At 31.8% G+C, this 144179-nt stretch overlaps 7 protein-coding genes across 10 annotated transcripts; 2 read left to right on the plus strand and 5 right to left on the minus strand.

The window, feature by feature from the left end:
* Positions 1 to 9370: 9370 nt before the first annotated feature.
* LOC127736379 (uncharacterized) lies at positions 9371 to 29897 on the minus strand. The gene is made up of 5 exons (XM_052246890.1): positions 29825 to 29897; positions 21217 to 21469; positions 20283 to 20503; positions 17542 to 17713; positions 9371 to 15095 (listed from the first exon to the last, which is right to left on the minus strand). The coding sequence occupies exons 2-5, from the start codon at positions 21437 to 21439 to the stop codon at positions 9664 to 9666; spliced, it is 6048 nt and encodes a 2015-aa protein (XP_052102850.1). The 5' UTR covers positions 21440 to 21469; positions 29825 to 29897; the 3' UTR covers positions 9371 to 9663.
* Positions 29898 to 42031: 12134 nt separating this feature from the next.
* LOC127736426 (ankyrin-1-like) lies at positions 42032 to 52270 on the minus strand. Its single transcript, XM_052246971.1, has 2 exons — positions 50312 to 52270; positions 42032 to 42151 (listed from the first exon to the last, which is right to left on the minus strand). The coding sequence occupies exons 1-2, from the start codon at positions 52268 to 52270 to the stop codon at positions 42032 to 42034; spliced, it is 2079 nt and encodes a 692-aa protein (XP_052102931.1).
* Positions 52271 to 52293: 23 nt separating this feature from the next.
* Positions 52294 to 54696, minus strand: LOC127736382 (ankyrin-1-like). The gene has a single exon (XM_052246893.1). The coding sequence runs from the start codon at positions 54211 to 54213 to the stop codon at positions 52312 to 52314; it is 1902 nt and encodes a 633-aa protein (XP_052102853.1). The 5' UTR covers positions 54214 to 54696; the 3' UTR covers positions 52294 to 52311.
* A 30622-nt stretch (positions 54697 to 85318) lies between these two features.
* LOC127736357 (ankyrin repeat domain-containing protein 50-like) lies at positions 85319 to 86763 on the plus strand. The gene has a single exon (XM_052246857.1). It carries the CDS (start codon positions 85367 to 85369, stop codon positions 86669 to 86671), a length of 1305 nt encoding a protein of 434 aa, XP_052102817.1. The 5' UTR covers positions 85319 to 85366; the 3' UTR covers positions 86672 to 86763.
* A 298-nt stretch (positions 86764 to 87061) lies between these two features.
* On the plus strand, positions 87062 to 88197 carry LOC127736358 (26S proteasome non-ATPase regulatory subunit 10-like). Its single transcript, XM_052246858.1, has one exon. The coding sequence runs from the start codon at positions 87155 to 87157 to the stop codon at positions 87953 to 87955; it is 801 nt and encodes a 266-aa protein (XP_052102818.1). The 5' UTR covers positions 87062 to 87154; the 3' UTR covers positions 87956 to 88197.
* A 3202-nt stretch (positions 88198 to 91399) lies between these two features.
* On the minus strand, positions 91400 to 118624 carry LOC127736385 (leucine-rich repeat-containing protein 34-like). Of its 4 annotated transcripts, none has more exons than XM_052246898.1 (12): positions 118530 to 118624; positions 116666 to 116794; positions 114459 to 114473; positions 110858 to 110902; positions 109503 to 109692; positions 107755 to 107838; positions 105433 to 105561; positions 103822 to 103953; positions 101816 to 101934; positions 99037 to 99192; positions 98530 to 98656; positions 91400 to 92028 (listed from the first exon to the last, which is right to left on the minus strand). In XM_052246898.1, the coding sequence occupies exons 2-12, from the start codon at positions 116779 to 116781 to the stop codon at positions 91804 to 91806; spliced, it is 1338 nt and encodes a 445-aa protein (XP_052102858.1). In that variant the 5' UTR covers positions 116782 to 116794; positions 118530 to 118624; the 3' UTR covers positions 91400 to 91803. The 4 variants fall into 4 exon arrangements, with proteins under 4 accessions (XP_052102858.1, XP_052102857.1, XP_052102859.1 ...); XM_052246897.1 differs by having other exon boundaries at positions 118525 to 118624; XM_052246899.1 differs by lacking the exon at positions 110858 to 110902 and having other exon boundaries at positions 118525 to 118624.
* Positions 118625 to 120630: 2006 nt separating this feature from the next.
* LOC127736389 (C-type lectin domain family 10 member A-like) lies at positions 120631 to 126568 on the minus strand. Its single transcript, XM_052246906.1, has 4 exons — positions 125909 to 126568; positions 124834 to 124940; positions 123834 to 123924; positions 120631 to 121701 (listed from the first exon to the last, which is right to left on the minus strand). The coding sequence occupies exons 1-4, from the start codon at positions 126315 to 126317 to the stop codon at positions 121481 to 121483; spliced, it is 828 nt and encodes a 275-aa protein (XP_052102866.1). The 5' UTR covers positions 126318 to 126568; the 3' UTR covers positions 120631 to 121480.
* Positions 126569 to 144179: the final 17611 nt, after the last annotated feature.

Genomic DNA, 144179 nt, shown 5'->3' on the forward strand with positions numbered 1-144179 from the left:
CTCCGTTTATTAGTCTGAAATACCAAAAATCGTCTTAACGCACATTTTAACTTCGAAACAAATAATGTGAAGTTTTATTAATTTATAGCTTCAATAAAGGGACATTATGTGAGATGAATTAAATAATGCAAAAATGTTTATAACACTTTTAAAATAAGCAAGATTTAACACATTAGTGTGTACGATTTGAAAATCTTATTGATTCACACTGTATTGGAAATCATTCTTTGACCTACATTTATAGACATTCGTTTTTTTTGTGTTAAATGTACATGTATCACGATTTCGTGCTCTCTTCGTGCCAGTTTTTAACTTTTTACATCGATATACACCTTTTACTCTATCAAATTAAACCATTGTCGTGACGTCAGCCTATTCATTTACCGTGGATTCTTTTTCCTTTATTCTAACATTTCTGCATGCTGTCTTTTGTCCTGTAACATTTTGGCGGAAATGTCGAACACACAATAAAACTTAGAAATATTTATGCGGAATAAAGACTAACTTTCAAAACTTATGTAGAAAATAGTCACTACATTTCCAGTGTTTATGCGGGGAATCAAACTCAAGACCTTAAGCATATTAAGCCACGATTCATACCCCTACACCAGGACGACTGAATACACTCACTGTTAATTTAACATATTTAAACATTGTATTCTGGGTTATTAAAGGGTATATACTATATAGTTATATAAAGTATATCATAAATATTGTATGGCATTGTGAACTAGATGTTATGAAGCGTAAATGTTTTTCATATACTCTAGAAGAGCTGGAATGTAAAATAGTTATCCCACTCGGACTTTGTGCGTCAGTGTAAGATCACCCTCTGTCCTCCGGCCATCGGGGAGATCTTACACTGACACATCGCGTCCTCATGGGATAACTTTTACAGAAACAACGCTTCCTAAATCTGTCGCTTAAATGGACGCGACAAATTATACTCAATTGTTTCCTTTGTGTGTCTAATTTCATTAAGTTTGAATTGGTCACTTTACTGATATCTGTTCACTAATGAAATTAATTTAAAAACTTACCTTTAAATTTTGTAATTTGTATATGCCTTCACTGGGAAAATACTGGGAACCCTACCTTCAAATCAATCTGTTATGTGTGACTGACATCGACACATCGACGAAACCTCTCGGCTACCAATGGGTTGTAATTTAAATGTCTAGTTTATATATATATATAAATGAACATATGAGTGAAAAAGTATATTTTAACAAAACGCATTTGACTAGCAGGTCGAACAACTGATGTTCTTAAACCCTGCTGACTGTCATAGGCGATTGCCAAATAAACGGATCACAAGATGTAACAAAATAGATCTTATTATTAATTTATTATCAAACAGAAAACAATAAACTTGCGGAAAAGATGGTATACCGCAAACATGAGGTGCAAACATTTGTACACCATATCCGGATTTCGACAATTAATGTCTCTTCAGTGATGTTAGGACTCGAAACGGTATTTGGAAGACCATATAATTTACCTCAATTTAGGATAGACTCTTGAATTTTGAAAGAGTCAAAATAGGATGAACGGATCATATAAACCCGAAGGCAAATATAATACAAGCCCAAACGAAAAATTATAAACAAGTCTAAATTGAAAACAACGTTCAAACCTATGATTACGTTGGATAAAAACCGCAATTTTTATACGTGTGCATGCAAAACAAATTTCTTGGTAGAGGGGTCTAAATACAGCACAAACAACATTTTCTAAAAGACCAAATGAGTGAAAAAGTATATTTTAACAAAACGCATTTGACTAGCAGGTCGAACAACTGATGTTCTTAAACCCTGCTGACTGTCATAGGCGATTGCCAAATAAACGGATTACAAGATGTAACAAAATAGATCTTATTATTAATTTATTACCAAACAGAAAACAATAAACTTGCGGAAAAGATGGTATACCGCAAACATGAGGTGCAAAAATTTGTACACCATATCCGGATTTCGACAATTAATGTCTCTTCAGTGATGTTAGGAATCGAAACGGTATTTGGAAGGCCATATAGTTTACCTCAATTTAGGATAGACTCTTGAATTTTGAAAGAGTCAAAATAGGATAAACGGATCATATAAACCCGAAGGCAAATATAATACAAGCCCAAACGAAAAAATATAAACAAGTCTTAATTGAAAACAACGTTCAAACCTATGATTGCGTTGGATAAAAACCGCAATCTTTATACGTGTGCATGCAAAACAAATTTCTTGGTAGAGGGGTATAAATACAGCACAAACAACATTTTCTTAAAGACCAAATGAGTGAAAAAGTATATTTTAACAAAACGCATTTGACTAGCAGGTCGAACAACTGATGTTCTTAAACCCTGCTGAATGTCATAGGCGATTGCCAAATAAACGGATCACAAGATGTAACAAAATAGATCTTATTATTAATTTATTACCAAACAGAAAACAATAAACTTGCGGAAAAGATGGTATACCGCAAACATGAGGTGCAAAAATTTGTACACCATATCCGGATTTCGACAATTAATGTCTCTTCAGTGATGTTAGGAATCGAAACGGTATTTGGAAGGCCATATAATTTACCTCAATTTAGGATAGACTCTTGAATTTTGAAAGAGTCAAAATAGGATGAACGGATCATATAAACCCGAAGGCAAATATAATACAAGCCCAAACGAAAAAATATAAACAAGTCTAAATTGAAAACAACGTTCAAACCTATGATTGCGTTGGATAAAAACCGCAATTTTTATACGTGTGCATGCAAAACAAATTTCTTGGTAGAGGGGTCTAAATACAGCACAAACAACATTTTCTAAAAGACCAAATGAGTGAAAAAGTATATTTTAACAAAACGCATTTGACTAGCAGGTCGAACAACTGATGTTCTTAAACCCTGCTGACTGTCATAGGCGATTGCCAAATAAACGGATTACAAGATGTAACAAAATAGATCTTATTATTAATTTATTACCAAACAGAAAACAATAAACTTGCGGAAAAGATGGTATACCGCAAACATGAGGTGCAAAAATTTGTACACCATATCCGGATTTCGACAATTAATGTCTCTTCAGTGATGTTAGGAATCGAAACGGTATTTGGAAGGCCATATAATTTACCTCAATTTAGGATAGACTCTTGAATTTTGAAAGAGTCAAAATAGGATGAACGGATCATATAAACCCGAAGGCAAATATAATACAAGCCCAAACGAAAAAATATAAACAAGTCTAAATTGAAAACAACGTTCAAACCTATGATTGCGTTGGATAAAAACCGCAATTTTTATACGTGTGCATGCAAAACAAATTTCGTGGTAGAGGGGTACAGCACAAACAACATTTTCTAAAAGACCAAAGGCGGGTTTATATGATCCGTTCATCCTATTTTGACTCTTTCAAAATTCAAGAGTCTATCCTAAATTGAGGTAAATTATATGGCCTTCCAAATACCGTTTCGATTCCTAACATCACTGAAGAGACATTAATTGTCGAAATCCGGATATGGTGTACAAATTTTTGCACCTCATGTTTGCGGTATACCATCTTTTTCGCAAGTTTATTGTTTTCTGTTTGGTTATAAATTAATAATAAGATCTATTTTGTTACATCTTGTGATCCGTTTATTTGGCAATCGCCTTGACAGTCAGCAGGGTTTAAGAACATCAGTTGTTCGACCTGCTAGTCAAATGCGTTTTGTTAAAATATACTTTTTCACTCATTTGGTCTTTTAGAAAATGTTGTTTGTGCTGTATTTAGACCCCTCTACCAAGAAATTTGTTTTGCATGCACACGTATAAAAATTGCGGTTTTTATCCAACGCAATCATAGGTTTGAACGTTGTTTTCAATTAAGACTTGTTTATATTTTTTTCGTTTGGGCTTGTATTATATTTGCCTTCGGGTTTATATGATCCGTTCATCCTATTTTGACTCTTTCAAAATTCAAGAGTCTATCCTAAATTGAGGTAAATTATATGGCCTTCCAAATACCGTTTCGATTCCTAACATCACTGAAGAGACATTAATTGTCGAAATCCGGATATGGTGTACAAATTTTTGCACCTCATGTTTGCGGTATACCATCTTTTCCGCAAGTTTATTGTTTTCTGTTTGGTAATAAATTAATAATAAGATCTATTTTGTTACATCTTGTGATCCGTTTATTTGGCAATCGCCTATGACAGTCAGCAGGGTTTAAGAACATCAGTTGTTCGACCTGCTAGTCAAATGCGTTTTGTTAAAATATACTTTTTCACTCATTTGGTCTTTTAGAAAATGTTGTTTGTGCTGTATTTAGACCCCTCTACCAAGAAATTTGTTTTGCATGCACACGTATAAAAATTGCGGTTTTTATCCAACGCAATCATAGGTTTGAACGTTGTTTTCAATTTAGACTTGTTTATATTTTTTCGTTTGGGCTTGTATTATATTTGCCTTCGGGTTTATATGATCCGTTTATCCTATTTTGACTCTTTCAAAATTCAAGAGTCTATCCTAAATTGAGGTAAACTATATGGCCTTCCAAATACCGTTTCGATTCCTAACATCACTGAAGAGACATTAATTGTCGAAATCCGGATATGGTGTACAAATTTTTGCACCTCATGTTTGCGGTATACCATCTTTTCCGCAAGTTTATTGTTTTCTGTTTGGTAGTAAATTAATAATAAGATCTATTTTGTTACATCTTGTGATCCGTTTATTTGGCAATCGCCTATGACAGTCAGCAGGGTTTAAGAACATCAGTTGTTCGACCTGCTAGTCAAATGCGTTTTGTTAAAATATACTTTTTCACTCATTTGGTCTTTTAGAAAATGTTGTTTGTGCTGTATTTATACCCCTCTACCAAGAAATTTGTTTTGCATGCACACGTATAAAAATTGCGGTTTTTATCCAACGCAATCATAGGTTTGAACGTTGTTTTCAATTTAGACTTGTTTATAAATGAACATATGATGCACATCGGTACAACGTACACACAGGGCGTGTACCTTTATGTATACATAATAGACAATTGTATAGTATAAGTTGGTAGCCGCGAGGTTAACATGGTTAATATAAATGAGTTAAAGAGTCAGGTTAAAGGTATAGACTTGTCGGTTTAGGTTCGAATCCCTGTATTCTCTTTGTTGTCCCTATTCTTTAGTTTTTCTGTTTTCTTATTTTGTATGTTACTGTGGATATTTTTGTAATTATAGCGGGGTTTCCCGTTTTTATTTTTGATTATTATTTGCTATTCACATAATTGAAAAGAAAATGATTACATTCAATTCGTCAATGTTTTTTATAAATCTGGTATGCGTTCATGTGTTTTACTACATATCTTTACAAATGTTTATTCGCAAATCCCTATGCGTAAATCGTAATGTGTCTAGAATTAGCCTTCTTGATATAATTATCGGTAGCATATGTATTATATGTACTAAGAAATAAGTTCGAATATGTCTTATTTTGTAAATTACGGATGATATATATTCAGATGCCTGCTAATCTAAAGACAGACGTTTTATGTTATATTTGTATTTCTCTAACCAATTAATTGTGAACTTAGATTTATTAATGCATCGTTGAACATGATAACATGGTTATTTAAACTCACTTACAATACCTTCTAATCAAGAAAAGGCTCTTATTTCGAAAAGATATCAACACAATAGTATAAGTTAGAGATACAACGAATAAGCGTTGATTCAGGAAAAACAAACCATTCGCCCAGTTTTGAAAAAAAATGTATTGCCATTCAAAAGAAAATTATTCTAAATAGTTCAATTCGTTAAAAATTGTTGAAAAATAATCTGCTTTTCCGCGATAAAAATGTCATATAACACCTCGGGGTGTCATGATTGCCCAAAGAAAGACATCCCCCCTTTACGGTCGGTCTTTCATTTGTTCAATCCTGACACCCCTCGGTGTGTTATACGACAATGAAAACCTTAAAATATGCATTATCTATAACGTAACCTTGATACTTAAAACTCTTGCAGTCATTGATTTATGAAATAATCGTAGTTTATGGGTTAGTGTAGTTTTGCTGGATTATCCATTACTACAGTAGGTATGCGTTATATAACTCATGAGTTTAATTATAGATAGTAACGATGTTCGATTCTTTGACAGGCGTCCAAAATTATAAGTAATAACTACTTTTGCTTTTCAAAACATTTAAAACACAATTTATGATATTGTAAGATATGGTTAATCGATTGATCGATTAACCGTTGGAAAGACCTAGTACAGAGTACAAAGATGTTAACCGGTTAATTGGTTTTTTTCTCTCTAGTTTTTATTGATTTAATATCAATGTGTTTCGAAATCATGAATCTCAACAAGAAATTTTAAAATGATCACCGCAGTGCATACTCGCACGTTGGCTGCCACATGTGGAGCAGGATCTGCTTACCTTTTCGGAGCACATGAGATCACCCCCAGTTTTTGGTTGGGTTCGTGTTGCTCAGTCTGTAGTTTTCTATGTTGTGTTTTGTGTACTTTTGTGTACTTTTGTTTGTCTTTTTCTTTTTTAGCCATGGCGTTGTCAGTTTGTTTGTTTGAGTTTGAATATCCCTCTCGTATCTTTCGCTTCTTTTTTTTATGATAAATTTTTACAAATCAATTGTTCCGTATATTTATTACTTGATTAACAATACTAACATTCACCATATTACAAATACAGTTACCATAGATAAAGGTAGTATATGAACGTGGGGCAAAATCTATTGTTAACGTGACTGGCACGGTGTAAGTATATAGAATATATACATACTAAATGTTACCAATTTAACTTGAACATTATATTTACAGAAAAACATGTAAAAATGCGACCCGAATTAGCCACATTTTTGTCCCTTTTTTAAAGTAAAATGCCGAATACAAAATTGTTGACTGCAAATAATGTGCAATTTAACAAGAAGTTACACCCGTAATCGTGCTAAGCATACCACAGCTCAAAATACATAGTATCTGAAAACAGAAGTTTGTGTCTGACAGATCCGAATATTTCAACGCATCATTGTCGAGATGATGTCCATCTATAAACATGATAAAGACATTTGTTAAGTAGTTCATGAGCAAAGTGTGATAAACATCTTTGTTTCCTTTCAACACATTTCAAAAGATCGGTTGACGCAATCAGTGTCTGACAGATTCAATATGCAGAAAATAGCGCATGATTCACCCCTTTTGTGCACATTGAACTTGTTGCAAGAATAAAATAGGATATTCAGAAGGCATTTAAAGTCATATGAAACGAGTTTCTTGAAATTTTAATGTTATCGAAATTATAGAACCAATGCATGCATATATACTAAACTACGTCTTGCATGCACGTTTTTTTTAATATTTATTCCAAATATATAACGTATTATCGACGAATAATATTTCATTCAGTGGCTGTTGATCGCAAGCTAATTAACTTTCGTTTTTGTTGCCGAAGTTTACCGGATCGTGACATTGGTAAACAATAAACACAAAGCACGTGGAAAACATGACAGATAAGTGAATTGAAAGAGCCAAGTCATTTTTATTTATAGTTTCCATGCGTTCCCATTTGTTAATTTAACTATTCCTTAACAGTTGTTAAATGATGTGTTGTATTAAATTTGTTCTTTAAGAATCTGTTATTACTATTAACCTTCAAGAGCACGTTTGTGTACATTCTTGTATCACGGTTTTCTCGTTGCACTTGCGCGGTGTGGTGGCCGAAGTTATAACGATAGGTCTCGTAGTTAAGGTCACTGCATACGGAAAAATATCGGCGAAATAGTGTCTGGGAAGTCAATAATTCAATATCGGTACATTTATAAAGATTTTGATAACGTAACGGGATTTTCATTTTACAAAAAGTTCACGTACCCTTTTTTAGAGTAAAACTTAGCCATTCAAGTATATAAAACATATTTATCTTTTCTTTAGTTTGAAGTTACAGACTTTAATAAGAAACAAATAAACTTGTTCAATCTGTACATAAACATGCATGATTATACCCTTAGGTGCATACATATTGCATCAAATACGAATGTACTAATATGAGCAATATAACAGGTACATCATATAGAGCAGGATCTGTCCCCCTTTCCGGAACACATTGGATAACATCAGGTGTTTGGTTGGTTTGTGTTCTCTTTTTTTAATATATAATGTGTATGGTGTTTTGTATACTGTCTGTCTTTTAGTCGTTACTGGTTTTTACCATGGCGTTGTCAGTATGTCACCGGCACGAGTTTGAGTAACCTTTTTTGGTATCTTTTGCCTCTTTTTTAAATGTAAATTAATTCTGGAAAGACAAACTAGAATATTTTCCAAATCCAATGCTAATCTATATTTACCAATTCTATTAACAGTATTAATTTTGTCTTAATTTGATCCAAGCAAACAAGAGCCAGTTCATGACAATTAAAATAAAGGCATTTCATTTATATGACTGTCCAAGTTTTATAACTCTGGAAAGACATCTTGAATTTTCTTTTAATCAAACAGTGTGTTATTTCAGCATTTCCACACAATTATGTGAAGTTTCCAATAAATGAATTCAAAATTAACTCAAGTTATTTACTATGGTACAACATGTAAAACATATATTTTAATCTGTCAATTAAAGTCTCGTAATTAAAAATGTATCTAACGACAATCCAAAGAAAAAAAATCAAAAGACAAGCTTCTTTATTTCTATCAATCTCGCAATCCATCAAGGCATAATGGAATTAAGTGCGATATGTGAAAAATTGTCTAGAGTCTAATGGCTGGCTGACTCTTTTTTAAACTTCACGGTCAAAGATTTTCAAACCCGAAAAGTAGCTTTCTTCTATTAATTCTTGTTATTTACTTGATAATCATTATGTAGTATAAAAGTAACATTTTATACTTTTGCTGTGTCCGACCATTCAAATAAAATCAATTTGTTCCAAGATCCATTGTCCGACGAACACGTTACTATTCTAAACTTCGTCATGATACTCAAAGGCAAAACTTAGAAAGCGGAAGGATGTCACGTTCCACGTCATGACATCGAATCATACAACCACGCATTAACAAAGTACTGTATGCAATGTCTTTGTCGTCAACTTTACTACCCGCTTACCAGTTTAACGGTTGATAAACAATCAAAGTATTGCTTATGAAAAACTGTTGAATTGGACAACACTACTTTATGAAAAACAATACGTTTTAATTATCAAAGATTTTGAAGATCAGAAATAATAAATTTTGATTGAACATTTTTGCATTTTCTTTTATGTATAATACTTGTACCTTTTTTACAAATCGATTGTTGAATATCATCGTGTAATAGGAATTAAAGTATTGAAACATAATTATAATAATTATGATTCTTTGAGTATATAAGTTCAAAGTACAAGATCAAAAAACATCGAATCAGTTGTAGTCATGAAATGTATTGTGCTCATAAATAAATAATGATAGTCACAAAAATTATTGTACAGTCTAAAATTGTTGATAAGTTAGAACTTCAGCTCACTCTGTAAGTTCCACTTCCTTATTTGGGACATGTGAAAAAAACTTAGTAATAAAATAGTAATAAATTAACATATTTTAAACAAATCAAGGTAAAAATATACATACATTCCTTGCAGTCTCTAGTATGCCCTAGTGCTCATTGAATTACACAACGTTTCCGTATTTTTGTTTTGTGTTTTGAACATCACTGTTGCTTTAAATGGCTCCATGGCTAACAAGAAGCTTTATAATACCACCGAAAATGTTTTCAGTAGCGTAGTAAAAAGGAGTATGTCCGTTTCGATCTACTACATTTACAGTTGCATTATTTTGCAATAACAATTCTGTAATACCCGTATGTCCGGATGACGCTGAAACATGCAGAGGTGTCCAGCATTCTTCGGATTCAAACTTATTAACATTTGCTCCATGTTTCAGTAATAATTCTACTACATTTGTACATCTGTTTTTACAGGCTATATATAATGGCGTTCTACCAGTTCTATCAGGGAGATTAACTGCTGCATCCTTTTTGATTAACAGTTCTACTATATTGCTATTACCTTCGGAACACGCTTCGTGGAACGAAGTGAAGCCCGCTTTGTCACAATGATTAATGGAAGCACCATGATTTAATAATAACTTTACAATATCTCCATTGCCATTTCCACAGCCAATATGTAATGGCGTTTCACCCTCCTTATTAGAGATGTTCACCACAGCAGCACTGTGATCACATAGATATACAATTATTTCGTAATATTTGTAATGACAGGCTACATGTAATGGACTCCATCCAATTTTATCACATTTGTTGATGTCAGCTTTATTACTTAACAACATTTTAACTGCTTCTAAATGGTTTTCTCTACAAGCTATATACATAGGTGTAATTCCATTATTCGTTTGAAAGTTTACATCTGCATCATGGTCAATTAAAATTATGATGAGATCTGTATTTCCGTCTTGGGCGGCACTGAATAGTGAAGTTTGACCATGTTCATCAGGATTAATTACGTCTGCACCATTTTCGAGTAATAACTTAGCTATTTCATTATGCCTATGGTAACAAGCTAATTGTAATGGCGATTTTACCGTCTCGTTTATCCTATTAACTGCTGCGCCCTCTTTGATGAATATTTCTGCTATATTTTTATTACCATAGGAACAAGCTAAATGAAACGGGGTATATCCATTTTCATTGCAATGATCAATAGAAACACCATGTTTTAAAAGTAGTTTAACTATATCCTCATTCATATTTTTACAAGCAACATGTAATGGCGATTCGGCTATTTTATTGGAAAGGTTTACCTCTGCATTACCGTGATCACATAGATATGCCACTACTTCCTTATGGTTAGAATTAGAAGCTGCATGTAATGGACTCCATCCAATTTTATCACATTTGTTTATATCAGCTTTATAACTTAACAACATTTTTACAGCTTCTAAATGGTTTCCCGTACAAGCTATATATATCGGTGTCATCCCATTATTCGTTTGGAAGTTAACGTCTGCATCATGTTCCATCAAAATTTTAATGAGATCTGTATTCCCGTTTTTAGCGGCACCGTAAAGTGAAGTTCGACCTTGTTTATTTGAACTGTTTACTTCTGCGCCATTTTCGAGTAATAACTCAGCTATTTCATTATGTCTATAGTTACAAGCTAAAAGTAAAGACGAGTTTCCAGTCTCGTTAACTTTATTAACTGCTGCACCCGCTTTAATTAACATTGCAGCAATATTTTTCATACCATAGGAACACGCTAGGTGAATTGGGGTTAATCCATGAGCATTGTAATGATCAAGAGAAACACCATGTTTTAATAATAATGTTACTATGTCTTTATGACCTACACTACACGCAATATGTAATGGCGATTCGCCTTCTTTATTCGAAAGGTTTACTACTGCAGCACTGTGATCACATAGATATTCAACCACTTCCTTAAGGTTGTAATAAGAAGCAACATGTAATGGACTCCATCCGAATTTCTCGCATTTGTTTATGTCAGCTTTATAAAGTAACAACATTTTAACTGTTTCTAAATGATTATTCTCACACGCTATATAAATCGGTGTCATTCCATTATTCATTTGACAGTTCACGTCCGCATCATATTCCATCAAAATTTTAATGAGATCTATATTTCCGTTTTTAGTGGCACTGTGTAGTGAAGTTCGACCATGTTCATTTGGACTGTTTACTTCTGCACCATTTTCGAGTAATAACTTAGCTATTTCATTATGCATATCGTTGCATGTTAAAAGTAATGGTGAGGTTCCAGTCTTGCTAACTTTATTTTCTGCTGCACACGCTTTAATTAATTTTTCTGCAATATTTTTATTACCACCAGGACAAGCTAAATGATACGAAGTAGATCCATTTTCATTGCAATGATCAATAGAAACACCATGTTTTAATAATAATGATACTATGTCTTTATTACCTTTTTGACAAGCAAGACCTTCTTTTTTTGAAAGGTTTACTCCTGCAGCACTGTGATCACATATATATGCCACCATTTCCTTATGGTTGGCATAAGAAGCAAAATGTAATGGACTCCATCCAGTTTTCTCACATTTGTTTATGTCAGCTTTATAACTTATTAACATCTTAACTGCTTCTAAATGATCATACGCACAAGCTATATAAATAGGCGTCATTCCATTATTCATTTGAAAGTTTACATCTCCGTCATGTTCCATCAAAATTTCAATGAGATCTGTATTTCCATCTTCAGCGGCATAGTGTAGTGACGTTCTCCCATTTTCACCATGGCTGTTGACTGCTGCACCATTTTCAAGTAATACTTTGGCAATGTCATTATATTGATTGTAACAAGGCGTACGTATTGGTGTTATATTAGTCTGACCTACTTCATTAACTGCTGTCCTCTTTTTGATCAACAGTCCAAAACAAGCTGAAAGTAAAGGAGTATAACCTCTTTCATCGCAATGATTAATGGAAGCATCATGTGTGATTAATTGTTTTACTATGTCGGCATTACCTTTTTCACAGGCAAAATGTAACGGGGATTTACCTTTTTTATTTGACAGGTTGACTTCTGCGGTACCGGAATCACATAGATATGCCACAACTTCCTTCTGATTACAAAGAGAAGCTATATGTAATGGACAGAACCCATATCGATCACATTTGTTTACGCTAGCTTTATAACGTATCAGCATTTTCACTGCTTCTAAATGGTCTAGTTGACAAGCAGCATTGATCGGAGTTATGTCTTCACGCGCATACAAATTTACATCTGCTCCATGTTCTATTAAAATCTTTATCAGAGCTGTATCACCAAGAATTGCAGCAATCTGTAATGGAGTGTCTCCATCTTTATCACATACATTCACTGCATCACCGCCTTTTACTGTAATCTCGGCTACGTTTTTCTGTTCATTTGAACAGATAGGATGTAGTTGAGTGCAGTCATGTCCATCTGAATTATTATATGAAGCATCGTTTTTTAATAGTAATTCGACTATGTCCTTATTACCGTTTTGACAAGCAACATGCAATGGCGTTTGTCCTTTGTTATTTGAAATATTTGCCAATACAGCACTGTTATCACATATCAATTTAACTATTTTCGTATGGTTGTTACATGAAGCTACATGTAATGGACTTAATCCATCGTCGTCACACTTGTTTGGGTCAGCTTTGTGATGTAGCATCAATTTCACCATGTCTTCATTACTTTTTTCACAAGCAATATGTAATGGTGTTTTATCATTCCTATAGCATGTATTAATTGCAGCACCGTGCTCAAGTAATAGTTTGACTATATTCGTATGATTTCCTATACAAGTCAAATACAGTGGTGTTTCTCCAGCATTATTTCCTTTATTTACGTCTGCACCATAAAGAATCAATACTTTAGCTATGTCGTTAAACCCTTGCAGGCAAGCTACATGTAACGGAGACCATCCTTTATTTTCACATTTTGTAACATCGGCTTTGCTGTCGATTAATAATTTTACTGCGTTAAAATGGCCAAAATTACAAGCTATATACAGAACTGTCATACCGTTATTCATTTGCTTATTCAATTCTGCCTTATGACTAGCTAGAAGTTTGATAAGGACAGTATTTCCATCGGCCGCTGCCATGTGCAGTGGAAACCAACCATCTTTGCCACATATGTTTACACTTGAATTATTTTTTATCAGTTCTTCTGTGACTATCGAATATCCATAAACGCAACTTTGAAGCAGAGGGGTGTACCCTTCAGCGTCTGTCTGATCAATTCTGGCACCTTTTCTAAGAAGAAGCTGTAAAATGTCATGATGTCCGTTCATTGCGGCTTGGTGTAAAGGAGATCTATTGTAATCATCGAGGAAACTTACATGTTCTCTGTTTTTTTCAAGTAAAAACTTTGAAATATCATAATAACCTTTGGCCGCAGTGAAATGTAATGGAGTTGTGAAATCATTTATTGACGAAGAAAATTTTGGACTCATCTTCACTAAGTATTGCATAAACAAATTTCTATAGTTTTCAAATTTCATTTGAAGGCTAGCAAAAACTTCCCATGTGTAACCATTTTCAATGTCATTTAATATACGTTTGAAAAACATGGTTTCTAATTCATTTGTAATCAAAATGGTACAGTCACCATGTTGTTCGTTGAGGGAGTTTAATTGACACCTACTGCTAATGAAAGCCGATTCTCCGTGTTTTAAAATACATCGAATTATAAAGTTTGCTATAGTATGAGAAATAATGTCAAAAATTTTATCATGTTTTGTACAGAATGTAGATTCTGTTTCTGTAAGATACATGTTTTTCAGATTTTGAAGATTTGACAAAATTGAAGTTTTTGATAGGGATTTCCTGGTATCCATTTCATCAAATAAATCTTTCAACATACTATCGTATTTATCTTTTTCAATCTGAAGACCATCTTTCTTGATCGAGTTATTACATAAAACCAAGAGTGCTAGAGCTATGAACGATACGTCCTTTTTACTTTTAAAGTTTTCAATTTCGTTCTCTATAAACTGCTTTGGGTTTCGAAAGAAATCAACATCATCCATCTTATTTTCCTTAAACATTACACATAGTAAAGGGAAAAAATTGTACATCATAACTGTTTCATCAGTCAGATGACATATAACATCATTAGTAAGATACAGCTTGGCGATTTTTTTTTTTTCCACTAAAGATAAATTTATTTCATTTGATTGCAAGTTAAAATGCGCAAATGATAGAGAAGATACGCAATCGCTTACCAAATCATATAAATAGGATCTACATGTCACCATTACTTTATGGACTTTATTACTCAATAACTTCTTAATACGCCTCGTCTCTTTTTCCCAGCAGTTAAGATTGAATTCATCCAATGAATATTTACCAAAAACATCATCAAAAATAAAAAGTTGTTTGGCATTAGAATTTGACATTTTTAGTAATTCTGATGGTAACCAAATAGGTAATACTGCGTAGTTTTCTGTTTCTTGCATGTGCAAGGCCACATAATAAGCCAACGAAGATTTGCCAGATCCGGCTATACCTGTTATAATAATGCATTGATTGTTTTTAACCACTTCAATTAATCTGGTAGCAGCTTCAGTCACATAAAACTTCTCTAATTTGAATTTCCATTCTGAGATTTCTTCGATTTGAATAGCTGCAATAAAGAATTACAAAAAATATAACAATAAATAGCGTTTCGCCATTATTGTTTCATTTTGAAATGCAAAATAGTAGTTGAACCCATGAAAAAAAAAACAATTGTGAAAATATGTTTTATACAGCACGAACACTTTATTTCAAAGAAACCTCGGTTATATTATCCAATGATTTGCTGAACAATCTTTGTAATTTTGCAATGGCATAAGCAGAAAAATGATTCCTAAAATCTAAGTCTGACGTGGTATTTCAAATATTTTTATACCCAGTTTAGTAAAGATTATATCTTATTCAAGTTATTATATCGACCAATGTAACAACAATTTAGATATCATTCATTGCTCGTTCCGTAAATCAACTGGAACATTTCTTTCATGTCTTATTCTATACTTTATGCTCATTTTAGCATAACTCATAACTCTATTTATTAATTAACTTATACACAGCGTTAGCGAAGTATAACATATTTACAAACAACGGTATGCCCTTTCTGTTATAATAACATGACATGAACGTATAATTGCGAATCAAATAGTAACATTCAGAACTTTTCTTAATCAAAACGGACACATCGAACACAATTAAAGAGTGACACATGTAGGTCAGGAACTTATATCCTTTCAGATCACATGAGACAAGACTTGAATTTGGTGGGATTAAGTTGCTCAGTTTTTAGTTTTCTACGTACTATTTTGTTATTGTTGTCTGTCTTTTTCGTCGTTTTTTTGGCCATTGTGATGTAAGTTTTCATTGATTTTCGATTTCTGCTTGAATACTTGATGAACTATATGACCAAAAGGATCTACATATAATAGCCTTAAAAAGTCAATCCACCTCAGGTGGCTTCAACCTGAGTTTCTAGATAATTTCTGTTTTAATTCAATAAAAAAAGGGTGTATTAAATGTATTTACCGATGTTCAAAGGAAAACCAGAAAACCATTTTGCATTTAGAAAAAAAAAAGATGTGAAATGGATGTACATGACTTACTAGTCAAAAGCAGTAGCATAAACTTTACTTGTTATGAAATTAATTGTGTTTTATAGACATATTGACAATAAATAGGAAATTATTGAACTATCTTACAAATACTCAATAAGGCGGTAGACTTGGTAAAATCGGCTCAACTCTTTTGTTCTTTGAAAAGTAAGGGTTGCTAAATGTTGAATTTCCAATGGGCAAACAAGTGATGAGTCGATAGCATTCAGAATATTAGGAAAGACTGTCTCTTTCAGAATACATGATTAGAAACAATCGGATATTAAATACACATCCACGTTCATTTTCTATATAGAGATTGCTTTATCTATACATAATATTATACTAGTACTTATTTATTATAAGGTTAAATCAAAACTATCCTACTGCCTGTCAATACTTTTATGTTGGCATTGCACAAGTCATGTCTTCTTTGACTGTCCATGGTGTTAAAACGCTAAATCCCTGGGATATGTTTTAGTTGATTTTAGTCTCTGATGCATGATTGTTTTTATTATTAATTGTTTTTGGCTTTAAACTAGCCTACAGTAACTGCGAGTACTCTCAAATCGTACGTTCGTGTTAATTTGACCTGTTAAACAATTTGTTATGCATTTTTGTTATTCAATGTTTACTTATTTTGTGTTATATCTCGCCTCACTATTTCTAATAAGTATTTAGTATGACGATAAATTTTCACTGCTGTTCTCGTATTATGAACAACAAATTTATTTATTTTGTAAAAAATATCTCCGTACTCCTAACAACAAAATTATTATATTTGAATTTACCTATGTACGTTATTTTATTTAACGCCATTTTGTCCAAGGTTATAGTTGTCTTTTTGACATTGTGTCATAGATCAAATTTATTCGTTCAGTGTATGTTTACTTGTTTTTGTCAATATGTCTTTTTGATTGAGTTAAGCCATTTCAATTGATATTTTATAGTGTGTATTTCTATGTTGTAATGCTACACTACTATTTCAGGTTAACGTGAAGGTATGCGCCTGTTAAAACGTTTAAACCCGCTGCATTTGTCTGCACCTGTCCTTAGTCAGGAACCTGTTTCAGTGGTTGTCCTTAGTTAATGTGGTTCTTAAGTGTTTCTCGTTTCTCGTTTTTTATATAGATTAGACTGTTGGTTTTCCTGTTTGAATTGTTATACACTAGTCATTTTTGGCCCTTTATAGCTTGCTGTTCGGTGTGAGCCAAGGCTCCGTGTTGAAGGCCGTACTTTGACCTATAATTATGGTTTACTTTTTACACATTGTGACTTGGATGGAGAGTTGTCTCATTGGCACTCATACCACATCATCCTGTTTCTATATATGGCATATACATGTATGCATATATCATGATACATGTAGATTTTTATAGAGTTTTATACATTTCGAACAAACAAGTAGTTTAATTTATTACACGTTATTTGTTTAATACATGTAAAAGGTCTTCTTTTAAAGCTTACATTGTGTATTATATCTATCCAAGTTCAGGGTTTCAACTTTAGCAATGAGTTCCTCCATTTGTTTTTCTTTTTTTACAAATTCTACATAGATTTCATGAAATGAATAATCTAGGTCAGCATTTTGTAATATGATGCAATCTGCCTTCATCGTTGGACAGATAATTTCTATAGCCTGAAAACAAATATTTGACTTTGATTTACTAAGAACTGCTTATCTATTAAGGATCCATATTATACAAGTTATGGTACATATAAAGTTCTGAATGTCTTTCCAGAACCTACTTTCATAAGGATAATTCATAAGTTTTCACACAAGTAGAATATCCGAAATAAACATCCAATATGACACATACGATATTAAATAAACAAAATCAATAACATAAAGAAGATACAGAATGAACGAAATGTACTGACGCTTAAAAAATTAACGTGTTTATGTCATCGTTGTAGAAAACAATTAATTTCATCCTGAAACTGATAGTGTCCTTTAGCATATTGAAATCTAGCAAATGACCCCATTTTGTCATATTTAGAATGAAAATGCACTTACAAAAGACATCTTTATAAACCTTGGAAGAAACATTCTTTGTTTATTTTCTTTTTTTTTTGTATTTGGGAAATTATAAAAAAAAAACCTCTATCGCACAAATAATGGCACAAGTTGGAACACTTTTTTTACGTGGCATTTATACATGAAGACAAATTAGTGGAAGATACCAAAGGAATATTCAAACTCATAAGTCATTAGCAAAAAAAAAAACGCTATGGCATAATACCCGACCAAAACCGGGGATGATCTCAAATGACCCGGAAGGGTAAACAGATCCTGCTTCAATTGTGACACCCGTCGTGGTGCTCGTGTAAGTTCATATTCGGTGATATGTATCATTTGGTAATGTAACATTTGAGAATAAAAGGACGCGATGTTGGTTACGAAAAATTCGAACATATGTTTCGACGTCTCTAATCCGTAAGGGTCATCAAAATTGTGATGGCCTTCATTACATTTTCAGACAAATGACTTAAACTTTACCGTTTGGGACCCTTTGGGATTAGCTTCATTGTAAGCACTAACCATCTATCCAGAAAATAATGATAGGAAACGTTAGCTTTAGACTATCGTTTTAACTTGGATATATATATACTCTTCGAAGGCACGACTGGAATGTAGCTACATAGAAATAGACGTTCATAATTGGGAAGTTGAAACAAAGCCTTTATTTTAACAAGTAAGAATACAATGGACATTGGTAATATAGATTTTGTTTTCTATTTTTTACTGGGTACGTTAACGTAACTCTGCTGGTGGATTTGTCACTTACCGAGGGTAACATCGACACTTGTTTCTTTTTTTAACGGTAACTGTTTCGACGCTGCATTTTTATTGTTTATTTATGTATTATTAATTAAAAATTCTATTAGAATTTTAGTCAGCGTGACCAGAGAATATAAGTGGTTATGTTTTGCTCTTTCCGGTTTAATTGATGACTTTAGCGTTTTATGGATGTTGTTTCCACATCCATCAGTCTGTTTACCAATTATGTAGAATTTGTACTTAATCTAGTATGCTTTGTTATATGTATTATGAACTTTGACAAGCTATTCCACGTTTATGACATACAGTATAAAATATATACATGTACTATATCGTACATGTCGAAAGTATAACCATAAAGATACCTCTAGACAACTCGTGTGTCTGACGTACACAATTTTGTTCAAGTATGAAATGTGTTTAAACCCCTTGTTTATACAACCATTGTTTTTCTCGAAATTTAAAACAAAATGTACAGAATTTAACTTTGTTTCAACTAAAGAAACACTTGACAGGGGTCACCGGAATTTAACCATCGAATTTTCAACCCTTATGTCCTGTTTACAAGCTTTTGTAACCATGTCACCTCAGGTTTCCAAAATATTTTATAGAAACATTAAATAAAAAAAGAATCGTGCTTTGAAACACCAAAGATAGGTGTTTGAGACTTACAATTTTTGTTTTCTGCAATGAAATGCAGAATTAATTTCATATAACTGTCAAACTCAAGAGAAAAATAAAATGTTTCTTCGACCCTATTTCTTATGAAACCAGATGGGGCAATATGCGTAATCGATTCTACATAGGCGGTAATGGAAACATTTTCCTCTGTAGCACAGTCCATATCGTAAATTTGGATATGCATGATGGCTCATTTCGAAGCTGAGACATTTTCACATATGTGGTTAAATTTTCGGGGTACGAAGTGTGATTCATTTTTCGTAAATTAGCACACCCTGAAAATCCTTTCGTGATGCGACTCCTGGTGGTAAAAAATCCCTTTTTTCACACAATAAGTTCTTTGAAAATTTAATTCTTTGCCTACATTTAATAACTGCATAGTTTTTACACATTTATTCTATGGTCCTCTACTTTTCAAATCAACACAAATGGTTAAGCTCAGTCACTTGTTAAAAATAGAAACATGTCCAATATCACTACACAGAGATTTTTTGTTTACGCACAACTTTTGTGTTCCTCAATTTGAGGCGCATTAGGGATAATGACCCAGATGTGACGTATCATGATTTAGTGGTGTCATGACACATTAGTGTAGACATTGATAATCATATGCTCGAGTTTGGAGGATCCTTCTACTGGTCAAATCAAGTCATTATGATATATAATATCAAGTTTTGTCATAAGCCTTGATAGAGACTCTTGTGTTTTTTCATTTGTTTTCTTATTAGGGATTGTAGTATCTTACCTTAGAAACTATAGCAAATGTTGTACTGAAGTCTGCTTCAGACATAGCGCCCGAGTCAGAATGAGCAATTTGATTTCTGTAAAATTTGATTCTCGATACAGCCGCTCCTTCACTCAAGTCACATGGTAGTGGTAGTTGGTCCTGTATAGTTATCGTAGTTAGGTTTCGAAGTAAACACACCATCAATGTTAGGTCGAAGTCATTCGATTTCGGATCGGAACCTGAAAATGAACTTTATTTGGTATTGACTTTTGCTCACATATGTAGTGAGCTACATTCACACAAACGCTTTCCTCTTATACATGTATTTTATTATATTTCTCACACATTTTTCGAGCGTCACATTAGTCTTGTGTAAATGAAACGCGGGCCATATGTTCAAAACTATTATTATGCCTAACATCTTTGCTCATTTCTTTATATATATATATATACTTAGTGATACATTATTCTGGAAGATATTGGATGATAAAGGTAATGACGTATCGTATATTTTCCTACTTATGACCTGTTTAAGAGACGTCTGAATTTGACTATCTTTTTGCTTATTGTTTTGGTGGCTGCTGTAATGAGGTTGTAGTTTGTTTCATCGGATGTTCGTTGCCCGTTTTTTTTCCCTTCCCTTATCTATTTGTATTTACCACCATATAAACATTATTCAATTGAAACTTATGTCGTCATTTGTAGAAAAGATAAGCGATAAATTATATCATTGGATATAGTTCGATTTCAAATACCAGAACCGATCGAATCGCTTTTTGCAGCTTTATGTTCCGTTTCCTGTCAATAAAAAAGATTGTTATCGCTTCTGTTTAGAAACAGTTTCAGATATCAAGAAAAACAATTTACATATTATTTGATGAGATCTGATAAGCAGGAAAATATTGTGTTATCTAAATATAAGCAAGTTGATCATCAAAGTAAATATATTCACCTGGTGGAAACAATAAACTCCATTGCGCAAGTGTTATGACATGTTTCTTTTTCAGCCCATCCAGTTTCGTCCAGTTCTGTGAGAAAACTGATTTCAATCCACCTGGATTAAACTCTCTATTGAAAAGAGTTCTAACAGCATTAGGTGAAAGTCTTATTAATAAGTGGGCAACTCTAAGAAAATTGGTTTCCTCCCTTGATAATACTGGTACTGCTGATGCCATTCTACCAAACACAATTTCCTTATTGAAACACTTAAATATAAGATTCCATAAAATTATCAAAATTATACACATATTAATTTTTTTATTAGTTTGCCTTCATCGTAGGCTGCTTGAATACTTTAATCTGATTTAAATAATTAATATCAACTGTTATTTTCACAGATAGAAAAACCTTTTTCATTTACAGGAGAACAGTACAGGCTTATATTTTAAATCTTCAATTCTTTACACGTGGGTGTCTACCATCTCAAGAACAAAGATGTATCTTGTATTACTAGTATTGCGCATCAAATAACAAAATGTTTACTGCATTCCTGGATAACCAATTTCAATGTGAAACGGTTATTTTGATCTTAACAGCTGTTGAAAGAAAAAAACGAAAAATAAATGATGGAGTTTTTTTTCAGCCTATCAGTCAATTTTCAGACTTATTCACTCTACTGTTCAGAGAATTGTCTGAGCAGAACTTAATTCAATGCAGTAGATAAGTATGAAAATCGACTCAAATATCGAACAAGCCTAAATGATTATTTGTCCAGACTTTTAAGCTGATGTTATGATCAAAATATACTGCAAGAATACAAGACTAAAATTCATTTACTAATCAGACTGATCATTCCGTCGTTTCTATGACAGTTCGCATTATCGAAAAAATATACCACAGGATTAACAATCCTCATCTTGCAACGCCTCTCTGTAGACAAAAAGAGGACCACTGGATTCGACACTGGGAACTGCGACACCATGTGGTTGCAATGACAACATCGATGGTATAGGTATTCTATCTTGTCCTTCCTGTAGCTCGGTGAATGTGATGAATATTTTCAACTCTACTCATCGACGTAGACGCAGTCATGGTCATCGTCATCAAACATCACATACTATGCATGATCTCTCTATTAATGACTTGGTGCCATGTAAACAAAAGCCGTTAGGTATTCATCACATTCGCACGAAACTTTATTCATTACCCCTATCAAAATTCATTTTCTGTTCAATTTATGTTTGGAAACCACTGTTACAAACCCTCATTCAAACCAATACAAACTTACAGCTATCATTTCGGATATTGCAAGTCACAGACTTTTCAAACCAGTTCGCATTGGAAAAGATGAAAAATAGAAAAGATCTTTTCTTAAACTTTCCATTGCCAACAAAGGTCTCGATGGCGTCAACTTAGGCAATATCCTTCCTCATAAATTAGTTCAATCGAAAATACCTCCTTATTTTAAAGATCAGTCTGTACCAATCGTTTCTTATACCTATACCAAACGAATTGCAACTAAAACTTTCAATTACAAACACGTTTTGTAGGATCTTAATATTGACGACTTCAAGTCTAAACCTTCTGATTGCATCTGTGCTAGTTCCCAAATCACATATAATCCGTCTGGCCACGTTATTACCGGTGACCTCAACATTGTCAATAACACTTCCCTGCGAAATGTGTTATGCAAAGGTCCGAAATATCGTTAGCCTGAATCAATCAATTGGAAATACAACTTCAAAATACTGATGGATTCGGTCGAGGATTATGCCAGGCAATGGGCTAAACGCGAGAAAGAAGTCGTAGATACTCTTTCCGAATGGATTAAGGCTGTGAGGTCGTTGATACAAATCAGAATTAAAGTATGAATTGGTCTATCAATACCCATGCTACGTCAATCTTAAGACCCAAGTGTTGAAAAATACTTATCTTACCTCTATGACACATATGTTGTTGTTCCCGCAGATAAAGCCCCAAACAACATCGTTTTTGTGTGTATATCGCATTACATAAACTGCTTGATAAATGAATTAGCTATTGACAACTCACTTGGAAACTCAGCATATACCCTCACGACACTTACTAAAGAGGAAATCTGGATAATCATAGGTCTGTTCTATGTTCTTTCGGAATTTCAACCAAAGATGAAGAACTGGATCTTGCATCACTGTATTTGATACCTAAATTACACAAGTGTCCTTACAAACACGGGATATTGCTGGGTCTTCCAAGTGCTCCATAAAACCTCTTTCTAAATTATTAACATCTATTTTATCAGCAATCAAAGCCGGGTTTCAAAGATTTTGTGAAACTGCCTATTTTAGAGGTGGCGCGAATCAGATGTGGATACTAAACAATTCCTAAGGTCTTTTAAAGTACATACAATAAAGGCTCTTTAATCTTGCAATAGTATTAAAACAATTGAATTTTCTACACTTTAAACAAGTATTCCCCATTCCAAACTAAAAGACAAATTGAAAGAGTTGGTATTGCTTTGTTTCATAAAAAAGAATGACCAACGGAGATACAAGTATCTTGTGTTAGGAAGGGATAAATCCTACTTTGTAAAGAATCACTCTGATTAAAAAAAAAATTCTCTGAAACTGACATTATCAAGATGCTTTATTTCGTGATTGACAACATATATGTTACTTATGTCGTAACTACAATCCCGTTCCCTTTTCACGAATGTGACCTACCGAATTAAGAGTATTTACCGGGTTCGTAATAACATGAGCAACACGACGGGTGCCGCATGCGGAGCAATCTGCTTACCCTTCCGGAGTACCTGAGATCACTCCCAGTTTTTGGTGGGGTTCGTGTTGCTTAGTCTTTAGTTTTCTATGTTGTGTCTTGTGTACTATTATTTGTCTGTTTGTCTTTTTCTTTTTTAGCAATGGCGTTGTCAGTTTATTTTCGATCTATGAGTTTGACTCTCCCTCTGGTATCTTTCGACCCTCTTTTACTAGCTGAACGTTTTAAAAATATCTCTCTGACAGGAAAAGACCTATATTAACATGAGTGCATAAGCTGAAATATATTGCCTGCTTTACTTATCATGATTGAACTAAAATTGTCTCTGTAATACGAATTTTATACTTAAAGTATCACATAAATTTAATATTTTCAATGATTAATGCAAATGAGGTCAAGGTCTCGTGAACCCTACCAGACAATCAAAATCATATAATATTGTATCATATCCATACACTACAAACTGATCAGAGTCTGAAAAAAAAACAGTTTTTGTGCTCGACCAGTAAAGTCGAGCACAGATTTTACTCGACTTGTCTCGACAGTACTTAACTGTACTCGACTTTGGTCTCGACTTTACTTAATAAGTCTGATTCAGTAATTGATGATCTTGGTGTAGTCTGAAATGGTCTCGACCAAGGCTCGACCTGTCTCGACCAGTCTCGACCAGTTTTGACCAGTCTTGACCTGTCTCGACCAGTCTCGACTCAGTCTCGACCAGTCTCGACCTGTCTCGACTAGTCTTGACCTTCAAATTTAGTCTCAACTAGATCAGCCAATCTAACTAATTTAAATATTGATCTTACAAAATTCCAGGTTATTTGGTAGTTGGTTCATTGCTGGGAAATTAAAGAAGTAAATTAATAGGTAAAAAAAAGCAAGAATTTTTAGTTTTGACTAAATTCAGATAGTCTTGGATTTTCATAAAACTATACAGCTATCTCAATTATACATTGATCTTACTGAATCCAAGGTCGTTATGTAGTTTGGTGTATTGCTGTCAAATTAAGAATTTAATTAATAGGTAGATTTTTCAGTGGGACTGAATTCAGCTAGTCAACTTTAAATTTGTTTATTATTTATTCAAATTGAATTGGATTTTCATAGAACTATACAGCTATCTCAGTTGTATATTGATCTTACTGAATCCCAGGTTAAAATGTAGTTTTGGTGTATTTCTGTCAAATTTAAGGATTAAATTAATAGGTAACGAAAAAGAGATTTTCATTTTTTAGATCTATTTCAATTATACATTGATCTTACTGAATTGTTATGTTGTTTGGTATATTGCTGTCATATTTAAGGATTTAATTAATCAAGGTAAAAAAAGCTAGAATTTTCAGTTTGGACTAAATTCAGATAGTTATCTTCAAATATTTATTATTAGTATTTTAAAAGGAACTTGGATTTTCATCAAAATCTACAGCTATCTACATTATATATTTATCGTACAAAATACCAGGTTATTTGTTAATTTGGTTTATTGCTGTCAAATCAAAATATTTCAGCCTTTTTTACCTATTACCTAAGTCCTTAAATTTGACAGCAATACACCAACATACAAAACAACCTGGCATTTTGTTAGATAAATATATAATAAAGATAGCTGAAAAGTTTGATAAAAATCCATACTGATTTGAAAAAGTTATAAAATTTTAAAAATGCCACCTTTGTTTCGTTAAAACAAGAATTTGAAATAATCATGATAATAGAACTTTCATAGGAATCCTTGATAACCTTTTAAAATAATTTTTGTCATAATTAAAGACATGGCATACAAGAAGCACTTTGATAAGGTTTAATTACATCAGTATATGTGTGTTTTACAGTTAAAAAGAAGCCCTATTTTTCTTAAACTCATGTATTACTTATCTGGTGAATTCAAAAGGCCTTGCGATTTAAGTTAAACAGGATGTTGCAATTTTGAATGAATGTTATTTAGAATTTAATACTCTCTGACCAGGTTGTGATCTTTTTAATGAGTTTTCCCCAAGAAGGAGGTATTAATTTATACTTCACCACTAATCAGAAGAACAATTTTATTAATTTCTTTAATTTTTTAATCCGCTTTTGATATATATTATATATACTATATCCCAAATTATAATAATAGATATATTTCTAATATAAGGTTACGGGTGCGGGATTTTCTTGCTGCGTTGAAGACCCATTGATGGCCTTCATGTGTTGTCTGCTCTTTGGTCAGGTTGCTGTTTCTTTGACATATTCCCCATTTCCATTCTCAATCTTATTAAACAATTTCAGTGATTTTGTTGGCTGTTGTTACCTCATTAATAAGATGATTATATAACTAAAGTATAATCATGAAACCTAGTTTATTTTTTAAGAATTTAGGAAAATTATGTTAAGAAAAAAATAACACATGCCAAACCATATAAGATATATTGATTTAACTATCTCTATTTGATAAATCTGAGAATCATGTAAGGATTTAAAAATCTGTTTTTATATATATCTTTATATTATTGTGGCTGTTGCCATGTCAGTTAAAGAGAAATTTATTTTAACCGTTAATTTAGTTCGCATTGAATTCTTATAGTCACCTATAAATTTTTTTATAACTTTTTCAAATCAGTATGGATTTTCATCAAACTTTTCAGCTATCTTTATTATATATTTATCTTACAGAATGACAGGTTGTTTTGTATTTTAGTGTATTGCTGTCAAATTAAAGGACTAAGGTAATATGTTAAAAAGGCTGAAATTTTCAGTTTTGACTAAATTCAGACAGATATTTATAATTTAAATATTCAAATTTGACAGTTATAAACCAAATTAAGAAATAAACTGGTATTTTTTAAAATAATTATATAATGGAGATAGCTGTAGATTTTCATGAAAACCCAAGTTGCTTTAAAAACGTTATAAAAATTTTTAAAGATAACTATCTGAATTTAGTCCAATCTGAAAATTCTAGCTTTTTTTTACCTTGATTAATTAAATCCTTAAATTTGACAGCAATATGTCAAACAACATTACAACCTGGGAGTTAGTTAGATCCATATACAACTGAGATAGCTGTATAGTTTTATGAAAATCCAAGTTAATTTGAAAAAGGAATAAACAAATTTAAAGTTAACTATCTGAATGCAGTCCGACTGAAAATTCTAGCTTTTTTTTACCTACATGTATTAGTTAAATCCTTAAATTTGACAGAAATACACCAAACTACATAACGACCTGGGATTCAGTAAGATCAATGTATAATTGAGATAGATGTAGAGTTTGATGAAAATCCAAGTTGATTTGAAAAAGTTATAGAAATAATTAAAGTTGACTATCTGAATTTAACCAAAATGAAAAATCTCTTTTTTTTTTACCTATTAATTTAATCCTTAGATTTGACAACAATACATCAAATTACCTAATAACCTAAGATTCAGTAAGATCAATATACAACTGAGATATCTGTATAGTTCTATGAAAATCCAAGTTAATTTGAAAAAATAATAAACAAATTTAATGTTGACTAGCTGAATTCAGTCCTACTGAAAATTCTAGCTTTTTTTTTACCTATTAATTAAATCCTTAAATTTGACAGCAAAACACCAAACTACATAACGACCTGAGATTCAGTAAGATCAATGTATAATTGAGATAGATGTAGAGTTTGATGAAAATCCAAGTTGATTTGAAAAAGTTATAGAAATAATTAAAGTTGACTATCTGAATTTAACCAAAATGAAAAATCTCTTTTTTTTACCTATTAATTTAATCCTTAAATTTGACAACAATACATAAAACTACCTAATAACCTAAGATTCAGTAAGATCAATATACAACTGAGATATCTGTATAGTTCTATGAAAATCCAAGTTAATTTGAAAAAATAATAAACAAATTTAATGTTGACTAGCTGAATTCAGTCCTACTGAAAATTCTAGCTTTTTTTTACCTATTAATTAAATTCTTAAATTTGACAGCAATACACAAAACTACATAACGACCTGAGATTCAGTAAGATCAATGTATAATTGAGATAGCTGTATAGTTTTATGAAAATCCAAGTTGATTTGAAAAAGTTATAGAATAATTAAAGACGACTATCTGAATTTAGTCAAAACTGAAAATTCTTGCTTCTTTTTAACTATTAATTTACTTCTTCAATTTCCCAGCAATGAACCCTGAATGAATTACCAAATAACCTAGAATTTTGTAAGATCAATATTTAATTTAGATAGATGGGCTGATTCAGATCAGTTGAGACTAAACTTGAAGGTCAAGACTAGTCGAGACAGGTCGAGACTGGTCGAGACTGAGTCGAGACTGGCCGAGACAGGTCAAGACTGGTCAAGACTGGTCGAGACATGTAGAGCCTTGGTCGAGACCATTTCAGACTACACCAAGATCATCAATTACTGAATCAGACTTATTAAGTAAAGTCGAGACCAAAGTCGAGTACAGTTAAGTACTGTCGAGACAAGTCGAGTAAAATCTGTGCTCGACTTTACTGGTCGAGCACAAAAACTGGTCTATTCAGACTCTGAGCGGTTTGTATTGATAGTGTCACTACTTGAGTGAGGACTATAGAGTACCCCCTTAAAGAGGTAAAGCTAAGTCAATTTTCAATATTAATTCGGTAAATTGGTACATATCAAGTAGGGGACACGTGATACTGTAAAGATCACCAAAAGTCGTGTTAATTAGTAAGCCATACAAAGCATGTCAAGTTAAGCTTACGTCTGTCGGACATGCATGATCGGCCACCACATTTCATAGACCTTCGTCTCAATCTTAGTAAAACACTTAATCAAACAAAAAATTCGGATCAAACAGCCATTTCCCGTTCGAATAGTTTTACACTAGTCATTTTTGGGACCCTTTATAGCTTGCTGTTCTGTGTGAACCAAGGCTCCGTGCTGAAGACCGTACTTTGACCTATAATGGTTTACTTTTATAAATTATGACTTGGATGGAGAGTTGTCTCATTGGCACTCATACCACATCTTCTTATATCTATATATGAGAATACTGTTAAGGTATGTTATTATAAACGTAGGAAATGATCGTCTTACCAAAAAGTAAAATAACAAAAATATTGAATTTCAAGGAAAATTCAAATGGAAAGTTCCTAATCAAATGGCAAAATCAAAAGCTCAAACATATTAAACGAATGGATAACAAATGTTATACTCCTAACTTGGTACAGGCATTTCATCAGTAGAAAATGATACCTCTCACTTGTATGACAGTTGGATAGAATTCCATTACATTGGCAACTATGTGTTAGCAAAACAAACAGACACAAAAGGTAAAAATATCAACAAATGTGGTACAGCAGTCAACATTGTATTAACTGATATATCAATTTCATCTGTAAGAAGATCTAATGAACCTTGCTTTTGATATTTTGCTTGAACAAAAACCCCTGCTGAACAAATAATGAAGGGTATCATTTCCTTTTTTTTTTCGTTTGTTAATATTTTATCCAATACATATTTTTTTCTTTATTATGTCAATAAACTCATCATAGATACCAGGATTAAAATTTTGTATTTGCGCCATTTCGTCTACAAAAGACTCATAAAAAAAGTTAAAAGGGCCAAATAAAGTACAAAGTTGAAGAGCATTGAGGACCAAAAATTCCTAAAAGTGTATATTACTTTATTTCAACGGGCCATATGAAATATTATTCATTTTCAAATTATCTCAATTATAGAAACGCAAGACGGTATCAAGGAGTGTACGGCTATAATAATATTGTAGTATTGCCCTACAAAATGTAGATGTGATTTTTATGTCGTTATATTTTAGTTTAATGAATAGGTCTTTTTTCTTTTAGATCATATTGTTTTTTGATGTAAGTATTTCTATGCCAAAATAATTTTGAATACTAGCAGTACCTTATAAAATGTTCAAATACTATTCCAATTCAAAACAAAACCAGTTGTTCAACCCTTCTCAAAATGGCTACCAGGAAACTATTAACTTGGAATTTTTAAATAACTTTCGATGACGTTTACATACTATTCAATTTATCATGTTTATGAATAGATTCTATATTTCAAGTGTAACGGAAAGAGGTAAGGTAGATATATGAATTTCCGTCAATGTACACTGAGTTTAAATGTTTAAATAACACTTTTTATATTGTTAAATAGGCTTATCAAACTCCTCAAAATGTCAAGTGGGCCTTTCATATTGATCATGTATCCCTTACAAAATTAAAGAGATCATAAAGTCTCACTAAATATCTAACTTTTAAAACTACTCTTTAAAATTTAAAAAAGAAAACAGAATTAGGACTTGTGCATTAGCTGCGTTGCTAACTTTATTGCTTTGTTGTTTTCCATTCGTTGAATGAGTCTGATCTTTTGCTTTTGCTATTTGATAAGGAACTTTCCGTTTTGAGTTTTCCTAAGATAATTTTGTTATTTTACTTTTTATAAAAGAAAGCAGATTTATCCTACTGCCTGTCAATACCTTTATTGTTGGCATTGTACAAGTCATGTCTTCCTTGACTGTCCATGACGTTAAAATACTAAATCCCTGGGATGTGTTTTATTTGATGTTAGTCTATGACAATGTCTGATGAATGATTTTTTATTATTAATAGTTTTTGGCTTTTAACAATTTTTCAGTTACTGCGAGTACTCTCAAATCGTACTTTCGTGTTAATTTGAACTTTTGATACTATTGCTTTTTTGTTATTTAATGTTTACTTATTTAGTGTTATATCTCGTCTCTAATTATTAATATATACCAGCTTTGATAAGTGTGTGGTATGAATATAAATTTTCATTTCTGTTCTCGAACTATGAACGAATATTTCCGTATTACATTACTGTATACCTTACAATAAAATTATTTTCATTTACCTATGCACATTATTTTATTTGGCGGCATTTTGCCCAAGGTTATGGTTGTCTTTCTGATATTGATTAACATCTTACCCTTTATTCTATTGATTTATGTATTTACATTGTGTCATAGATTAAATTTATTCGTTCAGTGTATGTTCATTTGTTTGTCTTAATATGTCTTTTGATTGAGTTAAGCCATTTCAATTGATGTTTATAGTGCGTCTTCCTTTGTTGTGATGTTTCACTATTGTTTCAGGTAAGTGTGAAAATTGGTACATTTTGAAACGTTTAAACCCGCTGCAATTGTTTGCATCTTTTCTAAGTCAGGAACCTGATGTTCAGTAGTTGTCGTTTGTTGTTGTGGTTCATAAATGTTTCTCTTTTCTCTTTTTTTATATATATATTAGACCGTTGGTTTTCCCGTTTGAATGGTTTTATACCTGTAATTTTTCAGCCCTTTATAGCTTGCTGTTCGGTGTGAGCCAAGGCACCGTGTTGAAGACCTATACTGGTTTACTTTTAAAAATTGTGACTTGGATGGAGAGTTGTCTCATTGGCACTAATACCACATCTTTTTATATCTATTTATGACCGGTTACTTTTTTTTTTGGTGATGAATCAATATATAAAGTCATCTTCCATTTGTTATATGATATAATTCCAATGAAGGTCCAAAAGTTATATTTTATTTTTATTATATTTGCTGATGCAACCAAGTGTAACCAAGTAACATGAAGTTGTATCGATATCATATTCAAGTTCAATATTATCTAATATTTCCAAGGAGCAATTTTAATGTCCTGACTTATCTATACATTTGATCCTTTTAACTTTCACCAGATAGTCAACATTTTGTATTTGTGTTTTAATTGTCAACATGTTGTACCCATGCAGCAATGAACAGAAATAAGTTGTCGAAAAGTGCATCTAATAAAATAAAGTTCGTTTGGTTAGGGTTAAACATATGGCTTAACAATATTAGTCAGTAACCATGCATTTTCCAAAGATGTCCATACAGTCACCCCCAGTTTTTGGTGGGGTTCGTGTTGCTTAGTCTTTAATTTTCTATGTTGTGTCATCTGTACTATTATTTGTCTGTTTGTCCTTTTATTTTTGGCCATGGCGTTGTCAGTTTGTTTTCGATCTATGAGTTTGACTGTCCCTCTGGTATCTTTCGTCCCTCTTTTTTCAGCACATAATAAATTGTCCATCAAAGATTGGTTTAAATCTACTTTACGATTTACGATAAATCATGGATAACCTTTTTTCAGAATTTGATCGTATTTTATTCTTTTAATTATATCTTATAAACTCTACAGAAATCCCATAAATCACATGTTGAAAATATATTTTTAAACAGAAATAGAATATTTTATACACTATATAAGATCTCCTAATTCGTTAAAAAGATATATTATAAAGATATACAAAGATGTCTTATTAATTATAGACTATATTTACTTCAAATTTTAAAAAAACATCTCATACATAATACAGAATAACATTTTTAGATATCTTTAAATTGCATAATTAACGAAAAATGGCTATCCATTCGAATATGTGTAAAATTGGCGAAGAGGCAAATGCTATGTTTCTGTCACTCTTCTCTTTTTCAATAATAAACCGATCAAAAGTGTTTCAAGAAATTAATAATTTTGTCCCACATAAAGGAGACGGGAACTTGATGTTGTAACTTTTCAATAGAATGGGGTGCTCCTTTTTGTTTAGATACATATCATTTTTTTATGATTGAAATACATTCTTCCTCTTAAAAAAATTAGAATTTTCTGCCAAATAAGTTTAATTCCGTACCTTATAAAATGTTTAAATACTACCTCAATTCGAATTAAAACCAGTTTTCTAAACCTTTTCAAAATAGAGACTATGAAATATTAACCTTGTTGTTTTTTAATAGCTTTCGATCAGGTGAAAAAGGAAATACCTTAGGCACTTGCCGTCAACGTGCACACTGTTTAAAGAACATTTTCTTTTGTTTAAAAATGGTGTTATCAAAGTCATCATCGCATACAAACAATCAAAACAAAGGATTAGCGAGGCAATATAGAAATTTACTAGCTAGCAGGGGATAAAATTGAGAATGGAAATGGGGAATGTGTCAAAGAGACAACAACCCGACCATAGAGCAGACAACAGCCGAAGGCCATCAATGGGTCTTCAATGCAGAGAGAAACTCCCGCACCCGGAGACGTCCTTATGTCTGTCATAACATTATGAATGAATTTGGCGAAAATCAAGTAAATATAGTATGAGCCTAGGCTCCGTGTTGCAGACCGTACTTTGACCTGTAATGGTTTACTTTTACAAATTGTGACTTTTGATGGAGAGTTGTCTCATTGGCACTCATACCACATCTTCTTATATCTATAGTGTAAAAAATGGACATGTTCATACATTGATCGCTACATCAAATGTATTAATTAGAAAACCGACGACCAATCAGCATTCTTCTAGTTCTTAATTGAACAATTATTTGTACTACTGTGATGTTAAACCTTAAAGACTTGAATCATTTATTTACAAAAATTATCGCTTCATTGAAATATTGCAAATGTTTGATTGATTATAACTAAACTATAACAAAGCTTATGATAAATACTCTGAAATCAGTATGTTGACCTTAAACCATCAATTGAAGAATTATTGTCGTGATTTAACACATAAGACACCGATATAGATGAATTGATAGAATAATACTTGACCACAGATCTTTTTTATACCCAAGATAACCACAAATATCGTAAAAAAATGAAAGCAACACGTTATAAATTGCATGCGTCCGAAGCGCTTTTCTGAATTTACCTTCATCAGGAACGCCGACAGCAGAAAATTTGATAGCCAAAGATAAATAAGGACCGAAAACGTTGAAGAGCTATAACATGCTCAAGTAAACAACCATTCACTTTCTGTCTGTTTAACATGTTTAATCAGAAGTAAACAGGTGTTAATAACAGATTTAACACATAATTCTGATTTAATTATTAATGTAAATAAAGATACCCCTATTATAAGTATTCTATAAGCAGGAAGTTGATGAACAATGAACTTGAAAATGCATCACACTTTGCAGCTTCCGCATTTAAAACTTGATACTATATCTTAGGAAGCTCTGATTTGTAGTTCGTAACAAACATTTCTTCAATGGTCATAATGTGTAAAAATATATAAGTATTTTGAAAAATGGAAGTTGATGAGATATGAATATGAAAATCGCATGGTAGAACATGCTCAGATAAAGCCTCATACTTAATATTATCTAGAGATAGGCCAGAACAAAATTACATTTTTTCTATAAAATATTATGAAATCAAACAAATTAGGTTTTTTTTAAAGGTATGAAAAAGGATATTTTAATTAATCAAATATCTAAGTGAATCTAGTTTTCCTTAGCAATTGTTGAAGGGATGGGGGTCTAAATCAAATGCATGGGGGCATCACCATGTATAAACCCTTTAAGATTATAATAAACAATTAATTTCCCCATAGGCGACAATGATAGCCTTTTTCGAGATACAGACTTTAGAAAGCTGATTTTTTTAACGAAACCTTGCTAGAATTAAAGAAAAGTTATTAGGACAGTATTTTTTGGTCCAAAAAATATAGGTTCGCGTTGCTTTTCTTAGCGTAATTTGTACTTATCTCCCATGCCTATCAATTTTGCACTTAAAAATACGTGTCTCATCCTAGCGTTTAAAAGACATCTCAGTTCCGTTAGGGCTAAGGAAAATAATTTATTTGGCCTTTGGTATAATGCAGAATGCACGAAGTCTCTAATTACAAAAAATAACGGGCGCACATATCAACCAATCAGGATTAGCTATACTCTTAATTCTGAATACCATGTTATGCTCATAAAATGGCTGCGCCCATAAAATCTAATGGTGTATTGTAACCTATACGCTATTTAATACTTTCTAGAATCATGCAATTCATAGTTCGTTAGATGCATAAATATATATGCCACACAAAAATCATCTTCAAAACGTTCTGGCATTACTCTCTGAATTTTCACAATTTTTTATCAGAGGTAACCCCAGTCAAAAAATGTGAAAAAAAAATTTCTGATTTTTTTAGTAAATGCGGTACTGCTAAAAAGGGCCTGAAGATAATGTCCACTTTCTCCAATGATTCTTTATATGTCATCAAGTACTGATTATATTGATACCAAAACCGATCCAATATGTAACTACTACGGTGAATTTTGAACAACAGTTTTAAATGAAACCATTTTCGTATAAAAGTACATTTTTGAAACAGACTATAGCATTACAAAATATGAAAAATGTGTAAATATTTGTGTTGAAACATCGAAAACTATTCGTTAACAACGAAATGTCATGCCTATTCTAATTTTTATAGTCTGCCATTCGAGTGAACATTTCAATGTTCGAAGGGGATCGTTTCTGTACATTTTCACTGAATTTGGTAATTTCGATAACAGCACTTGGATCGAGATTGTCATGTTTAAAAATCGATTTGTATATCCAAACTCTAGACGTGTATGTGCTTTTTACAAACAAATCAGCAGAAGTTCAGAAAATGACATATTCTCTCCACAGTAAGTCAAAAGTCGAACACACCCTTGTTTCTAAGGTAAAACGCTATACAAATATGAAACAGACTATAGCTTAAAAACTAGTTAATCAATAATTCATTTGTCACCAAAAAATACGGTTTCACATCAAATATCAAGTAAAATTACTGTTTTTGACACTTTTTGAGCACTATGATAAAGAAATGTCGACGCTGTATAGATTATAATAAACAATTAATTTCCCCATAGGCGACAATGATAGCCTTTTTCGAGATACAGACTTTAGAAAGCTGATTTTTTTAACGAAACCTTGCTAGAATTAAAGAAAAGTTATTAGGACAGTATTTTTTGGTCCAAAAAATATAGGTTCGCGTTGCTTTTCTTAGCGTAATTTGTACTTATCTCCCATGCCTATCAATTTTGCACTTAAAAATACGTGTCTCATCCTAGCGTTTAAAAGACATCTCAGTTCCGTTAGGGCTAAGGAAAATAATTTATTTGGCCTTTGGTATAATGCAGAATGCACGAAGTCTCTAATTACAAAAAATAACGGGCGCACATATCAACCAATCAGGATTAGCTATACTCTTAATTCTGAATACCATGTTATGCTCATAAAATGGCTGCGCCCATAAAATCTAATGGTGTATTGTAACCTTAAAGAAAACACTGTCAGAGTGAAACAGATCTTTATCTTGTACAAAAAATGTACCTTTATAATACAAAATGACCTATGAAAATGAAATCATTCTAAATGTGAGGTTTCTTCATTTTACTTTATTTTTGTTACACATGTTACAGGAGTCTGGAAAGCAAAGCAAAACCAAAGGATATATTCTATATAATGGACTTCTGTAGGTATGTGTATATGTATATAATATTTTAAAAAGTCTTCATACACATATATATGCGAGATTCGGAGTGAGGAAAAAAACAACACTTGTTATTTCGAACATGGTGCTATAGTTTAACCTGATGTCTTCAATTACCAGGTTATTTTTGTAAAGTTCAGTTGTTTCATACCTTACATATAAATAAGTTAAATGAAAACTAACTTCTTATGATCACAGCACTTACGAAACTGCTTGATTTTGTAAGTAAAAAGATCAGCTGTGTTTACATTTTGTATTAGAATATTTTTTTTTTATTACAAATATTGATTAATACTAACTATAATAAGATGATATGGTATAATTGCTAATGAGACAACTCTCCACCAGAGATCAAATGAAGTTAACAACTAACAAAATAGGTCCCTATCAGGCCTTCAACAATGAGCAAAACCTATACTGCATAGTTAGCATTGAAAAGCCTCTAAAATGACAAATGTAAAACAATTCAAACGAGATAACCAACTACCTGATGTATGTACAAAACAATAAACTAAAAACAAATATGATATACAGCAACAAACGACACCACTAAATTACTGGCTCCTGATTTCGGACAAGCACATACAAAATGTGGCGGGGATAAACATGTTTGCTAGCACCAGCCCTTCCCCTAACCTAGGACAGTGGTGCAACAGTACGAAATAAGAACACACTTTAAAAATCAGTTAAATAGGGCTTATTTCATCAGATCGATACAAAGCACATAAAAACCCTAACAAAAACACAAAAGACACAAAGTACAGATCTGAGAGTACTCGCAGTTACTGAAAGGTAGTACAAAGCCAATAACAACTAATAACAAATCATGTGTCTAAGACTAAAATATCAATCAGTACACATATAATATCCAATGGATTCAGTGTAAAGACTTCATCAGTCAGATGTGTATAACAAAAATATTTAGTTTGGTTTTCAGTTTTAATAAAAGATGTTATATCACAAGGGAGACAGACTAAGCATGTATAAAGTCACTGAGGTTATTTCATAATGTTCTAAAAAAAAAAACAAACAAAAAAGAACTTCCAGTATATGGAAATAAATCAAACTAAGTTTAAATGTATGATTATGAATGTAATTCTTTTCTTTTCAGATTAAGATACCTTCAAGAAGAGGGACATTTAAAACATAGAACATTCAATTGTTATTAATTTTATGTGACAACAATCTATAAAGTTTATTGTAAGGTCTTGAGAATGATTTAAATATAAATATATTGAATTCAATTTTTTGGAAGTTTTTATTTAGTTAGATTCTGCTGCAGACATGTTTCTTGAGGAAAAAAAAATATTAATTGAATTATTATGAAAATATATATCATTTTCTAGTCTTAATCAGATTTTTTTTAATTTCATTTAAAAAGATAATATGAGGATGACTCAAGAGATTTCCTATTATTAAACCTGCAAGGTACACAACTCTTGCAGAGTCAAAATTGTAAATGAATTAAAATTAAATGAAACATTTAATACACTTTGCTGGTTCTCCTTTTCATATTACATGCATATGTTAATAAATGTATTTGTGGAAGTTCAACAATGAGTAAAATTTTACAAAGGATTGCCGAATACAACACATCGACAAACTTCATTTAAGACAATTTTGACCTTTTCCGTCTTTATAAAGTAGTTGTGGTATTACTGCCAACGAAACTACAGAGACCAAATATTGTGTGTGTTGGTTTTTATTCCATCAAATATTTTATATCATTGTCTTTCTAAACATCTTAGTGTCAAAGGTTCCAGAAACATGAAAATCATATCACAGATTTTTTTTTATATAATAGGATAATAACACTATCATTTAAAGACAGATGAAAAGTTTGGCGGTAATTTGATACTGACATTGCCTGTCAAAAGGAGATTTGTGGTCAATATAACATAAAGAGATATGGTATGAATGCTTATTAGACAACTATCCAACAGAGTCCAAATGAAGCAGATTACAAACATGTTTTACGCATATTTTTGAAACGTATGCGTTTTACATGCGGGGTAAGAAATATGCATTTCCCATGAGTTTTCAAACGCACGTTTTACGTACGTAAAATATATGTTAAACATGCGTGGCACTTTTTCCTGTGTAGCTCACAATGAAAAAAACATCATGAATCAAGTGCTTTCTGGGAAATGAAAATTATGTGGTATCAAGTTACAATAGAAAATACTTAGATTAAGCAACAACTATCTGAACATACTGAAGTATAAAAGACATTAAGAACAACATTCAGAGATAAGATGCTTTCCTGGTAGCACAAAATATGTGACTCTGAGTTCTAAGGAGCATTGAAAGATTGTTCTTCATAAAAACTGCTATTTGGGATGAAATTTCTAGCTAAGCAGTTATATAAAATAAAAAACAGTGTAAAGTTGAATAGGGAGCTACACGTACATATAATATTAAAATTGTCTTTAGGATCATATATCATGATTCAAGGCAAAACCCATATAAAAAGAACTTTCACAAAATTTGCATTTTACATGACTCTATGACTTCTTTTTCCAGCTGCTGAATTGCACTATTAAGTAAAATTTCAAACTTTAGGTTAAAATGCACAACCTCCTTCTTTAGCAATTATTTTCAAATTTTTACTTCATCATATTTTTATATTGTTCTTTGCTTTCCAATACATAACATTTTCAAAATGGCTCTAGAAAATACTTAAACTTAAAAATAAAAAAAAAATCTTCTTGACTTTGTAATACAATTTTTTTAAATTCAAATGTCTAGGTATGCTAAATAAAAATGGAAATTGGCAGACAAACATGTCAGTTTTATTTACACCCAGTAAAAAAAAAATCATTAGACATTTTCAAAGTTGAATTGAATTAAAAAGAATATAAAGGAATCACCAAACAAAAAAGGGACGGAAAAAAGTATGTTTCTACTTAATCATTAACAGCTATATAAAGTATCATTATCATTCTCATTGTTTATTCATATATGGAATAATTATTGAACTTAGCTTTGATTTTTGCAGCACGATTAAACCTGTGCTTATTGGTGTAAGCACTCTCAAGATTAGATTTATAGGAATCTTATTAAAATTGAATTAATTTCAGGTGCAAAATTTTGAATTTTAGTTCAACGATCATTGATACTTTGTTAATGAACGTGGCTGTGTAAACTGAAACGTGCAAAAGAAAAAAACCCATTGATATCCAATTTCAAGATGAAATTTATAAAGTACACAACATTGCTAGTAAACTTTAGGAAAAATCTTTCGCTTAGAAATTATATCTTAGGCGTATATTATAATGTCATTAAAAGTAACTAACAGTGGTTTGAAGTCATTATATAAAACTATTACTAAAATAAAAACATTATAAACATTATGTGAACTTCGACGTCAATGTAAGTCAGTCGAATAAAGAAAGTCAGATGTAAGATTTTATAGATCTGTTACCAATGCAATGATTATCTACTTAAAAAAAATGTTTAAAAATGTTACTCAGACAGCCATGTAATTGTGTCAAGGTTCGTTGACCGCTGTCAGATCATGTACATCAAACAGGAATCTGCCACCAAATATATTGGGCTTAATTTCCAAAGTAAGTAAAAAAACAGACATAATAACTCAAATTTAATCAAGATGATTTGATTCTTTTTACACATGTTATACACATAGTTACCTCATGGTAGCACACTAAGTACTGAGATTTAATGCTGTTTTATTTATTTTAGTTTTTTCTTATTTTCTGTAATACAGAAATTATAATGCTAACTGCTTATAGGCGTTAAAAATTAGTATCCTATCAACTTATGAATACGCTCATTTCCACTGAAGGAGATATGAATAACAATACTTATGATGTTATATCAAATCCTGTAAATTTTCACTTTATTTTACAACATGTTGGTGAAGTGTGTTATTTTCCTAGTTTTTTTGTTTTTTTTGTTTAAGAATTAGTGATTGAACGATTGTATTTTTTCTTTAGTCGATATTGATTTATTTCGAAGGTCAACTTGAATATTTATTTTAAAAATGTTCAAACCGGTGTCAAAAAGGACAAGAGTATGTTTCTGTCACTCCTCTTCCCTTTTAAATCGTGAATCTTAAGAAAGTTTTATCGAAACTGACTTCTCATTTTCCCTTCAAAATGTACAAGCTTTATTATCTTGTTATTTGTCATGGTGGTGCTCCTAATGAAAGGAGGCTTATACATAGCATACATACATACAATATAATAGCCTTTTGTTTATGCTAAACAACATTTGATAAATACCTTAAAAACGTTTAAATACTATTCCAATAAGACATACAACATGTTCACCAAAACTTCCACAAAATGGCGATCAAGAAATTGTTAAATTTAAAAGTGTTTAAACAACTCTTGGTGATGTGTAAGTACTTTTCTATTGATATTTCGAAACACATATATATAGATATCATATGTAAATAAAATATCTGACTACATCGATATAAATTGCCGTAAAAGTGTACTCAGTACAAAACTCTGGTTTTTTTTTTATTTCTTTAAAAGATGAGCTTAATAAGACCAATCTATAATAATAACAGTACTAGGGAAGAAAAAATAAAGTTATACAGAAATATACTTTCAATTACAACAAGGTTTTCGTTAGCTTACGCCTTTCTACTTTTTGAATTATCTCTATATTTACATTAAGAATTATTGATGGTGAAAATATTTAAAAGTTTATTAGTTTGAAAAAAGATGGGGAATTCTTACAATGACAGATTGATTGATAGGAAGACTTATTACCAAAGCGTTCTTCCAATTCTTAATTGAACTATTCCTTGAACTACGTAGTGTCAAACCTTAATAACTAGTGTTCAGTATTAACCAAAATGATTGCTTCATTAAAATATTATGTCTGCCTGATTGAATATGACTAAATAATAAGTATCATTCATTACTGTTTTCGTTGTGTGCAGCCTTTTAGACAAAGGTCTTACAAGATGTAATTTACATATTTGTTAACAAATCTCCAAAAACGTTAAGTGGAACAAATAAGTTGGACAGGTAAATACAAAATAAATTGCGTCTAACATTGCAACATAATTCCTAAAAAATAACCTATTCAATTGGAATTAAAAATATATTACAGAAGCACCATTGGCGCTATAGCCTCTTTCTACAATGAAGAATTCAGACAGAAAACAGTTTTGTGTCACTGTAGCTGTTATATTGTTATAGAAAGTTTGAACCCAGGATATAACTGAATCACCAAAATTAAGATATCGTAATGTATTATAACGAAAGGAACAAGATATGGAATTAAACGCCCTCTCAAAGTCAATCACCAACAGAATTCCTGGAATATTATTTTCGTCAGTAAAATGAAGAATATCATATATTAATCGACACTTTCCCCTATATATCTACTTGGAATATAACCAGTTTGGTCAGAACTTATTAATTTACCAATATAAGTTGAAAATAAAATAAAAAAAATCTGCAGTTTAACCATCAGATAGACATAGGAAGATGTGGTATGAGTGCCAATGAGACAACTCTCCATCCAAGTTGGATTCTTGTTAATTTTCATCCTCTTAAATGCTGCAGTTGATTCGGAGCAACCATTATTCCCCTCCAATAACTGCTTTTCATCCTCGCTTAACTTAGATATATTAGCATAAGAAATATCTCCTGCTAAATCAACACTTTTTCAAACAATCTTGTTTTTTTTTATGAAATTTCTCATAAAACATCTTTGTCTGATTTGAGATTTTTTTTTGTTCTTCTACTATAAACCCATTTTCTGATGTAAGTTTCTGTACAATCTCATTAAAAATCATTTCTATTCTATTGATTTAATAAAAACGTTGTTCTCCGTCTTCAATCAACTGACTTCTTGACCTGATATATTTTCCCCGTACCTTCTTAGTCTATACGTTTTTAGTTCTGCCTTTTTCTGGTCTTCCAGATTTTCTTCTGTATGTGCATTTTCTTGTAATTGATTTTGGTAAATTCAGTTTAAGAGTTATCAATTTGATAAGTTTCGTTTCTTTATATCTTGATGGCATATTGTTTTTTTACTGTTCTTAAATATAGTCAGTATCATGAAAAAGGGAGTTATTAAACTTCCAAAGGCTTCTGCCTTTTGTAAATTCATTAATCTGGAATGATATAATCACTGGAGAATTATCAGACCTGCAACTATTATCAATTTTAACATTACTAACAAAGTGAAAGATATTATCAGGAATTCAGAAAAGTCAAAACGAGATTGTTTAATTCCTCCAGGTAAACCTTTTCATATGGGGTAAAGTTCCCTAAATGGATCAACTAGATTATACTCTTCCATTATCTGTAGTAATTTTTCTCTAGGTTGTTGATATTAACAGAAATATGAGTGTCAAGATTGAAACTTTGAATTAGGTTAAAATCACAACAAAGAATAAAAGACTGGTAATTACGTTGCTCAATAATGTCTGCCACCATTTGATAAAAACAAGGAGTGTATACATTTGGCCCATAAATAATAACTAAGTTAATTCTTTTTTCTTCGATTCTAATATCCAATTCAAGAAGGTTTCCACCCTCATATTTTTTAACTTTGTGAATTTGAAGACCAAAGTTTCATTAAAAATGTTAAAAAAAAGATGGCCACACCTCTCTGATTGGATGTTAATAAATTGAAAAGGAATTCTTCATTCCACTGGTTTTTATATACCCATTTACGGGACGTAGTATGGTAAACCGTTTTCTGTCTGTCCGTCCGTCCGTCGTCAACACTTCGGACAATAACACAAAAACACTCTTTAACCAATCTCATGAAACTTTGGTGAATTGTTTATATCTATTGACGAAAGCTTCATTTTGATTTTTATAAATCTTACAATTTACTTTTCCTAGTTATGGAATTTTATTCATAAAAAATGGGAGATTTTCCAGTTTTCTGACTATAACTTAAAGATGCTTTTAGTAATTTTCATGAAACTTCGGTGAATTGTTTATATAAATTGACAAAAGTACCCTTTAGATTTAAAAAAAAATCTGATTTTACATTTTGGAGTTTTAAGACTTTATTCATAAAAAAACGAAGAATTCCCAGTTTTCGGACAATAACTCAAAAACACTTTGAGATTTTTACATGAAACTCTAGTGACTTTTTTTATATCTAAAATAAACGTTTGTTTTTATGTAAATTTCTGATATGAAATTTCCGAGATGTGAAACTTTATTCTATGAAAAAATCGTCGAAAACTGTGCTTTTGTCTCACATTGGACGGTTATGGAATTTATTCGTTTAAAATTGAGGCAACAAACTAAGTTAAACTTGATGTAGCCTTACTAGTGCCAAATTTTTCATGTTTTGTGTCGATGGGTACCACTATTTGTTCATATGTATCAATATTCCTTACACTTATGATGCTTGAACATACATGGATACACTTTGTTAGTCTTGTATGTTTTTTAATTTTAGTTCATTTAAATGTTTTGGAGTTTAGTATGACGTCCATTTTCACTGAACTAGTAAACATTTTTGTTTAGGGGCAAGTTGAAGCCCGCCTCCGGGTGCGGGATTTTCTCGCTGTGTTGAAGACCCATTGGTGGCCTTCGGCTGTTTTTCTATCCTTCGGTCGGGTTGTTGTCTCTTTGACACATTCCCCATTTCCATTCTCAATTTTATACATGGATACAGCATGGTACTTGTGAAATCAAGGACTTTTAGAATTCTCTTCTTTTAAAACTGTATAATTTTTGAAGATTTGTGATACCTTAAGACACATTTGTATTGTACAATAAACAAATATATATGAAAACAAATTTCAAGAACAAGACAGAACTTTAAAAGCTGTACTCTGAGACATTCACTGTTATCGTGAAAGAAAACAACGATCTGGTCTAGAGGAGATAACTCAGAAGATAATGAAAAACATTTGGTTCAGATAGAAATTCACCATAAGCAACTCCAACAGTATTACGAGAAATTAGAACAAAAGTTATTGTGTTGAAATTTCTTAATTTTTAGGATCAAATTTCCAATAAACTTAATATTATCATTGATCCATAAACACAAGGTCAAGAAAACAAAATCACCAAGGAAAAACAGACAACCATATGCAACTTATAACCTTTCCATAGACTAAAAGAAGTTGACCTTTTCACTCTTTCTGATACTGAGGAATAACACATCCCTTTAAAACGTATCTTTTATCAATGACACATGCAAATGAATTCAAGGTTAGAGGAACCCTATCAGACGGACATGAAAACCTATAATTATTCTATATATTGCAAAATTTTGACCTTTCAACTTCAGTATCTGTTACACTACCTCAAAAGTGACACCATTTTTTATTTGAAATTTCATCTTTCCACTTTCTCACCAAAATTGTATGATTAACAAATCATCAAAACTAGAAGGAAGCTTTACTCATCCAGTCATACAATCATTCTATAGACAAAATATGCTTGTCTTATACATGTTATAGTCCCTAGAAAATAGACATAAGTAAAAATAAAAAAAGAAAAAAAAAACCGCTGCTCACTGAACTATCAAATGCATTCAAGAACAGACACACCCTATTGAAAGATTGACATTTAAAACTAACAGTTTTTTTATACCATGGTATATTACATATGGTATCTTGTAAAAGGAATTGATAAAGTGAATTTAATGTCGACCAATGAACCAAAGTGTAAATGAGATCATGGTCATTTGAATCCGGTGACAGTGACATTTACAACTATTTCATACACATGTAAGTGTCATTGTGTACACATAATATGATCAACCCAATTGGTGTGAAGAAGATCTCCTCTGCAGGGGTTGCAGACTGTCAAGATTTATTCAGCACATACGAAGAGACAGATACGCGAATGATTATTAATGCAGCGTTTGCTTAAAATGAGCATGGAGCCAAAACGAAAACTTCAAGGGTCGTATTGTAATGAAGTCTCCGGATACATATTCTGTGTGTGCATATTTTCCCCGTAAATGACAAACACATAAGAATTGTAGATGGTCGTAAGTTCCTCTCTGTATACGAAATATGCAGTATGTTAAACCCTGTCATGTCCAATTTTTTACCTGCTGTTCATGCTTTATCAGGATGTGACTCCATATCGCGAATGCTTCTTTGTGCTTGAAAGGTTGTGAAATGTGTCTTGCACTGCACTTTGTCCTTGTCAAGGAAATGAAGCGTTTTAAAGTGCTAATACGTGTAGGAGATGCGCAAAATAGTACAAAAAGATTTATGTCTAGCTAAGATTTATTTTATATTATAAACCAGTGTAACTTTTCAAAGCGTATTAACTGTCTACCTCTATTTAATAACGAACAGGGCTAATGTATGTAGCTCTTTAAAGACAAGTAATATGATGGTTTTTACCGATTGTCCAATTTCAACATTAGACAATCAACATTCAAATCAATCACTTCATTAAGAATTATTTAGACCACACATTATTATCAGAATAATCCTATCAAGAGAATGCTTAGGGCATAACACTGATATTAGTTTGCACTGTACCAAAAGGTAAAACTCTCCTTCGTCTTGGTTTACTTATTTGGGTTATGGAACGGTTTGTCGACTTTGCAAGTATACGATGTTTTTTCATTTATAAAAGCTTATTAATATTTCAAAAGACACATCCTTTTCGATACAAAATGAAAAGACACGGTTTTAGCGCCAAAATTTTGTTTTTTGCCGAGGTAAAAAAATTAATGAAACATATTGAGAAACTGGTATACTACAGATTAGATAATTATTTTGTTTTAAGCTGTGCTGAAAAATGATAAGCAATGTAAAAGTTACTCGACGTGAAGAGGTCAAGGTCACATTTACATTTTCTATGTAAAAATATAAAAAAAACTAACATAGACACCATTTTGAAATTGTGTCTCTTCATACAAATAATAAAACATTTAGTTTTGACATCCTTTGCAATATATGCTGGTAAAAATTTTATTTTGTAGCATTTGTTGTAGATATATCTCAGAAAGTTCCATTTATTTGCATCACGTTTGAATTTAAAATATATTTGCGTTTGACCTTTTACATTAACTTCATGAGATTTAAAAAACATCAACTCTGGTTGCAAAACTGATTTAGTAAGAAACAAAAAAGGATAGCAAAAAGTGAAAATTTCCAAAAAAAGTTTGTACTACGACAATAAATAAAACACAAATATGGCAGACAACAACCAATCTCCAAACAACAAACACTTGATAACAAGTTTCTGGCTTGGTAAAAGCACATAAATGTGTTGATACTTATTATGTTTGTGAGCGCTTATCCGCCCCCTCTCAGAAAAATTAAGTCTCTTGTGTAACAACACAAAAAAAGCAACAATCTGTAAATACCAGTTGGAAAAAGATCGACTCATCAGATCGGTTCTAGGAAACCATGTATCTCTAATAAAGAATCGTTGAATTATTTTGGTCAAATATAATAAATAATCGCCAGGTATCAATAAAAAGTAAAATAACAAAAATACCGAACTGCAAGGGAAATTCAAAACGGAAAGCCCCTTATAAAATGGCATAATAAAAAGTTCAAACACATCTAACGAATGGAAAACAACTGTCATATTCCTGACTTGGTACAGGCATTTCCTTATGTAGACAATGGTGGATAAAACCTGGTTTTATAGCTAGCTTAACCACTCATTCACTCAACACGTAATTAAGATGATAAACAACGTCAGTACATAGAAACTATACTTCAAGACCATCATGTATTATTTGTGAAGTTGATACGGAATATTTATCAACAAGGTCTTGGTATCCTCCAATGAACTTTTTTATAGAAAAAGGACAAGACGTTCTTTGACATAACCTTGGCTCATCAATTTTCTGCTCAGACACTGGTGAAGTTTTATAAAGTCCTAGTAGCAGCTGCAAACTCTTGAATATCGAATGAGTCGGGAAATGTATATCCCATAATTAGGTGAAGTTGGTATATTGCTGCTAAGGTGGGAAAAATTTATAATTTCAAAATTAAAATCTTCTCGCTTGTCATAGATTCTGGTATTGAGATGACCGCTTATGTCAAATTCGAGGTATATGTCTAAAAATGAGTCGGAGGAAGCCGTGTCAGTTATTTCTTTAATTTCTAGTTCTGGAGGATATATTAATGGAACCCAATCAGAAAAGTTTGAATTGTTAATGGAAAGAACATCATCAATATATCTGAATGTGAAATTAAATGACCGGGCTTCTTTGATTTTCTTGTTTTTGACAAGTGTCTGAAGGAACTCCGACTCATATGAAAATAAGAAGAGGTCGGCAAGGAGAGGCGCACATTTCGTTCCCAAAGGAATGCCGACAACTTTTTGAAAAAATCTACATTCAAATTCAACAAATGTGTTGTCAATGAGAAACTCCAGCATACTGATCACTTACTTGTTCCTCTGTGTAGCATGTTTTACCTTTTTGTTCACTATTAACAAAATATGCCGTATGGTATCCAAAAGCAATAAATTTATAGCGTATGCTGCCATTTTTATATTGAAAAGCATTGTGGATTATTTCTTTTAGACGATTTTTCAATTTCACATGGGGAATGGTGGTATACAGGATAGAAAAATTAAAAGTTTTGATGGATTTGATTTCAGAGAAAGATCGAGATTTAAAATTATCAAGACGGTCTTTAGAGTTTTTTAGAATCCACATATGGTTAATACCACTACGCGAGTAAACAGTTTCACAGTATTCCTAAAGACCCACTTTCACTGCGGACAGAATTGTTGTCAATCTCATGGACAATTCCTTTGTACAACATGTAGATGAGCCGGCAATGTACCTTTGTTTGTACGGAATATTGTGAAGCTAAGTTATCCAATACAAACAAGGTAAGTCCTCAGATTTGCTTGTCAAATGATATGTTTTTGTATGTTGGATTACCTGAGTGCTAATTTATTCCTAATTCATTTACAAGACACTCATAGTAGTACGATTTACATACAGAAACAATATTATTTGAAGCTTTGTCCGCAGGAACAACAACATATTTATCGTGAAGAGATGATAATACATTTCAAAGCTTCTTTGTCTCTGAAAACGGACTTTGGTCGATCATTCACACATTTTTTCAACTTAATAATTACACGTTTTATCAGAGACCTGATTGTTTTGACCCATTCTGACAATTATCACCTTTATGTTTTATCCTACCTGTTTAGGTCTTTGTGTTTAACTCCTAACACAGTATTTCGCTATCGCGAAGATAACGCCGTAAGGAAGGGTGGTTAGGTCTGCCAGATCGATTCCGAAAAGTTGATGTTTGCCCTATATACCAAAGATCAACTTTCGAATTGATAAGGTTTGTTAATACTTCTTATTGTCTCTTCGAATGGAATAACAAAAACAACAAAATTTACATCGCTTTTGACATCACATATTATCAATTATACAAATATCTAAAGAAACAACTTCCGAAAGTGTAAACACCGGTTATCCGGTTAACCGATAAAGCATTGAAAAGACTAAATATTGAATTCAAAAATGCTAGCCGGTTAATCTGACCTATTTTCAAATCTAATAGATATGATATAAATGAGTAACAATATCCCGAATAACAATGTTCAATTAAAATTGATCACCGTATTTCTTATTATCAAATTGACAAATCAATTGTCAGATCCACGTTCATACATTAAAACTCATCACTGTCAAGATGCTGTACAACTATAAAGTCACTCTGTTAATTCTGTTAAAAATCGAGAATTCAATTGAGGAGTTAAATTTGATTTTGAGAGAATCCCAAATTACTAAGTCAGCAATGGTATTACTCATTTTTGTTTAGGGGCCAGCTGAAGCCCGCCTCCGGGTGCGGAATTTTCCCGCTGTGTTGAAGACCCATTGGTTGCCTTCGGCTGTTTTCTGCTCTTTGGTCGGGTTGTTGTCTCTTTGACACATTCCCCATTTCCATTCTCAATCTTATTTATAACTATCGTATGCATTCGTAATGTACTGTAGAGAATGTCTTTGGACATCAACTTTACAACCGGTTAACCAGTCAATTGGTCGAAAGATTATCAAAGTAACCTATAAGTAAAAAATGTTCAATTTGAAAACGCTACTATATAAAAAAATAATATTCTATAAAACCGTATAAAAGAAGACTCGTTGTAATTTATAAGTAACTATGATTTTTAAGGAATGAATTCGTTAAAGTGGTTGTATTGGTTCTTTTTTTAAAGTAAAATGACTGTATCTATATAATTTCAAAACTATTATCAAATAATTCACGCGTCGCTTAAGAGACCTTTATAATCGAAATGCGCGTCTTGTCCAGGGGTATTGATACAGAAAAAAGAATTAAACTATCTATACGCAATAAAAATAATAATAATAATAATAATAATAATAATAATAATATTAATAATAATAAAAATAATGATAATAACATTTCTCTTATGGTCAGAACTCTTTGTGTTAAATTAAAAATTCCGCAATTTCTTGATATAATCACACATACCAGCATGACGTCATATGTCTTTTTTCAGCATCAAACTTTAACATCAGACATTTTTGAACTTTTTGTACGCTTAAGAATGTAATAAAAATTTGTCAAGAAGAAGATTTCTTGGTAAAAAGTGTGAGTGTCTTCTATATTATTGCAAAAAACACATATATCCGTTGCCATGGACGAAATGTACATCGTCTTAACCTTTAAAGTTATCAATGACCTAACGAATAGCCAATGGAAATGTCTTAATATCGTCGCATGATGCTGGATAGGCCAATCAAATTTATACAGTTTTTTTATCACTTTTTCGTATAATACTCCGTGCAGTGTGATACGAGAAATGTCTCTTTATGCAAGAAATAGGTAACATGCCATAACCATAAGAGAATAATAATAATTATGATAATATTTCTTCAGTCAAGTTTATAGGTTCACATTACAAAACATATTAAAAATGAATAGAGTAAGCTTCAGTTATAAAAAATAATCTGACATGATTATAAAAAATCACAAAATTTATTGTAACAATCAAAAAAATGTTGTTTATGATAAATTACAATCTATTGCATAGTATCCGTTTTCTTATTTAGAACATTTGAATAAGATTTAGAGATACAATATTAACATGTTTTAAACAAGCAAAAGGTATAACTACACCAAGATTCCTTTCATTTTGTGTTATGCCAAGATGCTCATTGAATTACACAACGTTTCTTTCTTTTTAATCTTGTGACCAAAGGCGAACTTTTATCATCACTGTTGATTAAAATAGCTCCATGACTAATAAGAATCTCTACTATTTCACTGTATTTATATCTCGTAGCGTAGTATACAGGAGTATGTTCATTGTTATCTTCTTTGTTGACGGCTGCGTTATTCAGAAGCAGTAAATTAGTAATACAAGTATTGCCGGAAGCCGATGAAACATGCAAAGGTGCCCAGCCTTCTTTAGTTTCCTCTTGAGCTGCCTTATTTACTTCTGCTCCATGGTTGAGTAATAATTCGACCAAATCTGTATTACCGCTAAGACAAGCTGTATATAGTGGCGTTCTTCCAGTCCTATCAGAGTGGCTTATTTCTATACCCTTTTTGATTAAAAGTTCTGCTATAGTTTTATTACCATAAGAACAAGCTGAAAGTAACGGAGTTAAGCCATTTTTATCGCAATGATTAATGGAAGTACCATGTGTAAATAATAGTTTTACTATATCGTCGTTCCCTTTTTTACAAGCCAGATGTAACGGCGATTTTCCTTTCTTATTATAAAGATTTACATCTGCGGAACCTGCTTCACACAGATATGAAACTATTTCCTTCTGGTTACAATGAGAAGCTATATGTAATGGACTATATCCATTTACATCACATTTGTTTACGTCTGCATTATAACTTATCAACATCTTTACTGATTCTAAATTGTCTAACTGACAAGCTGCATTAATTGGAGTTATTCCAATATTCGTATTCAAGTTTATGTCTGCATTATGTTCGATTAAAGTTTTAATCAGATATGTATTATCATCTTCAGCAGCCATATATAAAGGTGTTCGACCATTTTCACCACGGCTATTTACTTCTGCACCATTATCGAGTAATAATTTAGCTATTTTATTATGCCTATCGTAACAAGCTAAAAGTAATGGCGAGTTTCCAGTTTCGTTAACTTTATTAACTACTGCACCAGCTTTAATTAATATTTCTACAATATTTTTACTACCATCGGAATAAACTAAATGAAACGGGGTATAGCCATTTTCATTGCAATGATCAATAGAAACACCATGTTTTAATAATAGTTTTACTATGTCTTCATTACCTTCATGACAAGCAAGATGTAATGGCGATTCGCCTTCTTTATTTGAAAGGTTTACTACAGCAGCACTGTGATCACATAGATATGCCACTACTTCTTTATGGTTGTAATAAGAAGCTGCATGCAAAGGACTCCATCCAATTTCATCACATCTATTTATGTCAGCTTTATAACTTAACAAAATTGTTATTTCTTCTAAATGGTTTTCCCTACAAGCTATATAAATTGGTGTCATACCATTATTCGCTTGGACGTTTACGTCTGCATTATGTTCTATCAAAATTTTAATTAGATCTGTATTTCCGTTTTCAGCGGCACTGTAAAGTACGGTTCGACCATGCTCATTTGGACGGTTAACTTCTGCACCATTTTCGATTAATAACTTAGCTATTTCAGTATGCCTATGGTAACAGGCTAAAAGTAATGGTATGTTTCCTGTTTCGTTAACTCCATTAACTACTGCGCCCGCTTTAATTAATATTTCTGCAATGTTTTTATTACCATAGTAACAAGCTAAATGAAACGGGATAAATCCATTTTCATTGCAATGATCAATAGAAACACCATGTTTCAATAATAGTGTTACTATGTCTTTATGACCTACACTACACGCAATGTGTAATGGCGATTCACCTTTTTTATTCGAAAGGTTTACTACTGCAGCACTGTGATCACATATATATGCTACTACTTCCTTATGGTTGAAATGAGAAGCAACATGTAATGGACTCCATCCAGTTTTCTCACATTTGTTTACGTCAGCATTATAAAATAACAGCATTCGTACTGCTTCTAAATGGTTATACTCACAAGCTATATAGAAAGGTGTCATTCCATTATTCATTTGAAAGTTTACGTCTGCATCATGTCCCACCAACATTTTAATTAGATCTGTATTTCGTTTTCAGCGGCACTGTATAGTGCGGTTCGACCATGTTCATTTGGACGGTTAACTTCTGCACCATTTTCGATTAATAACTTAGCTATTTTATTATCCCTATCGTTACAAGCTAAAAGTAATTGCGAGTTTCCAGTCTCGTTAACCTTAGTAACTACTGCACCCGCTTTAATTAATAGTTCTGCAATATTTGTATTACCATCTGAACAAGCTAAATGAAACGGGGTAGTTCCATTTGCATTGCTATGATCAATAGAAACACCATGTTTTAATAATAATGTTATTATGTCTTCATGACCTTCTTCACAAGCAAGATGTAATGGCGATTCACCTTCTTTATTTGAAAGGTTTACTACTGCAGCACTGTTTTCACATAGATATGCCACTACTTCCTTATGGTTATTATAAGAAGCTGCATGTAATGGACTCCATCCGGTTTTCGCACATTTGTTTATGTCAGCTTTATTACTTAACAGCATTTTAACTGCTTTTAAATGATTATTCCCACAAGCTATATAAATCGGTGTCATTCCATTATTCATTTGAAAATTTAAATCTGCACCATGTTCCATCAAAATTTGAATGAGATCTATATTACCGTGTTTAGCAGCATTGTATAGTGAAGTTCGACCATCTTCATCAGCACTGTTTACTTCTGCACCATTTTCGAGTAATAACTTAGCTATTTCATTATGGTTGACATAAGAAGCAACATGTAATGGACTCCATCCAGTTTCTTCGGGTTTGTTTATGTCAGCTTTATTACTTAACAGCATTTTTACTGCTTCTAAATGATCATGCTGAGAAGCTATATAAATAGGAGTCATTCCATTATTTAGTTGAAAGTTTACATCTGCCTCATGTTCCATCAAAAGTAAAATAAGCTCTGTGTTTCCATCAGACGCTGCTAAGTGTAGTGGAGACCAACCATATTTATCATATGTATTTACATTTGCTTGCCTTTTTAACAATATTTCAACTACTTTTACATATCCGTTATTACAACTTTCGAGCAGAGGAGTACATTTTTCATTGTCACTCTGATTAATTTTAGCACCATTACTGAGAAGTAGGTGGGCAATTTCATGATGACCATTCAAGGAGGCATTGTGTAAAGGAGACCTATTTTTATCATCCAATGAACTTATATGTTTTCTTTTTTTTTCGAGTAAATATTTTGAAATGTCATAATAACCTTTGGCTGCAGTGACATGTAATGGAGTTGTGTAATCAGTATTTGACGAGGGCAATTTCTTACGGGACTTCTCTAAGTATTGAATTAACAAATTTCTATATTTTTCAAATTTCATTTGAATGCTAGCAAAAACATCCCAGTTATGTCCGTTTTCAGTATCTTCCAATATACGTTTGAAATACATGGTTTCGAATTCATCTGTAATCATTATGGTACAGACATCATGTTGTTCATTGAGAGAGGTTAATTGACACCTACTTCTAATGAACGACGATTCTCCATGCCTTAAAATACAGCCAATTATAAAGTTTCCTACAGTGTGAGAAATAATATCAAAAATTTTATCGTGTTTTGTACAAAATGTAGACTCTGTTTCTGTTAGATACATGTTTTTGAGATTTCGAAGATTCGACAATATTGAAGTTTTAGATGGAGAGTTCCTGTTATCAATTTCATCAAATAAATCTTTTAACATGATATCGTATTTATCTTTTCCAATCTGAAGACATTCGTTTTCGATCGAGTTGTTAGATAAAACCAAGAGTGCAAGAGCCATGAACGTTGCGTCCTTTTTCCTTTTAAAGTTTCCAATTTCGATCTTTAAAAACTGATTAAGGTTTTGAAAGAAATCAATATCCCCCATCTTCTTTCCTTTAAACATAACACACAATAAAGGGAAAAAGTTGTACATCATGATAGTTTCATCATTCAGATGACTCACAATATCATCAGTAAGATACAACTTGCTGATTTCTTTCCTTTCGACTAAAGATAACTTTATTTATTTCGTCTGATAGCAAGTTAAAATGCGCAAATGATAAAGAAGATAAGCTTTCGCTAACATTGTCATATAAATAGGATCTGCATGTCACCATTACTTTCATGACTTTATTTTTCAATAACATCTTAATTCGTCTTGTTTCAGATTCCCAGCAGTTAAGGTTGAATTCATCCAAAGAATATTTACCGAATACATCATCAAAAACAAAAAGTTGTTTAGCATTAGTTTCGTCAATTTTATCAATTCTGATGGTAACCAAATGGGTAGAACTGTGTAGCCTTCCGTTTCTTGCATGTGTATCGCTACATGATAAGCAAGTGCTGATTTGCCAGATCCAGGTATACCTGTAATAATAGTGCATTGATTGTCTTTGACCACTTTAATTAATCTGGTAGCAGCTTCAGTCACATGAAACTTCTCAAATTTCTGTTTCCATTCAGAAATTTCTTCGGTTTGAAATGCTGCAATATTCATGTCAGAATTACATAATAGTATTAGATATTTAATTTAACAATTAATGGTTGATCTCAATAATTAATTCACTTTTAAAATTCAAAATAATAGTTGAAAAAATGAAAACTATAATTGTTGACGTGTTTTTCTATGATTCCCAATTTCGCTGGGATTTATGAATCACCAAATCCTCATTTGTTTTAATCTACAAAGAAAATTTATTGTCATCAATGTATATTGAACAATGGTTAGATTACAAGCATTGAAAATGTTCAACAACGCATCCACGTAAAATATACGACAGGTTAAACATTAGTCAAACATACTATTACTATAATTTTACTACTGAGGTCCAAATCAGAATAGAAAATTAACGAACAAAATGAAAGAGTACAATATAAATTAAGGACATGTAAAATGAAAATAACTTTTTATTTATTTGGTCAAAAGTTTTTTTTAGGAATCTGCTTTCATCAGGAACGGTCAAATTATAAAAGAAATGAAAGCCAAGGATGTATAAATGCTTGAATACTTGGTGAACTTAATGGTCAAAAGGGATCTAAAAAGAATAACCAAATCCATCTACGGTCGTTTCGTAATAATTTCTTAATATATGAGTAGCGATATATTAAAAAAATAACGAAAACAACTATTAGTTTAAAATAAAAAGATATGTGCTATTTCAAAAACTATAATAGATTTCAAATGTATATCGCCTTTTCCACGTCTTTGCAATTATTCGACAGACTTTAACAATGTGATTTAATCTTACAAACAATCAGGAGTGTCCACTAAACGCTTTTTACTGATGTTTGTAGAATTCAGACGACTAAAAGGTTAATCAATAGATGCTATAAAGACAATCCTCGGCAAAATATACTATCATGCAGATAAGAAACATTTAGACATTTAACTTTGTTATGGTATATAATTATGTATATATCACGATAGATCTAAATAAAATGAGTTCTATCCTTCTTGAACAGAACCGTAGTCACATACATTGATTGTTGTTTTTTTCAATTATTTTTAGCTGTTGCTTGAAAACTTACACTGTATATTCTGTCGTTCCAAATTCATGGTTTCAACTTGAGCTGTAAGTTCTTCCATTTGCTTTTCTTTTTTGACAAACTCTACATAGATTTCATGGGATGAATAATCTAGGTCAGCATTTTGCAAAGTGGTGCAATCTGATTTCATAGTTGGACAGAGAATTTCTATAGCCTGAAAAAAAATATTTGACTTTTATTTACTAATTACTTATCTAATTAGTATCCATATATGACCTAAAGCGTATATTATACAAGTTATGTTTTTCGGTATAGATTACTTATAAAGATTTAGATGTTAACCAAGTCTTTTCAGTCCCGAAATTCAATAGGATAAGTCATTAGATCTCACACAAGTGTTTTATGCAAGTAGCATGAGAGATAGAGAAGCGGAAGATACCAAAGGGATATTCAAACTCATAAGTCAATAACCATTTGAAAAGGCCATGGCAAAAAAACGGAAACGACGAAATAAAAACGGTCTACAAAAATCGACACAGAAAAAAAACTAGGGACTGAGCATCAAAACATCACCAAAACCGGGGGTGATCTCAAGTTCCCCGGAAGGGTGAATAGATCCTGCTCAAATTGCGGCATCCGTCGTGTTGCTCGTGCAAATACACATTAGGTGATAAGTATCATTAGGTAATTTAACATTCGAGGAAAAAGGACGGTATGTTGGTTACGAAAATTCGAACACATGAGCCGTCATCTGCGAAACAGGTAATCCATATAACGGCCATCAAAATTGTGATGGCCTTCATGAAATTTTCAGAGAGATGACTTCAACTTTACCGCTTGGTACTCTTGGTTTAATAAATACATTGTAAGCAGCAACCATCTATCCGAGAACTCACGATAGGAAACGTAAGCTCTAGGATATTGTATTAACTTGGAGATATATACTCTATATGCAGGCGCAGCAGGAATGTAGTCACATAGAAATAGAACTTCACAATTGGAAAGTTGAAATTAAGTCTTTCGTCGTTAAGTTTTTTTATTCAACCTTAAATATGTCTGTTGCATACTTTACTGAGGATTCATTTTCTTTTTGTTGGGACCAGTTTTCGTGGATTGAAAAACAATTGTTACCCGTAGATACTTTATTTCCTGTTTTTTTCAAAGTTTTGTACAAGCCTATTCGAAATTTATGCTTCTTTGAACATTTAAATACGTGTTTCATATACCCATGAAATTGGTACCCAACGAATAATAATAAATCCACAGTACTTTAAGCTCGATGAGATAACTGGGATCAATATAGTCACTTAACATTGAATTATTTGGAGTGAGAAAGTCATTTAAAAACGAATTGCGAAGTTAAAGGATAATGCTAGTTTCTTTTCGTTTTCCTCGTGTGCTCCTGTTCGAAGTCGGCTTCATATGAATAAGCTTTTTTTATAACAAGTAAGAATACAATTGACATTGGTAATATAGCTTTTGTTTTATATTTTCTGCTGGGTACGTTAACGTCCTCTGTTGATGGATTTTTCACTTACCGAGAGTAACATCGACACTTGTGTTTTTCCGAACGGTAACTGTTTCGATGGTGCATTTTTATTGTTAATATATTCTTAATAAATTACGTAACTCTAACAAAATGTTGGTCAGCGTGACCCAAGACAAACAGTAGTTCTAGTTTTTTTTCTTTCGGTTTTGATGACTTCAGCGTCTTATGTATGTGGTTTTCGTATTACTAGTCTGCGTTCCAAAACATGTAGTATGCTTTGTTGCGAGTATTCTGAACATTGACAAGCCCTTCCACGTATATGACATACAGTATACAATGTGTGCATGTAATATTCGTACTTGTCGGAAGTATAACCATTAAGTTACCTCTAAACGAATTGCGCGCCTGGCGTACACAAAATGTAAAATAACAAATATACCGAACTCCAAGGAAAATTTAAAACGGAAAGTCCCTTATCAAATTGCAAAATCAAAAGCTCAAACACATTAAACGAGTGGAAAACAACTGTCATATTCCTGACTTGGTACAGGCATTTCTTTATGTAGAAAATAGTGGATTAAACCTGGTTTTATAGCTAGCCTCTCACTTGTATGACAGTCACATAGAACTCTTTTATATTGACAGCAATGTGTGAGCAAAACAAACAGACATAATAGGTAAACATGTCAAAAATTGGGGAAGAAGTCAACATTGTGTTATAATCTTAATCACTATAAAAACAAATAACTGTTTCAACAAAGAAAAACAAAATGACATATAGACACTCTATAGACAAAGTATATAAGCAAAAATGAAAGACATAATTTTTTTTTACTATGAAATGTTTTTAAAATACTTTGAAAATTGACATTTAAATGGTATCCCGATAATATAATTAGACATCGAGGATCAAGTGACCGGTTTTGGAAGATCTATCTACTAGTCAAGTTATTATGATATATAATATCAAGTTTTGTAATAAACCTTAATAAAGATTCCTGTGTTTTTATGTATTTGTTTTTTAATTAGGGGTGTGATATCGTACCTTAGAAACTGCAGCAAATGTGGTATTGAAGTCCGCGTCAGACATAACACCCGAGTCAGAATGCGCAATTTGATTCCTGTGAAACTTAATTCTAGAAACCGCCGCTCCTTCACTCATATCTGATGGTTGTGGGAGCTGATCCTGAATAGTTACTTTTGTCAAGTTTCGGAGAAGACAAATCATCAATGTTAGGTCGAAGTCATTTGATTTAGGATCGGAACCTGAAAAAGAAATTTATAATGCATGGACTTTCGCAAGCATATGTTGTGAGTTGCGTTTTCACACACACTTACCTCAAAACTTAAATTACCTTCGAGCGTCAGGTGTACAAAACTATAAGCTTGATATCTTTGATCAGTTTTCTTTATATAGATACTTATAAGTTAAACATTATTTTTGAAGATATTGGATTATAAAGGATATAGGTATGACGTATATGTTAAAATGAAGCATTTGTACCGTAAATTTTCCTGCTTATGACCTATTTTCCCTTCTGAGTCGCCTGAATTTGACTATCGTTTTGTTTATTGTTTTAGTGGTTGTTGTTTACCTGTTTGTTTTGAGGTTGTAGTTTTTGACTCGGAGTTGCCCTTTAGTTTCTCTTATTTAATTGTTGTTCCGTTTTCCTCATATTAAAATTCTTCGAGTAAAATTTATGTCGGAAATTTAGAAATGATATGTGATTAATTATATCAGTGGATACAATTAAATTTCAAATACTAAAACAGGACAAATCGCTTTTTACAGAATTATTTTCCGTTACCTATCAGTAAAAAGATTGTCATCGCTTCTGTTCAGACATCGAGAAGAACGATAAAAGTAAGTACAATTCAAATATTGGGTGATGTGATTTGATAAGTTTTATACATTTATGAAAAAAAGGATGTTGTTTGCTTCTTGTATGAATTTTCATTTTTGAATACAACTTCTAATTTTTTATTTAGTGTGAAGAAGGTTTTACTGTTTTTTGTGTTAGTTTGGTTGTCGGCAAGTACATTAATGAAACTCGAACTTAGCATTTTGATAGCAAGACATGTCGAAATTTTCATACAGATGATTTCTTTTCAATGTTATTTGTCCTTGGTATCTATATATTTGTCGAATTTATTACCCGTATTGAAATATACAAAACGTAATACGATTTTTGTTCTCATGTGGCAAATTTTTAGAACGTGTAATGTGAATATCAACGAGTGCACCATAAAAGTAAATATATTCACCTGAAGGAAACAATACACTCCATTGCGCAAATGTTATGACATGCTTCTTTTTCAACTTATCCAGTTTCGTCCAGTTCTTTGACAAAACTGATTTCAAACCACCTGGATTAAACTCTCTATTGAAGAGGATTCTGACAGTTTTAGGTGAAAGTCTAATTAACAAGTAAGCAATTCTTAAAAAATTAGTTTCCTCTCTTGATAATACTGGTACTGCTGCTGCCATACTAAAATTATTGATTAGTAATTGGTAAATATATTGTTATTTTTTTGCATGAAGTACTTTGCACTATTATTAAATTTTAGTTTCACAGAGAGAAAAACATTATACCTGTAGTTTCGATCAGGAAAAACGTACACTCTGATATTTTGATATTTTTTTTGCTAACTAAATTAACAGAAAGTGCCTGGCATCTCACGTGATTAATTGCCTAAATCGTCGACTGCACGTTACAAACATGAATATTTATGACTTTCATCTCACGGGAACGACCTAGATGAAAAACGATGTCTTCAAGTATTGTCTCCAAATCGGAATAATATAAGAGTTGCAAGGAAACAATTATCCCCTCCCTCCCCAGAAATAATAGCCTGATCTCGTCATTTGTCAACGTGCTTGTCCGAAAATCATTTGATATATTTTCTAACACTTTTGCCTTTTTTTAATACTACACTTAAAGAAAATGTTACAATAAACATTTCCCTATTGTAGTACAAAATTGTGAAGTGATGTCTATCTTGTTATATTTAAAACAAATATATATTGGGTTGCTCCTTTGTAGTTTACGAAGTATATTGTTTGTCGCTGGTTGCTTGTATTCTTCCTACAAAAAAAATCATGATTTTTATGCCAAAATTGTTTTGGTTAATACCTTATAAAATATTCAAATACTTCCCAAATTCGAAATAAAACCAGTCTTCCATACGTTCTCAAAATGGCGCCCAGGAAATAATTACCTTGGAATTTTAAACACAGGTAGGTGACGTTTAATTACTATTCAATTTATCTATAGATTTTTTTATTTTTGCCTGACAAAAAGAAAATACATAAGGTATATATGAATTGCGGTCAATATGCCCACAGTTTAAATAACATTCTTTTTATATAAAAAATGCAGTTATCAAAATCAAAATCACATAACGACAATAGAAGCAAATAATTATGAAGGTTAGATAGACATTTACTAGCTTGTTCGACAATGATTTCGTTCGTTAAATAAAACATTATGATAGTACGGCGGCTTTGTGAAAAATTGTGCACATCCTGCTACAAGCATGAAATTTAGCATAGACCTTCCTCAACTATTACTCTTTTATATCAGATAGGGAGGCATTTGAAAAAAAATTCTCACTTCCGGTAAAATCCAAAATGGCGGACATCATACTTAAATCAGCCCAATATCGATGGCTAGTATGTGAAATGGTGTTATTATCAAGCTACTATCATAATATTTGGTACAAACCTTTGTTATGTACTACTTTTGGATATATTATATAGATTAGATGTCTTCAAAAAACCTTATTTCCGGTAAAATCCAACATGGCGGACATTGTACTAAAATAAGCTTATTTTTAGGGAGGGTAATTGAAATGTGTTTTAAAGTATTGCTTCTATCATTATATTGTGGAGGAACCTTCCTTTGGTGCTTCGCATGGATACAATTTATAGGACATATGTCTTTAAAACGCCTACTTCCGGTGATATCCAATATGGCGGACATAGAAATATCAAATTTTTATTTTAACATTAATTTTTTTTCAAAATGAAAAGAAAATGTTTTTTTTTTGTGCTGGTCATTTAATTTTTGGCTTTAAGTTATCCTCAAAACCACTAATTCTATTCAACTGTAAATGTTTAAATACAAAGGTAACACTTCCGGTATAAAAAACCAATATGGCGTAAATTTCAAAGATGAGTCCTCAATCCATATCTTCGATGTAGAGTTTTGGATAGATTGATTAAAACAAAATAAAATCACTTAAGTACTAAAACATCTTTTGAATTACTAATTTATGGCCGCAAATACATGTTTATTCACAATCGGAGAGCTGATTTTCCACATTTACAAAGACCGTGATATTGTTTTTTACATCCAATGTACAAGCTCCTGATAAGATGAAGAGGCCTCACAAAGAGTTGTCCAAAAGGGTTCCCATGGATTATATTTTTCCCTTCACCATTAATAAGCGTCTGGACTAGTTAGCATTGGAACCAATTCAAAGCTTGTTACTCATTCACACCCGCCATGGTATATTGCACGTTTTACATGCTGAAAAAGACTAAACCGAGTCGTGGGAATAGCCTCAATAAGTCTTTCCTCTTCCAAAAACACATGTTTTCTTGCTTCGTTAACCCCATCTAATAAATTTGTTCGATTTTACAACAAAACCACGTATCGTTTTATCAATGACATTATCAAATCCATATCTGGTGATGTTGGCTGATCAATCATCATTCTAAATGATAAAGTCACATCTTCAAACGCCATCCATCTCACCAACGCAGTACCTTTTCCAGCAAACGTGTAATCTCTTAATGCTTACTGCATTTGAAAGGTCATGGATAGATATATATCTAAAGCTTTTCCCACTTCCAAATGCAAGCCAAAGTTCGTCTGCTCCTGTGTCACGGAATAGCGAAACAGCAATGACAACAACATCAGTATCGACTGTTCGAGTCATGACTCAGTTAAGTCTGTGTTTCACTGCATCAGACACAAGCATCTTGATTCTAGTGTCAGCCTCTTCATGCAAACATGGTGCTAAACTTGAAACATCATCATGTGGTGGATAACACAGAACATCCTCAACATTTGTTGCTACAACTACCTTTTCCTCAAAATCTATTGAGCAATCTGCTGTGAATGAAAACTAAAAAGTTCTTTCTTATTGTCGTCATTTCTCAGAAAACTTTGCCAATTTTGAGGAATTTGTTTTGACCCTGGATTCGCCTGTGTATTCCCTTTCCCCTAAATGAAGCTCTTGCTTTTTGTAGCAGCCTGTAAACTACCGGTATTGTCTATGTACGCATCCGAGACTACATTCACTGTTGTTACAAATTCAAGGTGTTTCATAACGAGTATGCTGATAGGGTATTATGTTCTTACCTTAAAAAATACCTTAAAACTGTTACAGGAGTGGACGAAGTCCTGGATGCGTATGGTAGTTGAAGCAACAAATGCTCAGGATATTCAATCTTATACACCACGTGAAGTATTTCAAGTTTAGCACCATGTTCGCATTAAGAGGCTGACACTAGAATCATGGTGCATGTGTCTGATGCAGTGAAACACGAACTCAAACGAGTCATGATTCGAACAGTTGTTACTGATGATGCTGTCATTACTATTTCGCTATTTCGTGACATAGGCGTAGACGAACTATGGATTGTGTTTGGGAGGGCAAAAAGCTTTGGATAAATATCTATCAATGACCTTTCAAATGCTTTACGCAATGAGTGATCACACAGACTTATTGTGATCTATGCCTTAACCGGTTTTGATACGGTTCTATGTTCGCTTGAAAAGGAAAAAAAGACTGCGTGGGAGACATTGATGGCATTTGAAGATGTGACTTTAACATAAGGAATGATGATTGATCAGCCTAAATCAACGGGGTTTAACTGTAAGATCGCACAAACTTATCAGATGGGGTTAACATGGTTGGCGAAGCAAGAAAATAACTATTTGCGCAAAAGGAAAGGCTAATTGAGGCTATTCCCTCAACTTGGTCTAGTCTTTTCCAGCATGTTAAACGTGCAATATACTAAGGCAGGTGTTAAGGGGGACGAGCTTGGAATTGGCTCTTATGCTACCCAGTCCAGGCGCTAATGGATGGCGAAGGGACAAAGAGGATCACTTTAAAAAAACTCTTTCTGAGGCCTCATCATTTTGTCAAAAGCTTGTACATTGTGGATGTAAGAAAGGATGCCGTGGTCGTTGTTAATGTGGAAAATCGGGTCTCCCGTGCACTGCTTTGTGTGCATGTGGTGGTGACTGTGAATAAACATGTATTTTTTGGCAAATAGAAGTAAATTTTAAAAAATGTTTTAGTACTTTTATTAGTGATTTTATTTTGTTTTAATCAATCTATCCAAAACTCTACATCGACGATATGGATTGAGGACTCATCTTTGATATTTTTTTACCGGAAGTGTTAACTTTGTATTTAAACATTTACAACAGAATAGAATACGTGGTTTTGAGGATAACTTAAAGCCAAAAGTTTAAGGACCAGCACAAAAAAAACCCATTTTCTTTACATTTTGAAAAAAGTTGAATATTAAAGTAAAAATTTGATATTTCTATGTCCGCCATTTTGGATATTACCGGAAGTAAAGGTTTTAAAGACATATGTCTTATACATTGTATCCATGAGAAGCACCTAAGAAAGGTTCCTGCACAATGTAATGATAGTAGCAATACGTTAAAACACATTTCAATTACCCTCCCTAAAAATAAGCTTATTTTAGTACAATGTCCGCCATGTTGGATTTTACCGTAAGTACGGTTTTTGAAGACATCTAATCTATATAATATATCCAAAAGTAGTACATAATAAAGGTTTGTACCAAATATTATGATAGTAACATGTTAATAACACCTTTTCACATACTAGCCATCGATATTGGGCTGATTTAGGTAGGATGTCCGCCATTTTGCATTTTACCAGAAGTGAGACATTTTTTTCAAATGCCTCCCTATCTGAAATAAAAGAGTAATAGTTGAGGAATGTCTATGCCAAATTTAATGCTTGTAGCAGGATGTGCACAATTCGTCTGAAATATGCTTGTAGCCGCTGCACTATAATATTAATCCTTAAAGACTAGATTCCAGTATTTACAAAATAGATGGTTTCATTAAAATATTCATTCAGTTTTTAAACATTTTTGTACAACCTTTTAGATAAAAATCAATATTGCTTTATATATCTTGAACAAAATCAGTTAGGTCATACAATTGGACATGTTTCCCTTGCAAAATGAAAGACATCTAAGAATTTACACTTGATATTTTCAAAATGATTTATATGAAAATAAAGAGATGTGATATGACTGTCAATGAGACAATTATCCACCAGAGTTCACATGAAGTGGACATTAGCAAATGTAGTCCACCGTTCGGCCTTCCACAATTAGAAAAACCCAAACCGTACAAAAGATGGGTATGAGGCACAAAAAAAACCCAACTAACATAAAAACAATAGACACAAAGCACCGATATAAGAGTTCTTACAGTTACTAAAAGCTAGTTTAGAGTCAATTACAACTGGAAAAAAATCACGTTCTCTCAGACTTCAGTATCAACCAGTACACAACCAACGGATTTAATATATAGACGTCATAAACGGTTTGACTTTTAAAATTTATTATATTGAAAATACAAATAGAAGCATTTGCTGTGTTGCTATCTTTATTGATCTGTAATAGAAGAACGATTTTTTAAAACGGGCACTCTTTTTTTAGATTTTGGTGGTGAGTCCTTCATGTCAGCTGATTATCTTTGGCCAATAAAGAGAACCAATATTTCCCCCAATCTCATTTTATTGTTTGCAGATGTAACCCTCAACTTTGACCAAGTTACCTAAATTTCAATTGAGGTCGTATTATCGCAAAGGCACTTGAACCACAAATGATTTTATAGGTTTAATATTTTACTCAAATATATTTTCTCGCAACAAGTTTTCTTTATTCTGTTACCCTGACATTTGACATGCTTTATCTTTCCAAGGAGTAATTTTATTGTCCGAGAGTAGCTATACATTTGATCATTTTCACTGTTACCAGTTAGTCAACGTTTGTATTCGGGTTTGAATTTTTAAAAATGTTGGACTCGTACATCAATGAACGGACATTAATTGTAGAAAAGCGTATCTGACACAGTATAGTTCCGTATAATGTTATTTCAAACTACATTTAGTTGAGGTTAAACATATGATTAAAATATACCATTCAGTAACCTTATATTTGCCGAACATACAACCATACATTGCTGCTATGACCATCCTTAATCTTTTAATGACATCTTTCAGCTATACAAGATATATCATTTAATTTTGTTAAACATATATCTTTAAAAAATATATCTTATCAGCTAAATAATATATTTATTAGCTGTATAAAAAGAGAGGCGACGGATACCAAACATTCAAACTCATAAGTCGAAAATAAACTGACAACGCCATGGCTAAAAAAAGAAAAGGAAAAACAGACAAACAACAGTACACTAAACAACATTGAAACCCAAAGACTGAGCAACACGAACCCCACCAAAAACTTGGGGTGGTCTCAGGTGCTCCGGAAGAGTAAACACATCTTCCTCCACATGTGGCACCCGTCGTGTTGCTCATGTTAGTACATAAGATATCTTATAAACTATATATTATATTATCTTATTTCGTTTAAAAGATATCTTATAAACTATATATTATATTATCTTATTTCGTTTAAAAGATATCTTATAAACTATATATTATATTATCTTATTTCGTTTAAAAGATATCTTATAAACTATATATTATATTATCTTATTTCGTCTTAAAGATATCTGATAAAATGAAAAAAAGATATGTTATCAAGTTAAAAAGATATATAAATACAATATCTTATTAACTTCGAATAAAAAATGATATATCATAAAGAATACGAGATATTTTATATATCATAAAGAATACGAGATATTTTATGTATTGTATATGATATCTTATCAACATTAAAGGATATCTTGAAATTGAATGTATATAAAAACGAATTGCCATACCATATGTATAAATAGAAGTGCAAGACGATGTCAATGAGACAAGGCTATGTTTCTGTCACTCTTCTCTTTTTCAATACAACGACTACTAATAAAGTAGTAATATTGTCCTACAAAATATCGAAGTGGTGTTTATGTTGTTACTTTTCAATCTAATGTGTTGCTCCTTTTTCTTTAGATGCATATTGTTTGATGTTAGCTGAAATGCATTCTTCGTACAAACAAATAAAAATTTAATATCAAAATAGTTTTTTTCAGTACCTTATAAAATGTTCAAATACTACCCCAATTCGAATTAAAACCAGTTTTCCAAACATTCTGAAAAATGGCAACTATGAAATAATTACCTGTAGTTTTTTAATAGATTTCGGTGAGGTTTAACTACTTTTCAATCTATATATAGATTCAATATCTATTTCAGGTGAAACGGAAATACCTAAGGTGCAGGCTGTTAAAAGGACATTTCCTTTCATTAAAAAAATGGTGATATCAAAATGATCATCGCATAAAATCAATCGAAACAAAGAATTAATGAGGTAAGATAGCAATTTTCTAGCTAGTTCGCTAGCAATGGAACATATATCTACCATTACAGTACTAATGAATTTTGCGAAAATTGTGTAAACGTATTTGAAAAAGATGGACAAGTTTATGCACCGATCGCTACATCAATAGGTCTTAATTACAAATACTACTACCAAACAGCATTCTTCTAGTTCTTAACTGAACTATTTATTGTACTACCTTAAAGACTTGAATCATTTGTTTACAGAAATTAAGGCTTCAATGAAATAATGCGAATGTTTGATTGATTATAACTTAACTATAACAAAGCTTATAATATATACTCTGAAATCAGTTTGTTGACCTTAAACCATCGATTAAAGATAGATTTTCATGGTTCAACACGTACGACACCAATAAAGATTCATTAATAAAATAAGACTTGACCACAGATCATTTATATACCTAAGATAAAGACAAATACTGTAAGGTTATGTATTTTTTCCGTAAATGCGTGTTTACTATAATTGTGTTAACGTTGTCTAAATGAAAAATTTCTAATATCGACTCACGTAAACGACCATACACTTTCTGTATGTTTAATCAGAAGTAAACAGGTGTTTACAACAAACGTCATATCTTATTTTGCGTTAACTATTAATGTAAACAAAGATACCACTATTATAAGAGTTCTATAAGCAGGAAGTTGATGAACAATGACTTGAAAATGCTTGACACTTTGCAGCTTCCGCAATTAAAACTTGATACTATATTTTAGGAGGCTCTGATTTGTAGTTCGTAACAAACATGTCATCCATGGTCATAATGTGTAAGAATATATAAATATTTCGAAAAATGGAAGTTGATGGTAAATGAATATGAAAATCACATGGTAAAACATGCTCAGATAAAGCCTCATACTTAATTTCAGAAGGTTCGAATTCGTAGTTCCTGACAATTTTGTGCATGGCCATTAAGTTTTCACATAACCTCATATTTAACAAAATATATAGATATATCCCAAAACAATAAATTTGTAGCGTATACCTAAACGTATTACAAGATGTCTGCACGTTGATTTATATTTACGAATGGTCCTCAATATCACAAAAAAATCACATAAACGCATCACACCGTGTACCTCTTGAAGTATACAATCAATACCACGTAACTGGTAAATGAAGTACGATAGTAAATATAAAACCGTACTAGCTTACATCCCTTCATTTGAACTTTGGTGGATAGTTGTCTCATTGGCAATCATACCACATCTCCTCATTTTTATAGCTATTCCCTTGTAATTGGGGTTAATTTCAATTGCAAACTAAGATCTATAAAAAAGAAAAAGAAAAAGAAATCATTTCAAAACGTGAGTAGAACTGTGTACATATATCAACACGCAAATTCTTTTTGATTGTAAAGCAATGGCGATTTAGTATGAAAATGACGGAAAAATCGTTCAAACTTCTCAAATTGGATTCAATATTGCAAAGAAGTAACCATATTTTTCGTCAATTTGCTGTCACCTAATGCGCCATATAAAATCTATCTCGTTTATCACTTCCATTTACATCGTTATCATTATCATGCAATCAAAATATACTGCCAATGTATTTCTAGAGAAATACAAATTCAAGAAAGAGATGAGATACACAATTATTAATTAACATTAGATCCAAATTTTCAACTATCTATAGATGTTTTCAGTAACGTTCAGAACAAAACAAAAAGGGAAAGCTAACAAAAGTACCTGTAAACACGGCTTTCAAAGGGAAAAACTCATTGCTACCTGAAAAACAAAATCAAAAACTTATATCTGGGTTTTTTTTTAACAGGAAGATAATTTCACAAATACTTCTTCGGAAAATATGGTTACGCCTTGTTGAATTCGATATATGCAAGTTTTTTCTTCACACAAAAAATCGTATTACACGTCCTTGAACATTTAATTCTGCAACAGGGTTTTGTAAATGGTTCGAGTGCATGTTTTTGCAAATTAAGTATTTCAAGGATATAAAAACTTTAACTGCTACCTGATTTTAATTTAGAATCGTATTCCGTTATTAGCTCTTCAAATTCGTATTTAATATAGCTTTCCAAGTGTTTTGATTCAAGCGCCACCGAAGAGTCTGATGTAAACGAAACGCGCGTCGTGTGTATTATGAATTATGAGTTTTTATTGCAAGTTAAATAGCATTTTCCTGCAGTTTCAGGTCGTTTAATGATAATTGTTTTACTCTTACCTTATAGAATGTTCCAAGACTTCTTTAATTCAAACTAAAACTAGTTCCAACAACTTTCTCAAAATGGCGTATAGGATTTATAACTTGCGTTGAAAGATTTTAAATCAATTTTTGCTGGTGTTTAGATAATACTGTATTTATATTTAGATGTTTATCTATACAAGGGAAAATGAAAGACCTAAGTTAGGTATTCATTTCCATATCATATTATTAGTGCGTAACCATTTTTTTGCACTAGATGCGCATTTCGACAATTAAATAAAATTGAGAGTGGAAATGGTGAATGTGTCAATGAGACAACAACCCGACCAAAGAGCAGAAAACATCCCAAGGCCACCAATGGGTCTTCAACACAGTGAGAATATCTTGCACAGGCCTCAGCTGGGCCCTAAACAAAAATGTGTACTAGTTCAGTGAAAATGGACGTCACACTAAACTCCAAAACATATAAAAGAAACTAAAATTAAAAAACATACAAGACTAACAAAGGCCAGAGGCTCCTGACCTGGGACAGGCGCAAAAATGCGGCGGGGTTAAACATGTTTAGTGAGATCTCAACCCTCCCCTATACTCTAGACAATGTAAAATAAACAAACACACAGCAATACGCACAGTAAAACTCAGTTTGAAAGAAGTCCGAGTCCGATGTCAGAATAGGTAACAGAGGAAACTAAGCAAAATGACAATGATACATAAATTAACAAAGGACTACTAGCAGTTACTGACATGCCAGCTCCAGACCTCAATTAAACTGATTGAAAGATTATGTCTTCATCATATGAAAATCAAGCACAGTCCCTTCCGAGTATCATGCCATCATAAAACATATGAGAAAAACATAACCCGTATCATGCCAACAACTGGTTTCAGAATAAATGTGTTTATTTCCGATGCAAAGACCCTATGAGTGAATCAATGATAATTCCAAAATATGCCATCTTTAATGATCTGACAACAGTATCGTAACTATATCACTTCTGAATAAATCTGTTTAAAGTTTGGTTAGCTTTTGAGGTGAATGACGACATTTTTGTGATTTGTATAGAATATTACTATAAAAGATTGGATGGGAAATACCTGAACGTATAAGATGTCTGCATGTTGATTTATATTTACGAAAGATGTCCTTGTACCGATGATAAAATTTAGAAAATGTTTTGACTAGTTTTTTATATCGAAAAACCTAGTGCAATAATTTTTCAGTAATACAGAGATTTCTTTCGTTAAAGCCACTTCAATTATGCTCGAGGCCAAAATATTTGAAAGATCACATACGTTTTAAAATGCAGTAAAACAATTAGTGGTTTGTCTTTTATTTGAAAATTGAGCTTAATTGAACATTTGTTTTCCCCTTCAAATCTAGACAACCTTAAAGTATATTATGAGTGTCACTCTATAATCTGTAGCATACCTACAAATATTCAGAATGGCTACCCAAAAATAAATGCACTTTAAATTTTGAAATGACTCGTATTGAATTTCTAAGAATTTAGTGTGTCGAAATTCCCCCAAAAATATCGATATATTATGCTGAATGCAAAAACAAGATTTAGGTAGATGTAAAGAAATTGTGAAATATCTCACTTCACATTTGTAAAATTGATATATTAGAATTACATGAATTGCAGTTGATAAGAATTAAAACTATAAAGGAATAATTTCGGCTTCGCGTAAATTTCCTCCAGAGTCTTATACGGATTTATTTAGCTCTTCTTCACTTCGATCTTTTTTCTTCATCTAAGAGTTATTGTTAAAACTATAAAAAAAAAGGTAATATCTACCGATTTTACAAAAACGAACAAAACTGCTGTCTCCCAGGAGATATTGACTAAAATAAACGGTTGGCGTGGTATGAGCCTCACTGGTGGGCCTCAAATTACTTAATGTCTTTTACATTTGGTTTGGCAGTTTGACCGGAACTAGAGAGAACTAGACGGGATATCGCATCATGATATTTGCGGTGGTGTTGTATGTGTTCCCGTAAATATGGATATGATCCATAAAAAGTCGTAGATGCCTTGGATAAACTTTTTCTAAAAACTTATCTATTTTATACTGTCATACTATCTGTTGGTGTTCTTTTTGTCTGTGCTGGCGTTGATTTTTGGTGAATTGGTGTCTTACAAATGTGTTTTGTTGTGCTATATTTAGACTTACAGTTATGTATCATGTCAATATTCTTGTTTTGTCATAACGAAAGGTCGTGTTTGTTCTAAAATTGCTTATTAAGTCGTTGCACTGGGTCCGTTCGATGTGTGCTGATTTATATTTTTTTCTTGGATGAATGATTTTTTTTATTTTTTGTTGCTGGCTTTTTGGCAGGCTTTTGGTGACTGTGAGTAATTTACGATCGAAATTGTGTGTCAGTAGTGATTTTGTTGGTTATTTCATTAGATTTGTATCGATCAGATGAGTGAAGCCCTTTACAAATGGTTATTACAGTTTGTACTTTTGTTCATTCGTTGCCGGATGGGGAGGATTGCCTCCGCGGAAAACAATAATAATAAACGTTTTTACTATTGCATAATATGACAGAAACAATCTGGCTACTTGCCCCTGTTCTAAACAACGATCAGCTTATTTACCTCATTTACAATCATTCTACCAAAACAAAAATCGATTCTGACAGTTCTACCTTAGAACAGATTCTGACAGTTTTTCCCTAGAACCGATTTTAAAAGTACTACCCTAAGGCGAATTCTGGCAATTTAACATCAGAACACTAGGAATTCTATATGGATGGTTTAAGTTCATGCTACTGAGGTCAATGTATTTATAATTAGATTTGGTCTACATTAGACGGTATTCAAATTGAATTGCTTACAGACCGAAACTCTTGATTTCGTTTTATTAATTACGTTTGGAACATGTTATAAACTTAAAGGATGTACAAAGAGAAAAACATGAATGAGTATTTGGTTATACTCAATCAAGCAAGCGCAATATTTCAATGAAGCCATTATTTTTGTTGATACTGGAATCTAGCATTCAAGGTATAATTCTATAGTACAACGTACTACAAAGATAGTTCAATTAAAAACCAATTGTTCACAGAACAATTGAAGGTCTTTCCACATTACACATTTAAATAATTGATAAGAAGCTACTTCCAGGTTTACTCAAAGTTACTATTGCCATCCAATCATAGGTTTCTTCATACATACTCATTTAAAAAATATATGGTTTCTACATACTCATGACTTAAATATGGGAGTTAATTTGTTTCTTCCAGTTAAGAAAATGTCATTTCGGTCTCATATGACAGCTTTCTGTGCACTAATTCCCAAAAAAAAAGTATGGTTTCTATATACTTTTGCCTTAAATTTGGAAGATAATTTGATACTTCCGGTTAAGAAAATGACATTTCCGGTTTTCATAAGATAGCTTACTTTCTACTGATTCCGAAAATGTATGGTTTCTATATACTTTTCATTCAAATAAAAGGAGATAATTAGCTACTTCTGGTTTACAGAAGGCGATTTCTGGTGTCATTAAAAGTTTATCGTATGCTGATTCTAAAAATGTATAGTTTTTAAGTATTTTTCAATTGAATTAGTGCAAACATAGTTACTTCCGGTTTGCACAAGGTCATTCCCGGTTGATACTTTTCAAGGTAATGTGTCACCCAACACAATGGTTTATCATGTACCAGAATGATGTTATATTCGATTGACCTTAACTTTTAATATTTTATGGGCAATATACTCCTACAAGATATCATCAGATCACTTCAGACTGAATGTACCATTTCTTCATCTCAACAACCAAAAGATAGGATGCACACACAATCAAAGGACAAAATTAGGAAATGACCTTGACCGTTGACCTTGACACCATTTTCTTTAAATCAAGATACCCTAGGTCTCTATCGCTTACGATTCATGAGTTGCATTTAAATATCACTTATGTCAAATACAAAAGGGAAAATAACTCTCATATGGAGTCTCAGTATCGCTTCGGTTAAAATTTAAGCATCATGAGGATTCAACGAGTCATTTGAAAAAATAAATTTGTCGATTTCTTTTACGGTTGCAAAGGAGATGCGAAAACAAGAAAAACAGTGTTTTGGAGGAAAACTCTTACATAGAATATTGTTCGGTTTAGCAGGGTTAAATTTAAAAGCGCATAAACTGTACGATACAATATAAAAAATTTCTAAGCAACATATTGCGAAACAAAAATTACACGCAAGAACAATATTTGACGGAAGAAAATAAAACGTTAAAAATGAATTGTTCAGAGAACAATTGAAGGTCTTTCCACATCAATTTTATAAATAATTGATAAGAAGCTACTTCCGGTTTGCTCGAAGTTACTATTGGCATTTAATCATAGATTTCTTCATACTTATTTAATTAATATATGGTTTCTTTATACTTTTTACTGAAATAAGGAAGATTATTTGCTACATCCGATTCAGAAAATGTCACGTCCTGTCTCATACATGTCATATGATTGTTGTATTTTCACTGATTCTAAAAAATACATGGTTTCTATATACTTTTGTCTGTAATAAGGAATATAATGAGACATTTCCGGTTTATTGAATGTCACTTCCAGTCTCTCCTGATATGTTTATATATGCCTATATGAAAAATACATAGTTTCTATGTACTTTTCAATGAAATAAGTGCAAAAACGGCTACTTTCGGTTTACTCCGGGTCACTTCCGGTTGACATATTGCAAAAGACCCTATGGCTTTATCATATACCATGTTGAAGTAATAATCAATTAACCTTAAGTTCAAACATTTCTGGGGCAATTCCTATAAGATGTCATTAGATTGTTTCAGACTAAAAGTATCACATCTTTATCACAATAAATCAAACATTTTGCACTAACTCTTTTATATTTATTTTCAATAGTGTCAGTGAAAATTATATCAAAAAATAAATTGAGAACATGACCTTGACCTTTGACCTTGACCTCAAATTCATTTTTGTGAACCAAGGACCTCAAATCAAAATGCCTTGGGTCTCTATCGCTTTTCCTTCATGTGATACATTTATATATCACTTGTGTCAAATACAGAAACGGAAATAACTCTCATATGGAGTCTTCGTATCGCTTAGGTCAAAATACAACAAAACATCCTAAGAATATAAAAAGCAATTTGGTAAAATAAATTTGTCGATTTCTTTTACAGTTAGAGAGCAGATGCAACCACAAGGAAAACAGAGTTTGTGGAGATAACTCTTATTAAGAAAAGTATTCTGTTGAGCTGGGTCATTTTCAAAGGTGCATAAACTGTGCGATATCATATACCAAACATCTGAGCGACATCTTGTGAAGAAATAAAAGTGGCGGAAGAAGAAAAAAAAAAACGTAGAAAAAATCAGAACAAAATCAATAGGTCTGAAATTTTAATGGTAGAATAATATCCACAGTAGAAAGGCTTAAGCTAGCTGAATCGGAAAAGCTAGTAAATTTCCATCTGAACTCACTAACCCTGGGTTCCTTATGTTCTTATGTGATAAATATTTTGATACTAGTAGCGTCATTTTTCGAATAAAATGAAATATGATTTAAACTGCGTAGACGTTCTTTTACCTAAAATAGACATAACATCTCTATATAAATTGAATGGTGTTCAAACCATATCGACAGATATTTAAAATCCCAAAGGTAATTTCGTGGTCTCCATTTTGAGAAGGTGTGGAAAACTCGTTATATTTCGAATTGGGTTAGTATTTGAACATTTCATAAGGTACTGATCAAATCTATGTTGGCATAACATTCATTTTTTGTAGGAATAAAATTGAGAATGGAAATGGGGAATGTGTCAAAGAGACAACAACCCGACCATAGAACAGACAAAAGCAGAAGGTCACCAACAGGTCTTCAATGCAGCGAGATATTCCCGCACCCGGAGGCGTCCTTCAGCTGGCCCCTAAACAAATATATATACTAGTTCAGTGATAATGAACGCCATACTAAACTCCAAATTGTACACAAGAAACTAAAATTAAAAATAATACAAGACTAACAAAGGCTAGAGGTTCCTGACTTGGGACAGGCGCAAAAATGCGGCGGGGTTAAACATGTTTATGAGATCTCAACCCTCCCCCTATACCTCTAGCCAATGTAGAAAAGTAAACGCATAACAATACGCACATTAAAATTCAGTTCAAGAGAAGTCCGAGTCTGATGTCAGAAGATGTAACCAAAGAAAATAAACAATATGACAATAATACATAAATAACAACAGACTACTAGCAGTTAACTGACATGCCAGTTCCAGACTTCAATTAAACTGATTGAAAGATTATGTCTTCATCATATGAATATCAGGCACAATCCTTCCCGTTAGGGGTTTAGTATCATACCATCATAACATATATGAGAAGAACATAACCCGTGTCATGCCAACAACTGGTTTTTAAATAAATGTGTTTAGTGCCGATGCAAAGACCCTATAAGTGAATCAATATTAACGCCAAAATATGCAATCGTTAATGACCTGACAACAGTATCGTAACTATATCCCTTCTTAATAAGTCTTTAAAGGTTTTGTTAGCTTCAGAGGTGAATACTGACATTTTTGTGCTTTATAAAGAATATTTCCATAAAAAAATGGATCTGAAATACCTGAACGTATAAGAAGTCTGCATGTTGAGCTATATTTACGAATGATGTCCTTATACCGATGATAAAATTTAGTAAATGTTTTGACTAGTTTGTGATATCGAAAACCCTGGTGTAATAATTTTTCAGTAATACATAAATTTCTCTCGTTAAAATCTAGAACATTGTTACATACACGAGCGAATCGTACAAGTTGAGATATATAAACACCGTAAGATGGCGACAAGGGAACGTCACCATCTAAAAATGGATAATTAACGATAGGAAATGAAAAATCATCTCTTTTATCATATATTTTAGTATAAAGCTTTCCATTAATGATATAGATATCAAGATCGAGGAAAGGGCAGTGGTCATTGTTAGTATTAGCTTTATTTAAAGTAAGTTCAACAGGATAAATTTCTTTAGTATACATACTGAAGTCGTCATTATTGAGAGCCAAAATATCATCCAAATATCTAAAAGTATTATTAAATTTGTGTATCAGATGTTGTTTCGATGGGTCTTTGCTGAATACATTTCAACAACCAGCAACACAAAATATAAAGAAAAAGAATAAGAGGCAAACCCATTATCTTTAAAAAAAGTAACAATATAAACATAACTACTACATTTTGAAAGACAATATTACTTGTAACATTTTGTAGTGGTGTACTATTGAAAAAGAGAAGCGTGACAGAAACATAGCCTTGCATCTTTGACACCATCTGCACTACTATTTATAAATATATGTATGGCAAGTTATTTTTATATGTATTCAATTTCAAGATATCTTATAAAATAGATAATACATCTTATTTAATTGATAAGTTATCTTACAATATTAATAAGTTGTCTTTTAAGATTTATAAGATATCTTTAAATAAATAAGATATCTTGTAAATTAATAAGATATCTTGTAAATTAATAAGATATCTTATAGAATTCAAAAGATTACATTTATAAGATATCTTATAAAATTTATAAGATAACATTTATAAGATATCTTATAAAATTAATAAGATAAAACGTATAGATATCTTAAAAAGTATATAAGATATCTTGTATTTCTTATGATATATCTTATTTAAGGATGTTGGCTAGTCAATATTTTGAATCCTGTAGATTTATCCATGTAGTGCCAATGAAAAGTTAGCTCGCTAACCCTACTTTCTTTTCTTTTCATAATTTTATAACGTTTAGTTTAAAAGGCTATTTAAAAGAGAAACAAGGTGTCAATGCTAAGTACTTGAAAACTCTAGGGTGAATAATTTCCCTCTAAATTTTCAATTGCTTATTTCTCAAAGCAAAGACACAACCCTTTGATAAATAGAAAAAAGAGAAGATGTGGTATGATTGCCAATGAAACAACTGTCCATCAGAGACCAAGTGACATAGAAGTTAACAAATATAGGTCACCTTACGGCCTTCAACAGTATGCAAAACCTAATTTATCTTTTAAAAAACGAAATAAGATATATATCGATTATGGAAAGTTGACGAGGTGAATACGTTATATATTGACCTGCTCAGATTATATTGACCGAGGGTGAAGTCTGAGTGTCAATATAATTTAACAGGTTCATATATAATGTTTTGACTAATTGAAAATCCTTAATTTGTATATAACATAATATGTAAATGGTGTATTATAAGGCATTAAGCTTAAATCCTAGGCAATGAGCTAACGCCTAGAGGCAGTAAATGATGTTAGGCATTATTCTTTAATCCTAGGATTTTAGCTTCCTGAAAAATGTGTCCAGGCATTAATCTTAATGCCTAAAATGTAAATGCGCGTAAATAAAAAAAAGACATTTATTGAAAGTTAAAATAGATTTGGTACATAATAACATGACAATAATTGAAGTTTAAAATGCCAACTACGTGAAATAAATTCACTTGTTCAGGCTTGACCTTAGTTTTAACTCAGATATAACCAAAGCTGTAAATTCACGACCATCGTCACTTTGCAGTTTATGGGGCGCACCAAAAATTGTGAAAATTTCAATTAAATCGAAAGTCACCTCTGAAGCACATTTTGACATGAGAGCTCTTATGTTACAGACTTTTGTTAGGTGATTCTATAAAAAAATTATAGTTTCCATCTGGTTTGATTGGAAATCCATTAAATCAACCTGTTCTCTACTGTTGAACTCTTTGGATAAAATGTGTTTAACTATTTTACTGTCCTCTTAATACTTTTTCTTCATGTTACAATTTTCACAAAGTGAAAGAAATAGTTCGATGTAATCACGAGAAATATTTGAATAGCCATGGAATCACGAGAAATATTTGAATAGCCATGGAATCACGATAAATATTTGCATAAGCATTATTAAGTTGGTCTCTGTCACCATGATTTGTTTATATGCCTTTTCCAAAGTACCACAAAATTCCTTTGGAAAAACTGTTCTTTTTTCTCAAAATTTCCTCGTCAATCTCCTTTACTTTACTTTGTAACAAAATGTTAACAGTAATGTTTTACATTTCAAATAAAATCAATGGAACGATGATATGAGTAAACATTCATGTCTCCATTTTTGTACTTTTGATGAGTCAAAAACCAGTGAAGTACGAATTTTCGTCAAAGAATTTTTAGATGGAATCATTAATCACCCTCTTGTCATTACATCATTTAATCACTTGTTTGAAACATATCAATTTTTGTAATACCACAAAAGCATACACGTTATACTGTTATGAATATGAAAAAAATACTAAAATTTGAATATCTGTTAAATTAATGTGTAATAATCATCATTAGATTTCAAGAAAAAGCTTAATGCCTGAAAATTTCAGGCAATAACATAATGTCTAGGCGTTAGATATTTGCCTAGGATGTAGGCTTAATGCTTAATTTTACTTATTGCCGCTAACATGTACATTGCATATATTATATATATACAAGTCTAAAGATTTGCACAACGGTACTAATATAAGATGGTAATATACGAAGATGATGTAATAAAATCTTGTTGACAAATATTTCGGTTTAACAAATAGCCTTCGTCAGTGTCAATAATTTTTACAATACTAATTGTTTGTGTAAAATAGATCATTAATACAGGTACATTTTGGTCTATTGATTTAATCCCAAATTTTGAACCTCATCAAATAAAACAAAACTCGATACTCTATAGACGTGCCTACGTATATATACATCCCAAATAGTCAAAATGCAGTAGTATGTAAGAATGTGTCTTAAATAAAAGAAATGTCCCTCTATAAAACTGCTCGTATTTTTATTGATGCCGTTTGGATGAAGTACAATTGGTTCCTTTATTCAAAAGCTTTCCCGAACCTGTCGCTGGACATCATTCCAGTGAATGTTCTGTTCAATCACTAGGATTTTTGTGTCCGGGTTGGGTGAAATATCTTCCTGCGGACTGTTACCTTGTAAACTAGCACGTTAAAATTCCGTCTCAGAGTGTAAGGCTAGTACAAAGCAGTGTTCATATTAATTCTGTCGTCCTGAATATGAATTGAACTTGACGCTGGACGTTTTACGGCCATCAATCATCATTAACTTAGTCAATATAGTTGCAATTACAGCGTTGGATATAAATGTATTTTCTTCAGGAGCACTGCGAACTATAAAAGGAGATCACAGTGGAAGAAAGGCATAAACATGAAATCATAGATATTGCATACTTAAATTTACTAGAGCAGAAGCTGCAGGGAAAAAATATTGATATTAAGCTTGACACGTGGATGGCCGGGTACATCATGCAATGAAGTTGTCAACATCCAGACGTGCAGAGGATTTAAGGTTTCAGGTATTAGGGTTTACTTATCTCCTACTCGAAACTATAATGAAAAGGTTTTTTTCTATCCGTAATTCTTAAAGATTAATAATAATACGAATAATGCAGAGTACATTTGTGTCGTATTGTGTTTTTCTCATAAAAAAAACCTAAACTTAAAATAAAAATAATACCAATATGTGTATGTTTTGAAAATTTAAATATTGTATCCAAGTATATGAATTAGCAATCAATATTTTTGAATGGCTTCATCCGTACCAGCATTATCGAAAGAGGAAACCAATTTTCTTAGAGTCGCCAGCTTATTAATAAGACATTCACCTAAGGCTGTTAGAATCCTTTTCAATAGAGAGCTTAATCAAGGTGGTTTAAAATCAGTTTTCTCGAAGAACTGGACGAAACTTAATAAGCTGAAAAATAAGCATGTCATAACTCAGACGCAATGGAGTTTATTGTTTCCTTCAGGTGACTATGTTTAGTGTGATGGTAATCTCGTTTATATTTATATTACATATTTGGTCTCTTTTAAATTTGCATAGCCTTCATGTTGGCGTCATCACAAGATTTTTTTTCAATTTTGAAGTCTTTTTTTATTTCACCATGTTCAATAAATGTATATAATTGACAAAATATGAAACACCAAGGAAACAATCACAAAATAAAAGATTGAAGGATAGACAATACAATTGACAAAAAAAGTAGAAAATACAACAGCAATTCTATTTAGAAACCTTGCGATTTAAGAACAAATACCCCTAAACAACAGAAGTTATTGCTCGATCCGTCATGTTAATTAAGACAGGAAACACGTAGTAATTAATTAAGAAGTATGCAAAAAGTAGCATCCCGTTTAAGGAAATAAAATAAAAAAATCAGTGAAGGATTGTGCCTATAACAAATAAAACCCGTTGTAATATGGGACATAGACATTAAGAACATTTAAAATGTTTAATGATCCAACAAAAATGACGTCAATAAGATAATTACCGCCTTATGATTAACCCTTGAAAATTACATTGATCAATATAATCCACGAAGAGGCAGCTGTCTTTTAAGGACACCATGATCAAAAAGTTAACACAAGTTTAAGAATCGTATAATTAGTTTTTCTTTTGATTTTTCATTTGTTTCTATGCACTACAGAGAGAAGGAAAAATGTTGAATCCTGTTTACCTTCCTTTGGGTACATATACTCGACTCGGAAGCATATATAGGCAGTTACTCCCCCTTTCTATTAGTATTATCGTGTCATTTGAACAACTGTTATCTGTTAATGTTCAAAAAAGTCTTATACCTATTACCTTTATCATCCAATATAGAATATTGTCTGACAAAGTATGTTTACCCAAAAAAGTAATACAAAATACCAGGTTTATAAATGTGTACGCCAGATGTGCGTTTCGTCTACTAAAGACTCATAGGTGACGCTCAAATAAAAAAAAAAACCTTAGCAAGCCAAAATCAGTATAAGATCTATTGATATAAGATACAAGTGTAAACATATGAGCGAAAATCAATAGGTATTTAAGTTCTTTTCCAGGTTCTGATCCTAAATCGAATGACTTCAACTTAACGTTGAATTATTTGTCTTCTTCGAAACCTGACACAAATAGCTATTCAGGACCAGCTACTACAACCATCTAACTTGAGTGAAGGAGCGGCTGTATCTAGAATAAAGTTATACAGGAATCAAATTGTTCATTCTGACTCCGGTGCCATGTCTGACGCGGACTTCATAACAACATTTGCTGAAGTTACTAAGGTAAGAAACCCAAAATGAACACAAATGAAAGAAAAAAAAAAACAACAACAGGAGTCTCGATTAACATGATTAAGGTTTATTATAAATATTGATATCAAAAACTTTAATAACTTGACCAATAAATGATCTTCCTAAATCAGTCACGTAATCCTCGATGTAAACACTATTTTTTTCGAGATACCATTTCAATATTACTGAATTATGAATCAATAAAACGATAAAAAAACTTACATGATTTAACCTTAAATTTCTAAGTATTTCAAGTTCATAGTTAGAGGTACATGTACGACATATTACATGCAAACAATGTAAAATGTATATTATACTAGAAAATACCCGCGAAATATACTTTGGTTCATAATTTGAAGATATATAGTTTTGATGTAAGGCGATATTAAGATCTTAAATCTTTTTGAAGCGTGTCACAGACGAAATACCATCACTCAATATGACACCCAAAAGAATAGTCTTCCCGACAGAAACTCATTAATATATGAATGGGTGGTCACATTCCAGCCGCACTTCTGTACCCATTTTTTACCGAAAACCGAAATAATCCCCCAACCCTTTAGTGTATACTTTTTGCTGAGCAGACCATAATAATTGCAGACAAAGCGGAAATGATGACGGCACGTACATTTTTGCTAATTTACCCTAAAATATTTCGCAACATGCTCCGTTCCGCAGAACAATGTTTTTTGCACCCCCCCCCCCTTTCCTCCCTCTAACATTAAATCCTGGATCCGCACCTGATTTCTGGTGTTTCCGTGCTCAGAACCACCCCATATATGAGTGGGCTGAACATTTTATGCATTAATATATGAATGGGGGTGGGTCACATTCCAGTCGCACTTCGGTACCCATTTTTAACCGAAAACTGAAGTAATCCCCCCACCCTTTTCATGTTGAATTGATGCGGTTCCCCGGAAGGAAAAACTCTTTACATGTAAAAATCAGTTGTTAAATTGCGTCAAGGGAATGTGTATCACAAAGTGTTTCAGTGTATGGTCAATATTTACCGTATCTGCTCCGAAATAAAATTTAATTTTGCCGGGCAGACGTGCAATGACGGAAATGATGACGGCACGTAAATTTCAGAGCCGAACGTCGTGAAGGACGGTCGATCCGAACTGGTTTTTTTCCGATTTTTACCCCCAAAAACACCCCAAAAGATCTTGAAATGAACACATAATAAACTACGCTGGTCATTACCCCTTTGTGGTATAAAACAATATTCTTGGATTTTATGTGAAAGAAGAAAACGCGACACCCAATTTCAACTCTATTCATTTAGTAATATAGATATATAAATACCTTAAACATGTATAATATATTCATTAGGTCTCCAATAAATATCAACCATAAAACTAATAAGTAATTAGTAAATACGTGTAAAAGTCATATTTTTCTTTCAGGCTATAGAAATTCTCTGTCCAACGATGAAATCAGCTTGCCAGATATTGCAAAATGCTGACCTAGATAACTCTTTTCATGACATCTATGTTGAGTTTGCAAAAAAAGGAAAGCAAATGGAGGAACTAACTGGTCATGTTGAAACGCTATATTTGGAAATACTGAATGTACAATGTAAGTTTTCCAAGAGAATCATTCACATGAATTGAAAACAAATGTAATATTTATATTTCATTCAGATCTATCGTGAAATATACATAGAGATTAATACATGGCCCTTTCCATATCGGACCGTGTATCTGATATGGGTTGAGGAATTGTACCCAGGCCGATATGGAAAAGGACATGTATTACTCTTTTTACATATACGGACAAATTGTTTTTATATGAGGCAAATAACATGTATTATTAAATGATAAGAACACATCACCCATAATACGGATAAATCAGCATGTGCAATACTGAAGACGTTTCCCTGTTGATATAAATCAGGAGTTAATATTGCTTTTCGGACAGGGCCAATACGGAAAAAGCCGTATTGACCCATGGGCTAATACAGGACGTTCACCTCCGGTTTCAATTTTCTTACGCCTAAGCTTACTTAACTTTGGACGTATCGTTATGCATAAAACACATTTGTATCATATGTTTTTACTTAATATCATAAAAAAAGAGTTCAGTGTTTTGTAACGTCTTGAAGCGGAAATATGTCACAGCCTTTTCAAGTACGACTTTCGATTATTTTCACTGTTTCATTTCCGTTGATCAATCATCAGAACGCAGACGATTCAATAGTAAGTTAGAATATTTAAACTGTCTGATTTATTCTTCCCAGCTTCTTTATATTTGCTAGATAAAATGAATTGTTATAGCATAAGATTAAGTACTTGGACGAGAAATCAGAAATTACATCTGACAATGTTGACAAAAAATCCATCATGAATGCGAAAAGACAAGTTCGGATATGAATTTTTGTATCTTCTTCACGGTAAGTTTCTTAGTTTAATCGAAGAATTAAAATCATTTAATAAAAGTGTTATGAACTGGCTGTTTCTGTATTGGCCCTGTTATAGATTCTCGATCATCTATATTGGCCCTCGACTCTTCGATGCTCGGGTCAAATACAGCTAACCCCGAATCTATAACAGGGCCAATACAAAAACAGCCAGTTAATAACACTATATTATTCTTTTTTTTTCCAATAAAATAAAAATATATTTTGAGCCAATGTATGGTTATTCTTTATATACTGCAATTCTTACAACTGCTCTAAATAAAATATTTGCGGTAAAAACCATCATTTTTTAATTTGAAGCGGACGACGTAAAAATTCCGCAAATCTGTATTTTGTACTGACGCCAAACGACACATGCGATATACGGTCTGTGGCTATATATCACATATGATATTTTATTAAGTTGTCGTGTATGTTTACACAGTTTTGGCTGCTTGATCCAAATAATTGTCACATTAACCCATTATGTCTGTTTGGGTAACTCAACCAATATTGTCAATATAACGGAAATATAAACAACTGTCACAGAAGTAAGAGGATAAGCTAGCTACAAAACCAGGTTTAACCCACCATTTTCTTCGGAAAAATGCCTGTTACAAGTCAAGGATATGACAGTTGTTTGGCACTCTTTCCTTTGGATGATAACATTTGATTTCGTCTATTTTTATGAACTTTTTTTAATATGTCTTGGAGTTCGGTATTTTTGTTATACTTTTGTATGCATGTGTTACTAAGCAATATCTAGTGTTGTTAAACATTGTTACATTGGTAATTGAAACCGTTGACAATATATATATTTCTTGAAGTTTTAAAATATCGCAAAACTCACCGAAATCGATCATTAATCATTGAAAATGACTTCAACAATTATAGTTTTGTTACGTGTTCAACTAGTATTTTGCATTTTAAAAGTAACCTACTCATTAAAATCAGCCATCTATTCCTAAATTCATTATTTTATACTATGTGATTTTATCTGAATATTGCAGCTATTCAAACCGAGGAAATCTCTGAATGGAAAAAACAAATAGAGAAGTTTTATGTGACTGAATCTGCGACCAGATTAATTAAAGTGGTTAAAGACAACCAATGCACTATTATTACAGGTATACCTGGATCTGGTAAATCTGCACTTGCTTATCATGCAGCCATACACATGCAAGAAACCGAAGGCTACACAGTTCTACCTGTTCGGTTACCATCAGAATTGATGAAAATGACAAATTCTAATGCTAAACAACTTTTTGTTTTTGATGATGTTTTTGGTAAATATTCTTTAGATGAATTCAACCTCAACTGCTGGGAAATAGAGACAGGGCGAATTAAGAAGTTATTAAGAAAACAAAGTAATGGTGACCTGTAGATCCTATTTATATGATTTGGTAAGCGATTGCTTATCTTCTCTATCATTTGAACATTTTAACTTGCAGTCAGATGAAATAAATTTGTCTTTAGTGGAAAGAAAAGAACTCAGCAAGTTGTATCTTTCTAATGATGTTGTGTATCACCTAAAAGATGAAACTGTTATGATGTGCAACTTCTTTCCTTTACTCTGTGTTATGTTTAAAGAAAATAAGATGGAGAATGTTGATTTCTTTAAAAACCCAAATCAGTTTATCCAAAACGAAATTGAAAACTTTAGAAGTAAAAACGACTTATATTTCATAGCACTAGCCCTCTTGGTTTTATGTAATAATTCGATTGAGAAAGAAGGTCTCCTGATTGGAAAAGATAAATACGATATCATGTTACAAGATTTAACTGATGAAACGAATATCAGGAAATATCCGTCTAAAACTTTGATTTTGTCAAATCTAAAAAATCTAAAAACATGTATCTAAACGAAACGGAGTCAACATTCTGTACAAAACACTATAAAATTTTTGACATAATTTCACATACTGTAGCAAAGTTTATAATCCGATGTATCTTAAAACATGGAGACACTGTGTTCATTAGTAGTAGGTGCCAATTTAAATCACTCGATGAAAACCATGGCGAGTTTACCATTATGATTACAGATGAGTTACAAATGACGTATTTCGAACGTATATTAAAAGACATTGAAAACGGACATAACTGGGAAGTTTTTGCTAGCATCCAAATGAAATTTGAAAAATACAGAAATTTGTTAATGCCATATTTAGAAAAATTTAATGCAAAATTCTCTTCTTCAAGAATTGATTACACAACTGCACTACATGTCACCGCAGCAAAAGGTTATTTTGAAATCTCAAAAAATTTACTCGAAAAAAATAGAAAACAGATATATTACCTTGATAGTAAAAATATGTCTCCTTTGCATAGCGCCTCCTTGAATGATCATTGTGAACTTACACATTTATTTCTTAAATATGGTGCTAGGATTAATCAGAAGAACAGCGAAGGATACACCCCTATGCTCTTAAGTTGTAATTACGGACATGTAAAAGTTATTGAAATATTGTTACAAAAACACGGAAATGTAAATAAATGTGATAATTATGGTTGGTCTCCACTGCACATGGCAGCGTCTGATGGCAATACTGACCTTATCAAACTTTTAGTTAAGTATAAGGCAAAGGTGAACAAACAGATGAATAACGGAATGACACCATTGTACCTAGCTTGTAATTTTGGTCATTTATTGGCAGTAGAAATGTTACTAGAGAGCAAGGCCGATGTTAAAAAATGTGAAACTGAAGGATGGTCTCCGATAAATATAGCTTGCCTGAAAGGGTTTTACGACATAGTTGAAGTATTAATTTGTTATGGCGCAGACGTAAATAAAGATACCAATACTGGACAAACACCACTGTATATCGTTTGTAGAGAAAATCATATAAATATATTAAAATTATTACTTACGCATGGTTCAGAAATTAATAAAGGTGATGAGAATGAAATAACGCCATTGCATATGGCTTGTAAAAAAGGTAAATTAGACATAGTCAAATTATTAAGCGAATTCGGCGCTTTAACAAATAAATGCAGTAAAAGTGGCGAAACTCCACTACATTGTTTGTGTTATTGTGATGATAAAAAACAGTCGAACAATCAATCATCAATGGGGTATCAATTAATGAATTTGATGAAAGTGGAGATATGCAATTCATTCTGGCTAAAGATAGCACTAAAGATATCATTAAACATCTAATCAAACATGGTGCCGATGTAAACTCTGCTATAAAGAATGGAAAGACCCCTCTTTACTTGGCTTGTGAACGTGACAATTTAGAAGCAGTGAAATGGCTGCTTCATCACGAAGCGGACGCAAATATGTGTGAAGACAATCGATGGACTCCATTACATATTGCTTCTGCAAACGGTAATGCAGATATAGTAAATATATTGTTAAGACATGGTGTTTCCTTTGATCATTGCAATATAAATGGTTTTACCCCGCTTCTTTTAGCCTGTTCCTATGGGAATAAAAATATAGCAGAAATCTTAATCAAAGAGGGAGCATTAGTAAATAAAGTTGACGGGACTGGAAACCCCGCATTACATTTAGCTTGTAACCTCAGGCATAATGAAATAGCTTGAGAATGGTGCAGAAGTAAACGGTCATGATAAAAACGGTCGAACTTCATTACACTCTGCCGCTGAAGATGGAAACACAGAACTTATTTTAATTTTGATGGAACATGAGGCAGATGTAAACTTCCAAATGAATAATGGGATGACATCTATTTATATTGCTTGTCAGAAAAACCATTTAGCAGTAGTGAATATGCTGCTCACTTATAAAGCTGACATAAACAAATGTGAGGAAAATGGATGGAGTCCATTACTTGTAGCATCTAATTTCAACCATAATGAAACAGTTGAATATCTATGTGATCACAGTGCTGCTGTGGTGAACATCTCTAATAACGAGGGTGAAACGCCATTACATATTGCTTGTGAAAATGATAATGCAGATTTAGTAAAGTTATTATTAAAACATGGTGCTTCCATTAATAATGGGGATGAAAATGGTTTCACTTCGTTCCATAAAGCTTGTTCCGAATGTAGTAGCAACATAGTAGAACTGTTCATCAAGGAGAATGCAGCAGTAAACCTCCCTGATAGGAGAGATAGAACGCCTTTATATATAGCCTGTCAAAGCAGATGTAAAAATGTAGTAGAATTATTACTGAAACATGGAGGAGAGGTAAACAAAGCAGCTCAAGTTGATTCCAAAGAAGGATGGACACCTCTACATGTTTCATCCGCCTCCGGTAGTACGGATATTGCTGAATTATTATTGCAAAATAATGCAATTGTTTATGGGGAAGATCAAAATAGACATACTCCTTTACACTACGCTACACTAAATAATCATGCTGACACAATTGAGCTTCTTGTTCGTCATGGAGCTGTTATAAACAACAATGATGTTCAAGTTTCCTCTACCAGCACAGGACCAAGAAGACGAAAATATTGTGTAATTCAATGAGAAATTTGACATAAAAAAAACCAATTGCAAGGAATGTAGGTACATTTTTATCTTTCACAGATGTAATACGTGTCAACTCGGTACTATTTTATCACTAAAGGATAATTCGTTCAAATTGTATCACTATGATTTCTTCACAAGTTCTAAATAATGGAATGAATATTATTGTAGTTTAACTTTAAGCAAACAGTTTTAAAAACAAATTTTGTGACTCCCGTCTTCTATTATATTTCATAATTGCAGCTGATACAATGTTAATAATATAGAGGATTTTTTTCAGAACTTGAAGAAAGCCGTAAACCAATATTGCTTTGTCGTTAATTCTTGCATTAACATCACATATTGAATCTTTTGTGTCGAAACTTCATTTTCGAGTATTGATTGCTTTTAAAAGATCAGACCATTTGCAGTGATCTAACTCGACAAAAAGTCAACATCAAGCAATAAGCCAATAACTGCCATCATCAAAACCAACACAACGCATTATAAAGTAAAACAACAAAAATACCGAACTCCAAGGAAAATTCAAAACGGAAAGTCCCTTAACAAATGGCTAAAACAAAAGCTAAAACACATCAAACGAATGGAAAACAACTGTCCTGACTTGTTACAGGCATTTCCTTATGTAGAAAATGGTGGATTTAACCTGGTTTTATAACTAGCTCTTTTTGACCTTTTCAATAAAGACAATTACAGTTTGTGTTTTTTAAGGCTAGCTTAAAATAAAGACTGTGATTCAGTTGAGGTCGATTATCAGACTCAATTCATATTTTCATAGAATAAACACAATTTGCTGTGTGCAAACAACTCGTTTCCAGAGTATTTTGTTCCAAATAAAATGGAAAGTTCAGTTAAAGCAAAAAGGCTATTTCAGGTCGATGTGACCTTCCTTTTGAACGTTAGTTGCATAACAACCTTGGTGCAAAAGTCTTTCTTGGCTACTTTCTACACACACACAAAAATAAGAGAAACATGTTATTTAGGTATCAAATAATAATTGATTATATAGATCTACTGATAAATTCTCTATTGTGTCTCATTTAAAGTCCGAATTTTGCATTCAGAATCACATCATAATTCATTGTATTAACGATAATTTATCAGAAAGGATAGATCAAATATAAATACTAGTATTGCTTATTATTATATAAACAAACATTGCTTGACAATGACTAATTCCACGATATGCTTCCTTAATATTGATAACCCTGTAAATATTTTTGCTATAACTTATTATCTGACAGAAATCAAGTTGTATCTGATATAAATAAAAATAACATTAAATAAATTGTTTGCGTCCGAGGCACTTTTCTGGAATTATCTTCACAGGGAAAGCTATAGCAATCATTTCATAATTGTTTATGTAACACATAATTAGGTTCCATTGATATAACTTATTCAGCCAAAAAGGTGTCAACATCATACCTGGTTCCATTGAGCACTTACAGAATCTGAACGCGGTGATCAGGGATCCAGTCCAGTACACTCAGACACACTCCTCCTCGCAAGAAAAGAATTACAATTATCATAAATTATACTGTATCTGAATCTGCAACATTTCAATATAAATGTATGAAGAACAATTCATTTCTAACTAAAGAAAGGGAAAAGAGTTAAAACGCAGGCCATCCTCTTCTTTTTAACACTTTCAAACTAAATGCAGCCTATGCTAATAGTAAGGTCTCACCTGTGAGTTTTTAAAATGTTCTGAATGTATTACCAGGAAGTGCGACATGAATCAAAATTACGACAGTGGTATTTTGTAGAAACTACACAACTCCTATGTAAACGTACTCCTATTTAAACGTAGAAGCAAACATGGAAAAAGCGTTCAATAACCATAATGGCTTTCCATTACATAAGAGAAAGTTCTAAATACGACTTTAAATACAGTAATGATCCAAAAATGAAAACAAAATAGTAACTAGACAAAGTGATGCCCCCGCACTCCACTCTGAAGTAAATGTATATAACAAAGTCAATGTAGGACTTTCTTTGAGATATTGTTGTGTCTGGGAGACACAAATGATGCCTCCGCAGATGCAAAGTGTTATTTTAAAAATACACAAAGGTGAGAGTGGGAGCACATAGGTCTATAGTTCACTGTAGGAGGAGCTATCCGGAAACGCTATGCACCTCTTATGCAATATATACACCAAAAAATGACAAAGTTCAACTATCTCCCAAAAGAGCAAATATTAATAAAAATCAGAATCCTGACCACATGCACACCTTCAATATATCAATATATGTACAAACAGCACAAAGTGAAAACTTCCTAGCATTCAAACTGGAAGAGGAGTTATACAGAAACATTATGCACCTCTTATGCAAGTATATACTCTTAAAATGACAAAGTTCTACTATCTCCCAAAACAGCAAATATCAATAAAAATCAAAACCCTGACCACATACACATCTTCAAGATATGTACAAACAGCCACCAAAGTGAAAACTTCCTAGCATTCAAACTGTAGGAGGAGTTATCTGGAATAACTATATACCCATAATGGGACGGGTCGACAGACGGAAGGACGGACAAACGGACAGACAGACGGACAGGGGTAAAACAATATGCCCCCTAACTTTCAGTTGCTGGGCATAAAAAATCAACTTTATATTCTTGATTTATTTGACGATCAACAGAAAAGCCAAGCAAATACAGATCAAGCTCAGTCTGTCTTTTACTAGGACAATCAAACAATCAACTAAAAGGTGATGTCCGTATGGTATTGACCGAATACAAAAATAAACAGACAACTTGATTTGAAGTCTTATTGAGAATATTCTTTTGAGTAATTAAAACAAAATGAAGCCGATGTTAACCATGATATCTCTGTGAGATGATGAATTGCTGTCCTCCGTATGTTAAGGCTAACTAAAATAGCTGTCCAAAAAAATTGTTAGTTAAGGGTAAAATTCACTAAAAATGGCTGATTATGTGGAAGTATTGTGTACAAAAATGACAGAGAATTGAATTAAGGAATTGATTGAAGGTTTACAAAGTGTAAATGCAGAGTATAAAAGTATACTCAAAATCAAAACGAAGAAAAAATGACGTCCTACAGTGAAATATTGTCCGGATATAATAATAACACAGAACAAAACAATAACAGTCACTACAAATGAAAACCATCCCAACTCAAGTTCAAGTAATTATGTAATATCTATATTCCTAAAAGATACTGATGTTCCTGGTTCTATGAAACCAGAGAGATCTTTGTGGGTCACCAACGTAGAAATTTATAAAGCAGTCGGAGAAAAGATCTTATCTTTATATGTATGTCCTGTCCCAACGAATGGCATATTGTTGAAGGCCATATGGTTGCCTATAATTGCTTACATCCACTTCATTTGAACTTTGGTGGATAGTTGTCTCATTGGCAATCATACCACATCTCCTTATTTTTATTATTATATAATCATTATTTAAACCAGGTACCATGTTAGTAAAATGTTTTAATGAGTATGCATTATAAACAAATGATTTATATAATGAAAATATCACAGTTTACCTCAACAATAAAATTAAAATAATAAAGAAGAGAGACACAAGGTTGTTCTTCTTCTGAAAGAACCATGATAGTAATTGATTCATCAGATTTAAAAATTAAAGCTCTGAATTATTTACTGATATAAGTAATAATTTTCTATTCAACAGAATTTTAAATTCACCGAGAATCTTGTAATCAGATAATAATAGTTATCAGTAAAAATATACAGTTTTTCATTTCCTTCTGTCAAATTCAGCCATGAAAATAACAATTTTTCAAAAAACATAACCTTTTTGTTTCAATTGTCAAAATTCAAAACAATATCTAGATTGAACACAAAAGTAAAAATGATTGTTAATAAACTGTCAAATTTTTCATAACAATGACATCAGATCCTCTTGGATTTTTGCCTCTTGGCTGCCAGGATGGTACATCATCCCCGTAACTTGGTGCAAAGTAAGTATGGCGGCTTATCTGATGACTTAGTTCACATAACTTGGTAGCACCATCTACAACATATGCCTGGACATCTGTGTTCTCCTTGCTCAGTCTACCATTGTCTATCAAATTAGCAAAAGCCTAGAAATAAAAAAATAAATAAGAACAAAATATTACTCAATGAAAAAGGTTTCCACTGCAGAAAAAAGTAAGTAACCATATTAGTACACAAAATGAGAAAACATTACTAGTTTTAAAGCCCTTTCCAAACGATTTTTATAGTTAGTTCTTATGTGGTGTTATTTCACCATTCTCATGTATGCAAGGGGAGGAATTGGTCTACCAAAACATGATAATCCTACAGTACAGGTAGAGACTTATTATTATGGATGTCTAGATGTCAGACTGGTCAGACAGTTGTCTCAGTGTAATTAACACCTGCTGTGATATTAACCTGTACAATATCCGAGTGGAAGGTCGTAAATCAATCTGTACCAGCTTGATTAGAATTAAATTTTACCTGTACAGATATTTTAGTATTTATGGAGGATAGATAATAAATGTAAAATATTGTTTTGTATTCAAAGAAAAAATTACAATAAAAATAAAAATTTAATATCATGAATATGGGATCAACTTTTTTTTAACTTGAAAATGAAAGAAAGACGATTTTTAACAATGTACTGTAAAAATGTGTTGCCAATTATAATAATTGTGTTTGTGCCAATAAACTATTTGTATTTGTATTTGTAAACCGTAAATATTTCATTTTATTCAAAATTATAACAACCAGGACTGTTTTCAATCGAAGTTTTAATCAAAATGTTGAGACATCAATCCCGTAAATCATACGAGTTTTCGTTGATGGTTACAATATTTCCCCCTTTTAACATCCTGTTCCTTTATGTTAATAATAGAAACACAAATTTAAGTTTAAGGCCAACATATCGTATTTATAAAGTATATAAACAAATTGAATATAGGCATTGTGAATAAACTGTTATTTTCCTTTCGTTCCCCGTCGGAGCCTCTACGTCTATTCATACCTGTCAATCATTTCTCGCAAGTAAAACAATTTGGTCAGTCAGATCATCCGTGCTTTCTATTTTGACATATATTTCCCGTTAATCTCTTTGAAACAATTGTTTTTTTTTACAATATTTATAACACCGTGATCATCTTTCGATTCCTAGTTTTATATAAAAAAAACTTTTCATATGCACGTCAATATTCTATGACCCAGCATTATTTTAAATTTTGTTTGTTAATAAATTTACATATAATGGAAATAACAGATTTGTTGACACTCGTTGTATTATAACAAAGATATTGCCTTTCTATTTCCATGTTTGAAATTTTAATGAAGATCGTGTTTTTTATAAACATATTTTACGAATTGTGTCAATCAATACACAAAGATCAAAGTTTTACACTATTCATGATCAGCCGTCTTTACTTTTGCGTCGAATTTCTAGCCATTCTAAAGCTCGTGCAGTCAGTAAGATTTTGTAAATCGATGTCGGCAGTTTAAATTGTATAATTCCCGAACTTTAAAGGAGGTGTCCGAATAAATTATTTAAATAGGAATCTGGGTGTTGACTGATAAATATAATAAATAAAATAGTTAAAGAAGACTAAAGCTTGTTTTGTTTATATGTACAAGGATTAAATTTTCTATTCTGGTAAATCAATTATTAATGGATCTCGATCAAGAGCCTCAAAACTAACGCACAATACTGCCAATCATTACGTATCAAATTCAATCATGAATGGATTTTCCCACGGTCGGTCAGTAAGGTCACCTGTGTTAACTGTTACGATATTTCCCGCCATATGAAAATCACGTGCATTTGACAAAATTAATCCCAGCTATTTTTAGCATTCAACATTTTATTGTGAGTGAAGTCAAGTTCAAAGTTCAACCACATTGCTGTTGATCACTCATATGTGTATCATGGAATTGTCTTTTCACGGCAAATATTTTTTTTTAGATTGGTGTCAAAAATACAACATACAAGTTAACATGCATTGCGCGTAAATTAATATTATGCAATTAAGAGTCAATGCAGCACCATAAAATTATTTAAATGGGAGTAATTGCATTTCTTTAGACTACAAATCATAGTAAATATTTAATTAACTGGTCATCAAACGATTGAATGCTTCTAGTTTTAATGTCCATTCATGTCAGTGGCAATTATTTCATGCATATTTAACAAACACAGAAATATCAAAATAAACCTAATTCCCAAGAAGAATCGTTATCTTCTTCTAGTGTTATTATTTGCGTACTACTTTAGTTATATATCACCAACTTTCGGACAATATTTGTTTACAGTAAAAAGTAAATTCACAATTATAAAGAATCACCAAACTACTAGTATACAAGTATTGCTCACTGTAATTATTTTTATTTCAGAACTGACCCAATGCAGACTGAAAATTAAATACAAATGTAGTGTTGTCAAACTAAAACGTATACAGCAGCACTTTGCACATCATTCTGCTAATCAATGGGTTTACGTGGAAAATAAATCAGTAAAACAAAAATAACCTTCCAGAAATAAAAAAGAAAATATTTTAAAAACTGTATGCCAACAGATACGAATAAGATACATAACAAAAAAAAACAAGGGAACATAAAAAATAATATTTTGAGGAATATAAACAGCATTTGAAATATAAAAAGCCATAAATAAAAAAAAAGGCTATTTTTATCAAAACAAAGTTGTCTCCAGTACTTCACCTGTAAAAATATTTTATGTCAAATACGATGTAGAACTAATCAATAAAGTGACTGAGAGGTTTAAATCACAGGTAACCTGATTCTGAAATCAGTGAAGCGTGATAATCTAGTAGCATGAATTGAGATGAAAGGACAATTATATTACCGTTTACACCACGATCTGTTGATTAATGACCATACTACCTACCATAAAAAAGTCGAATTATTCATTTCAGACATGTCCCAGTCCGTTATTTATAGTAATAAGTCTCTACCCGTACTGTATCACATTCTGTATGTGCCTTCCGTAGCCCAAAACCTATATCATGAATATTTCAGGGATTGTTGCTTGTTGCTGTCTGGCTAGTTTGTTTTTCATTTGTTGCTGTGGTATAAATCAGGCCAGTCATTTCATCATAAGAATTATTTCACACTTTGTTATACAGGTCCTCTTAAATCTTATAATACATTATGGGTTTGCTCATTGAGTTCAGTTGGTTTTTTGGCATGCTATATTGGCTATCATCTGTAATCAATTGGTGGCTGGACGTTAAGCAAACAACAATCAATCAATCAATTGATTGGTGGCTTATAATATGAGATATAGTATGACAACTTGTTTTTCCCAAAACAATCAACAATTCCATCTCTGTTATTGTTATGTTTTAGTACTTGGCTTTATTAAAATACATCTATTTAAAATTACCTTTATATCACATTTGCAAGGTTACTTTCTAGTGAATATTAAATTAAATAAAAAGCTTTGTATTGGTCTGATTAAGCCCCTTTTAACTAATTTTTACAGTTTGTTCTTATGTTGTACTGTTACACTACTGTTCAAGGTTAGGAGGAAGATTTGGTGCCAACAAACTAGTTTAACCCCGACACATTCTATATGTGCATGTCCAAAGTCAGGAGCCTGTATGAAGTTTAGTGGTTGTCGTTGGTTCATGTCTTGTCATATTTGTTTTTCTTAAACTGTTTTGTAATAAATACAAGAGTGCACACGCTGAAATGTCTCGCCTTCTTTACTAACCATTGATATTATGCTGATAGTCCTAAATATAAAGCTTTACTAGAACTATCACATAAACTTAACATGATCCATGAAAATGAGGTCAAGGTCAGATAAACCAAACTGGAAATAAATGTACACCTTACAATCATTCCATACACCAAATATGCTTTAAATATAGTTGACCTATTGCACATCTAAAAAACAAACTTAACCGGGAAAACTTAAATTGATCAATGAACCATGAAAATGAGGCCAAGGTCAGATGAACCCTGCCAGACAGACATGTACACCTTACAATCATTACATGCTTTAAATAAAGTTGACCTTTTGCATAAAGTATTTAAGAAACAAACTAAACCAGGAAAACTTAAAGATTGACCAATGGGCCATGAACATGAGGTCATGGTCAGATGATAATTGCCAGACAGATATATACACTTTACAATCATTCCATACACCAAATATACTTGAGCTATTGCTAATAGTATAAGAAAAACAGACCAAAAAACAAAAACTTAACATTGAGCAATGCACTGTAAAAATGAGGTCAAGGTCAAATAAAACATGCCAGACTGACATGTACATGGTAAAATATTTTGATACATCAAATATAAAATATAATTGACTAAATGCATACAGTATTAGAAAAACAGACCAAAACACAAAAACTTAACTATAACCACTGAACAATGAAAATGAGTTCAAGGTCAGATGACACCTGCAAGTTGGACATGTACACCTTACAATCATTCTATACCCCAAATATTGTATACCTATTACAGTATTAGAACAAGAGTGCACACGCTGAAATGTCTCGCCTGCTTTACTGACCATTGATTTTATGTTGAAAGTTTTAAAGATAAAGGTTTAACTAAAATCATCACAGAAACTCAGGTCAGATAAATGCTGTCAGACAGACATATACACCTTACATTTTTTTTATACACAAAATATAATTGACCTATTGCTTATGATAATTGAAAAACAGACAAAAAAAAAACAAAAAAACTTAACATTGACCAATGAACCATGAAAATGAGGTCAAGGTCAGATGATACCTGGTAGACAGACATGTACACCTTACAATCATTCCATACACCAAATATAGTTAACCTGTTGATAATTATAGTACTTGAAAAACAGACAAAAACACAAAAACTTAACATTGACCAATGAACCATGAAAATGAGGTCAAGGTCAGATGAAACCTGTCAGACTGACATGTATATGTACCTATTACAATCATTCTATACACCACATATAGTTGACCTACTGCTTGTAGTATTTGAGAAAAGGACCTAATCACATAACTTTAACCTTGATCGCTGATTCATGAAATGAGGTCGAGGTCAGGTGAACCCTGTCTGACGGACATGTAGATCTTGCAAGGAACACATATACCAAATATGGTTATCCTATTACTCATAATAAGTGAGAAATTCACATGACAAAAAAACTCAATTTTTTTTCAAGCAGTTGCTGAACCATGAAAATGAGGTCAAGGACATTGGACATATGACAGACGGAAACTTCGTAACATAAGGTACATGTATCTGCATACAAGATATGAAGCAGCCAGGCCTTCTACCTTCTGAAATATAAAGCTTTAAACAAATAGTTTACGCCGCCTCTTGATAGTAATACCTATGTCTCGCATACTGCCACTTTCGTCGCAGGCAAGACAATAACAGACCAAAACACAAAAACATAACTATACCACTGAACCATGAAAATGAGGTCAAGGTTGGCACCTACCAGTTGGACATGTACACCTTACAATCATTCCATACACCAAATATAGTAGACCTATTGCTTATAGTATCTGAGATATGGACTTGACCACGAAAACTTAACCTTGTTCACTGATCCATGAAATGAGGTCGAGGTCAAGTGAAAACTGTTGTACGGGCATGATGACCTTGCAAGGTACGCACATACCAAATATAGTTATCCTATTACTCATAATAAGAGAGAAATTAATATTTTAAAAAATCTTAACTTTTTTTTCAAGTAGTCACTGAACCATGAAAATGAGGTCAAGGACAATGGACATATGACAGACGGAAACTTCATAACATAAGGCATCTATATACAAAGTATGAAGCATCCAGGTCTTCTACCCTCTGAAATATTAAGCTTTCAAGAAGTTAGTTAACGCCGCCGACGGATCACTATCCCCATGTCAAGCTTTCTGCGACAGAAGTCACAGGCTCGACAAAAATGAGGCTGTTAGTTTTCTCAATTGAATTGTTTCATATTTTTCATGTTGGGGTCTATATATCTGACTATACCGTATAGATTTTATCTAGTTTTTGAAGGCAGCACGGTTGCCTACTATTACTCAAATCCACTTCATTTGAACTGTGGTGGATAGTTGTCTCATTGGCAATCATACCATATCTCCTTATTTTTATATGAATTAGATATTCATGGTTTAAGGAAAATTAATCTAATTGTTCCAAGATAGACATATTTATACTTGTATGCATATTTATCTGCCATTATTTCGAGCAAACAAGTTCCTGTGGATAGACAGATTTACATTTGTATACAAATTTGTCTGCCATTACTTTAAGTCAACAAGCTCCCCTAAAATTATGCATCACAATTTATAACATTTGACATCATAATTTATAAAAGATTGTTGCATGACTACAGAAGATTATTCAAAGACAGATCTAGGGGGAGAAATTCAGCTTAATACTGAAAAGTGTAAATATGTCTATAGCTATATATTACATCAAACATTGTAGCTATGAAAAGTAGTTGCTTATATTATGTACACTTTTCATCTTCTTGCCCTTAACATTTTTTTCCTAGTCAAGTTCTGTGGACATCAGTAAAAATGGACGGACTTATGTCATCATTGAAATTAATGGCCATCATTGTATTATCTTACGATTGCTGCTGGTTCCTCTAGCTTATTTCCCCAGATGTAGATATTAGTTAAAGTTGTGTTGGTTTTCATTGCATCAGCCAAGGAACACAGTCCTTTACTTCCAATATTGTTACTGGTTACAACTAAACTGTAAATATTAATAAAAAAATATCAACTTTAGTTTAATACAGTGTGAGTCCTGTTTGTATTTTTTACTTTTCTTTAAGTGTCATATCAAGTATTTTACATTGTTAAATATTCTTAGTTTCTCTTCCTAAATGTGATGTTACCTTTCTTTTTGGGTTCCTATCTCGAGTCATAAATCTCTGTAAGGTTTTTCATTACCATTAATTGGTGTTTTGTCTATCTAAAGAAATTTGTATTGGTTTTTATATCTTCTGACGTTCCTGACAAACTAGCTCTGAGCCAATAGATTTTTGTGCTCATCTATTGTTGATGATAGTATGGGAAGATGATCTTCAGGTTCAAACTTATCTTTTTTTTTATACTTTTGTAAAATCAACTTACGTTTTTAGGTTTGTGTTCAGTGAAGCCAGCGCATTGGCTATATGTATGGCTCCATCATCCTCCAATCTGTTATACCCCAAGTCCAAGACTTCAATAGCAGTATTCTTCTCCAATACTTTTGACAACTCATTTATTCCATCTCTAGTTATTCTATTGCTGTAATGAAATCATTATAATAGTATGTTAGTGTAGTGGAGATGAGATGCAAGTTTGGGCAATTATTAATGTAATACTTTATCAAAATATTTGTACATTTTTTCTTTTATCTTACCGCCTAATATTTTTTAGATCATGGACAGGATACTTCAAAATATTTAAGGAATGACTGTAATATTTTTTCTGTCTATGAAGAAATAACATCAAAAATGTGGTGCACACTGAATAACCCGCGTAGCGGTTTATTTTAAAGTGTGCACCACATTTTTTATGTTATTTCGAACAGACAGAAAAAATATTACAATCATTTCTTATAATTTAATTCTAAATTCCATTTTAAACCGGAGTAAACCATGAAAAAACGTTGATGACGTCACAGTCACATGACAAAATTATGTCTATGAGCTGATAAACAAAACAACGTCAGCCAATCAGAAGACGCGTTACATCCAAATTTTAAAAATTAAAATATTAGGCAATGACATCATGTATTAGTACAGCAACGTTGCACGTTTATGTTCATCCGAATCAATTTATCAATGAAATGCACATGACTTCAATCACACAACCCAACAACTATCACAACGTTGCCTACCCATAAAAGTAGCTTACAGCTTACTAATTATTTTATTTTATTTGATATTTTCAACCCCCAATATCGTAATTACAAATTGCCGATAAAAAGAAACTAGAGGCTCTCAAGAGCCTGTGTCGCTCACCTGTTTTACTGATGCTTTGGAAATCATGTAAAATAAGGTTAAAATCATAATTAATAGTATTAGATATTAGATATTATAATGATATCTAAGATAATAACAAAAAACTGCAAAATTTTTGTAAAATTACTAACTCAGGGGCAGCAACTCAACAACGGGTTGTCGGATTCGTCTGAAAATTTCAGGGCAGATAAATCTAAATCTGATGAACATTTTTGCCACCTGTCAAATTTGCTCTAAATGCTTCGAATTCAGTTTCAGAGATATAAACCAAAAACTGCATTTTACCCCTATGTTCTATTTTTAACCAAGTTGGCCATGATGGTTGGAAGGCGGGGTCATTGGACAAATTTTTTAAACTAGATACCCTAATAATGATTATGGCCAAGTATGGTTAAATTTGTCTCAGTAGTTTCAGAGAAGAAGATTTTTGTAAAAGATAACAAAAATTTACGAAAAATTGTTAAAAATTGACTATTAAGGGCAATAACTCCTAAAGGGATCGACTGACAATTTTGGTCATGACAACTTATTTGTAGATCTGACTTTGCTGAACATTATTTCTGTTTACAGTTTATCTCTATCTATAATAATATTCAAGATAATAACCAAAAACTGCAAAATTTCCTTAAAATTACCAATTCAGGGGCAGCAACCAAACAACAGGTTGTCAGATTTGTCTGAAAATTTCAGGGCAGATAGATCAGGACCTGATAATCAGTTTTACCCTGTGTCAGATTTACTCTAAATGCTTTGGTTTCAGAGATATAAGCCAAAATCTACATTTTACCCGTATGTTCTATTAATAGCCATGGCGGCCAGCTTGGTTGGTTGGCGGGGTCATCGGACACATTTTTTAAACTAGATACCCTTATGATGATTGTGGCCAAGTTTGGTTAAATTTGGCCCAGTGGTTTCAGAGGAGAAGATTTTTGTAAAAAGCTAACGACGACCACGACGGACAACGGACGCCAAGTGATGAGAAAAGCTCACTTGGCCCTATGGGCCAGGTGAGCTAAAAAGGCATTTTTATTTTTTTTATTAATGACTCCATCAGCTCGAATATCTGTTTGCACTGTCAGGCTTGCTTGATATTCTTGCTGATTAAGTTAGTATCAAAAACAAAAATGCTACTATTCTTTATACATTATATTTGTCTTCAATTATAATTATTGATCATGTGGCCTTCTACTGAGCTGAATTTCTAGACACCTCTCTATCACTTTATTATACAGTCAGAGCTCAGACATAAACAAATCTAATTTTGAAAGTCTGAATGTGTATGTTTCATGGGTTGTTGCCCCTTAAGATATAACAAAATATGACTGCAATAAGTCAATTAGTGTTCAGCAAAAAATTAGACCTCAATCAAAATGTTGTGAATATTGACTTCTTCAAGTCGATAAGTTACCCAAATTTCCTAACTTCATTAACCCATGCACAAATATGAAAAGGTTAAGTATCAGCATGAAATTCATAACTAATATTAATGAAAAAGAAAAAAATTTTAGATATATGAGGAATAAAATGTTTATTCAGAAAATTATTTAAGAAATAGCTCAGGTTCACATTTACTCTGAGAAAAGTGTTTATTGTCAAAGATGATGTTCTTTTACCACAAATCTCAAATAATGTGCTTTCATTCTCTTTTATTTATTAAACATAAATTGACCTAAATAAGACTGTCCATTTTTTGACTTTGTTAGTTAGGTCCATAATTGTAAACCCATGTTTATCATCATTCACAATTTGAATTCTGTAAGTGAAAAAAAACCAAATTATTCAACAAGAAAAAAAAAAGAAAAATATAATTCAAAAATAAAAAAACTTTTTTTTGCCAGAGGTCTGACTATTATATCATAGTTAACCTTTAATTTTACCACTGGAATACTTTTAAGCATACATACCAACTAAGATCCAAATAGGTTAATGTATTGTTATGCATTAAATTCTCTGCAAGTCTTGTCATTCCAAAGTCTCTCATATCATACTTTTGAAAATGAACTTCTTTTAATGTTGTATTAACCTACAAAATTTAAAAAAAGGTTTAGTTTGTATTTTTAATTATGCATCACAGATATGTGTGTATAAATGCGTTATTCAACTGACTCAGACAGTACTGGCATGTGCAGATTATAAGATGGCATTTTTCATATCAGACCGTTTATCCGCCCAAAGGTCATGATATCAGCCTAACAGCCGAAAGGCTTGAGGGATGATATCATGAACAAGGGCCGATGAAGGGCCTGATATGAAAAATGACATGTAATGATCTTTCTTTCGTTTACTTCAGCAGAAGAAATACAGACAAGAACTGTTTTAAAACTCTGAAAAAAATGAAAGATCATATCATAGGGAACAAGTTTCAAGTTGTTTGGACTTCAACTTCATCAAAAACTACCTTGACCAAAAACTTTAACTTGAAGCGTGACAGACAGATGAACGAACGAGCGAACAGACGCACAGACTGAAAAACATAATGTCCCTAGCTATAGGTGGTGCATAAAAATAAACTTGTTCAGAAAACAACTTTGGACTAAAGTCTAGTGGTCATTATAACAAGTTGAATTTGGATTAATTAATTAATTTGGCTGATTAATGAAGGAATTTGTGAACATAGACCTCCATGGAAACAAAAGGGAAATAACTATAACTCAAAATTTGTCAATCAACAACTATATATACATGAGTATACCTAAATAATTAAAAACTATGAGAAGGTTGCAAACTATTCTTTTATAATTTAATTTTGAATGTAACGCGTCTTCCCATTGGCTGTCGTTGTTTTGTTTATCAGCTCATGATAGACATAATCTTGTCATGTGACCTTGACGTCATCAACGTTTTTTCATGATTTACTCCGGTTAAAAATGGAATTAAGAATTAATTTATAAGAAATGACTGTATATTTTTTTCTGTCTATTCGAAATAACATAAAAAATGTGGCGCACACTTTAAAATAACCCGCTACACTGGTTATTCAGTGTGCATCACATTTTTGATGTTATTTCTTCATACACAGAAAAAATATTACAGTCATTCATTAAATAACTTTATAGGTTTCTGTACCTATTAATTTCATAAAACAAAATGTTAATTAAACAAACTCTTATATCTTGGCTGCTTTAAATACTAATTGACCCCTAACTAATACTGCCAGTTTCAAATAGATTATATATATTGGTTGATTTCAGCACTGTTGGCTATTTTGAGTCAACAAGATTTTATTGGTGGAGGAAGCCGGAGTGCACAGCGAGAACCATCGACCTTCATTTAAATTGATTTAATAGGAAAGGTAACAATCCTAGTCAACTAAGATTGGACTCAAACTCACAACCTCAGGAACAAGATTAATTATATAATTAGACTTCATAAATCTGCAAGGAGTGCTGGTACCTAATGTTTTTTTGTCTCTTTGGCAGCAGTTTCTAACCAGCTGCAGTTGCAAGCAAATTTTGACCTTGTTACTCAAATTATGTGCCCTTGTTTGAGTTAGTGGTCATCTGGTTAGGCGCTAAAATGGTCCCCCATTTAAGATTCTTTCTAAAAATCATAGTTATCAGCAGTTTATTTTGACGAGAGGAAACTTTAACAAAATAAGAAGTGATTGTACAAAAAAATCAAGGCATTACATGTATCCCAGCAATAAGAATTAATATGGAATAATCTTACAAATTCTCCACCTAAAAATATGATTCACATTTCAGATTTTTCAATTTATCAAACTTAACCATGATTTCGAAGAGTGGAAATTTCCACACAAATTTGAATAAGATCTTAGAAGAAATGAAGGTAATATCACTGCTACAAGAATTAACATCAAATATTTTTAGTCCCCTCCTGAATTACCAAATACAACATGAAACTATTTGTTAGTCACAACAACTTTTCAAATTAAAATAAAACATTTCACCTTCAGCATTTCAGCAAAATGAACGGTGGTTTCTTCCTGATGTGAGAACAGAATAGGTCTGTTTATGTTCAGTGCCTTCAGAGTTTTGTTGTTATACAGTACTGTGGAAATGGCAATGATGCTCTCAATGGTCTGAAATAAGAAAACAGTTTTGTGTTCCAAGATCTTATAGAAGCTTCTTCGCTACATTTTGGTCTAAAATTAAGTAGCAGATTTATGATGTGCTACTATTTAATATTTGCTGCAAACAATTGGTTGCTTCCAATTTTTATAATAAAAATCTCTCTTATTATTCAAACTCTTGAAAGAAATAATTCAAATTTAAGCAATACTGAGTTTCTCCAATGTACCGTTTGTTCTACTGAAATAGTGTTGTTGTCTCTCAAGTAATATTCATTTGATTGATGGATAATCAATGTTTTTCAGCAAAAACTGTGAAACATTTTCTGAACTTTTGCAAGTAAAAAAAAATATTGCAAATATTGTTTACTTTGATCTTCTCTTTCACAAAAGCAACATCAAAAGTGAGATATTCACAAATATTAATCATCTCAAAGCAGGTTAATTGTTTAAATCCACTTCAATTGGTCTTGTCTCATTTGGCAATCATACCATATCTTTTTATTTTACATGTATATAGAAAGGGCTAAACACACAATTTGTTTTAAAATTTCACAAAAATAAGTTGGTTTGCTGTACTAGTATTACATGTATATTTAAGACAATATCTTATTAAGTTACTCTAACAAATATACCTTACTTTAAACAAGACTTAAACCCTGTCAGATTTTCCTCATGCTACCTCACAGGTTAAAGGAAGATATATTTTCCTACCTTGACACATTAAACAGATTCAGAGCCTAGTCTTTGTTCTGTTTCACAGATTCTGAATGATTTGCAGAGAAGCAACATATTCTAATTCTTAAAAGTCTTTGATATTACCAAGCATGCAATTTAGCTCATGACCAACAGTACTATTGTTACCAAGGTAATAGCAGTATTTTCAGAAAAACTTTACTTTGTTATTGTTAGCAAAATCCTATACCTCGGTTGAGGAAAACAGCATAAATCTTTTGAGCAACCTCAATACACATTGTGTCAGCAACACCACAATTGTTTTAGTTTAAAAAAAAAATGTACTTTACAGAATGTTTAAGCATTCAAAAACATGTTTAACTCTGCCACATTCTGTATGTGCCTGTCTCAAGTCAGGAGCCTGTAATTCAGTAAATGTTGGTGGTTGCTGTCTGTCATAATTTTCTTGTTTTGTCATAAATCAAGCTGTTAGTTTTCTTGTTTGAATTGTTTATCATTTTGTCATGTTTGGGCCTTTATATAGCTAACAATATACATTAGTGGTGTTGCTCACTATTGAAAGCCATACAGCCACCTATAGTGTCTTACATGAACTTCATTTGGACTATAGTGGATAGTTGTCTCATTGGCAATCATACCACATCTTCTTATTTCTATATCAACACATAAGTGTCACCAACACATAGTTCCTCTAGTTTTATGGAGAAAAAAAACCTACTAAGTCAGTGTATGCAATAAATATCACATATAGTATCTCTTATCATGCTTATAGTACATATATTAAGCAAAGCTTACTAAATCTGTGTCTGCTACATCCAGTGCCTCTAATGTCGTATTGACCTGCAGAGCTTGGGCAAACCACATTCCTCCCTTGTTTCCCATTTTATTTCCTGTCATTCTTAGTGATTTCAAGGATTCATTTTTCTGCAATAAAAAGTTTAGGTCAAATTTTATTAATTAGTTTCAGCTAGATAGTCATAGATTATTAAATCACATTTTACAAAATGGTTAATATATTGACCAGAAATATTGAAAATAATCTTTTCATCGGAAAAAAAGATTTTTTACAGAAATTCAAATATCTATCATAAATATGAAAACTTCAGATTTGGAAGAAAGAAACAAACAAAAGCAAAAATTGTACTATGACTTAGAACAGGATATATTTAATATAAAACTTTAGTATTGGGTTATAAAGTACATGATACTATGTATCTGATGATATAAATCTTTTCTTAACCATCTTGATCTATTTAATTCATAAAAGTACTCATATATCAAATTATAAACAAAAAGGTATAGATGCTTATGCAGTTTTCAGAAATGAATTTTTGAACACATACGAAATTAAAAAATTGATTAAAGCTAAAAACAGCAAATTTTTAAATGATATAAAAAGATACATATGATCATGAATAGCTAGATATCTACTATTTTCAGATATACGAACATTTTGTAAAACCTCATCATGTATGCATTCAATAGGTCTGAACACGTGGAAATAAATTAAAACAGCATGCTTACTGAAACTAAAATACAGTAGTTGTATGTAAACTCAAATGCGCATAATTTATCACATGACAGCTCAATCAGGATGTTGAAACTAACTTATGACGCCAAGACTTACCACTTACAATACTTAATTAAAGTTTAAGCTGTTTGCAAGAAAAGTCAATAAGACGCATGAATTCATCAGGACAACTGATTAACGGTTCTTTACAAAAGTTAAGGTCAATGATCATAAAGTTCTAATACTAAGAAACAAAACCGGACAAACTGTACATTTTCCATAATCATGTGACTATATATTTTCCAAAAATGTTTGTATTAACAATGAGTTGTAAAACTAACTAACTACTTATGAATATGAATTCATTGGGTAATTTCCCTTGTTATTCAGTGACTTATTCACATGGATACTTGGCCAACTGCTGTAGGTTGAGTAATTTATCATTACAGCAAAGAAAAGTGCAATAAAGATATTTTTAGATGAAAAAAAAAGTAAGGGTTCCGTGGAACCCAGTGTCTCGCCTACTTTTTCTATTAATTGCAGGCTCAACAAAAATGAGGAAGTAAATCAATAAAAATATTCCTCTTGATACTATCTTTTGATTGTAAGAAGCTTCTGTCCAAGTTTGGTAAAAATCCAGGACAGTTTATGAATCTAATAAATGTTTAAACACTTTAACTGCAGACTGAATGTAATGTTAACTGGAAGAAAACAAAATTTCCTTCTAGATACTAGCATTTGATCATAAACAAGCTTCTGTCCAAGTTTGGTACAAATCCAAAATAGTATAAGAAAGTTATTAAAATTTTAAAAACTTTAACCACAGAGTGAATGTGTTGTTTCCTGGCAGAAAATCTAAGTCCATTTAAAAGTAAAATAAGGAAAAAATGGATTTATTTTTTTACAAAATTTACTTCTGGATACTATCTTATGATCATAAACAAGCTTCTGTCCAAGTTTGGTACAAACCCAGGATAGTTTAAGAAAGTTATTTAAATTTTAAAAACTTTAACCACAGAGTGAATGTAATATTTCCCGGCAGAAAAACTAAGTCCATTTATAAGTAAAATACGGAAAAAATGGAATTTTATTTTTACAAAATTTACTTCTGGATACTATCTTATGATCATAAACAAGCTTCTGTCCAAGTTTGGTAGAAATTCAGGATAGTTTAAGAAAGTTATTAAAATTTCAAAAACTTTAACCACAGAGTGAATATTTGTGGACGCCGCCGCCGACGGAATGTAGGACCGCTATGTCTCGCTTTTTCGACTAAAGTCGAAAGGCTCGACAAAAAAAAGAAAATAAAAGAACAGGATAGCTCATAGAGTTTTCTTCTAAATTTCTCTCTCAATAATTAATATCTATTATTTATTATTAGTCAATGATGATATCAGAACAAACGTGTTTTCAAAGAACAAGAGTAGCTTTTGTTACACAATTTACTAGTTTGGTGTGAGAAAAAGCAGTACAAGTACCATTAAAGGTTTTTGACCATCACTAGTTAGCTTTGATAGTTATTTGTTTTTAGCCATATATTTAGGATACCTTGTCATATATATAAGCAACTACCACGTATATATTTGTTTTCCTTTTCTTATAATTACCAATAATGCCTTAGCTATATGCTCAGCTCCTACTGCTCCGATCTCATTACACATTAAATTCAGGTCTGTTAGCTTTGTTGTTTCCTGAAAACGGATAAAGACAATAAATTATCTCCCTGTTTTTGTCTATCATGAAAATCGAATTATCTCCCCTTCACTAGTACTGTTGATATCAAAATGTTTATTGATCAAACAAATGCATAATTTTCTAAAATATTTATATAGATTTTTTTAATGTCAAGTTTTTAAGTAGTGAACTGTAGACATATATCTGTACCTAAATCAACATGTATATCAAGTTTCTAAAATTTTGTTCATGTCTTGAAAGAAGTATACAATATTTACAAGAAGGATGCCATGTTTGTAAAACATCTGTCCTTCTAATTGTATAATTCAATATTCATGAATCATCTTCAGAACATTTACCATTATTTTTCAAGAAGATAGCATTGTCACACTAAAGTCAGTCTATGAAGAATATACATGTAACTCTCATACATAATTATATTCTGTAAACAAACAAATTTTTGTGGGGACTTTATTTACCAAACTTTCACAATGCAATTAGAAAAATAACGTGTAGATAAATTGTTGATATTATATAAATCTCCAACTGGGCCACTTATCTTTGGTCAATTATATTTGGTATGCATTTGTATTAGCATTTGCACTTCTGATTTTTATGGAGATTCAATGAACAAATAATGTTGGTAACATTCCTCTTAAATACATGTACCTAACATTAAACATGACATCTCTCCCCGTTTTAGCTGAATTTAAAGACAGTAAAACAGTAGAATAAGCCTTGAGTTATAGTAGGGCTTGTTTATCGAGTACTGTCACTTTTATGACGGGAAAAGTATGGCTGTTTAAGGCACAAGGTCAAGTCAAAGTGGTTGATTTTTCTGAATTACATGAATGATGAAATGGCAAACCCACATAGGATGTCCGATTCATGCTTGGCCCAGGTGGACAATGTGCGATAAATTCATATTTGTTCGGTAAATTAAATGTGACCTTTTTGGAAGCCTTGGTTCAATAAGGTCTTGTTCTTATTTTAAGTATCTGTATCTTTTTTTCCTGTAATTTCTTTATTTTATTATTTATTCCTAGTTTTTCAGTGGTACTCTGCAAGTTTTTAATTGTATATTGTATCCGTTCATTGTCACAAAGTATATTCAATAATTGTCCTGATATACTGTAAATTCATTATTATTCATCGGATACCAATTTTGGTGAAATCCATTTGTATAGAAGAACCACTGATTAAAATGTTCAAATTTCGTTAGGTTTGTGTGCATGTAGACTTTGGAAAAAACAACATCAACAACTATATCCATAACACGAATGTTTCCATAGTACACGGATCATCATCGCAGCCCCACTCACACTATCATTTTCTATGTTCAGTGGACCGTGAAATTGGGGCCAAAACTCTAATTTGGCATTAAAATTAGAAAGATCATATCATAGGGAACATGTGTACTAATAAGTTTCAAGTTGATTGGACTTCAGCTTCATCAAAAACTACCTTGACCAAAAACTTGAAGCTGAAGCGGGACAGTAGACGAACAGACGGACAAACGAACGGGCGGACGCACAGACCAAAAAACATAATGCCCCTCTACTTTCGTAGGTGGGGCATAAAAATACTATTTTCCTCAGCCTAGGAAAATTGTTACCCATGAAAATAAATGAATCCACAGAAGCCTCCATGTAGGTTTTAATCCTTAACCATGATTTCTTACCTCAATGAGGTTAGCAATAAACTTTGCTCCTTCATCAGTAATCAAATTGTATCGTAGATCTAGACTAGTCACATAACTGTTATTCTGCAGAGTTTTGTACAATGCCTCACAGTCTGGGTCCTCTATACGTTTGTCTGTCAACAAATTATTGTTTCCCGCCAAATACAAGTGCATCTGGTCTTTGAAATCACTGCAATTTTCATAGTCAATTAACACATTGATTGGTCACTAATCTATGTACAAATTTAGATATAATAAAGTACAAAAATAAATTGAAAAGACATTCTGGAAAACCTTTGATGAAAATAATGTGTTTGAATTTCATGACCTACAAAATTTCCAGAAATATAAATTAATAATTAAGGTGATCAAATTATTTTAAATCATAACATCCCCTAATATTTTTAATTCACAATTATGAAATTTTCATATAAACTCAAATTTGAAAAAATGGACTTTCAAATACATGAAATTGGTAAAGCTATAGCCTTTTCATTGATGAACCTTAAATTCAGATTACTCAAAGAGTATAATAAATTAAAGGTATCAAAATATTAAGATATATCCCTTTTTTAAAACCTTTATTCATTTATTTTGTACTGTTAAACAGCACACATGATATTCGTGATTTTTGCAATATTTTTCAAATATAGCATTTATTTATTATAAAATTCTAAATTTCTGAGCTGAAAACTAAATGTATTACAGAAAAGCATTTATTTGTTAAGGAGTTATACATCATGTCTTCAGTATTAGCTAACATAAACCTTTCACCACACCAACTCAGCCTGCAAACCATCGTTAGAGTTAAATAACATACATGTTAAAAGAGAAATTTCATAGAGGAAATAATTTATATTATAAAGAAACTGATTTTATCTTGTCTTTACATATACTTAAACTGTACATGCACTGTTTTGGCAATATTAACGAGACAACAAGAACAAACTGTTCAGAATGACTATTGCATATCAAAATAAGAAGATGTGGTATGATTGCCAATGAGACGAATATCTACCAGAGAACAATGTAACTGACGTAGATGTTAGCAACTATCCGTCATCATTGTGTTCGTCTCTCACTCAGCGTATTAGCTGTACAAATGTGATGTTTATTAATTGTTAATCATTTCGAATATCAATCTTTTTATAACGTTTTTTGATATCAAAATACGTTTGATTAGTTTAAAAAAATAGAGATGATAGCATTTCCGTGTTAAAAAACAATGCATGTACCTTACAAGTGACAGGGTTTTAGAAATGTCAATCTTGAATTTTTTTAAAATAAATTCCATGTGCTGTGAACAAATTGCATTATGGGAAGTACAAAACCATGTGACTCTCATGTGATCTCACCTGTCAGTACTTATACTTTTTCTACCTGAACCAACTCTCGTACCACTAATAAAATATTTTAAAAAGTCAATAAAAAAATATCAAATACATTAAAAACGAATTGACCAACCAAAGTGACACATGTATATTTTTACTTCCTCAGCAATCATAACAGAATGAGTCATTTTCTTATATCATGACTCTTTACAATTATGAATACATTTGTTGTGTAGATAGTGTTCCCAGGAAAAAAAAAAATGAAAAAAGTAGATAATTTAAAAAAAATTCATGCATCATGCATACATTAAAAATTCTATAAAAGCTCAGCATATTTTAGACCCAAATGAATAGATCTTGTGCATGCAGATTAGTATCTATACATGTAGTTGGTTTTATTGGTAGAGTCTAGAATATCCGGAGCACCTGAGATCACCCCCCCCCCCCCCTTTTTGATGGGGTTCTTGTTGCTCAGTCTTTGGTTTTCTATGATGTGTTTTGTATACTGTTGTTGGTCTGTTTGTCTTTTTCTCTTTTATAGCCATGCCATTGTCAGTTTATTTTCAACTTATGAGTTTGAATGTCCCATTGGTATCCTTTGCCTCTCTTTGAGTTATTCCAAAGAAAATAAATTGCTTCGCCGAGCACAGCTGGATACGACTACATCAAATACTGGACCTTCAGTTGTCTTAGGTTACTTTAAAGTCAAGTTTAACTCATTCTATAATTAAAGAACCTTAGTGAGTGCGCTCACATACCCCACGTCCCCACATTGTCATTGGAGAAATAAAATATGTGTAAGAAAAAAAAATTGTATAAGAAAAAAAAATTGAATCATAATTTCCTGTCAATATGCACATCTACATAGTATGTCCTTATTATCTAAAAAGGTTTCATGAAATTCTGTTGTGTGGTATCAGAGGAGTTGCGATGACAAACTGTTGCAGTAGTACATTGAAGCAAATAAGTTCAAAGGGGCGTAACTCCTAGAAAAAAAATTGAACCGTAATTTCCTGTCGATATGCACATCTACATAGTATGTCCTTATTATCTAAAAAGGTTTCATGAAATTCTGTTGTGTGGTATCAGAGGAGTTGCGATGACAAACTGTTGCAGTAGTACATTGAAGCAAATAAGTTCAAAGGGGCGTAACTCCTAGAAAAAAAATTGAACCATAATTTCCTGTCGATATGCACATCTACATAGTATGTCCTTATTATCTAAAAAGGTTTCATGAAATTCTGTTGTGTGGTATCAGAGGAGTTGCGATGACAAACTGTTGCAGTAGTACATTAAAGTAAATAAGTTCAAAGGGGCGTAACTCCTAAAAAAAAATTGAATCGCAATTTCCTGTCGATATGCACAACAACATAGTATGTCCTTATTATCTAAAAAGGTTTCGTGAAATTCTGTTGTGTGGTTTGAGAGGAGTTGCGATGACAAGAAACAGGATTGACGGACTGACGGACAGACAGACGGGTCAAAAACATTATACCCTCCGCAACTCGTTGCGTGGGGTATAATTATAATACATGTACTTTTCCACACTGAATTTGGGATAATCATAAAATTCATGCTAAACCCAAACTAGATAAACTAGAACAAGACATTCCCGTTGGCCACTCTCCCATATATATATGGCAAAATCCATATAGGCATGTTATGTGTCACTGAGGAAATAATCACACTTTTTTCAGAACACCTATCTTCTAAAATTCAGTCAGGGAATGAAGTTTGTTTAACAATCTAAGATTAAAACTGTAACAAAGAGTTTAGTGCATGCATGTTAGAGCTAAGATGAGTAAAAATAACTCATGCATATAACAAACTCAGATGAGTAATAAAATTGCTGGTGAAATCATACATTTTCCAAATTCTAAATATAATCTGCATATTCAGTTTTAATCAACAGTGTAAGAATATGTTATTACACTGCTTTTAATAATATCATTGAAAATTTTATTATCTTTTTTCCTATCTAAATTAGTATGTTTGTTTGAATGAATCCATGTAAGATTGACCTAGTTTCCAAAATTCTTAATGTTATTTGTAATTGCTTGATGGATGATTTAACAAGTTTTATATTCTGTCAAACAAAAGAAAAGAGAGATGGATCACCTGAACCTTTAACATATATATGAGGGTCTGGATTGGGGTCATAATTTCTATATACTCTATTTTTTAGGCCATTATTGAATCTTTTCTTTATATTTTAGCACCTAATAATTCTCTATTTTTAAATATTTTGCCTACTACTCTCTATTCTGTAAACCCCATCCAGACCATCACATATAGGAGGGTCTGAATTCGGTTTCACAAAAAAACTTAAGACTAAGATTGATCGTAAGTATACTGAATTGTTCATGACTTACGATCAATCTTAGTCGTAAGTTTTTTTGTGAAACCGACTCCTGGATAGGGGTTCCTTCATTTCTGTATTCTTTAATTTTTTAGGCCACTTGTCTCTATTCTTAATACTTTATACCCATATTTATATTTTAGCACCTCATTGTTCCATATTCCTTATATCTTATCCCCTTTATCCTCTATTCTGTAAACCCCATCCAGACCATCATCATATAAATCTTTTTACTCAATAATATATTTTATTGGAAAATATGTGATAAACCAGCATACTCAAGACCTATGTCATTTATCTACATGCACATGCATTTTACTGTTGGTTACATGCTGCTATCTTTAAACTGCTTGTCAAATGACATAGTTCAATACCAAGTTAGAAGAAGACAAATGGTTGTCCTTGATAGGAGTAAAGATAATATAACAGAGTAACACACAAACAATAGAAGATTGGTTACTGTGTTAAAAACTGTGAAATGTGAGAATTGTTAATTCATAAACAGACTGATTGTATATTAGTGACCAGTGTTTCAAATTTCTCCTGATATCAATATTAATGCCTTACTTAAATAGATTCAATAAAACAAGAGTCTCCAGCGAGTCTGTATTGCTCACCTGGTGTTTGTACATAATGCTGATTCATGTTCCATATACATGTATTTAAAATCATTTACTAAAATTGTTTAATCAGAATTTAAGAATATTAAAATAATGGAGATGTGGTATGATTGCCAGTAAGACAACTGACCCACCAGAGTTCAAATGAAATGGATGTGTAATACACAATTAAGTTGTTCATCTCATAAAAACCTCATTAAACCACATATAATTCAAAATAATGCAATCATTTGCAGAAGACCTTCTCCACTTCATTCCAAATAAGTTTTGCTAAAATTAGCCTTGTAGTTTCAAAGAAGTGCCACCATTGCCCCCATGTCTGCCATCAAATCAACTTTAAATTAAAGATTGTTTGTAGAGGGTCTCTAAGTCATCTGCAATCTGAAAGGGTTGAAAATATTTCGCCAAGTAATTTCAGAGCAGTAGATTTTCGAAAAAATTGACATAATAAAACAAATGTTTCCCATGTTTTTTTTAAATTTGGCCATGTTTTTTTTTTAATCAATTCTTAATTAGAGCCATTATCATAACAATTCAAACAAAAGTATGTTTAAGAATATATCAGGAGATTTTAAAAACACCAGCAATCAGTCCTTAGTTTTAAATAGAAGTGAATGGTGACTGTGTACCACACTTCCATACTTACCCAGTTTTCTTTCGTCTGTAGTGCGGTGATAATTGTGAATTTGTTAGTTAATGTCATAAAAAATGTGGACACACAATAATGTATTAATACAAATAATAACATTTTCATCTATTATTGAAGGTATAAATAAAAGTACGAAATAAAATAACGTGCACAGGTTTAAATTTATGAACTTTTTTTAATATAGTTTCTACACACACTGTGTAAATATATATGTATCTACATGTATTATTGTTTAAAATTGAAATACTAAAATTTATAAAAAAAAAAAAGAAAAAAAGGAAAGCATGCCTTTGTTAATCAAACATTTCTGCTGACTAATAAACATATAAGATTATTGAATAAATGTGATTCTAGTCATACATGTATACATTTTCTAAATCTGCAAAAACCATTTTAACAAGACTTCCATGGACCAATCTTGTTCCTCATTGTTCCATACAGATGTGTGTAATTACGCAAACATTTCATCATTTTTTATTCTTCACCAGAACTTTTCATTCAAAAGTTTTTTTATAAACGTCAATGCTCAAGCCACACTGGTGACTTTATCTTACATTAATATGGTGAAGAATAAACACAAAGTATCATTCCTCAATATGAACAATGCAATTTTTTCCCCCTTATATAAATCAAGAGTCAATTAAATTTCCCACTATAAATTACTACATCCTGCGTCTGACAAAGATTTCACCCAAATCAGATTATCTGCTTTAAAATTACGTCTTCATTGACATGATTTTCTATTTGCTTTGATTTGTTCTGAATATCATTCAACATTTGATCCACAACAAAACTTATATTACAACATGGTATAAATTTCCTTTAAGCTTGTATGCTGACTTTGGTAAATGCATGAAACCAAATATCCAGGAAAATGAAATTATTTCTAAATCCTCAAAAAAAATAATAATACCATCGAAAATAAATGAATTCACAGTAGCCTTATAACAATAATAACATACCCATTTTTTTATGACTTTTTTTCATTAAGAATTGAATGATCATTTTGTAGTTTTATTGTGATGAAAATATATTTATGAAAGAACATTTAATTTGAAGATCATATCTTCCTTAGATAAATATGTTCATCAATAACTGAAAATTAAGAGTAAAAATAAATAGTCTGTATCATTAAGTTCTAAAAAATTTAGTTTTATCATGTTTTTTTGTGTAATATACTAAAAGCAAGAATGCATAGTTTTTCTTCTAAAAGCAGTTGTCTTTTTATGATGATAGCACTCTTCAATAAGTCAAAAAAATTTAATAAAATAATAATTCAATGGATGTATGAGTTATTCCCCTTCTTAGGAAAACAGCACACACAAGGGTATTCAGTTAAAAAAAACACTTGATAAGGGATTTCATTATCTCCCATGTAGGATGGTAAATGTCTTTTTTGTAGGAGGTACTTTTCTTTATAATGTATGATTACCCTATATGAAAATATCACAATTAAGATGACCTTAATCAATAGAAAGATATAAGTACTGAGCTATTGAAAGGCATGCTTGGTGGTGATTACATCATGATGTGTCCCTGTTAAAGTGTTTACTTTAAAAGAATTATCTGAGAGGGTAATTATATATAATCAAACTGTTTTCACCTTCAATTAGCAGCAATCACCATCTTGCATAGTAATTCACTCATTAATTTCAAGCATACATGTATGTGAATTTTTACCAAATCCCCTTGTGTGTTCTGTTCTTCATGTTTTCTTCAATGCATGCAATGGGAATAATAAATACTGTCTTAGCATACAACATTTTTAATAATTTGAAATGATGAATTATATCCAAGATGGATTAATATATTAGGCTTTAAAAGAAAATATCACAAATAAATCAGAATCCAAGCTAAAAGTTGAAATTGAAAGGAGGGGGCCCGCATTAGTGGAAGATAGCGAAAATATATTTATAATTGGGAATTAGCACTTGTTAGTTTTTCCCTTTTTCATGTTTTTCCGGCATTCTATTGAATAGAAATCAAATGTAACAAAATTGTCCTATCAGAAAAAACAAACTGCTAATCATTCACTCTTTATGGGAGCATAAAAGTATCCTAGGGAAAGGGGAATAACTCATATTCTAATTCAGTTCAGGATTCATGAAATGGGTAATCAAAAGTGCTATACATCATGTTCATATTTGTTTTAGAGTGAATGTTATTACAATAGAGAAATACTCAAATGTATAATCAATACATACAATACAGTGTCTTCTTTTTCCCTTTCAAACATTATCATAATGTATGGATGTGGCTCTCTGTTTAATTCTGTACACACTGCCTCATATCTGTATGCTGTGGAATGGATGTCGGACATCTTTGATGTTACTCTGCAACAAGATCGAAAAATAACTAATATTAAAGAAAAAATATGGTAGACAGACCAAGATGGAGGACCCAATATATTTTACATACAATTGTTGTGATAGTCTGACATTGAAATTCAAATTATTCGATGTGTGTTAACTTATTTGAACAATTTATTTCTAATAATTGAAAAGTAAAATGAGACAGTAAGATAATAATATATATGAACATATACATAATTGTACAATGAAATATATACAATTTAATCCAGAAAAAAAATACTTCTGAATTCAGATACTTTTTCTGAAATTTGATTCTCTTTAACATCAAAATAATGCAAAGTGAAATCAGACAGCAAGAAAATATTTAATGTTAATCCAGAAAAAATACCGCCGTTTCCAGGGGTTTTTTTTTCTGAATTTTGATCCTCATAAACCTCAAAATAATACACATAAAAATATGAAAAGAATGATAATACATGTAGGATTAAATTTTTATGTAATTTTATCTTATTGTTTCATTGTGTAATATTGTTGTTCTTCCATAGAGGTAAGTAATCTTTTTGATGTTCAGAGGTGGTCGGCAGTGTGCAGTGCACAAAAAGTTGTAAAAGTTCCTTGCACAATAATATGACGGACATAATTATTCAAAAGGTAGATAACTGGGTATCGGGTTCATTCGTTCCCATAATATGTTTGCACCTCACAATTTTGGCCCCAGGGTTCATTTGCACCCAATTTTTATCGAAATACAGGTTTATTTTTTTTTTATGTTTTTTTAGATGTATATACATGTGTCACAATATTTATATTTTCATAAATAAAGTTTCGTGAATTTTTTTAATGAAATATTGTTTTGTGATTAGTTGATTAAATATTTAATGTTAATATGGTATTTACAAAGCTATGATGGTATACTTGTTATATGTCAACTTTGAAAATCATGATTGTTATTGATTTGGACCTAATTGCATGCTAATAAACATGTGCTTTGTGGCCCAGTTTTTGTGTTATTTCTTGTTGTCGTGGCAATGTCATTCTGACGAGTTTGATAGGCATTTGGTATCTTCTCCTTTTCTTTTACATTAGTCTTAGCTGAATGAACTTGGCCTTCTTATTCATTTGGTCAATATAATTCACAAAAAAAAAAACTAATGGGAACCTGTGGATGAGTATGAATTGTCGTGTACCCAAAACGACATATCTCAAAATTATATACTTGAATATCTATAAAAAAAAGCAGTACAACACCATGTAAAATAAAGTTTTCTGGTCAAATCTATGTTGGATCTCAGGTAAATATTGAGTTTTTAGTTTTTCAGGGAGTTCTAGGGAACTTGTGGTACCTAAAAAATATTTGTGTTCAAACAGGGAACTCGTGGTACCTAACAAAAGTTGTTTTCAAACAGGGAACTCGTGGTAACGAAAGTTGCGGTCAAACTGAAAGACAAATGCCAAAAATGGTAAAAAAGTAAAGTTGATTGTTAATGTTATGTCATCATAATGACCCCTCTCACCATTCGATAATTGTTATATCTGTAGAATAAATAATGCTATGATGTAGTTATTGTTTAGGAAATACCAAACGAGATCATTTAGGAAAGGTATTGCGAAACGTATCTTTGACTCTGGTCGTACGAAATTTAGGCGCAGGTGATATCATATATCTGCAGAGTTCACCGCCTGTAATTTTGTTGGATTAAGGAATAAATGTTATAGGTATTTTGAAGGTTTGTAAGAAATTATCTTATTACTTTACAATCGTATTCAGCAACCAAAATTCGGGTTCCCCGCCAGCGTTTGTTGCTACAACAGTTTTTTCTCGTGAATTCTCGGAGCAGGTGATTGCTAACAAGGGCGATAATCGAAGAATAATGTCTATCGAAGTACCCAAAGTCACACTAAAGAGTGTATAAAACATGAACGGCCTTAAAAAAAAAATTTCTATGAGAAGTTGCTCGGTACTCTGCTCATCGCAGTTTCGTTCTCTTTTCCGAATTTTCCGAATAGTCGTTTTGATTTTATAAAGGGGAATAATTGAATGTCAAGTTTGATTGTTTTATACTTATGGTCCCTGGTTAAACACAGATTCGTGTACACATGGGAAAAAGTAGGCTAATTTCTGTCAGTTTAACTGAAAATCTCTAAAAATCTTAGTGTACAGTATGTGCAGATTCTTAAGTGTTGTGAACTTTTATTCAAAAATGTAGATAATATCCTTCCTTAGTCGTACGTTTTTTGCTAATTGTCTTATAAAAAAAAAAAACGGGATGTCAGGTTGATGTGCATCCTTATTTCTACGGCGATGTTGTTTACGATGCATGTAAACTAATAGTCCAAATAATTATGACGTCTTGAAAGGCTATTATATTTTTTTTCTTCGACGCCTTACGTCGATGTAAGGCGTCAAAGAAAAAAATATAATAGCCTTTCAAGACGTCATAATTATTTGGACTAGTAAACTAATTAATCCTTTGGATAAAGTTATTCTTAAAGGTTATCAATCAATCAAACATAGTAGTAAAATCTGTGATTATTGTTTTTATCGGTACTTATAGGCATGGACCATTTGACTTTCTGGTGGGGGAGGGGGGGGGGGGGGGGGGGTGGATTTAGAATATTTTTTTTTCTCAGTCAATCCAAAGCAAGAATATTTTTTTCAACATTTTTAAAAACAAAGGAATAGGACATGAAGCCAGAATATTTTTTTTTCAAAATAGAGGCCAGAAACCCAGCCCCCCCCCCCCCCCCACCCCCAGAAAGTCAAATGGTCCATGTCTTAAACATTTATTTTGTTTTTGAAAACTTAGTTAAAAGTTCATAAAACATAACTAAATGTATATTGCTACACATGTTATGAAAACTCATTATCCCGGCTACATCCTGTCGATACTGCTTACTTATATAGTGCACAAGTTAATGCGTTTCTCAGACTGATTTTGAGTCCTAACACTAACTCCGTTGATGTGTACTGATTGATTCTTTAGTCTGGAAGAACATGATTTATTTATTAGTTGTAATTGGCTTTAAACTAGCTTTCAGTAATTGGTGGTACTCTTATTTCGATGTTTTGTGCCTATTGTTTTTCATGTTAGTTGTTTTTGTGCCTCGTACCATTCTTTGAGTTAAGCCAATTGCTATTGATTATAATATTATAGTGTGTTCTTATGTTGTACTGTTACACAGAGGAATATGGTAGGATTGATATCTCACTTAACATGTTTAACCCCGCCGCATGTTTGCGCCTGTCCCAAGTCAGGAACATCTGGCCTTTGCTAGTCTTGTATGTTTTTTTTAAATTTTGGTTCATTTATATGTACCAGATTTTAGTATGACGTCCATTTTCGTTGAACTAGTATACATTATTGTGTATAGGGGCCTGCTGAAGCCCGCCTACGGGTGCGGGATTTTCTCTGAGTCTGTTTTGAAGACCCATTGATGGCTTTAAGCTTTTTTTTTGCACTTTGGTCGGGTTGTTGTTTCTTTGACACATTCCCCGTTTCATTCTCAATTTTAGTGTTGTATTTTGGGCTGTTTTATTTTTCTATGTCCATGTTGGCTAACCGGTATACCATTGTAAACGTCTTGTCAATTCTCTGTGTTCGAAATTGGTGCTTTTATTTCATCAGTTCGCAGTGGGTCAAGTTTGAAGGTTGAACAATTACATGACCGATGGTTTATGACTTTCAGAGAGACTCATCAATGTATTTCAAAAAGAGTGGGACTGGAACTAGTGTTCCTACCGGAGCCTTGATAGCAAAAGTTTAATCCGTTATTTTCATGATTTTATGATCTTACTAAATCTGTTGAAATCAATACGAAAATGTGTCTCTTTTATAAAAAAAAAAAGGACAATACAATTATTCATTTTTATCTCATTTTATTCAAAATAATGTGTTTTTGGTTTACATTTTATTTATCAATGAAAGTTCTGTTATTGACAATTAAAGATTGTTCTAATATAGGGAATAAACTTAAATTTGTAAACATAAGGAGATGTGGTACAATTTCTAATAATACATTTATCCACCATAGACCAAATAAGATGGAAGTAGGCAACTAGGTACGGCTTTCATCAATTAGCAAAAATCAACCGTATACATAGAATGCTATAAAAGGCCATGACATGACAAAATGTAACACAATTGAAACGAGAAAACCAACGGCCTTGATTTATAATAAAATAACCGTTGCAAACAAAAACAAATATGACAGAAATAATTACAACGAACGAAACATAATTTGTATATAATTGAACATGTTGAACACCCAAGTTACAACAACAATAAAACAGAGAAATAATTACAACGATTAAAGCAATGTAGGACTTAAAAATACTATGATTGCTTACTTTGAATTACCTTTGCTATAAAATCAATATTAAAAAATTATTTAAAAAATTAATTCGGAATAACATTAATATTGTCTACTTTCATATTGTTTTTCAAAAACAAAAAAGTTTTACTATTCGATGCTTTCATCAATTTATTTTTTCAACTCAAATACCAAATTTTTAAAAATATCTCAAATATATTTAAAATTCATATTTTATTTTATATAACAATTGAATTGGTGTCAGAGTATTAACTAATTACAATTTGATTTCACTTAAATGTTGCCAAACTGTATTATAAACTGTCGTATAAAAACTGTCCACCAATTCATCATCATTTAAACATTTTGATAGGTTTACAACCACATTATCATCGGTTATGTCATATATAGCTTGCAGATATAATGTTGAGACCAAACACAAGCAGAATCATTCCATTTATACTGGAAACGTTTATCGATTTCGACACAATAAGAAACAGATCCGTTTGGTTCTCCTGGTGCCCATCGTGTGTAGTTCATATCTTTTGTTTTGCCATCGGAAGTAACCCATTTGTACACATCACCTTGCCTTTTTCCACCTATCCAGAATTCAGTTCCTGCAATAAAGAAAACAAAGAAGTGCAAACATTAGGCGAAAAGTATCGAAGTGATATTCAAGTCAATTTGAACAGCAATTTCAAAATAAATGCTATTTGTATGGGATGTGAGTGGCATTATACTTCATTATACAGTATATTAGTAATATATTAAGCAATGCGTGTTAATGTTAAAAGCTTGTGATTCCTAAATAAAGAATCACATGTTACTCATTTATCTTTTAAATAAAGACAATGAATTAGATACAGGAGTGTTACTAATAAAATTGAGAATGAAAATGGGAATTATGTCAAAGAGACTACAACCCGACCAAAGAGCAGAAAACAGCCCAAGGCGACCAATGGGTCATCAACACAGCGAGAAAATCCCGAACCCAGGAAAAATGTGTACTATTTCAGGGAAAATGGACGTCACACTAAACTCCGAAACATATAAATGAACTAAAATTAAAAAAACATACAAGACTAACAAAGGCCAGAGGCTTCTGACTTGGGACAGGCACAAAAATGCGGCGGGGTTGAGCATTATTTGTGAGATTTCAACCCTCCCCCTATACCTCTAGCCAATGTAGAATAAACAATCACACAGCAAAACGCACAGTAAAACTCAGTTTTAAAGAAGTCCGAGTCCGATGTCAGAAAAGATAACAGAAGAAACTAAGCAAAATGACAATGATACATACATTAACAAAGGACAACTAGCAGTTACTGACATGCCAGCTCCAGACCTCAATTAAACTGATTGAAAGATTATGTCTTTATCATATGAAAATCAGTCACAATCGTTAGGGGTTTAGTATCATACCATCATAAAATATATGAGAAGAACATAACCCGTATCATGACAACAACTGGTTTTAGAATACATGTGTTTATTTCCGATGCAAAGACTCTATGAGTGAATCATTATTAATTCCAAAATATGCCATCTTTATTGACCTGACAACAGTATAGTAACTATATCTCTTCTGAATAGATCTGTTTAAAGGTTTGATTAAACATCATTGAATCAATTTATCGCTTCAGTAAAAAAACATCAGTTTGACATCTATATTCTGTTGCTAACGTTTGCAAATGAGACTCAAAAGGTCTGTAAAAAAAGAGGCGATATTGATAAATTGGTGGGTACTCACAAGCACTTGTCTCTGAAATGTTTTTTTCCTATATACCTTATCTTATTAAGGTATATAGGGGAGTAACTTTTAACTTTAACTGCACCATTTCAGGCGAGAAAACGAGTTTTTTTTAAAAAAGGTGAGTAATGTGGGTGAAAGTTATGTTTCAGCGGTGGTACACAGAAGCGCATGTATAAAATACTTGAAGCAAAAAAGTGAAGCAGTGGACGAATTCTGAACTGGTAATTGTGTCTTTGGCTCAAACAGATATAACTGTCGCACAGTCTATTCTCAAAAAGTGGGGTTGATTTTTTTAGAGCATGTATCGTTCACCATCTCAGTTCAGAGTGGTTACTATGAATAAGTTAGAAGCTAACAAAGCTGACATGAAGTCTCAAAATCAATAACCGAGGGAACGAAGTATCCTGTAGTAAAATTCCTTCCGAATATAAAACATCTTCCGTATACCATGAAGTTCAATATTGGTAACACAAAAATATGAATATATTCGAGTAAAAACATAAGTAAAATACGACCACCAATCGAAGGTGTTTTTGAACTGTTTGCCGCTTTACCATTTGTTTTTAAACTGTCTGACTTAAAATTACTACTTTGGAAAATGAAAAAGAACACCGATGATCAGAACAAAATAAAAAGGGCGTTAGACAAATAAAACAATGATAGATTGATCCAAACGCATTTAAAGATTAGATGGTAATGAAAGTCCTTCCGGTTATCATATTATGAATATTCAAACATCGATTTTAATGTTGCAACAGAGTTTTCAACCACTTGTAATTAAATAGAGTTCATCAATTCGAGTAGACACATCTTTAATATTTTATGTAGTGTTTTGTTTCCCCCCCCCTCTCTCTCTCTCTCTCTCTCTCTCTCTCTCTCTCTCTCTCTCTCTCTGTCTTTATCCCAGGAACATATTGACAACATTTAGTGTGCAGTCAGTAATGAATGCAGTGAGAACTACTTCAAATTGATAAAATAATGCTAAAAAAGACAAACCGTTATGATTACGAATAGATTCAACAAGCCACACAGCTTCATTTTCGGAAAGGATGTCTGCAAGAGATCCGTTCTGTTTTCTGCATTGCTCCTACAGAACAAGGTTGAATTAAATTTCGACAAACGTATTTTGAAACTGCAATCTTGTCTATGGTTATGGTTAAATGTAAATATTTCAAAACCTTAAGATAATTACAAAAGGAAAATTTATTCACAAATACTAGGTTTTGTTATACTGAGTATACATTTGAAGAAAGTCGAAGTGTATCAAGGACGGAAGGCATCCAGGTCACTTCATGCAGACAGGTAGATATCATTGTGCTTAGCCATAAAGGCACGAAGTTTTAAAAATTTCCTTTTCAACGCTTTTTTTTTCTGAATTCGTTTGACACTGATATTTGATTGACCACTATATAAAGATCTTATGTAGACAAAAGCTTGTTTGCTGTAAGTAAAATATAAGCTTCCTGATGTCTTTCACATAGTCTTATGCCCTCCATTGTATTTTCTTTTTCGATATTTCAATGTCTTAATAAATATTTTAGCTCCAGCTATAACGAACGAACATAAATATGCCTAATCAATTAATAAGAACATACGTCATGTAGCATTCAAATGTAAGATAAAGTTCAAATTCTTCAGATTGTGATATCCTATGTAGAGATTAAAGGGTTTTGAATTCTAAGACAGAGTGTGGTTGTTCAACTGTCGTTGTCAATTTATTTTTCGACTAATGAGTTTGAATGTCCTTTTGGTATCTTTCGCCTCCCTTTTATAGAGACGCTTACAATAAAGAGTAGACATAATTTGTCAGACTGGAACAATAAGTATGTAGGTAAGCAGAATGTATTTTTTTTTGTAATCAAGCTAGTGATTGAAACACTTGTCAGGAGAACATTTATAAAGAAGCGATTTAATAGATTAAGTAATACTATTTGTTTCATAAGAGCCAAATAAAATCATGATGAAAATATCAAAACATATCTGTTTTAATAATTACCTGTGCATCGTTCCATGACATTGTTTCGTCACTAAAGAAATAGCATGCACCATAGTCGTCACTTCTTAACCATCCACTATGGCAATCTGTTTTATCCTCTTCTGGGTCTATTTACAATAAAAATAAACAAGTATACTAGTCTTGTTTAATGCAAAATAATATCAACCGTGCAAATTTTACTGTACCAGATGCGCATTTTGACAACTAATGTCTCTTCAGTGATGCTGGAGACCAAAATATTTGAAAATCCAAAACTTTTCAAACAATTAAATTCTTATAAATCAAGAAGGTCAAAAAGTATAGCCAAATCCGGACAAAACTATTTTTCCGTTGCATTTGATATTCATTAGATTATCCGTTACTGAAAATCAAACATATAGTGCATATTCCATTAAAGTGTTTGTATATGATTTATCGTCACGTCAAATAAAAAAAAACCTTTACATCTTAATCACAATATTTCTAAAAGAATTCCTTTTAACTTCAATTGTTCTTAAAAAAAGGCGTTTGTCTACACAAATTATATTACAAAAATGAATTTTAAATCCAAAATGGTAGAATCATTATATACAAAGGCTTATGTCCACATTTTTGCTAGATAGTTGCAATCTTTTTTTTCGATAGTTACCAGGGAATTTATTTTGTACAAGTTTATACACGCTATGTGTCGTATTAGCCTGGAAACCTGGCTTAACCTTTGCCTGTCATCTGTGGAGCAGTGGGCCCGGATCCAAGGCTTTTTTTTAATCTATCAAACATGTTAAATTCATAGAAGACCCCTTATGATACGAGTTAACATGCTATGAGTACTGCATATACAAAGTTATTGGATTATAATATCGATAGTTGCTAAGGAGATTTCTTTCGGTCGCAAGTGTACTTTCATGTTTAGCTGTTATTTCGGTCGTTATAAACGGCTGTTGGTTTTTTGAGTATTTATTCATCTATTAAACATATATCTAATTCTTATCTAGCATACGGGATAAACTTTTATACGTTGGAAAAACGTGTACAAATATAAAAAAAACTTCCACATTGGACCATTCTCAAACCTACAAATTATAAAGATACATACCTAGAAGCAATAATTTGTTATTTAGCGTACTGACACTGTGACTTAGGTCTTGTACTGTTTCATTAAATGTAGTCCAATAGTGAATGGTTTCGTTCAGTTCATGTTCGTTCTGTATAGTGATATCTCGCAAACTTTCGATTTCACAAGAAAATGACCTCCTAGAGTTTTCAAGTTCATGTTCCAACTGTTGTTTTTGACCTTTTAGGCCGGCAATTTCTTGCTCATTATCAATAACTCTCTGTAGTAGAGTATGGTAATTTTCCTTCATTACACTAACTTCCAGATTCATGTCTGTAATGTCGCTCTCCTGACATTCACCATCCACAAAGCTTTGTGTACTTTGACCCGCCAAAATTCCACTACAAGAGCATGACAGAAACGACAGTATCACAACAAACCACATTTTCATTTCATCAAATTTTTCTGCTTTTGTTTTTTTTTTAGATTTACGACGCAATGCTAAATATTTCCTTTAAATGTTCATAAACGCCGATAAGATGGTCATAAAGGAGGAAACATGCACGAAAGAAATTCATATTTCCGCATGATGAAAGACAGAAGGAACTATGCCATCCCTTGCAAGTAGAAACTGTATATGTTGCATTAAACTTATAGAAAAAGGGGTATCTACATAACACGGAAGATATAAGATTCGCTAGACTCTTCCTTATTCTCTTATTTATAAGTTATAGTTAATTAAAAATTTCTTCAAGATGTTTACCCAGTAATCAAATAGATTAAAGTGGCCACTTAAAATGAATACTCTTTATACTTGTAAACGAAGATATCATCCTTTTGATATCACATAATTTAATAACGTTGATATTTCATCAATAGATTATAAAAAAATTGCATAGCTGAAGTGGCCATTGACACACTTGAATCGACGACTTCGTAAACATGTAAGTACGTATACCCAACATCATTCAGAAAACAGGAGATTTCAGAAAATTTATAGATCCGCCCCCCTCTCCTTTGATATTAACATCATAACATTATACTCAATCTTGCTGAAAGGTTGGAAGAGACCAATGAGACATTAAGTAATCGTAAATCTAAAACTGTACAATGTCATGGGAAAAAAGACTAACAAGTTTGCAAAACACTACATAGAAAAACTGAAAAACACAAACCAAAACAAAAATTGGTGGTAATCTTATGTGCTCACCAAAAAAACTTATAAAGAACAATACATAGCCAGATAATTTATTCATCGTTTCAACAGTTACGGATAGACTTCACAAATATTGTGATAAGGTATATTCAACAAATACTGTCAATTCGATTTGGATTTTTAGAGTCTAAAGATCTACTCCAAAGTTTTTTGTCAGTGTCTTTACAATTTGTATCAATTTTCAGTTCCAAAATCGAATACAATTCTCATTTAACAGAGCTTTTTTCTATAAAAATGTAAATTGTAGATAAACAAATCCTTTATTTTGCCGTCTTTTTTGTACGCACAGGCAGAATTCATACAAAGCCTTTAAAAGACAATTATAAAAAGCACTCTGCAAAACATTATTTTTACTTTCAGATACAAAGATGATATTCCATCACTCAATAATCAACATGTCAGTAGGTGCTTGTTTTTATGTGTATCCCTCTGAACTTGGAATTAAGGATAACACCGAAACTAGCTATATATAGAAGATCTGTTTCATGTCTAAATGTTCCTAGATATTGACACAAGCATGCTCCAATAGAGCTATGAGGAAAGCAACAGTTATCAACATTGCATTAGTATTAGGATGGTCGTTACGTATTTGTTTGACCAATGCAATGTGTATGTATTTCTATTAACTAGCGACACGTGTTCGCTGTCTTCAACCTTTAGAAAAGTCGTCTGATCTGTATATTTACCGATTGTGTACTATTCTCAATTGCGATATTTTGACAAATATAAAAAGAAGATGTTGTATGATCGCCAACTCTCCACAAGTGGCCAAAATGACACAGACATTAACAACTTTAGGTCACCGTACGGCCTTCAACAATGAGGAAAGCCCATACCGCATACTCAGCTATAAAAGGCCTAGAAATGACAAATGTAAAACAATTCAAACGAGAAAACTAACGGCTTAATTCATGTACAAAATAATGAAAGAAAAACAAATATGTAACATAGCAACAAACGACAACCACTGAATTACAGGCTCCCGACTTAAGGTTAGATTCGCATGGTGAGTGATGAATGTTTAGCAAGTGAAGTGTACGCTGTCAACGGTCCCAGTTTCGTCCTTTTGGAGTTCATGGTGAGTGATAAATATTTAGCAAGTGAAGTGTACGCTGTTTAAAATTCTCTGATAAATTCATATAACGCATAAGTATTTCGATACAATCACTTTTAATTTTACACATATCTTTTTCTTCCTTTTCGTTTAAAAAAAAAACCACCACTTGTCGTGTCTCAAACTCCCCGGCAGTTCCAGCTCCGATTGGCATACTAGGCCACAGACCACAATTAAATTCCCCTATTAGTTCTTTATAACGTTTTGTTTCATTAAAAAAATTGCACCTTGCATTTTTGTCAAATCTTTTGTGTGTATAATGTATAGTACTAGTCCAAAAATATATCCAAAATTCAGAAAGATTGAACCAATGACTCTTACAAATTTAGCCAATACACATCCATACCCCTATGGACAAGTCAAGAGATGTTCCGAAAACTGTAAATATCACCTTTTTGCACCTGGCCTAATCACTCTTTCCATATCAAAATCAGTTAAAATACAACATCCAAAAGATTATTTCATCTCTCTTCTTTTATTTCCACCCAAAAAAAAACTAAGAAATGAGTGAGGAAGGGAAAGAAAAAAAATTAAGAAAAAATACACTCTAATTTAAAGGAACTATATTCGTGGACAACGAAAAGCGGGATCATTAATTGTGGTCTTGGGCCTATTAGGGGTCTAAAACTTGACCAATTCTAATAAAACTTGACATGATTTAAGCTTAGTGTATTATAAAACAGTTTACAAAGTTTCAAAGCCATATGATACCAATTATAAAAAATGTGGCATTTTTTATATCTGAACTTTGGGTGCTGAATTGTGGCGTTGAATTAGAACAATTTCAACTATCAAATTTGGGCTTCTAAAAACCAAAATATACCAAAACTTACATTTTTTAATGTTTCTATGTATAAGTTATCACCTATTAAAAGCAACAGATAGCATACTTCATGTTTCAGACTTATAAAAAATGGCCAGAAGTAAATTTTATATGAGCCTGTGCCAAAAAATAGAGGTTTTCAAATGAATCGAAGCCTTATATGAAATGTAATATTTTTCACTTACCACAATTTTCTGAAGTTGTTAAGTTATAAAAACACCTTTTACATGTTATAAATGTACTTTTAATGGAAATATAAGTTTCAAATAGCATAACACATGTGAATAAAATGGTCTTCAGCAATGTCAAGCTTAAAAAAAACAGGTTGTCAATTTAGGTCGTTCCCCACATTTGCATATTAAAAAGCATATAAATGATATGGTAGATAGAGATATGCTTCTTTTTGCTCAAATCTTTGTTTAGATATGATAAAACATGGAGCCTGGATGTAACATGACTGTCACTTTCAACTATATATGTAGACAGTATGATTTGATGCAAAGTTATTTACTTTACTTTTTAAAACCGGCATGAAATTTCAGCCTCAAAAGGCCAATATTTTAACCACTAGCTATCAAACAAAAGAAAATAAAGGAAGTCTGTGAAACAGACAAGGTAAAACAACCAGTAATAAGTGCTTTTGATACAGATTCAGTGAAATCTGCTAAAAGGAATTCAACTTGTATGTGCATAGAACCTCATTTTTCACTTGCTTCATACTGACCGTTAGACTAAGACCATTAAAGCAGCACATTTTGCACTCTTATTCTGATTTTTATCTACTTTTTTTTGTGTTCAGTGTTCAAAAATGAGTTAAACATCTACATTAGATACCACAAACACAAATAGAAAACCAGAAAAATCTGTCAGAGAGAAAGTAAGCATGCTACTTTTGTAAAAATATTGAAACAACTGAAAAAGTTCAATTTTGGGCATGTAGGCTGAAATGTCACTTTTTTACAAAATTTCTATCAAATAAAAGTGGAAATCATTTATTCTCATGTAGTTTGACAAATTAATACCAATAGATCATTCAGGGAAGTTGTCAAAGTACAAATTCAATATTTCCTGAATTCACCTCTTAGGCCACAGACCACAATTAAATTCCCCTATTAGTTCTTTATAACGTTTTGTTTCATTAAAAAAATTGCACCTTGCATTTTTGTCAAATCTTTTGTGTTTATAATGTATAGTACTAGTCCAAAAATATATCCAAAATTCAGAAAGATTGAACCAATGACTCTTACAAATTTAGCCAATACACATCCATACCCCTATGGACAAGTCAAGAGATGTTCCGAAAACTGTAAATATCACCTTTTTGCACCTGGCCTAATCACTCTTTCCATATCAAAATCAGTTAAAATACAACATCCAAAAGATTATTTCATCTCTCTTCTTTTATTTCCACCCAAAAAAAACTAAGAAATGAGTGAGGAAGGGAAAGAAAAAAAATTAAGAAAAAATACACTCTAATTTAAAGGAACTATATTCGTGGACAACGAAAAGCGGGATCATTAATTGTGGTCTTGGGCCTATTAGGGGTCTAAAACTTGACCAATTCTAATAAAACTTGACATGATTTAAGCTTAGTGTATTATAAAACAGTTTACAAAGTTTCAAAGCCATATGATACCAATTATAAAAAATGTGGCATTTTTTATATCTGAACTTTGGGTGCTGAATTGTGGCGTTGAATTAGAACAATTTCAACTATCAAATTTGGGCTTCTAAAAACCAAAATATACCAAAACTTACATTTTTTAATGTTTCTATGTATAAGTTATCACCTATTAAAAGCAACAGATAGCATACTTCATGTTTCAGACTTATAAAAAATGGCCAGAAGTAAATTTTATATGAGCCTGTGCCAAAAAATAGAGGTTTTCAAATGAATCGAAGCCTTATATGAAATGTAATATTTTTCACTTACCACAATTTTCTGAAGTTGTTAAGTTATAAAAACACCTTTTACATGTTATAAATGTACTTTTAATGGAAATATAAGTTTCAAATAGCATAACACATGTGAATAAAATGGTCTTCAGCAATGTCAAGCTTAAAAAAAACAGGTTGTCAATTTAGGTCGTTCCCCACATTTGCATATTAAAAAGCATATAAATGATATGGTAGATAGAGATATGCTTCTTTTTGCTCAAATCTTTGTTTAGATATGATAAAACATGGAGCCTGGATGTAACATGACTGTCACTTTCAACTATATATGTAGACAGTATGATTTGATGCAAAGTTATTTACTTTACTTTTTAAAACCGGCATGAAATTTCAGCCTCAAAAGGCCAATATTTTAACCACTAGCTATCAAACAAAAGAAAATAAAGGAAGTCTGTGAAACAGACAAGGTAAAACAACCAGTAATAAGTGCTTTTGATACAGATTCAGTGAAATCTGCTAAAAGGAATTCAACTTGTATGTGCATAGAACCTCATTTTTCACTTGCTTCATACTGACCGTTAGACTAAGACCATTAAAGCAGCACATTTTGCACTCTTATTCTGATTTTTATCTACTTTTTTTTGTGTTCAGTGTTCAAAAATGAGTTAAACATCTACATTAGATACCACAAACACAAATAGAAAACCAGAAAAATCTGTCAGAGAGAAAGTAAGCATGCTACTTTTGTAAAAATATTGAAACAACTGAAAAAGTTCAATTTTGGGCATGTAGGCTGAAATGTCACTTTTTTACAAAATTTCTATCAAATAAAAGTGGAAATCATTTATTCTCATGTAGTTTGACAAATTAATACCAATAGATCATTCAGGGAAGTTGTCAAAGTACAAATTCAATATTTCCTGAATTCACCTCTTAGGCCACAGACCACAATTAAATTCCCCTATTAGTTCTTTATAACGTTTTGTTTCATTAAAAAAATTGCACCTTGCATTTTTGTCAAATCTTTTGTGTTTATAATGTATAGTACTAGTCCAAAAATATATCTAAAATTCAGAAAGATTGAACCAATGACTCTTACAAATTTAGCCAATACACATCCATACCCCTATGGACAAGTCAAGAGATGTTCCGAAAACTGTAAATATCACCTTTTTGCACCTGGCCTAATCACTCTTTCCATATCAAAATCAGTTAAAATACAACATCCAAAAGATTATTTCATCTCTCTTCTTTTATTTCCACCCAAAAAAAACTAAGAAATGAGTGAGGAAGGGAAAGAAAAAAAATTAAGAAAAAATACACTCTAATTTAAAGGAACTATATTCGTGGACAACGAAAAGCGGGATCATTAATTGTGGTCTTGGGCCTATTAGGGGTCTAAAACTTGACCAATTCTAATAAAACTTGACATGATTTAAGCTTAGTGTATTATAAAACAGTTTACAAAGTTTCAAAGCCATATGATACCAATTATAAAAAATGTGGCATTTTTTATATCTGAACTTTGGGTGCTGAATTGTGGCGTTGAATTAGAACAATTTCAACTATCAAATTTGGGCTTCTAAAAACCAAAATATACCAAAACTTACATTTTTTAATGTTTCTATGTATAAGTTATCACCTATTAAAAGCAACAGATAGCATACTTCATGTTTCAGACTTATAAAAAATGGCCAGAAGTAAATTTTATATGAGCCTGTGCCAAAAAATAGAGGTTTTCAAATGAATCGAAGCCTTATATGAAATGTAATATTTTTCACTTACCACAATTTTCTGAAGTTGTTAAGTTATAAAAACACCTTTTACATGTTATAAATGTACTTTTAATGGAAATATAAGTTTCAAATAGCATAACACATGTGAATAAAATGGTCTTCAGCAATGTCAAGCTTAAAAAAAACAGGTTGTCAATTTAGGTCGTTCCCCACATTTGCATATTAAAAAGCATATAAATGATATGGTAGATAGAGATATGCTTCTTTTTGCTCAAATCTTTGTTTAGATATGATAAAACATGGAGCCTGGATGTAACATGACTGTCACTTTCAACTATATATGTAGACAGTATGATTTGATGCAAAGTTATTTACTTTACTTTTTAAAACCGGCATGAAATTTCAGCCTCAAAAGGCCAATATTTTAACCACTAGCTATCAAACAAAAGAAAATAAAGGAAGTCTGTGAAACAGACAAGGTAAAACAACCAGTAATAAGTGCTTTTGATACAGATTCAGTGAAATCTGCTAAAAGGAATTCAACTTGTATGTGCATAGAACCTCATTTTTCACTTGCTTCATACTGACCGTTAGACTAAGACCATTAAAGCAGCACATTTTGCACTCTTATTCTGATTTTTATCTACTTTTTTTTGTGTTCAGTGTTCAAAAATGAGTTAAACATCTACATTAGATACCACAAACACAAATAGAAAACCAGAAAAATCTGTCAGAGAGAAAGTAAGCATGCTACTTTTGTAAAAATATTGAAACAACTGAAAAAGTTCAATTTTGGGCATGTAGGCTGAAATGTCACTTTTTTACAAAATTTCTATCAAATAAAAGTGGAAATCATTTATTCTCATGTAGTTTGACAAATTAATACCAATAGATCATTCAGGGAAGTTGTCAAAGTACAAATTCAATATTTCCTGAATTCACCTCTTAGGCCACAGACCACAATTAAATTCCCCTATTAGTTCTTTATAACGTTTTGTTTCATTAAAAAAATTGCACCTTGCATTTTTGTCAAATCTTTTGTGTTTATAATGTATAGTACTAGTCCAAAAATATATCTAAAATTCAGAAAGATTGAACCAATGACTCTTACAAATTTAGCCAATACACATCCATACCCCTATGGACAAGTCAAGAGATGTTCCGAAAACTGTAAATATCACCTTTTTGCACCTGGCCTAATCACTCTTTCCATATCAAAATCAGTTAAAATACAACATCCAAAAGATTATTTCATCTCTCTTCTTTTATTTCCACCCAAAAAAAACTAAGAAATGAGTGAGGAAGGGAAAGAAAAAAAATTAAGAAAAAATACACTCTAATTTAAAGGAACTATATTCGTGGACAACGAAAAGCGGGATCATTAATTGTGGTCTTGGGCCTATTAGGGGTCTAAAACTTGACCAATTCTAATAAAACTTGACATGATTTAAGCTTAGTGTATTATAAAACAGTTTACAAAGTTTCAAAGCCATATGATACCAATTATAAAAAATGTGGCATTTTTTATATCTGAACTTTGGGTGCTGAATTGTGGCGTTGAATTAGAACAATTTCAACTATCAAATTTGGGCTTCTAAAAACCAAAATATACCAAAACTTACATTTTTTAATGTTTCTATGTATAAGTTATCACCTATTAAAAGCAACAGATAGCATACTTCATGTTTCAGACTTATAAAAAATGGCCAGAAGTAAATTTTATATGAGCCTGTGCCAAAAAATAGAGGTTTTCAAATGAATCGAAGCCTTATATGAAATGTAATATTTTTCACTTACCACAATTTTCTGAAGTTGTTAAGTTATAAAAACACCTTTTACATGTTATAAATGTACTTTTAATGGAAATATAAGTTTCAAATAGCATAACACATGTGAATAAAATGGTCTTCAGCAATGTCAAGCTTAAAAAAAACAGGTTGTCAATTTAGGTCGTTCCCCACATTTGCATATTAAAAAGCATATAAATGATATGGTAGATAGAGATATGCTTCTTTTTGCTCAAATCTTTGTTTAGATATGATAAAACATGGAGCCTGGATGTAACATGACTGTCACTTTCAACTATATATGTAGACAGTATGATTTGATGCAAAGTTATTTACTTTACTTTTTAAAACCGGCATGAAATTTCAGCCTCAAAAGGCCAATATTTTAACCACTAGCTATCAAACAAAAGAAAATAAAGGAAGTCTGTGAAACAGACAAGGTAAAACAACCAGTAATAAGTGCTTTTGATACAGATTCAGTGAAATCTGCTAAAAGGAATTCAACTTGTATGTGCATAGAACCTCATTTTTCACTTGCTTCATACTGACCGTTAGACTAAGACCATTAAAGCAGCACATTTTGCACTCTTATTCTGATTTTTATCTACTTTTTTTTGTGTTCAGTGTTCAAAAATGAGTTAAACATCTACATTAGATACCACAAACACAAATAGAAAACCAGAAAAATCTGTCAGAGAGAAAGTAAGCATGCTACTTTTGTAAAAATATTGAAACAACTGAAAAAGTTCAATTTTGGGCATGTAGGCTGAAATGTCACTTTTTTACAAAATTTCTATCAAATAAAAGTGGAAATCATTTATTCTCATGTAGTTTGACAAATTAATACCAATAGATCATTCAGGGAAGTTGTCAAAGTACAAATTCAATATTTCCTGAATTCACCTCTTAGGCCACAGACCACAATTAAATTCCCCTATTAGTTCTTTATAACGTTTTGTTTCATTAAAAAAATTGCACCTTGCATTTTTGTCAAATCTTTTGTGTTTATAATGTATAGTACTAGTCCAAAAATATATCCAAAATTCAGAAAGATTGAACCAATGACTCTTACAAATTTAGCCAATACACATCCATACCCCTATGGACAAGTCAAGAGATGTTCCGAAAACTGTAAATATCACCTTTTTGCACCTGGCCTAATCACTCTTTCCATATCAAAATCAGTTAAAATACAACATCCAAAAGATTATTTCATCTCTCTTCTTTTATTTCCACCCAAAAAAAACTAAGAAATGAGTGAGGAAGGGAAAGAAAAAAAATTAAGAAAAAATACACTCTAATTTAAAGGAACTATATTCGTGGACAACGAAAAGCGGGATCATTAATTGTGGTCTTGGGCCTATTAGGGGTCTAAAACTTGACCAATTCTAATAAAACTTGACATGATTTAAGCTTAGCGTATTATAAAACAGTTTACAAAGTTTCAAAGCCATATGATACCAATTATAAAAAATGTGGCATTTTTTATATCTGAACTTTGGGTGCTGAATTGTGGCGTTGAATTAGAACAATTTCAACTATCAAATTTGGGCTTCTAAAAACCAAAATATACCAAAACTTACATTTTTTAATGTTTCTATGTATAAGTTATCACCTATTAAAAGCAACAGATAGCATACTTCATGTTTCAGACTTATAAAAAATGGCCAGAAGTAAATTTTATATGAGCCTGTGCCAAAAAATAGAGGTTTTCAAATGAATCGAAGCCTTATATGAAATGTAATATTTTTCACTTACCACAATTTTCTGAAGTTGTTAAGTTATAAAAACACCTTTTACATGTTATAAATGTACTTTTAATGGAAATATAAGTTTCAAATAGCATAACACATGTGAATAAAATGGTCTTCAGCAATGTCAAGCTTAAAAAAAACAGGTTGTCAATTTAGGTCGTTCCCCACATTTGCATATTAAAAAGCATATAAATGATATGGTAGATAGAGATATGCTTCTTTTTGCTCAAATCTTTGTTTAGATATGATAAAACATGGAGCCTGGATGTAACATGACTGTCACTTTCAACTATATATGTAGACAGTATGATTTGATGCAAAGTTATTTACTTTACTTTTTAAAACCGGCATGAAATTTCAGCCTCAAAAGGCCAATATTTTAACCACTAGCTATCAAACAAAAGAAAATAAAGGAAGTCTGTGAAACAGACAAGGTAAAACAACCAGTAATAAGTGCTTTTGATACAGATTCAGTGAAATCTGCTAAAAGGAATTCAACTTGTATGTGCATAGAACCTCATTTTTCACTTGCTTCATACTGACCGTTAGACTAAGACCATTAAAGCAGCACATTTTGCACTCTTATTCTGATTTTTATCTACTTTTTTTTGTGTTCAGTGTTCAAAAATGAGTTAAACATCTACATTAGATACCACAAACACAAATAGAAAACCAGAAAAATCTGTCAGAGAGAAAGTAAGCATGCTACTTTTGTAAAAATATTGAAACAACTGAAAAAGTTCAATTTTGGGCATGTAGGCTGAAATGTCACTTTTTTACAAAATTTCTATCAAATAAAAGTGGAAATCATTTATTCTCATGTAGTTTGACAACTTAATACCAATAGATCATTCAGGGAAGTTGTCAAAGTACAAATTCAATATTTCCTGAATTCACCTCTTAGGGGTCTAAAACTTGACCAATTCTAATAAAACTTGACATGATTTAAGCTTAGTGTATTATAAAACAGTTTACAAAGTTTCAAAGCCATATGATACCAATTATAAAAAATGTGGCATTTTTTATATCTGAACTTTGGGTGCTGAATTGTGGCGTTGAATTAGAACAATTTCAACTATCAAATTTGGGCTTCTAAAAACCAAAATATACCAAAACTTACATTTTTTAATGTTTCTATGTATAAGTTATCACCTATTAAAAGCAACAGATAGCATACTTCATGTTTCAGACTTATAAAAAATGGCCAGAAGTAAATTTTATATGAGCCTGTGCCAAAAAATAGAGGTTTTCAAATGAATCGAAGCCTTATATGAAATGTAATATTTTTCACTTACCACAATTTTCTGAAGTTGTTAAGTTATAAAAACACCTTTTACATGTTATAAATGTACTTTTAATGGAAATATAAGTTTCAAATAGCATAACACATGTGAATAAAATGGTCTTCAGCAATGTCAAGCTTAAAAAAAACAGGTTGTCAATTTAGGTCGTTCCCCACATTTGCATATTAAAAAGCATATAAATGATATGGTAGATAGAGATATGCTTCTTTTTGCTCAAATCTTTGTTTAGATATGATAAAACATGGAGCCTGGATGTAACATGACTGTCACTTTCAACTATATATGTAGACAGTATGATTTGATGCAAAGTTATTTACTTTACTTTTTAAAACCGGCATGAAATTTCAGCCTCAAAAGGCCAATATTTTAACCACTAGCTATCAAACAAAAGAAAATAAAGGAAGTCTGTGAAACAGACAAGGTAAAACAACCAGTAATAAGTGCTTTTGATACAGATTCAGTGAAATCTGCTAAAAGGAATTCAACTTGTATGTGCATAGAACCTCATTTTTCACTTGCTTCATACTGACCGTTAGACTAAGACCATTAAAGCAGCACATTTTGCACTCTTATTCTGATTTTTATCTACTTTTTTTTGTGTTCAGTGTTCAAAAATGAGTTAAACATCTACATTAGATACCACAAACACAAATAGAAAACCAGAAAAATCTGTCAGAGAGAAAGTAAGCATGCTACTTTTGTAAAAATATTGAAACAACTGAAAAAGTTCAATTTTGGGCATGTAGGCTGAAATGTCACTTTTTTACAAAATTTCTATCAAATAAAAGTGGAAATCATTTATTCTCATGTAGTTTGACAACTTAATACCAATAGATCATTCAGGGAAGTTGTCAAAGTACAAATTCAATATTTCCTGAATTCACCTCTTAGGCCACAGACCACAATTAAATTCCCCTATTAGTTCTTTATAACGTTTTGTTTCATTAAAAAAATTGCACCTTGCATTTTTGTCAAATCTTTTGTGTTTATAATGTATAGTACTAGTCCAAAAATATATCCAAAATTCAGAAAGATTGAACCAATGACTCTTACAAATTTAGCCAATACACATCCATACCCCTATGGACAAGTCAAGAGATGTTCCGAAAACTGTAAATATCACCTTTTTGCACCTGGCCTAATCACTCTTTCCATATCAAAATCAGTTAAAATACAACATCCAAAAGATTATTTCATCTCTCTTCTTTTATTTCCACCCAAAAAAAACTAAGAAATGAGTGAGGAAGGGAAAGAAAAAAAATTAAGAAAAAATACACTCTAATTTAAAGGAACTATATTCGTGGACAACGAAAAGCGGGATCATTAATTGTGGTCTTGGGCCTATTAGGGGTCTAAAACTTGACCAATTCTAATAAAACTTGACATGATTTAAGCTTAGTGTATTATAAAACAGTTTACAAAGTTTCAAAGCCATATGATACCAATTATAAAAAATGTGGCATTTTTTATATCTGAACTTTGGGTGCTGAATTGTGGCGTTGAATTAGAACAATTTCAACTATCAAATTTGGGCTTCTAAAAACCAAAATATACCAAAACTTACATTTTTTAATGTTTCTATGTATAAGTTATCACCTATTAAAAGCAACAGATAGCATACTTCATGTTTCAGACTTATAAAAAATGGCCAGAAGTAAATTTTATATGAGCCTGTGCCAAAAAATAGAGGTTTTCAAATGAATCGAAGCCTTATATGAAATGTAATATTTTTCACTTACCACAATTTTCTGAAGTTGTTAAGTTATAAAAACACCTTTTACATGTTATAAATGTACTTTTAATGGAAATATAAGTTTCAAATAGCATAACACATGTGAATAAAATGGTCTTCAGCAATGTCAAGCTTAAAAAAAACAGGTTGTCAATTTAGGTCGTTCCCCACATTTGCATATTAAAAAGCATATAAATGATATGGTAGATAGAGATATGCTTCTTTTTGCTCAAATCTTTGTTTAGATATGATAAAACATGGAGCCTGGATGTAACATGACTGTCACTTTCAACTATATATGTAGACAGTATGATTTGATGCAAAGTTATTTACTTTACTTTTTAAAACCGGCATGAAATTTCAGCCTCAAAAGGCCAATATTTTAACCACTAGCTATCAAACAAAAGAAAATAAAGGAAGTCTGTGAAACAGACAAGGTAAAACAACCAGTAATAAGTGCTTTTGATACAGATTCAGTGAAATCTGCTAAAAGGAATTCAACTTGTATGTGCATAGAACCTCATTTTTCACTTGCTTCATACTGACCGTTAGACTAAGACCATTAAAGCAGCACATTTTGCACTCTTATTCTGATTTTTATCTACTTTTTTTTGTGTTCAGTGTTCAAAAATGAGTTAAACATCTACATTAGATACCACAAACACAAATAGAAAACCAGAAAAATCTGTCAGAGAGAAAGTAAGCATGCTACTTTTGTAAAAATATTGAAACAACTGAAAAAGTTCAATTTTGGGCATGTAGGCTGAAATGTCACTTTTTTACAAAATTTCTATCAAATAAAAGTGGAAATCATTTATTCTCATGTAGTTTGACAAATTAATACCAATAGATCATTCAGGGAAGTTGTCAAAGTACAAATTCAATATTTCCTGAATTCACCTCTTAGGCCACAGACCACAATTAAATTCCCCTATTAGTTCTTTATAACGTTTTGTTTCATTAAAAAAATTGCACCTTGCATTTTTGTCAAATCTTTTGTGTTTATAATGTATAGTACTAGTCCAAAAATATATCTAAAATTCAGAAAGATTGAACCAATGACTCTTACAAATTTAGCCAATACACATCCATACCCCTATGGACAAGTCAAGAGATGTTCCGAAAACTGTAAATATCACCTTTTTGCACCTGGCCTAATCACTCTTTCCATATCAAAATCAGTTAAAATACAACATCCAAAAGATTATTTCATCTCTCTTCTTTTATTTCCACCCAAAAAAAAACTAAGAAATGAGTGAGGAAGGGAAAGAAAAAAAATTAAGAAAAAATACACTCTAATTTAAAGGAACTATATTCGTGGACAACGAAAAGCGGGATCATTAATTGTGGTCTTGGGCCTATTAGGGGTCTAAAACTTGACCAATTCTAATAAAACTTGACATGATTTAAGCTTAGTGTATTATAAAACAGTTTACAAAGTTTCAAAGCCATATGATACCAATTATAAAAAATGTGGCATTTTTTATATCTGAACTTTGGGTGCTGAATTGTGGCGTTGAATTAGAACAATTTCAACTATCAAATTTGGGCTTCTAAAAACCAAAATATACCAAAACTTACATTTTTTAATGTTTCTATGTATAAGTTATCACCTATTAAAAGCAACAGATAGCATACTTCATGTTTCAGACTTATAAAAAATGGCCAGAAGTAAATTTTATATGAGCCTGTGCCAAAAAATAGAGGTTTTCAAATGAATCGAAGCCTTATATGAAATGTAATATTTTTCACTTACCACAATTTTCTGAAGTTGTTAAGTTATAAAAACACCTTTTACATGTTATAAATGTACTTTTAATGGAAATATAAGTTTCAAATAGCATAACACATGTGAATAAAATGGTCTTCAGCAATGTCAAGCTTAAAAAAAACAGGTTGTCAATTTAGGTCGTTCCCCACATTTGCATATTAAAAAGCATATAAATGATATGGTAGATAGAGATATGCTTCTTTTTGCTCAAATCTTTGTTTAGATATGATAAAACATGGAGCCTGGATGTAACATGACTGTCACTTTCAACTATATATGTAGACAGTATGATTTGATGCAAAGTTATTTACTTTACTTTTTAAAACCGGCATGAAATTTCAGCCTCAAAAGGCCAATATTTTAACCACTAGCTATCAAACAAAAGAAAATAAAGGAAGTCTGTGAAACAGACAAGGTAAAACAACCAGTAATAAGTGCTTTTGATACAGATTCAGTGAAATCTGCTAAAAGGAATTCAACTTGTATGTGCATAGAACCTCATTTTTCACTTGCTTCATACTGACCGTTAGACTAAGACCATTAAAGCAGCACATTTTGCACTCTTATTCTGATTTTTATCTACTTTTTTTTGTGTTCAGTGTTCAAAAATGAGTTAAACATCTACATTAGATACCACAAACACAAATAGAAAACCAGAAAAATCTGTCAGAGAGAAAGTAAGCATGCTACTTTTGTAAAAATATTGAAACAACTGAAAAAGTTCAATTTTGGGCATGTAGGCTGAAATGTCACTTTTTTACAAAATTTCTATCAAATAAAAGTGGAAATCATTTATTCTCATGTAGTTTGACAAATTAATACCAATAGATCATTCAGGGAAGTTGTCAAAGTACAAATTCAATATTTCCTGAATTCACCTCTTAGGCCACAGACCACAATTAAATTCCCCTATTAGTTCTTTATAACGTTTTGTTTCATTAAAAAAATTGCACCTTGCATTTTTGTCAAATCTTTTGTGTTTATAATGTATAGTACTAGTCCAAAAATATATCTAAAATTCAGAAAGATTGAACCAATGACTCTTACAAATTTAGCCAATACACATCCATACCCCTATGGACAAGTCAAGAGATGTTCCGAAAACTGTAAATATCACCTTTTTGCACCTGGCCTAATCACTCTTTCCATATCAAAATCAGTTAAAATACAACATCCAAAAGATTATTTCATCTCTCTTCTTTTATTTCCACCCAAAAAAAAACTAAGAAATGAGTGAGGAAGGGAAAGAAAAAAAATTAAGAAAAAATACACTCTAATTTAAAGGAACTATATTCGTGGACAACGAAAAGCGGGATCATTAATTGTGGTCTTGGGCCTATTAGGGGTCTAAAACTTGACCAATTCTAATAAAACTTGACATGATTTAAGCTTAGTGTATTATAAAACAGTTTACAAAGTTTCAAAGCCATATGATACCAATTATAAAAAATGTGGCATTTTTTATATCTGAACTTTGGGTGCTGAATTGTGGCGTTGAATTAGAACAATTTCAACTATCAAATTTGGGCTTCTAAAAACCAAAATATACCAAAACTTACATTTTTTAATGTTTCTATGTATAAGTTATCACCTATTAAAAGCAACAGATAGCATACTTCATGTTTCAGACTTATAAAAAATGGCCAGAAGTAAATTTTATATGAGCCTGTGCCAAAAAATAGAGGTTTTCAAATGAATCGAAGCCTTATATGAAATGTAATATTTTTCACTTACCACAATTTTCTGAAGTTGTTAAGTTATAAAAACACCTTTTACATGTTATAAATGTACTTTTAATGGAAATATAAGTTTCAAATAGCATAACACATGTGAATAAAATGGTCTTCAGCAATGTCAAGCTTAAAAAAAACAGGTTGTCAATTTAGGTCGTTCCCCACATTTGCATATTAAAAAGCATATAAATGATATGGTAGATAGAGATATGCTTCTTTTTGCTCAAATCTTTGTTTAGATATGATAAAACATGGAGCCTGGATGTAACATGACTGTCACTTTCAACTATATATGTAGACAGTATGATTTGATGCAAAGTTATTTACTTTACTTTTTAAAACCGGCATGAAATTTCAGCCTCAAAAGGCCAATATTTTAACCACTAGCTATCAAACAAAAGAAAATAAAGGAAGTCTGTGAAACAGACAAGGTAAAACAACCAGTAATAAGTGCTTTTGATACAGATTCAGTGAAATCTGCTAAAAGGAATTCAACTTGTATGTGCATAGAACCTCATTTTTCACTTGCTTCATACTGACCGTTAGACTAAGACCATTAAAGCAGCACATTTTGCACTCTTATTCTGATTTTTATCTACTTTTTTTTGTGTTCAGTGTTCAAAAATGAGTTAAACATCTACATTAGATACCACAAACACAAATAGAAAACCAGAAAAATCTGTCAGAGAGAAAGTAAGCATGCTACTTTTGTAAAAATATTGAAACAACTGAAAAAGTTCAATTTTGGGCATGTAGGCTGAAATGTCACTTTTTTACAAAATTTCTATCAAATAAAAGTGGAAATCATTTATTCTCATGTAGTTTGACAAATTAATACCAATAGATCATTCAGGGAAGTTGTCAAAGTACAAATTCAATATTTCCTGAATTCACCTCTTAGGCCACAGACCACAATTAAATTCCCCTATTAGTTCTTTATAACGTTTTGTTTCATTAAAAAAATTGCACCTTGCATTTTTGTCAAATCTTTTGTGTTTATAATGTATAGTACTAGTCCAAAAATATATCTAAAATTCAGAAAGATTGAACCAATGACTCTTACAAATTTAGCCAATACACATCCATACCCCTATGGACAAGTCAAGAGATGTTCCGAAAACTGTAAATATCACCTTTTTGCACCTGGCCTAATCACTCTTTCCATATCAAAATCAGTTAAAATACAACATCCAAAAGATTATTTCATCTCTCTTCTTTTATTTCCACCCAAAAAAAACTAAGAAATGAGTGAGGAAGGGAAAGAAAAAAAATTAAGAAAAAATACACTCTAATTTAAAGGAACTATATTCGTGGACAACGAAAAGCGGGATCATTAATTGTGGTCTTGGGCCTATTAGGGGTCTAAAACTTGACCAATTCTAATAAAACTTGACATGATTTAAGCTTAGTGTATTATAAAACAGTTTACAAAGTTTCAAAGCCATAT

The sequence above is a fragment of the Mytilus californianus genome, unplaced genomic scaffold, assembly GCF_021869535.1.
Source record: "Mytilus californianus isolate M0D057914Y unplaced genomic scaffold, xbMytCali1.0.p SCAF_30, whole genome shotgun sequence".
NCBI lineage: Eukaryota > Metazoa > Mollusca > Bivalvia > Mytilida > Mytilidae > Mytilus > Mytilus californianus.

What these genes read in the sequence shown, in the direction of transcription:
- LOC127736379 (XM_052246890.1), bottom strand. Translation starts at nt 21,439, where the DNA reads ATGGCATCAGCAGTACCAGTATTATCAAGGGAGGAAACCAATTTTCTT. An exon ending in GAGTTTATTGTTTCCACCAG is followed by an intron (nt 20,504 to 21,216) that starts GTGAATATATTT and finishes GTTCATTTTCAG; the next exon opens with GTTCCGATCCGAAATCGAAT. An exon ending in CATTTGCTATAGTTTCTAAG is followed by an intron (nt 17,714 to 20,282) that starts GTAAGATACTAC and finishes ATTTGTTTTCAG; the next exon opens with GCTATAGAAATTATCTGTCC.
- LOC127736426 (XM_052246971.1), bottom strand. Translation starts at nt 52,270, where the DNA reads ATGAATAATGGAATGACACCTTTCTATATAGCTTGTGAGTATAACCAT. An exon ending in GAAAGAAACGTTGTGTAATT is followed by an intron (nt 42,152 to 50,311) that starts CAATGAGCATCT and finishes TGAATTTACCAA; the next exon opens with AATCAATTACAAGAAAATGC.
- LOC127736382 (XM_052246893.1), bottom strand. Translation starts at nt 54,213, where the DNA reads ATGATGTACAACTTTTTCCCTTTATTGTGTGTTATGTTTAAAGGAAAG.
- LOC127736357 (XM_052246857.1), top strand. Translation starts at nt 85,367, where the DNA reads ATGTATCTAAACGAAACGGAGTCAACATTCTGTACAAAACACTATAAA.
- LOC127736358 (XM_052246858.1), top strand. Translation starts at nt 87,155, where the DNA reads ATGGAACATGAGGCAGATGTAAACTTCCAAATGAATAATGGGATGACA.
- LOC127736385 (XM_052246898.1), bottom strand. Translation starts at nt 116,781, where the DNA reads ATGTCCGACATCCATTCCACAGCATACAGATATGAGGCAGTGTGTACA. An exon ending in ATGTAGCAGACACAGATTTA is followed by an intron (nt 103,954 to 105,432) that starts GTAAGCTTTGCT and finishes TTCTTATTTCAG; the next exon opens with ACCATTGAGAGCATCATTGC. An exon ending in CTGAACACAAACCTAAAAAC is followed by an intron (nt 98,657 to 99,036) that starts GTAAGTTGATTT and finishes TAATATTTACAG; the next exon opens with TTTAGTTGTAACCAGTAACA.
- LOC127736389 (XM_052246906.1), bottom strand. Translation starts at nt 126,317, where the DNA reads ATGAAAATGTGGTTTGTTGTGATACTGTCGTTTCTGTCATGCTCTTGT. An exon ending in TAACAAATTATTGCTTCTAG is followed by an intron (nt 124,941 to 125,908) that starts GTATGTATCTTT and finishes TATTGTAAATAG; the next exon opens with ACCCAGAAGAGGATAAAACA. An exon ending in TGTCATGGAACGATGCACAG is followed by an intron (nt 123,925 to 124,833) that starts GTAATTATTAAA and finishes CTTGTTCTGTAG; the next exon opens with GAGCAATGCAGAAAACAGAA.